Source organism: Cyrtonyx montezumae, unplaced genomic scaffold (assembly GCF_038088225.1).
Source record: "Cyrtonyx montezumae isolate F1298 unplaced genomic scaffold, pur_monq_1.0 scaffold_1, whole genome shotgun sequence".
Lineage (NCBI taxonomy): Eukaryota > Metazoa > Chordata > Aves > Galliformes > Odontophoridae > Cyrtonyx > Cyrtonyx montezumae.
Genome location: NW_027071825.1, coordinates 13,694,613 through 13,838,791, shown reverse-complemented (window position 1 = coordinate 13,838,791; position 144,179 = coordinate 13,694,613). Strand labels below are relative to the sequence as shown.

Genomic DNA, 144,179 nt, shown 5'->3' with positions numbered 1-144,179 from the left:
ATTGCTATTATCATCATGATTATGTTAATAGAAAAAAGTAAAAGATAGGCAAGCAGTTCTTTGCCAGGACTGGTAAATTTTCATGACAATTCTTGCAAAGCTGTCATACTGGGTTAGATGAAACTAGAAGGCTTTATGTGCGTAGCATTTAACTTTAAACATTCTTCATGGAAACTTACCCGGCACATAATTTACATATTCAATACCAGTGACAATTTACTTCTCCCATCTGAGCAGGGCTTTCAACTATGCCACTTGAACTAAATTAATAAACAGTAATTAGAGAATGTTGTGCGAGCGAGCTGTTGATGTTGAGAAGATTCTAATCAACACCTTCTTTTAAGGGCCAATTAAAGCTGAATGTATGCAATATAAACATCTTCTTGTATTTAGACATGAACTGGAGAACAAGGTAAAAAATAAAAATCAGAACAATTACAGCAGGTTAGAGATGATCTAATGGAATGATGAATCTTCATTAATCGTGACAGCAGCATAATTTCTAAAACCACTGGCCACCTTCCATAGTGCAGCTAACAACTTGTGCAAGTTGGCTCTGTCTAGGATAAACCTTCATGCTTTCTTTAACAGGTTTTTCTCTGAGAGCAGCCCTGCATCTGCCTCCAATTCCCACTGCAGTGCTCACCTGTCTGTAGACAACACTGCATCTAAAGGGAGGCCAGAGGAAAACAGCAATGAAGGCAGATTTACCCATGCCATGAGCACTGCCTCCCTGCAGAGCCAGAGGAGACCCAGAGCTGGATTTGCACCAAGCAGACGCCACCAACACCGTGATGGGAACAGACACGAGGATAAGTCTAACGGAGGGGTAAGGCTGCCCCAAACTGTAGCTCATCTCTTACTTGGAAGGAGTGGCATGGGGTAGTTATGTCAGTGCAGCTGATGGATTTGTTCCTGTTGTACATGTGTACTCCTCCATCCCTCCATAATCACAGGGTGGTTTATTCCTGAAGGTGAGTTTAAGACAGCCCTTGTTTCTGAATGCCCTGCAGGACAGAGGAGAAGCCCTCTGATTTAAACCCAGGTAATCCTTAGTGTACCAAAGGGAGCCTGCAGAGGCAACACAGACTTGCGCATCGCCATTATGAGCTGTCAGTAAGTTAAAAATAAGTATAACTTCATCCAAACCACAGCTCAGTGCTTCCTAAAGCACATCTAAAAATCATCTAAGCTGGTGCAATGAAGCACATGCAGAATTTGTCCTCCAAGTTAGAAGATACAACAGGCTAATAAAGGTAAGGGAAACATCTGTTCCAATACTGCACCAGTATCATTTAGAGAAAATGACTGCATCACTTACAGCCGTTTGGTATCCAGAAATACTACCACAGTAATAGGATGTTGTCACCTCAGGCTTTGCTGAAATCTACAGGAATTTTACTTGCTTAAGAATTATAGGATTAGGCACATGATCAGTGTTTCTTCCCTTTGAAAATAAACATTCCCACTTAACATTTTTGTAGCAGTGTGAGATCATTATCTTGTAACAGTATTTGGTTCCACTGGCGTTATCTCCTAATTAGCTATTTAAAAATATATGTAAGTGGGTGGAGGTGGCGAGTGGACTTGTAGACCTGACAGGTCTGTTATGTTCTTACAAGCTTTGCTAATCCCACCCATTGAAAATGTATTAGTAAGGCCAAGCTAGCACTTTAAAGAACAACACACCAGAAGCCTCACAACATGAACTCTGGGAGTTCAGCACGTGGCAGACAGGCTCTGGCAGCCTGTACAGAGCCCTCAGGCCACTGGGCAGGGAACTAGCCCTGGGACAAGGGGACAGAAATTACACAAGTGAAGTGTCAAGTGTGGTTGGCCCTACACCATGTGTAATTATCATCTGTGTCATGTTTGTGAACCTAATGAGATTCAACAAGGCTAAGTGCGAAGTGTTACACCTGGGTCATGGCAATCCCAGATATGTGTATGGTCTAGGAAGAAGAACACGTTTGAGAGCAGCCCTGTGGGGAAGGACTTGGGGGTTCTGATGGGCAAAAAGCTGGACATGAGCTAGCAGTGTGCTCCCGTGGCCCAAAAGGACAACAGCATCCTGATCTGCAACAACAGAGGGGTGGTCAGCAGGGAGAGGGAAGTGGCCATCCTCCTCTACTCTGCCCTTGTAAAGCCTCAAGTGACATACTGCACTCAAGGCCTCAGGCCCCCTTCACAGGAGGGATACAGAACTATTGGAGTGGGTCCAGAAGAAGGACACTAAGATGATCAGAGGGCTGGAGAGCCCCCCCTATAAAGACAGCTTGAGGGAGCTGGACTTTCTCAGCCTGGGAAGAGAAGGCTCCAGGGAGACTTAATTGCAGTCTTCCAGTACTGAAAAGGAGCTTATCAACAGGAGGGAGACCAACGTTTTACGCTGTCTATAGTGATAGGACAAGAGGGAATGGATTTAAACTAAAGGAGAGGACATTTACATTAGATGTTACTCATAGGGTGGTGAGGCACAGCTGCCCAGAGAAGCTGTGGGTGCCCCATCCCTGGAGGTGCTCAAGGCCAGGCTGGATGGGGCCCTGCACAGCCTGATCTAGTGGGTGGCAACCCCGACTGAGGCAGGGGGTTGGAACGGGGTAAGTTCCCTTCCAAGCCAAGCCATTCTATGATTCTGTGATTCTGTGATTCTATAATTCTCTGTCTGGGATAGGAGTTAGGGGACTTAAGGAAAACCAAGCCCCAAGATGTTTACCAGAGCCAAGAAGATATCAGTAACACAAAGGAAAAGATCTAATAGGTGGAGTTTGGTTTCCTCTGCACTCTCATTATGCAGAGGTGTTATTGTGCTTATAGGCACAACAAAATAAAAGCTTTCTTCAAGGAGGAGAAAGTTCTATAATATACAGTCAGGTCTGGGATTTCAGTCTGCAGCATGGTAAGAATTAGGAAGACAGGTATTCTGGTATGCTGAACTCATTTTTTAATCCCAAGAGTTAGGCTTAATTCCTAACAAACTGCCTGTGTGAAAAAACTAGAATGCATTTATACATGATGGGTCATTTCAGAGGCCTCAAATGCATGCAGTAAGCACCCTCTAGGTAATAGAATTCTTCCAACCTTCAGTAGTGCTAAGAACTGTGATTCATTTCTGTTTCTGAGCTGCTTTTAAACCTCAATTCAGTAAATACGTTGGTGATTTCAGGGTGTTCTGAACAGTGGAAGGCAGCAAAGTAAGTGTCTGAAGAATGCTGATACCATGAGACAGGCTCTAAACTCCCATTTGCTCCAATATCTGCAGTTTGAATCAATATGCAGCATATAACATGATTTTTGTTCTGACCAGACAGAATTTTGAGGCTTGAATCCACTTGCAGTAACACAGTCTATCAGTAACCTCTCAGCAAACAATGAGGTGCAGAGTAACAAAACCAATGTAAGCAAGAAGGGAATGAGTCTACATTAAAGTCCTCAATAGATTTTTTGTTTTCCATTGAAAATTTTCTCTTGCCTGAAGTCACCTCTACCCTTTTTTTCATACCTCTTAAAGTCCACTTGGTGAATGAATCAAATTAAATTTATCACTTGCCCTTAATGCTTTTCAAATGCAAGCCAAGCCTGTTGGCTGCTCTTACCTGGACACCTACTATTTTTAAAAATGCTGTTGGGTAACTTCTCTTGCTTTCATAGGTTGCTTTGGCCCATATGCACCCCACACGCTCCCTAAGGCTCATGCATAACTGCAATGGAAGATTAGTCTAATTAAGTCTCCAGCAATTTCAATGGCTTATGCAAGAGTAGATGGGGCACAATATGTAATTTCAGCTTTTTTGGTGAAGGTTTTCAGTCCTTCCATGAATTAAATCATTTTATCAGTTTCTTTCTCTCTCTCTCTCTCTTTTTCTCTTTTTTTTTTTTTTAATTTGTCCCATTAAACTACAGAACTGGAACATATTCATGAACAGTTTCTTTCTGCTTTAACTCAAGGAGTTCCTGACATAACAAAAACTGGTAATTAACTGGCTCGAAGACTTTTACAATAGCCACTTTAAATAAGCCCTAGTATGCGGCACTTGCAGCCGTGACTCCACACTGCTGATACCACTGCAATGCACCCTCTATTAAGCAGAGTTTGCTGCTCTGCATCAGCTTCAAGTCTCAGCTGTTTTCTCCACTGGTCCAATTGGAAATACCAAAGCCCTCCCAGATTTCTGTTGTATGGCAAAAGCTCAGCAGCAAAAGCTCCCTGCTCTTCATCCAAGTAGCTTTGTGCTGCTTCCTTCAACACTTCGGTATCAGGGACTTCTTGCCACCAGTGTAAGAACAGCAGTGGGTCGCGCGCAGCTGGACATGGCTTATCTTCTCCTATGGGCTCCTCTGTGCTTTCTGTGCAGTGCATTTCAGCAGCCCCTGGCAGACAACACTGCCTGCCTCCTGCCCCACACCCAGGCACAACAGCAAGAGTCTCTTGGTAGAAAAATCAGACTTTGGCTTTTCAGATTTCACTCAGCAGTGTGTGATTTGTAGCTGCTGCTGCATATTGGCTCTACGCACAGTCGGTTTTGCCTACTCATGCTTCTCTCCCCTGGTTACAATAGATTCTGTTTCTGATGAAAATATGACTCTGATGAGTTTTTCTCTGGCTTACTTTTATGCTTCCTGCTAACTAACACAAGCCTTATTGTTGCTGCTCCTAATACTTTGCATCATTTGTAGTTCTAGCAATTTTGTTTGTAAACAGCATGAAAAAAAGAAAAGTATTAATATGTATCTTCCCTCAGTGCTCCAGACAGATTGGTTCACTGTGGAACAATTACATACATATGTGCTAGCCTATATTTCTTGTAAAATCAAATCATGTAAGGATGCCTCAGCCAGAACGAGCCATAAAGCTAGACAAGGCATGGAAAAAACATCCCCAAATATGTACTGCTTAAATTACAGACTAAAAAAATAAAGCAGAATTGAAAAGGCAAAGGAGACACAATGTAAACACAGACATTTATATGCTCTGCAAAATATAGAGTTAATGTCATTTTGACATGCTGGGATCCTGAGCAGCCAGTGTAGTTTAGAAAAGAAAGGGATACATCCCGAATTACAGCAAAGATGCTTTCTCCCACCCAAGCCTGTTCCAAGATCCATGTCTGCATCTGCCAGGTCGAACTGACCACTGGGAAACTAAACCAGGAGAAGTAATTTCCTATGTAATCGTATTTGAAGTGTCTAGAAAGATCATGCATCTTCAGAACCACCCTTGGAACAGCAGTACTTTTAGGAGGGGCTCACAACACCCCACGGTGCAGTGCGTGCCTCTGGCAGCTCCCACACCTCTGCGCTGGGTCACCTGCAGGACGACAGTGCGCAGCCCTAACACATAGCTAAGTTGATTTTGTGCCTTTGAAAAATCTCCTCCTTAACCCAAACACTCCATCACTGTCAGCTGAACAAATTTAACTTCTGAATTAATGTTATTTTCAAGAGGTCAGACATGCGACAGTAACAACAGACTTTTGCCAATCCATCTCATTCAGGTCTGAATCTGAACTTCTCCAGTGCTCAGTATTACTTAAACACAGGTAACCTACCCTAGCTCATTGCTAAGGCAAAACTACTCTCAGGGCTCCCTTTCATAGCTTCCAATCCCAGGAGGCACAGGCCAGCAGAGCCCTATTCACACACCACCCCAGTGTTCAGAGGGGTCTAGCAGCCAGCAGCTGAGGACAGCCCCAGGCATTTGTCTTCCCATTTTGTCCCCATCCCAGAGGCTGCCAAATATTTCCTTTGACGTTCAGTCAGGAAGTAGGTGAAAACTCACACCAGTGAGGATAGCATCTCAGTGCTGTCAGGTACAGCTGCCATGCTCCGGAGCTTGGAGGGCAGTGGGGCTTGTGCAGGAAGTGGCTGTCACCCAGCATGGAGATCCCCACCCTGAGGATGGTCTGTTTGGTATGTTGCATCACATGTTATGCAAACACCAGCTCAGGGCTCTGAACACTGTCAGCTAGTGGTTATACAGATACAGAACAGCCACAAGTAATTCAGAAAGGGCTATCTGTGGAAGCAGATACAGCTGGAGATGCCTGGTCCCTGCTGGTGATGGAAGCGCATAACACATCTGGTCCTGGCACACTGATCCCCATGATGCTGGCAGCAATCAGTTACTTGTGGTGGGCTTTGGGACAAGTCTACTGTGTGCACAGTGTCACAGCCCAGTCCCTGTGACAAGCAAAGTCCCAGATTTCTGCAGCGCAGTATCACAGCCAGCCTACAGTCACCCAACTCACTATTAGTATCAAGGAACATCGCATAAGCATTGCCTCCCTCTGCAGACCTACCTGCAGGGAGCTGTGCGTGCTCAGCTGCCAGAACTCCTTTTCTCTCTGTCCCTCCTGGGAGAGCACAGGTGGGGCCCAGATCTTCTGTGATTTTGTTTTCCAGTATGCTTTATAACTCAGATAGTGTTTTGGTTGACTTGACTGGCATGAAGTATTTCCACCACACCCTTCTTTCTTCAGACAAACAACTTCTCTATCTGCTAGCAGAGCTAAGGCCAGTGAGTAAGAAGAAACAGCTGTTAAGGCACAACAAATAAAGCTACCCTGAAGAAACTCTTGCAACAAAGCAAGATGAAGGGCCATCATCTACCTGGACAGTGTTGCTGCTAAAAGTGGGAGGAATAATTCAGATGTGTAAAGTGCAATAGGATGCCTGACAAACAGCAAATAAGGTTTCTTGAAACTGTGGATTTATCTCTGCTTGTTTGGATCAAACACTTGTAACAGTTGTGGGTTAATTTCCTTCCCATAGTCGAAACAATAAAAGCCAGGCGCCATTTTATTAATTTCCAAAACAGTGTCAGATAAGCAGAACCAAATTTAAAGAAGTAAACACCCTGCCATAGAATTGGAGGATATGTAAGAGTTTAGGGCTCTTTTTTCTGTGTCTCTGAAAGGGGAGGTTTTTAGTATTGTGAATAGATTCCGTTTTGTCAGTTGTGCTACAAAGCACTGATAAGGCAACAGGAAAGCAGCGGAGATTGAGGCAGAGCAGGAAGAAATACCACCCATATTAGGAGACAGCCACTTACTTAGTGGCTCACATTTGAATAAAGATGCCATTGTTCAGCCAAAAGAATGCACATATTCACAAGCCCAGCACAGAATAGCTCAGTGTATCTAGAACTCCAGAAGTGTCCAAATTACAGCCCCAGGGCCCAAACTGCCCTCCAGTCTTTCTGAAGAATGACCCTCTGCTTAATTAATCAGTGCTTTAACTGTGAGTGATCCCAGGACACACTTTTCTCAGGCCTTTTTCTTAGCCCAGCTAGTACAGAACAAACCTTTAAATGTTCTCTGGCTGATTTTTGACCATTTTTTTTCCCCTTTCAAGATTATTATTTCCTGTTTTACTGGGAAAGCTCATTAGAAATGAAGACCAGCATCTAGATGATCACAGTTCACTTTACTTAGACAGGGAATGGTTGACTCAGGATTGAGAGACACTGGCTCCCTTTCAAGACTTACCAAAAAAGACGAAGTCTGTAGACTACTCCTAGAATATTGCTACTGCAATTTCCTTTCCATATATCAAGGCAGAATTATAGCAGAGCTGATTACTGTGTACACGCTATTCTGTTAGTCATATGAGATCCCATAGCCATAACTCCAGCTGCTGTGCATGGGATCCTTACCAAGATCTCATTCCCTTTTACTCTGCACAAGATAATTTTGTGTTTATGACAATGAGATGTCATATTCCAGATTGTCTGGATTCTCATAAAGCTTTTTCTCTCTGGAACAGAATTGAGATTTGATGGCAACTAGAAATGCATGAAGACAATGAAAAATATTGTGCAAAATTCCACTCCAAATTGGACTCCACATTTGATGATTAAATTCATTCTATTCTAATTGACATTAAATTGCAACATGGAAAGTCAAAGGTTTTGTTTAAAACAAAATCAGCACCTTTTTGTGTGCGTGCGTGCGTGCGTGTGTGAACTTTTCAATGAAGACCAAATGAATTTTGATGAACTTTACAAATATATAATATACAAATTAAAAAAGTCAAGGTTTTAAAAATGCCAGCATGAATGTTTTGAAATGCTGTAACAATAACATTATCTGCAGCTAGGGAAGCTGGAGACATACTTTTTGATAGGCCCTATCTTAAGAGGTCCAATATTAAGCTAAGTAAAATGATCTGACTGGACAGCCTTAACTAAATTTAGTAGTCTGGTGGATTGCCACTCTACTAAATTTAGTCAGCCCATAATGGGCATTAGATATCTACAATCCAAATGATAAAATCTGTGTTGCTTTTTTAGGCTCCCAGCAAATGTATGATATACTACATTGGAGTATTAAGCAATAAGTAAGTCATGCAGGAAAATCAGGGGAAAGGTAGGAATCATGGTCCTAAGGAACACAGAAGGAGCTGGTGTGCACAAAGCCCGATCCTTGTGCTCAGAACTGGCCAGAAGCATGTAGAGGTGCATGAGATCCAAAGGGAGAGGAGATGGAGGGCTCAGTGGATGTGCTGATCCTCAAAGCTGCCACTCCAAAGGCAGTGCTGGAGTGATGGGAAGAGCTGTAGTTGTGAACTGGGGTCTCTGAGCTTCACCACTCTTACAGAACATAAGCTAACTGTGTTTTCACACCATTCCTTCCACATTTTCCATTCTAGGCTCTGTAATCCTGATGGTAAACAGGGCAACATACTTCTGCATAGATTTCCATGAAGCTGTGAGCCAGCTTTATAGCTAGGAAAACTGCTAAGTCACCTTTCTCAAAACCATGATTGAGGTGTTACTTACATAGTCTCTGCTGTTTAAGGGGATTTCTGCTTCTCAGCCCATGTGTGCTGTCACCTCCCGGCTGCCGTGAAACCATGTATGACACCTTTTTTTTTTCCTGTGAAATTAGATAGTGTTAGAAGCTTTTTAAAAAAAACGGTATTAATGAGCAAAGAAGAGTAGTAAATAGACACAGAAAGGTAACACTGTGATATTATCCCAATGCTTTTAAATTGAGTTGCACTCTTCTATCCTCATTATTAGAGGCTACTGGACACTCCATATAACTCAGTTATATAACTTTCAGCTTACAGACAAGAAATAGCTCTGTTCAGTTCAGTTCCCACTACAGCAATGGAGACATTGCCCTGTTAATGTGCAGAACCTGCAGGGCTGCCGTTATTCTTGAAGTTGAATATAATAAGTTATGAGTTAGTTTTGGTCCCCTCCCTACAATAGGCATATTTAACCCATCTGAAATGTTATATGCCTCATTCTCTTCAAGAAGCAATGTTTACTGACAAGAGATGGGTGTGCATGTTCAACAGTCAGAGATGAACAGTGGTTTTAAAAAATAACTAAAATAATCAGTTTAGAAATCCCCTGTTTGTTTAATCCTTTACACTGAAATTGAGGTATATGAAAAATAAAGCTGTTACCTGTATGCAGTCCACCTGTTTAGACACAGTGTTTTGGACATGAAATTAAGGAGAGGAAAGAGTCTCAAAATACAGAGCATTTTGCTCACTTGCAACGTTCAAGTTTTCTATGTTTCTAGAATTTATCCTTTCTCAAGATATTTGAGTTCCCAGTAAATGGGTATGGGAAATGTGATTATTCTCTGAGTTTGGGAAAGTTGGCCATTTTGACCTTGACTGCATCAGAAAGCCATGTAGCTCTCAACCAGCACTGGCCATTGGAGGCGATGCAGAACTGACCCTGGTGGGCAGAGGTGGGTTGTGTCCACCACAGGCTACAGCCCAGCAAGGCACCAGCACATCTGTACTGTGGAGGGGCTGTCATGGAGAAAACTTGTACAACACAGTGAATCCAAGCGCAGCATCTGAACACACCGGGCGGGAGCCAGGGTGCCCTAGTTCTGCTGCTCATGCAGTAACTTGGTATTCTTTTTATAATTATGTCTTAATCATTCTTTGTGCTGAAATAATCATAACATATTTACAAACCAGACTCTCTCCAAATTTTTTTTAATCTTCAGATCACTTTCTGTTTGGCCTCATACTGCCATTCCCAGCCCAAATGACACCTTTTCTATCAAAGCCAATTTGGATTTCTTTTCTCAGATATGTGTTTTCAAGGTACTTTTGTATATTTTACTCAAGTTCAGATGTTACCTGCAGGTGTAATGAGGCAGAGCAGCAGCTCGGGATCTGACCCAGCATATGAACTGGGCACATTGTTGCTGTACTTTGAAACTCAGTCATGAAACCTCAGTTGCATAGCATGGCTTTATAATCCAACAGACATGGTGTTCCCTTGCTCACTGCAGTTGTATTTCTCAATTTTAGGGAAGAGGAATGCTTACTAGTCAGTAACTATTGGTACCATTTTTCCAAACATTGTTAGCTTTTTTTTAGTGGTTGTTGCTTTTTCTTTTTTGATATGACTCTTCCCCATCTGCCACATTTTTTCCACACTACTTGTAAATACTTAAAAAATGCATTAGTTTCACGTTGCGCTTAAGACCTTAAGATGAGTTTCATCTAGACTTTCTCATTTACATATATTCCTGTTTTACAGGTTCCCCCCACACTTTTTAATCAAACACCTGTTTTCACAAGGTCTTTGCTTCAGCCTAATTGTCAGTCCTTTTTTTTTTTGTTGTTAGACTGATTTTTTCTTAAAAAAAAAAAAGGTTCTATTGCTCATCCATTTTAAAATCATAATTAACTTCATCTCCTTCCTCATTTGCTAATGGGTCTATTTTCTCTCCAGTATTTCCTTTTCCCCTGGTACACTTATGAAGTCTCTCTTGTTTCTCTTACCCCCCTTGGCTAACTCTAACTCATTCTGCCTTCAGCTGGAGAAAGGGAGACCCTCACAGCATCACGCTTACAACTTTTATTCTTTCAAAGTCTTTTGCAGACATTAACTAATTAACTTTCATAATATGTCAGAGAGGTATAGAAGTATTACTAACAGCTTTTTTTTTTATGTGGAAACGGAAGGGGAGGTCCTGAATAATCACCACTGATTGCAGGGTGGCTATTTCAACAGCTCAAGTGCTCAGGCAAGCAGAGAACTACCCCTGCTTGTGGGCATGAGGCACTGGCTCCATCAGGACAATGGCAGCAGCAAATTCAGAACAGTAAGCTCAGGAAGAGAGCGCAAAATCTCTTTCATCTCCCTTTATTTTGGGTCATGTTATTTCCATTTATTTTTTCAGATGAGGAGTCTAGTGAGGCTTCTGACCTAGGTTTCTGCTCAGTTCTGCTAGTCAGGTGTTCCTAAATGATACATTAATACATCTGGTTAAAAATGCCATGGGAGAAAGCTATTCAATTGTTTTCCCAGAGGATCTTTTTAAAAACCTGTTGTTGCTTACAAAAGTGCCTGACAAACATCTTTACTCTTTGATAGCCATTACTCTTAAGGGAAACAATTTCAAAACCATATGCTCAGGGTGCTTGAACTAAGATTCAACTAGACCTGTTTACACAGGGGCATACCAAGGATGGATATTCTCATGCAAATGTGCCAGGCTATGTTTCCTGCAATTTTCTTTAGCTTCATTACATGCACATAGCACTACCCAGCATTCTGCCAGCATCTCTCAGCTTGCAGTCCATGGACCACCGGTAGGCCAAAAGACATCAGAAAGTGGTGGATGAAACAACTGTGATTTTTTTTCAAGCACGACTGAAAGTTCCAGCGAGCAAAGAAAGAGAAGGGGGTGAAATCAAATTAACAAATGAACAATCAAAGCCTATCCTAATTTTTAGTTGGTTTGCAGAAGAAAAGCACTGTGGTTAGGTGCTCAACACTGCCTGGGGATATTTTTTTCATGATCCTAAACAGTGGTTAAACACCGCTTTGTGAGTCTGAAAATCTTACAAATTAAGTGATTTTCACAAGATTCTTTTCTTCTAAGCTGGTGCCAGCAACATCTTCATCATCTCTGCTTAAGCTGTGGTTGATGACGATATTGTGCTCCACCTAAGGCCTACTGTGACCCTGCCCAGGCACCAACTGATGCCTCCATCTTTGTTGAGCCCCTCTATCCTGTCCCGTTCTGACCAGAGATTACATGCTCCCCTGTAGCCAGGAGCTTCCAGAGTGCAAGCCAACACAAGTGCCAAGCTGTGAGTTATGGGGCCAGGGTGGCTGGATGAGGAACAGAGCTGCAATTTTCCTCTTTCCTGAGGGACTTCCCAGGGGTGGAATGGGAGATATGATGTTCTAGTTCCTCCAGCTCCAGCCATTCCAGAAAAACGCTCAAGTTAGTTTTTGGATCTCCACTGGGTGTATGTACAGCAGAGAAAGCAGGGGGAGCATCCAGGCCCTAACAACTGCTTGGTTACATCCTGCTGAGCAGCAGGGACTCAGCACACAGCCTGCTGAGTGCTCCCAAACTGTGCTGGCCACGTACCCAGTTCGGATGTTTATGGAGGCTTCTCTCTGAGGGCTGAAAGCTTGCATCTGTGCATTCAGTTCAAGTTCTCTCACAAATTTGAACAAAAAGCTTGTAAAGTTCAGCATCTTCCAAATTGCCCCATATAAGTCACTACTGAAACCATATCCAAATGGTTCTCCCCCCTCACCATACCTTCCACAGAAATGACCTAAACTTTGTCAGGTTCACATGTCCCTAGAGATGATCTCATTTCACTGCTTCAAAAGAGCTTTGGTCTGCACAGCCTGTAGCAGCAAATTTACACTTCAAAAAGCAGACAGCTTTTTCCACATCTTATTCACTTAATGGGTGAGAATGTAAAATTAGTTCCGTTGCTGATGAGGACCTTGAGCCAAATGAAAAGTGTTCATTTGTCAGCACAGACTTACAGCCTGAAACATGGTTATATAGCTAATCCAATAATGGGTTTTGATGCCGAGCATTTATTTATATACAGTATGTCTTGTTATCTGTTGATAATCAGACTCTACAATTTACTCTCTTTTGTATCATTAGACATAGCAACATCTTCTAGACACAGTACATTTGCGTGTCAACATACAAACGCACACAAAACCTTTGTGACCAAAATACCATCTGCCTAGATTTTAATGCAATAGCACTTGAGTTGGAGCTTTTTGTAATTTAAAATATTAGTAGCAAATTAATCATTTTAGTCTGAGAGCGTCTCTGCATCTTACAAGTCTTAACAGATTAAAATTTGAAACATAAATTTTGTTCCCTTATCTATAGCATCATACAGACTAATATATTCATTTTTGCCTGATGTGAATCCCAATAGCTGATTATTTTAAATATCAGTTTATATATATGTGTGTAATGGACCCCATTCTAAAACACTCTGTGCACTGTTAGGTCGTTCAAAAAAAATCATCTTTTATAAAATAAAAAGTAAGCATAACTTGTTAATGTTAATATTAGGCATCGTTCCTACACCAGGTACACTGAATAACAGAAAAGTTGTTTGCTGCTCTAAAAAAAAATAATTTAAAAAGTAATGTTAGGGCTAATTTCTGCTGCTACCTTATACTTCCACAATTGTGTGAATGACTGCAAATATCTAGCACTGAATTATTGGGACATTTTACTCCTCAATTAAATATACAAGGCATCATATTTGAATATTTAAAACAGGGAGACGTTGACAGTTATGCTATAGAATGATACATCAAAACACCCACCAGATATGTAAAAAAATAGTGCATGAGAAAGTAAAATCAATCCAGTATGAAACTGGGAGTTAATTGTAAATGTGGGGCACACCTGCAAACTCTGTGAACATGCCTGCAACACTACATGGAGCAATCTCTGTGCTAAAGGATAGCTGTGCATGCAGAAACACCCAGGAACATCTCTGCGAGCTGGGTGAAGGCTCGTCTAAATTTGGCAGTCAGAAGCAATGCTATTAAGTAAAATTCACCTTAAAGGACACTGCAAATCAAGGGCGCAGGTGAGGCACAAATGATGCATGAGCCAAGCTCCAGCTTTGCCACTGCCTTTGGAACGAGCAGGATCAGGCCTCCCTGTGTGCTTTTGTTCAGCTGAAATTTACTCTTCAATAAATACTTATATATTGCTGCAACATGATGTTTTATTGGGCTGCACCAGTTTACTAAAAACAGCAGGCTGGTAATAGCAGCGCTTGTGGTTTTGCCTGTAAATCATTTCTGCACGGTAATGCACAGGGAGAGATATGATACAAGATAATAAGGCAAATTAAAAAAATGACTAAACTCAGTACTTGCAGTATACGGTACATTAGGACCATGTTCAGACAGGCTGATTCTTTGGACACTTTTATTTTTTTGTTTTACCTTGGCGAGGTAATTCATTAGGTATTCGCTCGGGTAAAGAATAAATGAATATAGCATACATTACATCCTCACTTCAGTTGCAGAAACAAATCTTTCCTGTACCCGCCAGTGCAATCTTTGGAGTTTTCGTTATATAAAACACCTCAAGAAAAATGCACCTCGGTAAGATTTACACTTTATTACTCTAATGATTCTACAAACACTGCCACAATGTGATGAAAGGCAAAGCAGTCCTGATCTGATTGAGAGCTAATAAAAATCAGTACTGAAAACTGAAAATAGCACCCTTATCATCTTTCTTTCATTTAGACCTGATTACTAGGGGATTATAATGCAATCACAGCTATGTGTGAGAGGTAGCTATGGGAACCAGTTTTAACTGTTTATCTAGCCAAAGATCTTAATTTAAGTTTGAACACTCTGATTCATTTATATGTAAGACACCAAGGAGACAAAATGCAGAAGAAACAGATGCTCACTTGTTCTTTCCATTTAACTTCATAAGCTACCAGCCAATTTGTCTTTCAGGGACAAAATTAATTTCTGATGACAATGTGAGCGAGTAATAAACTCGGAGTTCCTGTCCTGGGAAACTTGTTAAGGCCATGTAATGTTCTGGAGTTATTTAGAAAAAAACAATTTGCTCATAGACTTGCAGGGACATCTGTAACAGAGTTTTCTTTGTCCCTGTGCTGTTACTCATTTCTGGGGGCTTTATGACACCTTTTCCAGAGGTTGTTTTGAAAAAGTTCAAAAGGAAACATATTGCCCATTATTTCTTTCCTGTGGGGTATTTTCTTTTTTTTTTTTTTCCTTCATATTCACAAATCATGCAAACCCCAACCCATTCGCTTTGCTACTTCTCCACTGCCAGGGAAAGGAAACAGCAGCCAGGATCCTAACAGCATTAGTCAAAAATCACAAGGAAAACAGTTTGTCAGAAATTTAGAGGCAAGTATGCACCTGAAAACGTCTGACAGAGCACTACAAAAGAGTCTGTTCCGCGTTTGGATGGAGGGAGATTTGCCCATTATTGCTGTTAACTCCGTTAAACTACAGTCATTAGCAGGAGAAAAAATGCCAAAATGAGGGGGAGGGAGAGAGAGACAGACACCCACAGATCCCTCGTTTCCCGTAGGGAGCAGCAGAGGCTGTGTGCGCACGCGGCTCTATCAGTTACTGAACCAAAATGTTCTCTACCTTTCATTATCTTTGTTGGCGCTACTTCCTCATTTCGGTATTTATTTTACACATGCAGCTCTTTACTCTGGTAATACTCGTCCATCATTTGGTGCATTCATTGGGGCTTTATCCCCGCCTGACAGTCCCTTCACACCTGAGGTTTTCTCTTAGGTAAATTCCTGCAGTCTAATGCCTGTCCATTAGCGCATTTAGAATCGCTCCGTCTGCTGTGCTTAACATTCGTTTACAGCTTGTGTGCCGCACATGAATGTTCCTATTCCAGCAGGCCTTTTGAAGAAAGTTTAAAGTAAGTTGCAAAATGTTTCTTTTTCATCTAAACAGGGAAATGAATTTAAGAAAGGAAGAGAAGAGCCTGAAGGTTTAGCTCTTTCAAATTTTAAACAGAATTCAAAACACTGTTGGAACAAATCTGCCAGGAAAAGCGCTAGAGCACCTGCATTTTAAGAGTGAATCTCTTCCCTAACTCCTTCCTTGATAATAGCCTGCACGAACAGCACCTTTAAACCATATCAATCCCAGATGCTTTCCATCCATCCGGTTATTATTTCCCTTGGCACTGAAGTGCTCTTGCCTCCAGACTGAAGCTTCTCAGCAACGTGCAGCCCAACATCTCCCAACAAGAAGTGACTAACATTTAATTCAGCTGAAATTATAAAACAAGGGGAACTTTAATCTTGGGTGTTCAAAGAGCTCAACGTGGACACCGCATGGATCAGTGCTAACTCTGGAACTGAAGGCCGTATGGTTTTAAATAAGAATGGGGAGGATGAAGTTTGGAGAGGAACAACTAAGAGTTCAACAATAACTCCAAATTTAAACCACAGTTCTGTTTATATTTACATTGCAGCACATCACCAGCACATAGCCCAAGCACACAGGATGTGGTCTGAATCCCTGCCTGCAGGGAAGGGCGTACCATGGTTAAGCTGTTTCCTACTGCTCAACTTTACCTTCAGTTAGTTTTCAGTAGCTGAGTTGGCACTTTGACATGTGTCCACCTAGGTGTGGTGGCTTGGCTGGCACAGCCGAACACCAGTGCAGGTGCCAGCAGCAAGAACTACTGGATACTTAGCAGTAGGACTCGCAGAAAATAAAAGTTCATTGCTCTAACAGTGATTTTTTTTTTTTACCTGCCATCCTTGCCACACAGCTTTTAAGGCTTGTGTACAAAGGCAGGATACATACTGAGGCCATACAGATGAAAACAAAGCATTAATTCACATTTCAAGAAGGCAAAGTAAGGAAAGTTCACACACTTCAGAAAAACCACAGCATTTTGCAAATGAAAGCAATGCTTTCATATCAGCCAGCACTCCAGCATCTTCCTGCACTGACGAGCAGGAGCTGAAGCAGGGAGATGATGGCAGTGCTTCTTTAACAGAGAGTCTCATGAAATTTCCCACCTGAGACACTCCACAGGTGCTGGGACGTGTTGGTTACAGAGGCTAATTTAACCACGTAGCTTGTAACAGCACAAAAGAAAGACTCCATGACGGTTTGGGCGGAGACTTGTTCTTCATGGAGCTCTAAGACAAGTTTGTGAAAACACGATGGCTACTGGGAAGCACAGCAGTAGTCTTTGGGCAAAAGAGAATGGTTTTCTGGGTTACAGGTAGAGGAGGGGTAGCTATGGTAGGGTTACAGATTGTGCAATATTAATCCTCTGCAAAGCAAAATGATAATTAGTATGCAATTAAAGTGGAAAGTATCCTCACTTAGATTTAAAAAAATCCTGAATCAATAATTCAGCTTAGTAAGTACAAATATTAGGAAAATTGAACTTTCAAAGGCAACAGTCTATGGTAGCAGTAGCTCAGAGTCTGTAGAAAATGTCTCTTTGAAAGGAAGTGAAGGAGGTAAGAGCATAAAGGAAAGGTGCATGAGAAGAAGGACCTGGACAATTCTGAAAAACCTGTTCCACAGGACCACAGCTCCCATGTGGTTCTTGCGCACGTCTAAGACCTGAATCAACGCTGCAGAGCAAAATCTCTTATAATATATTTTAAAATTGCAAGTCTAATGCTTTGCTTCTAAAATCTTGCATATCAGGAAGACATTATCAGAACAATGAAAAACTTGGCTTCCAAATAACACTCTCAAGTATTTCCAAAACCAAGCAAACATTTCCCACTCTTCCAAAATACTCAGAAGAGTTTAACGTGCTACATATTTTAATGAAGAGTGTCTTACACAATATGCCTCCATTTCAATGAAGCTATAAATCTAGGGGTTGGATATCTGAAAGCTAATTTTGATTAAGAAGTGGGAATACTACAGCAGGGCTGGACTGAGTTGAGTTTAAGAAAAGGGTAAGAGTCCACAGGTATCAGTAAAATGCCCTAAACACAGGATGAATCTATGACAACTCCTTCAAAGTATTGAACCCTCACTCGCACAGGACCATAGAATTGTTCAGGATGGGAAATACTGAAGAAGGAAGGCCATACCCTGGCCTAGTTTAGTATTGCACAGATTGTAGTCAACATATTCCTGCTAAAACAGAAGCAACATGAGCTCCCTCAGCAGTATATTACACTGCAAAGTGACAACAATCAGGGAAAAGTTTCTTCTAGCTCTAAAAATCAGTGCAAAAAAGCAGCATTTGATGCCAAATCCAACACAAGCAATATGAGATCAGCGTCAATAATACTCACTTCAGTGAGATAATCCTGGTCAGGGTCACCTGCAGTCTTGGAGAGCATCAGTCTTCGGTAGACCAACAAGTCAGCAGATGGTAATCCTTTCTGCAAAGCCTCAGTAGAAACCAAATCTTTGTTTTGTGGCACATAAAGGCTACAAAATCCATGAAACTCAAATCTCAAGGTCTACAAAATAAATCCACTCCTGTGCAGTGCTAATACAGGAAATTCCAGTGTAAGGGAATGCAGTCTCCTATCCAACATACCGCAACAAGCAGAAAAATGTAGTTTTGGAGGAAAGCTTTTAACTGGTTCCTAGTGGGTTAGTCCATGAGTCGGCTTCACACTGAGAAAACCAGCTTGTCAGTTGTGCTTCTGCTGGCTTCCCTGTGGCAGATGGCCCACTGGATAGGTCTCCCCTCATCTCCACACATCAAGCACCCCAAGGGTGATTTTGTTTCCCTGGTGAGCTCATGCAGAGGCTTGCTGGTCTATGAAAGTCACTCCTTTCCAGAGAAATTAGTAAAAATTATTCTGAGGGCTCTCACTCTCCTCATGAAGTCAGTAAAAACAGTCAACACCAAAAATATCAACTTAACTAAGTGGCAAATATAAACTGAAGCTTAATGTCTATCATGAAAAATGCTCCTGCTGCTAGCAAGGCTACCAGTTAGAACAGAACATATTGCCCACTTTTTGACAAATACTTGTCTGAATATCTGACTTCAAAGAACTGAGACTCAAACCATTTGGACTGTACATGGCCTTCAGAGATAACTACTCTGGGTCTGTGTAAAAAAAGATGGGGAAAAGGGCAAATGGGCCCTGATCCTGCTGTAGCCCCAACAGTAGCACCTTATGTCCACTCTCCTCTCCTTCCTCCAAAAAACAGGTGGCCTCAGAGAGCAAAAGACACAAAGGTTGGGCCCAGTGCTATGCCTGCAGTGCCACAGGACCTTACAAAGTTGGTGGCAGAGCACACACTGGGGTTCTGATCACAGTGTCCACCCCAAGGTTTAACCACATTGCAAATATTAGCCAGCAATTCCAACAGCAAAACCCGTCTTTTTCACAAGGGCTCCTCCACTACCCCAGCAGAAGCCAGCAGCCTCTAAGTGACCGCCACTGCCACACGAAGCCCTGCCTGTTCCAGCTAGATGAAAGGCACCCAAACCTGAGACAACTATTTTGTCAAACCTCATCAAGAATCTTGTAAAGCCATCTTCCATCCTGTAACCGTTCTGTGGTTAAATAGTGGCTTCGGTTCTCTGATGTTGCAATCCAGTATCTTTCACAGCCATTACATTCCCTCTAAATTAATTCTAAGAAAAAATGCATTCTGCTCAGAGTTATTTCTATTGCCCAGTTGTTTTGTATGAATCTGATAACTAGTTTCCTGCTACAGAGATTACATCTTGAATACTTAATGCCAATTTGGAAATTTTTTAGACAAAACAAAAATAGATCTAAAATATAACACACAGTTTAGCTAAGTGTAGAACATTAATGCAAGGCATGACTGGAAAAACAGCCAGTAAATTGAAGGAGGAGAGCAGACTCAATGGATATCTCTCAGGGTTAGTACATGCTGTAACTGGTCATTCAGGCATTTCTGGTTCTGAAAGTACATTTTTTTAAAGCATCAAAATCTCAGAGTTCAACAATTAAAAAAAAAAGTTAGAGTGAAGGATAGAGTGCAGCCAAAGGATAGCCTTTAACAACCATTTCAAAATGAAATCTAAATATGCTTACATATTAGATAAACGTTGGCTTCCAGGGAAGCTTTACAACAGTTTAATTCCATCCTGGACTAGGATATATGGAAATGTTTTGAATTTCCGTAAGTGTCCAGAGCCTGCTGCTAAGCTAACAAGCTGATATTGCTATTCATATAATAGATCTTTTTTTTCCCCCCTAAAGTAACTCACTGACCTTTATTTGTGACTTTTCTTTCTTTTTTCTTTTGTGCTGAAGTGCAATTTCATTAATAGAACTATACAGTGATTACTCTTTTCGTATTCTCATCATATACTGATAACTGCCCTACTTTTTGCCACACAAATTCCAGGATCTACATTTTTTTAAATGTCAGAGGCTGTTTCCCCTCACTACTTAAAACTCAGCAGTGCTAGTGGGTTGTGTACAGGTGAAATATTTCCACTGGCTTCTCTCTCTCACTCTCTCTGCCACTTCTTCCCCTCAATAGCAGATTTGGAAGTTTTTCTTATCCTTAATAGCCAAATCAGGCATGACCAGTCCATGGGACGTAGCAGACACACAACACACGCACGCATACCTACAGTGCCTGCAGAACAGACCTACTAAGGTCAGCCTGAGTAGGCCAAAATATTATATGGGGAGGGACCCAGAGAGCTTCTGAATGCTCCAGTGACCCACAGCAAGTGTGGGCCAGCAATAGATGAGGAAAATGCAGCCCTGAAATAAAAAAGATCAGCCCAGCTGAGATGAGCAGCAAAAGCATAGGAGGAGGCCTTTCAGCCAGCTGGTGCTCTTTGTAGAGCCAGTGCTGTGTGTCAGATGCTGAAGGTCTTACTTTAGCAAAACACACTGGCTTGATGCTCAGCCCAAGGGTGTCCCAATGTGGCCAGTTACACCTCTGATGGTCTTAAAGACAGCTACCTGAATAATTGTGTAAATGGGGTTGTGATTGTTTTCCTTTATTTCAACCTTCTTTTTCAGACTCTGTCTTCAAAGTTGAAGGAAATAACATGAAAAAGACGACTTCATAGCAAAGAAAGCAGCACTCTGATTTTAATTGTAGTTAGGATCAGAGAGGAATCTGAAGGCCAACGAAAACGGCCTGTGCTTCTGATGAAATTCTGTAAGCTGTCTTTGTGCACAATGCCTTTGAGCAAGTCCACCACTAACAGCTGTACTTTGACACTGAACCTGAAACCCTATACAGTGTTTTTGTCTGGCCTAACTTCCCATGGCGAGTTTATCTCAAAATGCAAGAGAGACAGGGGAGATTAGGACCAGCAAGCAAACCTGCTTAGCAAACAGATACAAGTCTGTGACACCCTCTCCTCACAAAAGCAGAGCCTGAAAATACAGGTTAAAATGGCTGAGCTGACTTTTTCAGAAAGATTAAAGCCATTCGGCTTCTGCAGACTGAAAGGTGATCCCAAATTGTGAGTGCTCATCGTCAGGGCCAAGCACAGGCCTTCATTATGGCTGCTCAAGTGGTAGCCCAGGAAGAGCCACTTGCACAGTTTGGCAGCTGGATATGGAGATAATCTTGTGGATATGGGCACTGACCTCTCTGCTGAACAGATAATAAGACAAAAAAAAAAAAAAAAAAGAGGAAGAGGAACAGGAAGATGACACGGAGATACTTGATTTCTTTATGTAATTGTGACTTGTAATTTGTTATCACTCTCAAGTGGAGCATCAAGGAGTTTCTGTTTTTGTGAATTTTTAGGGAGAACTGATAACATCAGCATTCAGCTATCTGCTATTGCCACTGTTTTTGTTCCTAACACAACTTGATCATAAGCAGTCCATCACATCTGAATTACTATGTTGGCTCATAGTCTGGGCAAACAGAAAAGGATTGCAAAAGAGTGTGACTGAGAGGAGGCTGACCTAGGCCAGGTCACTAACCTTTTACACAGCTGAGATCCCTCACTGCAGGCAGTCTTGCCCTTTGTATTCCTTCTGCTGCCAAGGACCAGTGACTACCCTGTCCAGGTGGCCTGTTCTCTGGCTGTAGAAGCTTGCTCACATCAGCCCTCGCCTTCTCTCCAGCATCAGGGAGAGGTTCTTCTGCCTTTGAAAGATTGAAGTGGATACCTCATTAGGCCTTGATTATCCTCAAGCAATTGCTTAGATTTCTGCCCTATTACCGATCAGCCTTTTTTAGCAGAGGTCGTGGAATGGGCAGTGGCTGTCTTGTCTTCGTTATAATGCATCATTTGAAACTTTTCAATTAAGCTTCAGATCAGGCCACAGTACTGAGACCGCTTTAACGAGGGTGAGTAATGACCTTGTGCTGCACGTGATTTCTGGCACACCATCAGTTTTAATTCTTCTTGATCTTACTGTAACCCTTTGATACTTTGGATCAAGGGTTCTCTTGAAATGCTTTAAGCACACTGTAGGACTTTCAGGGACTGTTCTGACATGGTTTCTATCCTACTTGTCTCAATGTAGCCAGGCTGTCACCTGTAAGTTCTCCGTATAGATTCAAATTGCCAAAGATTAAAAGGCAGCTGAAAATCTGGTCTGTGCACAGAACCGGGGAAATTTGGTATAGGTCCCCAGAGTGACTGAACCTAAGGAGAATTCTGCTACAAGAGCAAGGTAGCCCCTTTGATGTGCCATGCCCAAGTAAAGCAATGCTATGATTAGAACAGAAAGCTACATTATGCTGGAGAAGTGAATTTAATAAGAACTACTAGAGAGAGACTTCCAGAAATTCAGACTTTCCAGTTAATATCTATCTATACATTACATATAGATCAAACTATATCTCTGTGGTTTAAAACAGTGTTGGAACCCTCAACCAGTAATGTCAATGGTAGAAATGTCATTGACATCAACAGGACAAATACCCCTTAAATAAAGGAATGTTTGGACACAGCTCCAATTCCAAACCTAGTAGCTGGGACTAATTTCCAAGCAGGCTATGTCTGCATGAAGCAGATAAGCCTTAGTATTTTCAAGGTGTTCCTCAGGTCTCGGAGTCTGATGGACATGGATTCCCCTAGATAACCACAACATTCTGCCCTACTCATGGACAGAACCAGCAACTCATCCATCAGGGAGACAGGCAGTAAGAACGAGATTGCAGCCTACACCTCACAGGTAGGTGTGCTGAAGAAATCAGCAATTGGCCTGCAGCCCTGCTCTGACCCATCAAGGCACCCAGCACAGGGGCCGTGCTTGCTGAGTTTTTGCAAAAAATGTTTGGTCATCCCCAGATCTCTGCTCCTGGCCAAGAGGGCATGTGCTGGGCTGTTAGCCAGAGCAGCTGATTTACATTGGGCTGCTGACAAGGCCTCAGAGGCTTGCCTACCAAGAGCAAAGAAACAACACATTTAACAATTCCTCTCCTGCTACACTTTAGTCAACCCTAAAAGCAATAGACTGAGCTACTTAAAAGTAATAACAAAATGTACCTTTTTGTTGGGATTTTTAATTCTTTCACTATTCTTGAAGCTCTTCTTACATGAAGCATGAGGGGGTTATCTAGAAGGGTATCAGATAAATCCCTGCATTTTATTGCACTTGGATAGCACTAGTAGAGAACTGAAAAAGCTTTAAAACTTGCTATCAATCATTTGATGTATGTAGGAGGTGATCTTTATTGATATGCCTCTAGTAGCCAACTGGAATGGTTTGTCTTTCATTATATCCTCTATAGGAGGCCTCTTTCACTGCATTTGAATGGTGGTACAATGAACAAACCTTATTTCCTAAACCAAGCTTATTGGATAAAATATACATTTTTTATAAGTTGTAGCCAGCAGACGACATTCATCTGATGCTGTCTTGGCTACAAGTACTGTAAGAGTTCTGCAATAGCAAGCACAGGAAAGAGATGAGGGAACTCAATAGATTTTACTCTACACAAAATTACTGTCACTACATCAAGATTGAACTCTTTGTTAACCTAACACTGTCGCACCTATTAGCATGAAAGAAAGCAGAGGTCATTTAGCACTACACTACTTACTACATACTAGAAACAAACCTTCCAGCTCCTGCGAATGTTGAACCTGGAAAAAGCAAATTGCAGTTGCATGCTGTATTCCCATCTCAGGTTCTCTAGGCAGCAATTATAAAAAACAGTTGTGTTATCACTACATTTCAAAGTCAGAGTACTGCCACGCTGATGTGTGGCTCTAAACCCAGCAGAGCTTGATCCATTAAGCACATAAAGGGGTCTGTGTGCCAGAGGAGTCTGGCCTGAGCAGAGGACAGAAACCACAAACTCCCAAATTTAAAACCTGGGTTTCTTCAGCTGTTTGACCAACACTTCCGAACACATCCATACATTTTAAATTTCTCACTCTAATAGGAATACAGAGCAATGCTCCTTTCAGAGGTGTGGCACTGATTAATAAGCTTGTCACTGAGGATGGAAACTGCCACCTAAGTGTTAAGCACTGTTAAATATTCTATGAATTCTGGTGGAATCCAGAGAACTTTTCTAAAATGTATTGGTCTCATTTCCATATATACTCTATCTGACAACAGTGATCAAGCTGGTAAAAGTTATTTCAAATGCTTGTTATGCTCCATGACGGCAGAAAAAAATCAAGGCAAAAATTCTGATTCACAAGGAAGAATTGTGCCTGCTGAAAAATCCTTAATTTCTCACATATAGAGAGAGTACAAACTAATACTTCTTTCATCAAATTTGCACATGCCTCAGTGATATTTAGCTTAATAACTGTGAGGAGAAGGAAGAGTCCTGATGAAGTTAAAGCACAGAAAAGCATTCTGCAGGAAAATGCCTAATGCTTTCCATTTCAGCCACATATCCTTGCTCATGTTTCTTGGCAAACTAGAGAACATCTGGTTTAGGCACTTCTAGGTCAGTTTTTCTGTGATTCACCTCCAATACCACATCACCAATGTGAATCACTATGGACCACCTGAGACTTTCCTGCCATAGGGCTATAAGCATTCATTCTGGATTCTCAGAGGACACATTATGGTTTTCCTCAAATAAAACTATTCAATGAATTTCCATATTTCTGGATCATATCATTCCTCTGTGAAGAGCTCCTGTAGCAGAGTTCAGGATTAGAAGCTAGGTCTTTCAACTTCCATTTGTATTCCTCCGTTATAAAATCCCATTTTCTCTTGATCAGCTTTGTACAAAAAATAAAAAGCAGTTAGGCAGGCCTGGAAGCCTCCAGGACTTCCAGTGCAGGGGCCACCGAGTCTGCAGACTAGCAAATGTCTCAGGAATGCAGGATACTTCCCTAGCGCTGGCTTACTCTGTGACAAAGTAAATAATTCTACTTCCCAGATTTTTCCCTTTCAGAGCCAAGGCTGCCTTTTAATTTCTGTTAGTGCTGCATACCTAGCACAATCGGGTCCAGGTGACCCCAGATGCTGTTGGAATATAAGCAATGATGGCTTTCTGTCTTCCTTTTTTCTTCTAAAAAACCATTTGGGGATGGAGAGATTTATATCTCTTCCCATTACACTGCTATGGAAAGTAAAAAGCAAACAAAAAATAGTGAAAAAAAAAAGCAAGAGGCATCATTTCCAAACATATCTGTGTGATATTCATTTCACCAAGGGATGTACTATGCATCTACTACCATGAGCTGCTGAAAATGTGAGGTAGCTGTGAAACACGATGTTCTTGTGTTTACCAAGAACCACCGGCCCTTTGCCATTAACAGAAGATCTGTAGCCTAAATAGGCAGCTTTAAGAGCTCTCCTGACTCAGTTGCAATCAAGATACCATCTACTTAAATAAGCATTTGTACTCCCAGTGATTTTAGGAGATGAATTACTGATCTTATTACCATGGTAAATACCCTTGAGGCAATGCACAGGCCAACAGAATATTGCTTTCTGCTGGTACAGTACCCATTTCCAGGAGAACTCTGGGAGTATTCCTAGCCATATGGTAATAATAAAAGATTTGCTTAGTGTGTATTTGCCAGAAAGTCCCATTTGCAGAAGTGGCTTTTAAATCTTCAACACTTTCATGGGAAGCAGCTTGTCAGCTATGAAAATATTCCTACCAGCTCCTGTGTATCAGCCCTACCAGTGGGTGCAAGGATCTGCAGGTGGCACAGCTCAGGACCAAGTGGAGACCTTCCAGCCAACACAGTGACTGGCAGCGACATCACCTGGATGAGCAGAAGCAGTTCTTGCCCACTGGCAGTGCATCTCATGGCCCTCTTTGAGGACAGTCCATTGCTCTCCCATTGCTCTGCATCATGGCAGGCAGTGGGGGACAGTGAGGGCTGGGAAGCTGCGGTGGGTGGGAGGACATTTATTTATCACTGAGCCTTCATCTGGCCAGCAGAAGAAGTTGATAAAAACTGCTGCCTCTAGGGTAGCGTTCTCTTTGGGAATAAGGAAAAGGTGAAACTGGCTAAGGTCAGTGCACAGGAGGCCTGCTGAAGGTGGGAGCACGTTGGCCATGAATTACCGAGCATCATCTGGTGTCACAGATAAGCAGAATGGGTAAGAGACTAGGCAGGCTCTACAATAAGGGATGGATTTAATTAACAATTGCTCAGAGGGAGCAGACCGTAGCATTTTGGCACAAGGACATCATACATCTGACAGTTACTTAAAGAGACAGGGAGCACCCTATTATAAAAAAATATATTTCTCCTCAACGCATTTTAAAAATAATGGGAGAAACAGTAACAGATTGTATTACCCCCTCTCTGCAGGGCTGCTGGGCACAGCAGCACTGAGCTCTCGGCAGGTATTCTGCACCAGGGCCTATTTAAAAACACTGGTCCAAACTCAGTTCCAACAGTACAAGTCTGCTGAAGTTAGGCACTTATGCAGATGTAACCAAATGCAGATGTTGATCCATATTAACTGAACTATTAAATACATCAATCTTACCCAACCATCTGACGCCTTGTCCCATTTTCCTGTATTTTGTTTTCCAAAAGTTTATATGAATTCAGCCAGCTGATGATTTGCAAGCTTCTGGGTAAGGCTCTTTTTGTCACGTGTTTCTTGGATTTCAGGGTATTTTTTTTCCCCTATCTCACTTTTTGAATGATAAAACATTAAGTGAATCCTGTAAATATTCTGAAAGCTAAAGGTGAACAGCATTGCACAGTTCTGGCTGTTCTTTCAAACTGACAGAAAAAGGAAAAAAAAAAAAAGGAAGCAAAAAAAAAAAGAATAAACGACAAAAGCAATAAATCATCAGAGTTCTCTTATGTCTTTTCATATCCCTGTAAACAAAACAATGCACACATCCTCTCATAACAGCCTCTGTTCTTCATTCACCTGAATGCAGCACTGCCCAGTCATTGCAAACAGTCAGTGAGAGGGAATATTATTTACTGACCAATCTACAGGAAAGGGGTTTGTGCAGTTCAGAGTTTCCCTGCCAGCAATGCATCTCATGATCCATTTTACTCAAGCAGCTTTGAGCCCTCACAGCACTGCACACTTTGGGCCTTTTCACTGACAACGAGACCCACCACACTACCTTTGCTCTTTCCCAAGCCCATCCATTAAAGCCCATCCTGCAGGAGTAGATTGCTTTTTCTGAATCATAGTTAAAAATCAGTGCTGTAAATTGTACTCTTAAAAAAAAAAAAAAGGAGGCCGCAGCAAAAGTGTGACCTGAATGCATAAGAATTTTTTGAATGAATGGAGCCCTTAATATTTTGTTTTGCCTAATGAAGTAAGGCACAAATGTAAAAGGATTACTATTCCTGTAACATTAAATTCACACACACAAAGTGTAATTCATGGAACCTGGCTTTAATTTTTTTCATATAAATAATTAATGCTGCATTTAAAGCATGTTAAAATGTTTTATTTCTTAATCAGATAATTTGACTGAGAAACAAAGATGCCTTTATGTCTGTTTTCCTTGACTAGAGTTACTGTAATAAAAGTTCCCCTCTAGCTTTGGCCTTCACTCTCCGGTTTGCTGCTGCCAATTAGTTTTCTAAAGTCAGTATTTTACAAAACGCTTCTCACTTTTTAAAAAATGTAATTGAATGTCTGCACATCACAGAGTTTCTTGTGTTCAGACACGGGGTGTTAAACATTCCTTCGGTTGACTTGGGTCAGCTTTACAAAATCTCAGACGCTGAAACTTGAGAAGCGGTCGTGTGCTACAGTGTTTTCTCCACATCCTGTTAAGTATTAAGCGGTTATTTAAAATAGAGTTGTTATACTCAGCAGCTGACTTAAAGTGCTCGATATAGTTTACAAGACGATTAATTAAATGAGAGCGTTGCATGTGATGCACATGTATTTCCATAATCATTCACATTGGCCTATAGTTGCCCTTTAATTTTCATACTAATTAAAGTAACACATTGAACTGCAAATTGTAAATGGCTGCATTTCTCTGTAGATGTTAACACTGATGTAAGCTGAATGCTGCATAAAAAACCCCAAGAATTAAGCAGTGTTTTTTTGACTCTGATCCATTCAAGTTTCTCTACTCATTCCATCACTGGAACACATCCATATTTTAACAAGACTGTGTGGTTTTTTTCTGAGTTTTCAGACTCATATTTTTCTGAGGTACAACGTGTTTATTTTTTTTATTGTGGTGTCTAGCTAGTTGGGTTCCATCTGATACAACAGAGCAGCTAGGCAGGGGCTGCAGTTACATATTCAGTTTTTAAAGTGGTAGAGGGACTGAGGTTTGTAATCTGACGGGCAGAAATAAAGGAAACCAAACTATGCAGCTATTTCACCAGTAGTTTTACCTCTTAATTACATCTGACCCATTATCCTCCTTGATTCTTGTTCAAACCTTGACACGGCTGACTCGGGATCTGCGATGCAAAGCGGAGGGCTGTATTTTTGTCGTGTCAAGGCAAAGGGAAGTTACTCCCTAAAACACTTACCAGGACTTGGAAGAGAGAAGCAGTGGATACGATTATTCCGCGGCTCACACAGCTGCTGGCATTTTGATTTGGCACACATCTGACGGGGACCACTGCATCCGCCTCAAGTAGTCCCTAGCATGAAATGGACACAAGGTAATTGTTATTGAATGAGAAGTAACCACATACTGCAGGCATATGAAAGACACCTAAAAAAAATTGTCAAAAATCCCTCTGTCAGGGCCAGCAGCTCAAAAATTAACAACTAATCACTCCTTCCAGTGTGTCCTCCATCTAATTGCTTCCATGATGAGGTGGCTTTTCTTTGTTTCCTTTCAGAAATGAGCATTATAAAAGATTTCTTTTTAATTTAAAATGAAAAATTCCTCCACTCCCAGGTGACCCATCCAAGAGAAATAATAATAAGCACTCGATTGCTCAGAGAGCATCAGCTCTCACACATATTACAAGGCTGAGTGTTCATGCTCTCTTACAGTCCCAGCCCCGCTCCCTTTCCGCAGTGTGTCCTATCTCCAGATCCTAACTTGGCTTGGCCCAAGATGTTATTTGTTAAAATTAACTTTCAGATCAGGCTGGAGTCAGCATTCTTGGCAAGGAGGAAAGGAATGAAAACTGAAAGGGAGGGAGCAGCTTCGGGTGGTGGAGAGGGGAAGCTGCAGCCCAGAGTGGGGTTTTTGGGGCAGGGATCAGAGCACAGCATTGCTACAGCAGGGCACAGGCAGCACAACCACGTTCACACCCAGCTGTGCTGTGTGCTTGGGCCATTCTCGCCCGCCTGTCCCTGGATCTGAGCATCCCACCCCAAATGGATATCCCAAAGGGGCTGCTCTGAGACAACCCGTGCCCCCTCCACAGCATCCCACGTGTAATTGGCACCCACTTTAAGATGCAGGAGCAGTTGTGGCTTTCTGCTTTATCACAGCAAAAGTCTTCAGAAATTTGGCTGTGTTGATGTTGAACCCCCCCCCCACAGTCACACTGAGAGAAGACCAATAGGCTATGGTAATAACACAAGGCTCTTTTTTCCCCTCATAAACTAAATCTCCTATACATTTCTGGAAGATTAATTTAGATTTGGGGGAATTTTGAGTGAAGCACTGGAAAAAAGACTAAATGCATGGCTGACCTTAGCTACTACATCAGCCACCACTGCTCCAGCACACTGATATATGGAAATGTGCATGTGCTTCAGCTTAATTACCTAAGGACTCTACAAAAGAAAGATCTAAAATGTCTTCATTGTAGATGTAGTTTTTCTGAGAGCCAGGCAATGGTGCTATAACCCACTGACAAATTAACCATGTATTTATCAACAAATCAGGTATCTCCAAGCTACATGGACAGTCTTGATTGCTTTATGTGACACAAGTAAACATACAGAGCTAAGCAGCAGTTAGGGTTTGTTGGGTATTTTTCCTTTGATTGCTGTATTTTTTAAGTTTAACTTCCAAATCTGTTACGAGAAAGAAGGGATTACCAAGAAAACATATCCTAAAAGCAAGTGGTCTTGAAAAGTTTCTGACTCAGGTGACACAAATGGATGTGGCACTGGCTGTGTTTCAAGAAGGATGTCGGGCTGAACCTCCAGAGCTCCTATCCTTCTTGTGCGCTCTGCCCTGCTTCCCTTTTCACTCTCCAACTAAATACAGAGAGAACCTTCTCTCCCTCCACCACTGCCCACAGAGGTTGCTACAGACAGGCAGCAGCGGGGTGCTTTCCCTGCAGGCAGGGCCGAGCCAAGCATAGCACATCCTAAGCAAGGCCAGGGCTGAAGGGCACAGCCTGGACCCGGCTGGATGCTGGGTGAGGTGCTGACACCAAAGCTGGGGGCCTGGGAAGTCTTTCATCTCTCCACAATCAGCTTTTTACACAGCCTCGTGACAGCTGGTTATGATGAGCAAATTAAAACTAATTTCGAAGTTACTCTTGGGCACAATTGTCAGGCTTTCATTCAGGAAACTCTCTAAACAAGTGCTTAACTTTAAGCAGATGCCTAAATCCCAGTGAACACAGGAGGATTTATACACCTGCTTTAGCACTTTACAGGGCAGGGATGGCCCCCAGCAAGCGGTGTGTCACATCCCTGTGGTCCCAACATCCAGGCGGCCTGTTCTCTTCCAGGCTGAAGTACCAGTACCCAGACAGTTCTGGGACCACAGCCCCACAAACCAGGTTTTTATTTCAGTGCAAATCCTGCTTTTCTGCAAACCTGTGCAGCCCTGCAGGCAGCTTTCCTGCTAATGAGCTGCAGTGTAGGAACTCGAGCACAAGAGCTGTCTAGGAGGGCTTACAATCACAGACTGCCACTCCCAGTAGCCATGCTGTTCTTTCAAGCCACAAAGAGCACGTCAAAGCCATTTCTTGAAGTTGCAGCTTGGGCTTTTCTCCCTTTTTTATTCTTTAGAAGACTGTCAGCGCAGCCTCAGTGTGCCCAGAAAGCACAGGGAGCTCTGGTGCTGGAGACTTCTACTGCAGGAGTGAAGTGGGGGCACTTGGTGGTAATCTCCCTTTCACTGGATGAGCCTGCTCAGAAGCAAAATTAGCATGCTGAGAAAAGCTCTTCTCAACCTAGAGTAGTGACTGCAGAGCTGGTGGGAGGAGAAAGGAAAGGGAAAAGGGAGGCTGGCACTATGACAAGTAGCACGAAGCATTTTCTTGAGCATTAACACTGATCTAAGACAAAGTTTAAAGGAATAGGGTCAGCTGAAAACCAGCAAGCACTTTTAGTGAAAAAAAAACTCTGTGTTTCATAAACTTCCATTCATTCCTGTTTCTTAATTGGAAAGCAAAATCAGTTTTCATTTCTCTTCCTCTTTTTCTGCTGGCAAGAGGAAGATGGGAAAGGAAACAGAAAAAGAAAGGGTCACCACTAAGCTTTCCGAGGTCTTTCCTTTTGATACTGTGACTTGCTTTTGATAATTTTTTATTATTTATTTTAACTAAAATAAAAAGTCTCCAAAAAAGCATTTATTTTGGTTAAAACCAGAACTAAATCTGCTCTACCATTGAGGAAAAAAAGCCAACTGGCTGTAAAGAAGACATGCTCTGTGGTAGTGTGCTTACGTATTAAAGAGGGCACATACAAGTCAAAAATGCATCGACAGACCAGCATAGGTCAGACCCATGAAAAAAAGAGAAAAGATTTTTAACAATCTTTCAGCCCTCTCTTTATTAGGCCTTAATTAAATCAATGGGTCAAAGCAGCAGAGGGAAAAAATGGTTCAGCTGGGGGACACTAACCAACCCCTTTTGGTGGGCTGAAAGATCTGTTAAGCGAGAACTCAGCTTTAAGTCATCATCTGCCTCATAATATGAAAAGCATAGGCATTACGTTGTAAGAAAAAATATTTATAGGGCCATCTTTTCTTGAAAATATAAAACTACTTCTAAAAGGAAACACTGCTAATAACCATATGGTTAGACAGTGAGCACGCTTGAATGAGGAAAACCAGGCAGATCTCTAGGTTTTGGTCTCAAACACCATCTTTGCACACGTTGTGAATCTTAGGGAACCCTGAGCTGAACTCACTTGTGAAGACATGCAAACACAAAAATTCCATCCCTGTGATTCTCAGCATATGTACAGCACGCTTGCCCGGCAGGAGCCAAGCAGTGAGGCCTTACCAGCACTGTGCAGGCAAGTTCATCTATCCCAGCACAAGCCCATGGGAAGGAAACGTGACTCAGCACCAGTTTTCTCCCATCACTTCTGGCTGTGCAGGAAGTTAGCTGTGCCACGGCGGCTGTGGGTGCGCCTCCATCCCCTATGCCTGGGTTGTGGCTGGAGACAGCCAGTGCTTCCTGATTCTTCTCCTGGGCTTTGTGCACAATAGAGGCATCCTCAACTCCTCTCATTCTCACCCTATACAGAGAGCCAAGATCCAGCAAGCTCTTGTTACGGTCCTGTAAAAGAAAAGGCAGATTTTTTGCCTTCTTTGTCTATGCCATGCTAGGAAGCAATCTTGCATCCTAAAGACATCATAGATTTTGACTAAAACGCACATCCACAAAGTATAACTCTTCATGTGTACAACCACCACCAATGAACAGAATTCAGTACTCAATATCTTATCTATTAAATGGCCGCGTATAATATCCCAAGCTGTGTTAACAATTGCAGACCTTCAGATACTTTTGGCAGTGGTACTGTAGCACTGCAGAGGGAGTTTCTCTCTCTGGCACCTAAGGAGCACAGGGAGCAGCAGTGCTGCACCATTTAGCCAAGGATCGCAGCAATGTCTCCAGTTCCACACGCAGCTCCGTGCAGCTTTCACAGCAGAACATGTCAAGGAAATAAATATCACACATTAGCATACAATGCCTTGCCTTATTATAATATTAATTATTTGTCTCTGCTGCTTAAAATACTGTTGCAGAAGGAAGTTAACTCTGGCCAGGCACTGGGTGGGATTCCTTTCCTGGAAAACATGCTCTCAACAGGAAACCCAAACACAGTGCTAGAGAGTTATCTTAAGTAGATTTAAATAATTAAATCCAAAATTCTCCAACCACTTGCTGTTTCAAATTTATTTCTTTAATAACAAGCCTGTTTCAGAAACACACTGGATTAGGCTTTCATTTATTCAAAATTTAAGGTCTGTCCCACTTTGAGTGTTATTTTAAGTATTTAGGGGAATTTTTGTGCTTGAGAAAATGAGGAGATTGTTGCATTATAAATTAATTTCCTCTGCTATCGCACAGGCCATGCACGGTGCAGCTGTGAAAGCGCTGCAAGAGCCCCAGTAGTGTCCTCAAGCCCAGCCTATGAGGAGCAGCCCGATTTCTCACACAAAGAGATGCTGGCCCTGGCTTACAGCTTCAGCTAGGAGTACTTCCCAAACAGAGACCTCAGCTGTGCCAAACAAAGGGGAGCACCCACCATGGATGTGGCCACTAACAGCCGGTGCTGTGCACAGGGGCTGAGCCCCGTGGTGCTGCGTTATGTGGCACGAGCAGCTCAGCTACAGGTGCCACCTGGTATGGATGGGTTCTGTGCTGCCTGCCCTTCACACAAGCAGTTTTACAAACAAGCAAGTTTCTTATACATTCTTCCTCACCTCCAGGCATTCATATTCTTTTTAAGTACAGGAACATTAATTAGATTTTGACCGCAGACCCTGGATTTGACTTACCCTGACAGGGTTTCCATTAGTGTAATCTGTAGGGGAATTCACTGTTTTAACATCTGTGCGCCTAAGGCCTATCTCGCATTTACTGCTGTAGTCTGAAAAGCCTCCCTTGTATGGCTGTGTGTTTCTTCATGCTCCCAATTTCACAGAAGTCATTTCAGCACCAAACGGTAATTAGCAAAGGGATGGGCCTCGGCTGACATGAATGCAATTTATTGTTTTCCACAAGGCCCTGAACCGAGCAAACAAAGAAGGCAGTCTTGCTGTCTGGCATTTTATTAACTTGTATTGTGCGACGTACCTTACTGAAGGGAGATCTCCGAGTAAATTCAGCAGCCGGTATGCTGTAACACGCGTGCTTTTGAAGAATATTAATTTCAGTTCAATTAGACAAGTTTTGTGGGACCTCAGCCTCTAAAATAGGACAGCCACTTTTATAATTATCTTCTGCATTAACTTTATCACCACCCGACTTTTTACATAAATGCAACCTTTCATCTTTAAAATGCCAACACTTCTTCAATTTTGGCAACCGTACAGCGTTGCTAATTATTTGCTCATTATGTGTGGTTAACTGATGAATCATTAATAAATGAATGAATGGCTAATATATTTTTATGGTAATTGGAGATATAACTGATTGCAGACTTCCTTTGCTTCTCAAAACTGCCCTGAATGAGCAGTAGCTGCTTAATTGTTTACAGATGATATTTATTTCAGTGACGAGCTCTTCCATCCCTGTGGCTCAGGAGAGATGAGCCCTCCCTGCACTGATGCTCCCCTTCCCCACAGCCTCGCAGTGGACGGGTGCACGCACATCTCTTTGGGGAGGGTTTCCCACCAGCTCCCCGCGACGGCCGCAGGCAGCATAACCAACACAGTCGTACTCACTGTCAGCATTTCCAAGCAATATCCTATCACAAAATGGAAATCACACCCTTCTGGAAGCGTACCCCAGCAGGCTGGGTGTCTGCAGTGAGAACTGCAGATGGGGAAGAGAAATCAGGCCCCGGTGACATTTTGTTTTAACTCCATACTGCGCATTACAGTAAATGGCTTATATAACCTCTCACTGCCAGTGCGCAGTTAATGAATTCAGAGATAATTGCTGGGTTGATTTCTTTCTTTCTTTTTCATTTTAATAACCTATATTTCCATAAATCATTCCTAGGGTATATAGTTTCAAAAACACAGCATTTAAACCTGCTTGACAATTCAGATTGAAAAGAAAAGATAGTATGATGGCCAAACAAGGCTCCTTTTAGTTATGCACACACATCCTGAAGATGGAGTTAAAAATGCAAAGGAGATTACCAATTCTTAATTATAATTATTTAACCAGGTGGGTAGTTTCTCTAATGAACATTTCTATGAAAACAGAATAACTAATGATGGTCTTAAAGAAGTCTTTGTCTTCCCGTGTACTAATGATCACATTTCTAAATATGCAGGAAGGCCCCCATGTACTTTGCTAATGATAAGTAATTAAGCACCAGGCGTCAAAAGCTATAGAAAAGGGTCACGGTAATGCAAGAGAAAATTAAAAATACAATAAAATAAGTTGCATAAAAAGATTAAATTTCTGGCTTCTGCAGGCCTGGCTATAAAGAAATCTTTTCCTCCTTCGGTATAAATGAGGGCTGCTGTGGAGTATCAAAACAAAATCTTCTAGGCACTTTCATTAGGTTTTACTTGCCTCTGTGCTTGAACTCATATTAAAAAGTGAACCACCCGCCATTTAAAACAGACGCTATATTCAGTAAAGCTGCAGTTTCTCTCAATGCTTATGAGAAAGCATGATGGTTGAGATTACAACTACCAACAACCTCCTCTGAAGCATTTCAAAACTTCTGATGAAAGAAAACAGGGACGTGTTAAAAATGAAGCCTAATTTTGCTGTTGTATTTTTAAATCCATAGTGCCATGCACAAAGGGCCATGGTTGACCCAAGGAGGGCTCAAACCTTGGGCTCCCAAAGAGCTGACTTGGGAGCCTTTATCTTTGGTACCGCAGCTGAACCAAAACCACGTTCCTTCACCAAGCATTAAAGGCAGTCTTCAAATCAAAAAGAAATGTGTTTCCTTTAGTAGTAAAGAATGAGTGCCTTGTGCCAGCATCCTTCAGGCCCTCCCACCATTTCTCATCCCCCTGCACCCAGGCCTAATTTTCTGCTGTGGTTCAGGGTTCAAGAAAATGACAATACTGGTTGAAGGGAAATAATTCACTATTACTACTTCTCAATAAAAGCAGAATTCAACTTATTTTTAAAAACACAGTGAGAAACCAGCAGAGCTCGCATGGCAGGGGATGCAGCACAGCAGCAGCCTGCCCGGCACCAACCCCACATGCCCACCTCTCATCATGGCCATCTCCACCCACCTGCTGAGGCGTTGCCACAGCCCTCCCAGCTCCCTCATCACGTTCCACCATGCTTCTCCAAACAGGATTTATTGGCTTGGTATCAGATTTAACCAATGGGTTAGGTTAAAACACATGCAGTCCCCTATTTAGAGCCAATAGATACTTCAGCCATAACTGCAGACAGTGCCACAATATCACTTTCACTTGAAATCAATGAGTATCTGGCATTTTTAGCCTTCCAATACTTCCTTTTGAAAACAGCTTTGATGTCCATTTTCCAAACTGCCTCTTCACACCAGTACGTCCATCCTGCCTGCTGCCCAGCCACAGCTGGGTCACTCCCACAAAGCACTGCCATCCATCACAAACCATCCAGGGCAGGGCAGCACACACCAACCATGCAGCTCAGTCTCCAAATTTATGGGTAGCGGAGCCCAGCCTGTCTGTTCAAGCTGTTTCATTTTGTCTGCAGCCGAAAATCAAATAACCTGAAATACAGCCTTGATGGTGAGCCACCGTGGTCCAGGCTCTGCCAAGCTCCACCCTGCACTGAGAAGACAGCCACTTTCTGGAGTGAAATGCCCCACATGAGGCATCCAGACAGGTCATCCCTAGGAGATAACGCTTCTGCTGGTCTCACCATCACCCCACAGGCCCAGGTCTGCCAGTGAGGACAAGACCCTGCTGCCACAGGGAACAGGCTGGCTGCTGCAGAGGTCTGGAGGAAAAGGGACGAGCATCTGCACTGCTGCTGGCAGCTGCTGGAACACAGGATGGATCGGAAAAGCGAGCATTGAATTACAGTTATCTTCAATTAAAAAAATGTTTATCTTTGAAAGCGCATATCTGTTACTGACAAGCTCTGAAAGCCACCACTCCAAGCCTGTCAGTAAAACCAAATGTTAAATGGAAAATATTTGCCAGGATTTAAAATTAGACCTACACATTACTTACAGATGTTTCAATGAAAAACACTTGAAACTCAACCACAGAGTAATAAACCCCACAATGGTGTATTTTTTTTATACTTCAAGTTAATTTTTATTATATAAGTAGCCATACGAAGAAGCCATTGCATACTGCTTAAATTAAATGTGGAGGAATGAAATCAGCAGTATCCCTTTACAGCATATGGTCCAGCAAATCAAATTACAAAGCTTTCCACATCTCATTAACTGCAATGAGTACAGTGAGATTTCTAATAAGTCACTTCTTTTTCATGTGAGAGGTGAGCAGTGACTTATTGTGAGTATTCTCACAGGATGACCCTTGCGCTGAAATTAAGAACTAATCTAAAATGGGAAAGGTCATTTGGTCAAGTCTGATCATAACATTTCCTCGTTATTGTTTTAGTTGGCACTGAAGCACATGCTTTCCCGGTGCACCAGCTGAAAAATGCCTTTGATAATTTCACTGACAGTGAGTAACCCACACACTGCCATTTAATGAGCTTGGGCAGGATTAGCTGACAATAAAGAATACAGTATAAATGTTTTTATAGAACCATTTTTTTTCAGCAGGAAAATTTCATACAGATGCATTTAACTAATTTATTTGCATTTACTACCAAGGCGTCAGCCTGAGCACCGCCCCAGTGAGCACTCGCGGTCCCTGTGTGGACAGCAGCCGCCTCAGTCACAGCCTCGTGCCCTGGGACCTGCCCCAGCTCACGGCCCACCTGTAATGGCGGCTCCGGTTGCAGCCGGCGCGCCAAAGCAAGAGCCGTGTTCAAACACTCGCTTCCTCCTCTGCACAGAAAATCAAATCATCCTGCAGTCGCTCGTCATGTGGCTTTGCTTTATGTGGATTCCTGATTTAGTGGCAGATCTGGTCCAGGAATTGAGGCGTTCCTGGCTTCCCATCCCGGGCTCAAATCTCCAATCTGAATCCAATCTCCCTTCCGCCATCAGCCTGAAATTGTTTGCTATAGGATATGTTGACCATAAAAATACAGCATAATGCACAACGAGAGAAACATCTCAAGACAGTGGAAAAGAGAAAGCTCAGCCAGGCCAGCTGAAGCACTTGGGAGGAAAATCAACAGGCTGTTTTTAGCAATTACAAAGTTGTTGGCTGATCTGATGTATCTGGGCAGGAAATTCCATAGTTTTTGGAAACCATTGACAAAAAGGTTCTGGCACTTCCAGTCTTCATTTTGTGCTTCAACAAGACTTAATATGCTGTGCCCAAGAAGCTCGGGATGCAAGGAAAATGGGGGAAAGATTTTCACATAGGTTTGGAGATGCATCATCTTCCGTTGTAGAAGAAAAATGGTGCGCCAGAGTCAAAACCTCCTGACACATCACACTGATGGTGGGGCAGTAGCAGGAACACGATCATTCTGCCAGGACGTTTCAGGCAGTTATTAACACCGTGGAAAATTTTGGAAGACTATAAACCAATCCTCAAAGGATGGATTTCTTATTTGGTCTAAAAACATTGCCTTACTTTTGTGCAGCCACTACTGAGAAGCCTGAAACCAAGCTACTGTTTAGATTAATTTAATTCCCCCTTAATGTTCATTAAATACTAAGTTGTTATTTTAGAGCATCTCAAAAAGAGCTACAGGCATGAATTTTTGGAAAACGCGGTGTTGGAGTGCAAAGCTTGCAGCACAGGGTACGTCACATCGTTTCCTTTGGGCTATTTTAAGCGCCTGATATTGAAAACGTTTGGAAATCATGAGGTCCTCAGCGGGGATGGACAAGGACCTGCACCCAACCCAGGAAAAAGGGGAGGTGGGTTGGAGCACCTCCATCAGTTGGCAGGCAGCCACCGACTCACTGATCCAAGGGGCCCGTGGCAGTGAGAAGAGCAAGAGAAGGATGACAGGCACGGGGAGGCTGTACCAGTCCACCACCCCACGCAGTCAGTTTGTGCTTCCCACCTCTGACTGCAACAGCCAAGCACTGTCCTCACCATTCCTTCCAAAACATTTGCTGTTTTGGCTGGTTTTTTTATTTATTCATTTTTTATCTTTTTTTTAAATCGCATCTGAAACTTAGGGAGAGGTGGGAAAACTTTAAAAACCATGAGTTGGAATGGCGAGACTCAGACTGCAGAATGCCTGAAACAACAATCTTTTGGCAAACATAGACAACTCTCACATTTCTCACTAGAATTAACTTTTGACCTCCATACCTCAGAGAGTCAAGAGTTTCAAAACAGAAAAGCAGTTTTGTACAGTGTGCAATAAATTACTGCAGTTCTCACGTGCGTGCAGTTGGTCAATGATATATACATATTAAGGTCAGAATAGACAACATGCTTTAGAACAACTTGATTTGCTTTGCCACAATGAATTAAGGAGAACACAACAAAGAATTTACTAAATAAAAGCTGCACATCTCTCTTTGCACAATGATTGCATCACCCACAGTTAAAGCCTTTCTGCATCCCCAGTTACATGCCATGCCTTGTATAAGGCAGTGAGTGATGGCATAAATACAGGGTCCTCAGTGAAAAAGGATCTCTTTTTAGAAGTCATTTGCCCCCTCTCCATTGAATTTATCTGATGCTCTTGACTGGACCTAGATACTACATTTATCCAACAGTGACATTCTGGACACATGGGGAAAAAAAGGGAAAAGCCAAAGAGATGATATACTTGAGCACAGGAAGAAATCCTCTCTGAAACACAGGGAGCACCACGTGAACCTGCAGCTCTCACTATGGGCTCTGTGGAAGCCCAGGGTGTGTGGTGTGGACGCGAGGTCACCCTCTTGGGCTCATCAAACCCACAGCTGAGCAAAGCTATCATTTTCCAAACCCCAAACGTAGGCAATTGCTATTAGCATTTCTGTGCATGTTTTACTTTAAATAGTTGCTAGCTGCTCATCCTTCCCGTAGCTGAAAATTACCCACCCACCTAAACACATACACTTGTTATATGCCTGCATATATTTATTTTAAAATAGCTTACGCATATATAACACAGACAGACAAAAGATCTCCAACGCTTCTTCTTGGAGGGGCAGTAAGGCAGAAATATTTAAGATGATTCAACACTGGACAGCTCGGCAGATGCATCCAGCATGGTGCAAGACATTAACGTCTGCTGACTCATCATCAGAGCTAATTCCTGCCTGGCTCGTGTTCCCGTCATCTCAGCAGCAATTTAGTACTTTGTAAATTTTCTCTCATCAGGAGTAAATGTTATCACAGACTTGTGATTATGTGCTATTTGAAACTGGTGAAGCTAAAGCCATGTGTGATAATAAAAGGTAATTGTTTACCTTTGAAGCTGATACGTGTGGCCTTTGCCATGCTCTGTGGGCAACTGGGCCAGTGCGTGGCCGCTGGGGCTGCGCTGACACCCCTCGCCAGGGCGTTAAAACAAGGAGGGCCATGCCACACGCAGAAGTTGAAACAAGCTGGCGGCACCTTTATAGGCTTGTTTTCCCCTACTGAGAGGATCTAAGCATGATAAAAAGCTCAGTAAGGAAAAAGCTCCCCTACTATTTCACGTGATTTTTGGCTAGCAATTGTACACGGTCTTGGGGGTACAACAAGGCCACGGCGTGGCCACCGTCACCTCCACGTCTGGGATGGGTCACCCCAGCAGCCCTGGGGCCAGTGATGGACACACCACAGAAGGCAGCACTCTGGGTGCCACTTCTCCTCCAGCAGAGAGAAGCTGGGATGTAGTTTCACACAGACTGCAGGAAGAGGAGCCACTGGGGCCACTATCTTGCCTGCACGCAGCAGCAGGCACTCCAATCAACAGGAGTTACTCATCTAAGAAATAGGGAAAGGTGTAAATACGAAATACCAACTAAAGGGATTTTGTGTTTGTAACACATGTTATTAACACACCGTTAGCTTTCACAACTCATTTTCAGGGGATTATAACCATTCTTCACAGAAATGGCCAGGGAGATGAGAGCTATCGACATTTCTGCCTGCTTTTCCTTATTCCTCCTTTTTCTCCCAAACAATCCACACTGGAATTCATAAATAAAGACATATGCACATTTGGAGCATGTTCAGATCAATTATCCCACATCTTTTTTTTTTTTTTGGAGCTGAGAAGAAGGTATATTGCCTAAACACTAATGCCTATGGATCTTTAATATTAATGTGATGCTCAAGAGATAATTACTTCTCATGAACCAGAATGAGTCTGGCCAAAAAGGCTGAACACATCCAAAATTCAGCTGATTTCAGTGCAGCTAGCTCTGGTTGAGGCTTTTTCTCTGCCATTGGACACACTGCCAGATGTAATAGAAATAAGCCCCACTGGAACTGGTTGAGGATATGTATCATATTCTGATTGGTACCAGATTTGCAGATTATTGGAGGGTAATTTACTAAAAAACAAAAGTCCCTTAAAATACCATTATGGTTCAGATACAACCCCCATGAAGTAATAGTCCTGAGGCAGACCCTCAGATGGAAGTAAACCTCTTGCCCGGGCATAAGGTCCCAGAGGGAAGCTAGAGGAAACCACTTACTTCAATATCTACCCATGGCTGAATGCAAGAAAATGCTGGCGCCAATGGGGCTTCTGGAGAAAGAAGAAAAGATTAGGTTTGAATTGAACTAAAACCTAGGAGCAGCAGATCTGTGGCTGTACTTTTTGAGGGTAACCTGCAGGGAACAGCAGAGCTCAAAGTCCGAATGAATTATGATTTTCTACATCTTCTAATCACTTTACAGTTGGAGAAGTGTTTTGGTCTCTCATCTCAGGGCACTGGAAGCCCTGGCACACCTGCTCTGCTAGGTGACACCATGCTCAGATGATGGGCACCTGTGTTCAATCCTGCAGCCCAGCACATGGCTCCTTGCCATGGGAAAGCTTTGCAGAAAGCTTCCTAAAATGGGGCTGGGAAGCAGGAAGAGGAGCTCCCCAGCAGCCCAGCTCTGCCCTTGCTCCTCCATCCTGCTGTGGATGAGTCATGTACGGAGCCGGAAAGGAAATAAATGCAAACACATGGCAGTCAAAATGGCTTTCACAGAAAAGAAAACACTGGGCTGCAGCTGATGCTGGTGTGCAGCACAGAGCTGCTCCCTCGTGGGATGGGCACTGCTCAGCACACAGCTCTGTGCAGCCGTCTGCAGCAGTACGGTGACTCAGAAATGTTTCCTGTCCTGCCAGAGCCGTGTGCCAAGCTGGGCTGAATACCTCATCTCTCCATAGATGGGTTTCAAATGTTTGAGTTATGCGGTCCTACTTAACCCAAGACAGTCTGCGACAGGGAAAAAGGGGCAGACCCACAGGTAAAAAGCAACACTGGAGACCAGAAGGATCCAGCTTACTGCTCATATTAAACACAGATATATACATCAATGTATAGGCTGCAAATTAAAATCTGGAAACCTATGCTTATCCTGTGCTGCTTCTATTTGGCCTTCTCTTACAATATTGTCTAATGGCCTTTAATGGAACGACCATGCTCTCACCTTCCCACAGCAGTTCTCTGTAAAATGAGGTGGCAGCTCACACCAGCTGTGATGGAGCAGCAGCTGAGACCCTGCTGCACGAGCTCTGCCTGGAGCTTTGGACGGAGGCTCTGGGCCCAGTTGGTCTTGCTCCTTTCAGGCAGTATTCCTGCAGCTGCTGCTGCTCTGAGTGCAGCACAGAACACCCACACAACATCTCCACACCTTGTCTCTTGTTAGCCTGACAGCATCTCCACAGTACATAAAAAGAAAACTACTTCCAATAAAAGCTCACAATGTTTCATGGGACTGTGGACGAAAAATTCTCTCTCAGCAACCTCTCTACATCCTTCCCAAACTGATGGCACTTTTTACAAACCATGCAGATACTGCAGTTTCCTAAAACGTCTTGGCAGTCAGTGTACAAATGATACTGGCCAACACAACAATTTTTACCAGACTCCTTTACAAGATGCAGACTGGATTATGCCACATCTCGTTCCTTTCACCACACAGAAAAACCTTCCCATAAGCAATGGTTGGCTGTTTCAGTAAAACAACATGACACCAGAGTTAAGTAAAATACTTATAAATTAAAGATACTCAGAGAATGATACTCAGTGATACTCAACTCTCAAAAGGCCTGAGAGGTAACAAATTTCAACCCACTAATACCTGCTCTTCAAAACTGACAGAAATTCAGGACTTATCCCCACGAACACTTTCCATTTGCACAGCACATTCGGGGATCTCAGATTCTCGTTTTACAGCAAATTGCAGGTGTGAAGGTGTAAGAGAGCAGCCAGTCCCGGTGTGCTTTGTTAGCATGAGGCAAGGAGCTCTGCTCAGCTTTTGCGTAATGACTGAGCCACGATTTTAAGTATTCAATTCTACTTGTGTGACTTTTTAAAATTCTCTGCAATATAATTATACTGATGGGAATGCAGAAAGATAATTGCTTTTAGAGAAAAGTTTCTCTTTTGTTTCACATTCATCTGGCTCCCATAAATAGAACAAGAGACCTTGAACAGCAGCAATATGCATCCATGAGTCTCTAGCTATTTATTTACAAAGCTAGACTTTGACAAATGTAATTTGTTCAATAAAATTAAAAAGGATGCACGATAATTCATTTAGACAAAAAGGCTCGAAAAGGAGCATCAGCAGGAACGTGCCTCATCATGGTGAGGATCTGCTGATTCCCAAAGAACTGGCAGGTGCTCTCCTTTTGGAGAGCAGCATCGAGGCAGTGCTTCAGAGAGCGAAGGAGCGAGCTAGGAATTGGAGCAATCTTTTATTCAGGCAATAATTATACAAATTAGATCTATGAAAGCCTGAGAATGACTGTGCCTTGAACCCTGTCTGTGTGCATAGAACAATGGAGAAATTAATAATTAAATCTATTACATATGCTCATAACTCAGCACAAAAGATACTTCACCAGCTCAAACAATTCTGCATTTTCATTTGAATAAAGCTTTCACACATTTTTTCTCATTATGTATGTATTATATTTTAAATTTAACAGCTTATTTTGTTGCCTTTATGTCTTGCATTAATAAGGCCACTCTTTAATGCACTAATGTTGAATAGCATTAGCATGCTTTACAGTCATTACTTCGGGGGGAGGGAATCCCTGGTTTCCCAGTGCTGAAATCAATTTGCCCATAACTTCCTGTCTCTCATAACCTCTGTAAGCATAACTCAAAACTTGGTGCTGCTTTCCTACAACAGGACTTGTTCATACATCCTGGCTGCGGGCAGGGCAGGATCTGAAAATCAGTCTATGCTGTACGCTTGCACAAACAGCTCAAGAACAGACTGAAACCTTTGCAGCCAGTTAAAGCAATTAGCAGGCCAGATACGACAGCTGAACAGTGTTTCCCTTACAAGGAATGATTTAGCCCCAGAAACACAGATGTGGGTTCTGACCCAGGCCTGTTTTCCTACTGGTGGGCAGCACCGAGTGGAGGCAGCCAGGGACTGGGGCTGGGCTGCAGCCACCCAGCACTAAGGGAGGAGGGAAGAAGAGATGGGAGAAAATGCACCGAGGGACCGCGGATGTGAATTACCCTGAGTTCCCCCCCAACCCTGCTGCCTAGAGCGAGGCCGGCTCCAGGTCTGCGCAGCCTGCAGCCCACACAGGCCCTCCGAAGGCTGCCAAGTCAAATAACTCTAATTGCTTTACAGATTGCAAGCAGAATTCAACGTCCTTTTCAACTAAACTGAAGTCTTTCCATTTCCATTTTGTTGGGGGATTTTAAGCAGCACTCACATTCCCACCACCATGCGGGATATCAGGTTGGGAAAGGGATGGCTGGTAACAGTTCAGAGGCCAAAAACGTATCTGTAAACTTGAGAAACCAGAGTGGGGAGGGTTACAGACTCACAGCTGTGGAAACAGCTGCCCTGGCAGAGCTGGTGCCCACCAAGAGCACAGCCCCAGGGCAGCAGGAGCCCGGTGTGGGCTGAGGATGCTCGTGGGGCCTGCCACAGCAGGGCATCACATCTCCTGCTCCCAGCATAGGTGGCACCGCCTGGTCCTATTGGGATGGCTCTGTCCCCCGCAGCTCCAAGGAGAAGGGAACTCCTGGAAAGAGCAGAGATCCTGACATCCCACCATGGATGACCCCTGAAAAGCCCTTCAGGACCTCCAGCTGCCACACAACACACGCTTGCAGCACAGCATCCCTTCCCTCAGTGCATCTGCCCAACAAAGACATTCCACCCCACTCTTATTTACACAGAAGGGTTATCACTGCTCCTTCGTACAACACCGTACAGCTAAAGCAGCGGTGACGGACCAAGAACTACACCAAAAAGCTTTGGCTATACGAACAGAGGCAACGTGTTCCAGTAAGCGCCATTACGCCAAACTCACGGTGCAGCTGGCCGACGCAGCACTGGAAACACCCCGACTAATCAACAGGGCCGCTGGCCCGGCGGCCGCACTGTGTCGGGGGGCGGCGGCCCCTCAGCGCCGCTCCGTGCGCGCCACCTAGCGCCGTGCCGCGGGGCGCTCAGCGGGCACGGCGCCGCTGCTCGGTCCCCGGAGCCCCCGCTGCCTCCATTTTGCCTTTCATACGAAAACGAAGTACCTTTAGAACCGTAGAACCGCAAAGAGCCGCTGCCGCGCGCTGTCAGCGCGCCCACAGTGCCGCGCCCCTTTGGCTTTACGCAGCTCGCGTGACACGCAGCGAGCGCGAAACCGCGCGCGCCAGTTCTGAAGTTGGTGCTGCCTCGCGGAGGGCAGCGGCGCCCGATGCACGTGTGCGAATGGGCGGGGCAGCGCACAGCTGCGCGGGGCTCAGTCCCGCGTCCGGAGCGGTCCTGCAGCCGCGCGCAGCTGTTCGCAAGCGGGAGGAGGTAGGTGCCTTCCGAGCGCTGCGTGGCCTGGGCGTGGTTTCGATAAAACACAGGCCTGAATACATAGCAAAAAGTAAGGTTTTGTTTTGTTTTTGCGTGACCTCAGATCAGTATCCCTGTGTTTTCCTTTTGCTGAGGCGGGGAAGGTGCTTGCTTTCTTTTCCAAAGTCAAGCAGAGATCATCTTTACCCTGGTCGCCATTAGTAGAATTTGGATAGGAGATGGTGATCTGGAAATGCAGGTGGGCAGATTCTGCACAGTAGCGTTCTCTGTCTCCCCACTTCTTCCCACCTGCTGCCCATACACAAGGCTATCCCAAGCATTCGCTAGAGAGTATTCTGAACAAACTTGCGCCCTGTGGCTACAGGTGTCTATGATGATCAGGTCAACTTTTCTGATCTTTATCTCCTTGGTTATTAAAGCGGTTATTACAGCAGACAAATGAAGAATGTAATCATGCAATTCTTTCCTCCAATGACATGAAACCACAGAAGCAAGAATCAGACACAGGAGAAAAAATAGGTGCAGTGCTGCACCGCCCTCCCCAGCACTGCAGCACACACAACCGTTACTGTTCTGATCCTCTTCCAAATGAGTCAGAGGAGTTCCAGCTTCCAGGTAGTTGCTGCTGTTTCCCACTTCAGGAGTTAAGGCTTATTTGGAGTCTTGGGGAGCAACATCTTGTGCCTTGATATAGCTTCAGCCCACAGCAGTGGGTTTAAGGCTCTTTTAAGCTGTGGCCAAATGGAGAGCTGCAGGTGCAGAGCTCCCAGACACCCACACCTCTTCCTTGACCCTTCCCTGCTGCCTGGAACATGACAGGCAAGTACGAAAATTAAGTTCTGCGTGAAGACAAATTTTTATGTTATTACATTAAAATGCTAGAGGTTAGTACACATTAATTTGAAGCATTAGTCATGCCAAGGTAGAAAGTTATATGGGAGGAAGGGCAGTAAGGAGACACAGGAGAAGCCCTTCAGCAGGGATGTTTAATTCTTAGCTCCTCCACAGTGTTCTCGCATAACTGAAGGCAATTTACCTACATCAACACCCTGGCTTCATTTCCACGCATCACGCTCATAGGAGAGCAATGAAAAGCCTGTTCCCCTAACCTCACTGTTATTTCAGTGTGGCATTTCAGTATCAAACCATTCCAACAGTCATACTCACCAGGCCACAACCCAACTGCTCCTGTACCTGATGGCCAACAGAAGAGGGAATCCAGCCGGGCTGCTCCCACCCCTGCAAGGCACATCCCTGCTGGGGAATCAGTCGGTTTCTGCCCAGGGCCAGGGCTGAGCCTGCAAGTGGGCAGCAGGGAGGACGAGAAGACAGTCAGAACAGATAAATCTCACCTATGTTTCAATGCTTCAGCTCTAATATAGATAACTACCAGGTTTTCTAATAAAAAGACTGCAAAAAATTAAGTGGACTCTATTAAAAATGCCACCAGTACTAGTTGGGTGTTACGACAGCCATATACCAATACTGCTTACCAATACAGGTTTCCTTTTGATCTGTAGTACTATTGATTGATGTGCCCATAGAATTATTTATGTGCAATAATACTGACACTTCTTACACCAAGTCATCCACAAAGAACAAGAATTTGTGCCGCTGCTGATAGGAAAAGAAAGCTCTTACCTGATGGAGAGTCTTCTCTCTAGCAGGTGGATGATGATGACAACAAACACCCAGAGATGGCTAGAAGGATGAAAGGCACAAGATGCAGGAATGCACTGTATCTACATTAGTCTAGTTACTTCATGTGTGCTGGGTGAAATATCCATCTCTGATGAGTAACAACAGGGAAGTTGCTTAAACTTCTGTTATGCTGTGTGTCATCTGGTCGACTGGAAAATAACTGGAAGCAGACACCAGTATTCCACAAGTAACCTCCCCTGTGCTTTTCAGTAGGCAAGCCTTTGCCCAACAGCCAGTTTTGCACATAAGTTGCATATTGTTCACAGAAACTGGGGGAATGAGCAAACACTGCTAGTAAAACTTAGCATTTCTTACTGTAAACTGATGTATAGGTTGTTGAAGCTTAGGAGCCAAACTGCAGAACCCTAAAACACACTTGAACCGGATGGATTTCAGAGTGAAATCCTGTCGTTTTTGTTTTTTTTTCTGTTAGGAAGTGATGTGGTTTTTTTGCTCAGCTTTAAGCAGGTGGAGATTTTGGCTTTGTTTTTCATGTATATTGCTTTAACAATGCTTTGCAAAGTCTTTAAGATTTCATTACTGGCCTGCTTTTTTTTATGTCAGTGACATCATACGAAAACCAGCTATTTATTCCTTTAGGGTTCTCACTCTCCTCCGCCTGATTTGGGAGGAACAGCAGTACGGGATTTTTTGATTTATATGGAAAGAGGAAACCACCCTGGGCAAGAAGTCTACAGTCAGCAGAAGCAGCACTTAGTCTTCAAAGACTTAGATACAAGACTTCCAAATGATTAATGTTCCTAACGCACATTTTTCTTGCAGATGTGATTACAAAAGAGAATATGAAGAGGAAATTATTTAAAAAAAATCATTGGACACGTATTTTCATAACAAGAAGCAGGAGCAACAGAAAACAATTTTGTGGCTGGTTTTAAAAGACTAAAGCCAACAATTACAAATTCAGATGCCAAACTGTGGGTAGATGTTAATACTTAAGACAGTAAAACTAGATAGTTTACTTTCCTAGAAAGTTTCTGGGATTTCCTCAACCTGAAAACAACTCATCATGTTAGAAAACTGCATTAACATAACAACTATCTCAATCCAAGCTCTGTGTTTGAAAAATTGCCAAATTACCCCAACACTAACTGTGCATTGCTTCTACCCACGGAATATCACAGACTCCAAGAAATATCAGAATATGGCTATGATACCCAATTTCCATGTCCTGTCTTTTGCAGCATCTCTGGAGCTAGACAACAAGACCTCCAGTTATCAATTACTGTTTGAAGTTGAACAAACATAATGAAATTGGCATGGAACACAGTCTATCAACACTGAAAGAATCAACATAGCATACAAAGAAAAGCACTTTCAGATACCAAGACTTTTTCCACATGTAAGAGAAAACACAAGAAAATAAATGAATTTAAATCAACATGCACAAGCAAATCATAAAATGCTGCAGTGCATTTCAATAACTATCATGCTATCTATGATTAACCACAACACCAGAGGTTCTCCATGCTCTCAGTCACAAGGTATGCAATTGTCCTGGAAAACACTAAATGAGCAATAATCTTAACTATAAGGATATTTCACTGGAGAAAATTTTTTCAGATTTGTTTCCTAGGTACTAGAACCAAGTAAAACCCAAACTGCATTGCTCAACAGGTGCAGAGAAGGTGTTTCAGACACACGATGCTGGGTTTTGAAAGTGCAATGGAACATCTGTCTAGGCATGCTTTAGTTCTCCTGACTACCGACAGTGCTTTCAGAGTTGGCTTCCAAAGATGTCTTTGACTTTTCGTCTTTGTAAATTTGCTCTCCAGTACGATTAAGGAATAAGAACTACGAATATAAATGTATATGTAGAGATACGTATATATATATACATGTATCTATGAAGACATTCCTGCCTGGATGAATTGGAGGAGTTACAGAACCAAAATGTTTACAGCTATAAGAGCCAGCTGCCAAACTTTTGTTAATAAAACCTGCTTATAGCAGTCTGATTCTCAGCTTGGCATTTACATGTCCTGTACAAAGACTAAAATAAATAAATAAACAAACAGTGGCAGCTAAAAATCCTTTCTGAATTAAGTGACCATCATATGCAATGAGCAAACACATCCAGACGGCTGTGTGCTTGCTCAACAGTGCTCAGCAGAGTTCAGCACAACTAGCAAGCACTGCCTGACACACAGGACAGGGAGCTCTGCTGCCACCACTGCTTTCAAAGGTGATTCTGAGTAAACACCAAGTTTGATAAACCCCCTATTGGAGTTTGACCTCATGTCTTGCAACAATACCTGTGAGATAACACTTGTTCTTAGCAAGGCTTGAGAACAAATGAAACCTATTGCAGCACCTCCCAGAACCAGCTGAGAAAAGGAAGAGGTGGAATGCAGATGTCATACTCTCACACATTTTTCCATTCACAAGGGGAAAAAAGCATTGACAAAGAACGTTTGCTGAGGTGGGAAGGGGTACTGGCATTTTCCTGTTTTGCTCTGTTTTTAATGGAAAAATTCCCCTTTTGCCTTAGGAAAAATGAACAACCCACAGCATTCGTTGAGAAGTTCTTGTAGTAAAAGCATCGTGCATGGTAATTTTTGCTGAAAGTAAACCTCAGTTTTCCAGCCATCTCTCGGCAGTAGTGTTTCATATTAACAGATGTCTGCCTGGAATCAGCCTGAGACAGTGAACTTGTTCTGAATGGACACCAAGAAAAAGTGGGTAATTTTTTCTTCATGTAATGCTTTCTTCCAGACTTCTTGGATTTGGCTTCCACCACACCATTACTGTGCACTTTATCTTCAAGAAGCAAGGATCACGCTTGAAGAGCAGACAAGACTCCTGAGCAGCACAATCTGCTTTTCCAGAGACACAGCTTAACTGTGAGAAGTACTGGATAAAAGTATTAGAGCTGGGGTTATAAATAGGAGAGATTTCATTTGTCAGTGTGCAAGCCTTCCTTATAATAGCATTGGCCTTGATGGTTGCAACCTTGAATGCATTAATTGAGTCTAAGGAAGGAACTGAAGATCCAAAGCAGATAATTAGTCCAAAGATAGCCATCGTAGCTGTTAACGTTAGAATGGCTGCAATCTCATCGTTTTCTTTAGATATCTGCTTGCACTTTCCTCTCCACTCTTTACCGTTATCTTCACAGATGCCCTTTATTTCCATACTGACTGCTCTACAGAACTGTTGCCCATCTATTCAGTTATCATTATATAAGGCCCAGAGGCAGACTCGACAAAGCCAGCCTATAACTGAACGTGTCTCTAACAGTCAAGCATCCTTTTTCCCTGCCAATTCTCCAAGTCATGCAACATTTTAAGTTATTAAATTCTAAATAAAGGAGATTAAGAATGCCAAATTCTACTCTTTGCTAAAAATGGTAATCAATATTTGTCAAGACAATAATGTCTTTAGGGCCAGACAACCATTACTCTCCAGACTTTTTTTTCTTTTTAAAGAGACAGTTAATACTTTCCAGTAACTCTTGCATCAGGTCCAGAAGTTCTGGTTGAATTAGGGCATTTAAATTATCACACCAAAGTAGGCATGCTTCTCTCTCAAAATAGAAAAGCGTTTTGCCTTAGTAATGCTGAATTTGTTTGAAACACAATGCTTTTTTACTTGAAACAACAAAGGAGTTCATATTAGTTATGGGGTGAAGCAACATATGCATCTATCAGCAAGGCAGCAGTCCCTTTCTTAAAATATCAGTGGAATGTGATACATATATGCTTAAGCTATAACCCCAATTCCCATCAATCACTATTTTAATCTGTTTTGCTCTGAGGTTTTTATTTTTGTATATATATTTTTTGAAAAGGAAGATGGGTAATTGTTCTCCATGCAATTATTTTGAGATCCATGTTTATTACAAAAAAAAAGTAATTAATGTCTGGTCTGTGTGCAGCGAATCAGACTGGTATTCAGCCTTGTAAACACACAGAGAGTGGGCAGAGAATGTTTATCACAGTATTTTCCATTTTTATGAGGATGCAGTTGGTTATTATGACAAGGTGAAAGGTCTCAAAGCCTTCATTTTTAGGCCACAGGTGTTCTTTGTAGAGGGTTTTTTTTAATAAAGAGTATTATTAGTCCTTTAAATTAGCTCTTATTGAAAGTTACCACATCTGCGTTATGTGGTAATGAAGCCAGGAGGAGGTCATAGCAGGGGACTTGTGCTTGAAGAAAACATCTGGACATTGCTTTGACATTCACTAGCAACTTCTTGTATTTTATTAAGTAAGGAAATAATACTGAAATCAAATGCAAGACTTGAATGGTAAATAATTAAATGAAAATACAAGACCTTCAAAAAATCTAGCTGTGAAAAACAAACAAAATCTTCCCCTTCTTTCACTCACCTCTCATGAACTCTAACTGATGAGATTAATTACCTGTGCAAATGGCAGCATCAGTAAAAAAATAAAAAATAAAAATAAAAAAAAGAGGTTCAGTGAGTACTTAACTCCTATTTGTAACACCACCATCATTCCATCTTTCACAGGAGTGACTGCTGTCATCTTAAATAAAAGATAGTTTGTATTGTAAATTCTGTTGGCTGTCATTTTGTTTACTGCATCATTTCAGAAACGGGCATGGTGACCTTGGAACATCCTTTATATAGGCGGGGAGGTTTCTTCCTTCACGTCCCACTGGCTGATAGAAGCAGAGACTTTGTTTCCTACGCAGCAATTACACTTCCACTGAAGGGAGTAAGGAAAAGTCTACTTGCCACAAAACCAGGATTTTAAAGTCTGCAAAACCCTCCAGAGGAAGATGCTGAGTAACTGCACCGTGGTTTGTTATCGTCGCGGCTGACAACTAAATATTTAGGAACCATCGCGCTGGGAACGTGGCTGGGACAGACGGCTGCTCAGCTCCATAGCGCGCAGCAAGGAATGGTAATAGGGTAATGTTTACAGTACGCAGCAGAAATCCTAAGCAGTGTGGTACTCACGCTCCCTATTTTCTGGTTTGAAGCACTTGCCTACAAATGCAAACCACATTTCTATTCTGCTCAAGTGCCCACACCGCACTCATCACTGCAGTAACAGAGCATCTTCCAGTCCCACAGTCATCTGTCATGTCATTTGTTCTCGCAGGCGGAGAAGCAGGTATGCATCAATCCATTGTTTTAATGCCAATTTTGTTTGGTGTTAATATTAAACAACTCTTCATTGACACTTCCCACACAATGTATACCCTCTGGAAAGTTATTACATTTCTGGCCAGAAAGCCCAATGAAAATTCTGAAGGCTTATTTATAAATGTATTTGGTTACAGCTATATGAAATGATTACAGATGAACTATGCTGCAGCTCACTCCTTCCCTCCACAATCACAACAGCTGCAAATGAAGTTCACGATACTGCATGACAACATGTTCTAGAAAAAGCTCATTTTGCATGATCATGACATACAAATATTAAGACAGGACACCAGACCTTTTTTTTTCTTTCCCCTTCCCACTGGGCGTTTTATTTTAGAGCATTTGCATTAGGTAATCAACTGAAACACTTCAACAACAGAAAGCTGGCAGCATAATAAGGAAAAATGGAGATTATTTCTCAAACAGCTGTGACAAAATGGTTTCAAGTTGGAATAGTATTGCACAAACGAATCAATTTACGGAGAGTGAGAGGGAGCGAGCATCTTCAACATGGATTGTGAGGAAAAAAGGCACTATTTAGCTGTGTGTGTATCTAAAAAGAAAAGTCATGAAGAACAATCCATGTTTTTCAAAATTACATTCAGTACTACTTTAGAAATGCTCACAAACCTATCTTTTTTTTTTTAACAGAAGCTACAGAAAGCTGCTGATGTAGATACAAGACAGTACAAGGGTGTGAACATTTATAATTATGCTCCAGAAAAGTCTTCACGAAGAGGGCTCTTCCTATAAATACTGCTGCAAAGGCTACCCAGTTGCATAGGCTTATAGTAAAGGATGCATCCATGCAACTCAGTAGTGCTACAGTTTCTTTATCTCTAGTAGTCAAAAATAAGCTCTAATTTTGAAGAGCTAAATTGGCAGTGCATTTGAATCAGGTTTTTGCACTGACTGCAAAGGCAGCACAGTTCAGTCAGCATCGTCCATATAACATTTTTTCACATACTCATTTAGCAACACTGGGTAATCTTAATGGAAAATGTTAACAGAATTTTAACAGAAAACAACTGAATTTTCCCTGATATTAAAATAGGACTGCTTTGAGATCATGAACAAGGAAATGTGTATTCTTGGAACACAAAAATAGACACGTATCTTCAGATAAGTTTTAAGTACCCAGAAAAAAGGCATTTCAAACGACCTGGATGGACTGCTTCTTCCTTAGTCATATTGTATAGCAATTATATTTCATGCCTGTTTGAAAATGAAGCTATGATTGGCAAATCATTAAAGACTGAACAAAAATAAATCCAGAGTGAACTGGTACGTACACACATGGGACATTCTACGCCTGAGAACTCTTTCTACTTGTAGATGCACAAAAAAACAGGAATGAAATTCTTGTTGCATGGATGCAGAATTGTTATGGGAAGGAACTAAGAACACTGTTGCTCTCCTGCCAGCAATGCCCAGTACAGTGCTCCTGGCATGCTGGAGTTATGGCTATGTTGTTGTCAGCACAGCTGCACCAAGTGCCATACACTGACAATCACGAGTTTCAGCAGGGCTAGGATTTTGCACAAAATCTGAATTTTTTACATAGAACAGTGTAACAGGATCCACTCTCAACTACGATTTTGAGGATTTCAGCACCTTTCAAATGAACTTAGCCCAGCAAAAATCAAATGTGCAGTCTGCAGTGACTTCAGTTACTGTGTTCAGGAGGCTGCACAGTAATTCCACTGAACGTGCAACAACAGAAGTCTATATATTGCTGCTTTTCACGTTAACTCATTAAGGGGAAATGCACAAGATAAATTCTGTTCATATACTGCAAAATATTTTTAATACCAACAGACTGTTGTTTCAGTTTCTGAACAGAAGATGAATAGATTATTCATAATTCAAAAAGCCGTTTTCCTAAACTCTCTGCTTTTAGGAAACGAAAGTTTGACAGTTCTTATTTCAAAAGATTCCAAAAACGTTCACAGTTGACTAGATGGCAGCACTACATATAAAAGCAGACTATTTTCTTCCCTACGTGTGCCACGGACAGTAATGTTCTCAGAGTGCACCTAAAATGATGACCTCTGCATTTGTAGCTAGCATTCTTTAAAAAACACTTAAGCTCGTTTGCCTCCACCCTGTCAGTTCACAGCAGAGAACAGGAAGTAAATCAAAAGTCTTATATGAACTATGAAACATATATTGCTCCTAGAAGTGAAAAATAAAATGCATTTTTCTACTGCTACTGAAGACTCCCTTCAGAAACCTTAGATCCTGGAGGGGGCGGAGAAAAAGAAAACTTTAAAAATTGCTTATGAATTTGAAGGTTTCCATAGATGGAATAGGTTTTGCGTATTGTTTTCTTGTGAATACAGATGTATTTGTATAAATAACTTTTTCATTACTTAGGTGAATGTTGTATATTTTCACTTAGTAAATGCTTCTGTTCTCTTAAAAAGGTGCTCTTCTGAAAAGTTTTGAAGACAACTCAAGAAGGTAAACCAATCCAAATTATTATGAAGGAAAACAATTCAGTCAATACATCTAAAATAAAACTGTCACTTAGTAAATAATCTTCACTGGGATTATAAATGTTCCTTTTCTTTCAAAAAAAGTTACGTCTTATTATAAAAGTTTTTAGATCTCCATTTGCTACTTCTTACGTATAACTCTTCAGCTCCTTCCTTTAGCTAGGAAACATGTTTGCATGTGTGAGCACATCTTATTCCCAAGCATGTTAGCATTATTAATGACGTCAGTAGAAAAGAACTGGAACAGGAAATCTTATGTGTGGTTCACACTATATAAATGGTAAGCTACCAGAAGGAAATTCCCTGACTATATTGGGAAGAACAATGAGGTCTATTTTTGAAATTCAAAAAAGAAAATCCAAGAAAACAAAGAAAACACAAGATGTACTTGACAGTCTCTCATTATCCTGTCTGTAATTGGACTGTTGCTTTTGGCTGCAGACACCCAGTTCACAGACCATTTTCCATTTCCTTTGTTTTCATTACAAGAACAAGCTGGTTAAAGAAACTCCACTTGGTAATTTTAAACTAAGCCTTCAGCATCATCCCTTAGGAATTAAAACCTTTACAATCCCCCCCATTTTTTTTCCTCCTAACTGTCTCCTCGGTGCCCTCTCTCCTATCAAACTCAATAAAAGCACTTTAAGAAAATGCAGGTGTAAGATGTGTAAATACTCGTATTTAAAAAGAATTCAATAGGAAACAAATTCTTATAGTTCTCCACTGCCGTTTGCTATAACGCAGTGGCCCCAAACATCTGTTCTCAAATTTCAATTTACTTGATCTACCAGGTGTTTCACATTGTTAATAACGGCAACTCACAAATTTACAATAGTCACATAAGGCAGTTACATAAATACAATTATGTCAAGTTCACTGCATCTTTCTCAACCAGACTACACATCACATTTTTCTTCTTTTCCTCATAATATAACAAAAGGATGAAAGCTACGTTTCTGTAAAGAGAATCCCTGGACAACATTCTAGTTTTAAAGTCATAGAGGTCACTGAAGTGCATTCAGCAATATTGAACAGTTAACCAGGAAGTGTATGTGATGTTTTTTTTACTTCACGTGTAACAGAATTGGTGCAAAAAAACTCACTTGAAACTAGTTACTTTAAACCTTTTGGTCCAAATACATAAAATAAGCAGTATTTACAGCATTTTACTCCTTTTGTAAATGCAATGCTTTAAAACACATTATAAAGCACCTTAGTAAAAATATTCTACAGGTAAAAGTATTGAAGTAGTAGGAAAATCCTAACCATACCACAGCTCACTAATGGAGTCATAATATGGATTCACCAATACCTCAGCTTACAATAATTACAAAGAATCCATGGAGAAACATTATACTGATTTTGCTATTTTTGTACCACTGTGTGACTAGAACTGCAGACAAAACCAACTTTCTTTGCAGTTTTCCCAACCTCAGTCAAGTGGTGGTGGGCATAAAAAAACAACAAAAAACCCACTGCTCTGATTCTTTAACTTTTTACAATATTAAAGTGGAAATGATGTTTTAACACTAACAATTAGTTGTAATTTCTTTTTAATAAAACCACAAATATAAGTATGGGCAATTCCAGCGGCAGCAGCATTTCTCAGCAGAACAAGATTAACTATCCCAATCAATATCATGTGACGTGATTCACAAAAACAAAGCACAGATGTCAACCAGTTATTAACACTACCCATATAGTATACAACCAAGATTTCCATGTTGAAAGCTGGGAAAAATGACTTCCTCTTTGCAGAAGTATAAATGAAAATAAATTGCTCTGAAAATTAAAAAAGAGCATTAACAGAAGCATTTTTTTCCTTTATATTTTCAACTAGAATTGCTGTGTGTTAATTGCTCCAAATTAAAGTGTAGATTTCCTCAGGTAAAGGGTATTAACTCCCACTGAAAGTATTAGTTAGATAAAAGAAATGAAGCTTTTGCTTCTGGATTACCAACAGAGTTAGTCAGTATCCATCGCCCTGGAGATGGTCCACAGCCCACTTTTCTCAGACCTATAGAGAGACATCTTGGAGGTCTAACAAGCAATCTAGTTTCCATGGCTGAGGACTAAGATGATGATGTGACCAAAGATTTAGGTCCATAAATCTAGAAGTATTATGTTCTTAGTTTGATTTAGGATAAATCTTTTCATAGAAAAAGTTTTGAGCCAGGATATACAATTCTCCATCTTTTTCCCGAACTGCGTGTGCTCTGACAAACTGAAATTGCTCCAGTGCAAATTCATAGAACTCATTCTCCATTTTCCAGATTTCAGACTGTTGTAGCTTGGCAATAGTTTCTTTTGTGGGAAGTTTTTTCTCAGTTGTTTTCCTAAGATGAGACTTCTTTCCTAAATGCAAAACGAAAGCAATAACTTCACTTTAAAGTTCACGTGATGAAAAAATGTATACAGTCTTTTTATTTACAGAGTTTTACACTCTCAGTATGCCAATACACTGCACTAGAAGTGACACAACATAATCCAGAGTTTATTAACGCAATACGTGGGGCTGGAAAATTGCAGTCTCTCACTAAATGTGAATGAATTTTGAATCAGTCCTTACAACTCTTTCTTCTTGGCCTAATAAACCCAGGGAATGAACATTTCATTCAAGGAACAGGATTACTCCACATAATGTACTTGGAGCAAGATTAGTCCTACAGAATTAATTATTTAGATGTTAATCTGGTATCAAATGTTAAGAGTTTTACAAACTGCAGAGCCAGATTTTTTCTCTCATTAGAAAAAGATGACAAAAGTGATGACAATACTTTCCTTAAGAAGTGCTATCTGTTGCTTTATATTAAATTTAATTACATCAAATTTGTCAGTACTATGCAAGTTGCATGGCCAGCTCCTAGGAATTGAGCCGTTATATAGATAACATACATCTCATTATGATAGCAGAAGTACTAGGACCTTTGTATCCCAAGTAATCCAATGGTTTGGGGAAACAAACCAATCTTGCAGAGAGAATTCTTTTGTTTAGAAATAAATAAATTCAGAGAGAACCTAAATTGCGAATACTGTGCAAAGGACAGTGGTCTGTGTGCTGGCAAAAGGTGCAGAGAAAGGTAACGAAGCCAATCAAAGATGTAAAAGCAGTTTCAACAGAAGAAAGGACTCAGGTCAGAATTCTTCAGCACTTTCCCCCACTCCCAAGGTTCTTGTCAGAGTGTTGTGGCGAGATTCTGAGAACTTTTTAAAAGTCATCTGATGGAAGAAAAACTCCAAAGAACAAAAGTTGTCCTCTCACTGCTGGGAGCTGATGATAACCAACAGCAATGACTGTCACATGCTTGTCCTATGCTTACACAGTTCTGCTGACGTGAGCTAATGGCCACCTCTAGAGATCAGATACTGAGCTTTACGTATTTAATTAAGTACTCATGAGCTGTATGGATCTTCAGTCTGACAGAGAAATCCTATGACACACACAGTGTAACAGCATTCAGAGTTCTCCACAAAAACACCATCACACTCATTGTTTCTGAATATGATGTGTAGAATTTTTCACGTTAACTTTTCAGTTTATTTGATATCATGTTGCTCTCTCTGTCCTGGCCTTCTTTAACTAAATTACCCAGAGGCAGTGTTCAAAACTTCTTCTGTATTATCAATGACTGATTTTAAAAATACTTGAGCTAAAGAGAAATTACTTCAGTTTTTAAAATCACTGCAATAAAAGCAAACTTAAGGAAGCCACTTGAACAAAAACCATCTGCTTTCTTGTTTAAAATTATTTTTTCTTCCACTTCATTATTTAAACATCTGAAGTTTGATATTGAACGCAGGTGCTTTTTTTGTTGCTGCTATTTTTGAAATGAAAACGCATCTAAAACAAAACTCATTTTGCACAGCTAACTAGGGTGTACCAAGAACAGGATTTCAACAAGGCTTCCTAGGAAACTGAAATCTTTCACTACGACTTTTCACTTCACATAACCAAAACCCTAGCGAGACTTTTCAAAAGTGTTCTGACAAACATTTGCCCCATTTTCCTGAGTACATATTTTGGGTGTCTGTGATTTGCAAATGTGGCACACCTACACAATTGCTTTTACCTCAATCTTCGATGTTTACAAATTGTATAAGACAAGAGCTTTCTTTAAAGAGAGTTCCTCTCTTCTGTAGGAACATCAGACAGCTGAGAGGCAAACTTCATGGGCTTTTAAAACTATTCATGTAGATTTAAATAATTCACATTTTAAACAGTGATAAGAGGACGAAAGGGATATGGAAATCAACCATTTAAATACCTGTCCGGTACAGTTCTGTGGCACCCCTGAAGAACCGGGGCAAAGCTGCCTCCAACAACATGATGAAATCTTCCAGCTCTTCAGTAACTCCCACGAGGAAGTATTCATTAATCAGGTTGTACTTGGCTTGTTCCAAAGCCCATCTGCTTCCCACATTCCTAAAATGACAGAGGACAATTACAAGTCCTGATGTAAGCCAACAATCCTTGGTCCCTAGATGGAAATTACTTCATAGCAGGACATTTATATAAGAAAGGCAAGATGTAACAATTTCTACCTTACTTTCCCTTCCCCATTTCTCTTATCTGTGCTCATATCTAAAATTTCATGATGTACTATATATGGTTGCTGTCTCTATTAATGCAATTTTCAGAGGATTTGCATTTTCTTCACTTTCACATTAGACACCATGAACGATTCTGGTAAGAATACACTTTTCCTCTTGCACTGTGTACTAGAAAGTCACTGCAGTTAATGGGAGGACTTCCCTATTGAGCAACAAAGAGAAACTGAACTAGCAATTTCCTCCTTTTACAGCCCTAGACTGGGTGAAAAATACAGGTTCAGACTTGTTTCTTTCTTTCCCTTCTTGTTCACCTGTCTGACCAACAGGCACTGAAAAATAATTTTCCAAGTTATCACTTGCTTTGCTTATGATTTAAGTAATTCCATTTGGACAAACAGTACCTGTGATAAATAATTCTCCTTGATTTCACTCAGAATCCTTCAAATCACTTCTGTGTTGGTTTTGGTTTTTTTAATATATTACTATTTTCTCTGTTACATAGTACTAGAATGCATTTATTTTATGTGAGCAAGCAGTTTTCTCATTTTGGTTTGCTGAACAGTTCTTAAAAGTGCCGGCCATTGTTACAAAATATCTACATTGACAGATAGAGACTACTTGCTTTTTTTTCAGTTTCTGCTGTGTAACATTGACTACAGGATGTCTGGTAGAGGTTTAAGTAGACAAGTTTATCCAGAACTCAAATACTTCATCCTCCACAAAGACTCCAGGAGCTTGAATGTAGTATCCACTTTCAGAAAGACTGATTCTGCAGCCTCATGGAATAGAAAAATTTTAAGACTTGATCACATGTGCAAAAAGTGTTTTTTTCAAAAATGACATCATTTGTTTTTCTTTAGGGCACTGCTGAAACAGTGTTCTAACGAACTGCTTGTTCGAAGTACTGCAAGACTGCTTCAGTAAAATGCTTTTCAAAGCCCTTCCAGAAGAAAATACATTAATAAAGTACCTTCTGCTAAACTTCATCCAGTTCTTCACGCTTTCCCCAACTGTACTACACATTCAGATTTGTTAAAATCATATTTGAACGATGACAAACAACTAAGCTCAGGCACATTTATCTCCCTACCAGCACTCGGAGCTGTGGCCACAGAAGAATGGAATTTGAAGCCAAAGTTTCTCTGGAGCACAGTCTGAACCTCCAGCTGCCACACATTCATCAAAGGTCTGGAACAGAAACAACACAGAGCTGAGTACGTGTATCAAGCATCTCAACCTTGTTAGCTGGTAGATGTACTGAGGACTGAAAAACATGATGCAGAATTAAAAACAAACTTTTTTTTTTCAAGTCTTGCTCGTACAGTATTTTACTGTGAGGTCCTAATTGCCCAAATTAAAATAATATTTGGAAAGGCTTTTAAAAATTGAAGTAATCAACAATTGGATCTTACTGGTGCCCCTCACAGATTGGTATTGACATTTTTCCCTTACGAGAGAAATTACTGAATATACAGTGTCAAATGTCACCAGGACTTGTGTAATACTGGACCAGCTGGATCTTCAGAGGATAGAATGCTGTGCCATTTGTGCTTAAAGTATGTTCTATTACATTTTAAATATTATGACAAAGAACTAATCAGAAGTCAAAGAAAGTTGTTCACTGGGTAACCGAACATTCTAAACAACAGCTCTGTACATGGGCAGGCAGCTGTAGCAGCACAGAGTTCCACTTCCAGTAACACAGTTACAATAAAAACTCCATTAGCATTGTAATTTGTAAGTATTTTACACAGTCACCATAAAATAACATTGTGTGATATTTTTCATCAAGATATGAGCTGCTTACCTGGGATCGAGGGTGTTTTGTTTAATTTAATAATGAGTAAGTGATAGACAAGCTTTTAGAAATTCTTTTCCTGTGCAATTATAGTTTTTTATTCAAACCAGAAAAATATGCATTTGTTTAATTCTTCCATGTTAGAACAAGGAACTTTTATTTTGAGGTAAAGAACCTGAAGTAATGTGAAAAATGTAAGGACACCATACAAAACAGGGATTAACCTGTGGTGTCTTGCTCTGGACTGCACTCCAAGTATCAAATAGCTGATGCATGTCACACATCACAGATGAAGACACAATTTGACTAGGAAAACAGGACATTGATTGGTATGCTTTCACTAGTCCTCCAAAGAAATGCTTGTCTGATTCACCATTATAAAATTTCAGCATCAACATTACCTAAAAATTAAGTTGTTCAAATGCATTTCCTAACTTTCAAATGTATCTACTAAATATGAACTGGCCCATATCAAAAGAATAACTTCCCTGCTTATCCCTGGAGGTTATTTTATAGCTAGTATGTATAAGAGAAAGCAAATAATTTTTTAACTAAGATGACATAGAAGTCCCTTCCCCACTGTCTTCTCCACACATACCCTGACTGCTCCATCCAAAAACGTTAAGAAGTACTTTACAGCCTCTGTTCTCGGAGCCAAGCAAACTACAACTTTTCAAGTACAGAGGTACAGAAAGAAAATTAAGAACTCTCTCACATGTATGGTGTGGTATGGATGGGGAAGGTTAATGGTAAAATGAATATTGAGATTCCACTTAACAAAGGCACAACTGACTTCCAGTGTTGAAACTACATTTTTGACCTTTTTTACATTTTTGAAGAAGAGCTATCAGTGATTGTCTTAAATGAATCAGAACATACATCAGTCACTGTTGAACTTACTGATTTTTTTACCTAATGTGTGAAAATGACACCATCTGTATACATACAGTTCTATTGAAACACTACAGAAAACTGCATTACCCAATCCAAAGGCAACAAAAGAAGCCCTAAGATCAACTCACTTCTAACGAAGTAGAGATGCTTGCAGGACAAGCTATGTCTCTATGTTGGTGACAAAAAAAAAAAAACAACAACCAAAAACAAGTGAGCAAACCAACAGAAAATTATCAACGCAGTGCATTAGGACGTTAGAAGAAGAACAGCGTAATTTCAAGGGCGGCTGTGCCCGCCCCACGCCTGCGCCGGAGGCGGCCGCCGCCGCCCGGGAGGGGGCGCCAAAGGCCCGGAGACAGCGGAGCGGCGCGGCGGTCCCGGGCTGCGGACAGGGATGGGGCAGGACGCGGATCTGCAGTATTTCCTGCATTACTTGTCATCGTCTTGGGTCAGAACGCGGTGTAAAACAACGCGTACTTTACCTTCTTATCCCCCTGTTTTCTCCTTCGTAGCCCTGGTCTGTAATCGTCTCCAAAGCGCAGAAAGTAATAATAAGAAACTAGCCGTTCTATGGGATCCCTTATGACGTTTATGTAAATTGGTTTCTTTTTAACACCAAATCTGAAGTAAAAAGAGGTAAAAAAAAAAGTCTTTAAGAGGTGAATCAAAGCTTCTCATCTAATACTTAGGAATCAGTCTCTACAGCACAACAGAAATCTATCTTCAGAGCAGATGCTGGTGAGAGCAAGTTTAATGTTTGCTTCCTTCCAGTGCAGGACGTGGATGTGAAAGTCAGTTCAATTTCAGTTCTCAGTGATTATTTCTTTTGTTTATTTAATGAAACAAAATGGAAATATTCTCCTACAACAGATAGTAATAAGCATTTGCATAACTATCCTGACTCTAGAAATGCCTGTTAATCTAGCAGCTATATTTTTGTTAATAATAAGCAGACAGACATTACTGAATGTAATGAACTTATGCCTCCTGCTGCTGCCCTGCCAACCTGCACTCTGCAGTGAGGATGGGCCCTCCTGGCTGGGCTCCAGCTGGCAAAGATGTGAACTCTTGGCAGCAGGGAGACAACTCTGAGCCCACCCATTACCGGGGCTGATTCTGTATGGCTCTGCTTGTTAAATATGAGCTTAAGGCAGTGTTTGTAATCACACTGATTTCTCTATCAAGGATATTTCTTTTTCCTCAGAGATCTTCCTAAGCTAATTTTTATTTACTGTGGCACAAAGTGGAAACTTGATGAAATGAGTTGTTAAGCTCACGGGACACACGAGAAATACAAGCCAGCTGTGAAAATCCCGGCTAAATACTGCACGCCCTAGGAAATGTAGCACTTGTCAGATTTCCATCGCTAGAGGGCAGCACCATCCCAGATGGAGCCAAACGACTGCACTACTCGACAGATAAACTAGCGGTAACGTACTTTGCAAAGTCCAAATAAGATACGTGTCCGTGGTAAAACCCTGGTTTCATTTCCTTCCAGGAAGTCACGTTCTTCACAAATCGAACCTGTAAAAGCAGACAGCAGAATTTCTGTGCAGCTGGAACGCATCATGCCTAACACAGTTAGGTGTCTGTTATTCTAAGTAAAAGCTTACAAAGCATTAGAAGAAAAGTCTAAAGTAACTTTGAATATTACCAAATAATTTGTGGCGAATGAAGTTTGAATCTTCTTCAAGCATACATACGACTCATTTTAGACAATCCCAGCTTAATGATCTGAACTAAGCAAAAGCAGCATACAGCAAGCACAAGAGCAATTCAATAAATGGTATAACAACATCAACAATGCAAACTTTTTTTTTTTTTTTTGTCAGACTCTCTTATTTGTAATTTTAGAATAATGCAGAATTTTGTTGACTGTAAGCACAAATGCAGGTATACCTTGGATGGAATTGTCTGTATTCAGTTCCTCGAGTAGCAGCATCCCACATTTACAAACATTTTCTTAGACCTATTTTACTGGGACATGTGAAACAAATCTGATGGTCATTTGCTTCCTTTCCCAAACGCAACTCATGAGTAATCCAGAAATTTTGTAGATTTATGAAGAGGAAATTAGAACTACAGTTTATCACCTTGAATAGTTAGCCTCAAGTTTTGTTTCTCAATGTAACTTCCATGTTATATCATTAATTAGCCCTTAAACAAAGGCTGATAAAGCCAGTACCAGTAAATTTAATAAAAAGCAGGAACAGCTTTTATTTAAAACAGTCAAAATAAGGTACGCATCCCAAAGCATAAGGTTTGATTAAGTGGGACATACATCCTTGTATGCTTGCCTTTATTAGATGAGCAGAATATTTTAGCATTAAAGCATTTAGCTCAGAAAATTATTTTAAAAGTAGTGAATTGGACAATATAAAAGGTAAGGTTGTAATGCCCAATCTGTGTGACAGTACTACACCATTTCTGATGGTGAGAATTAGAAGACAGATTTTTGTTCCCCCATGTATCTATAGTGTCTTTTTTGTTACACAGTGCACAAATTAGAACCAAGATACTGAGGTGAAAAGAAAAAAAGAAGTCATAAAAGAGAAGTTTGAGAGCTCAAGACAACACATTAACATCCTCTCTAAGGTGTAAAACAAGGGCTACTCCAAGGGTAATGCCTCCTGTTTTATTATGTAGGCCCATAATGTCAGAGGTGGATTTTGGTGGGAGGGCAGTAGAGGCTGAACCTTCCCACAAATATCCCACTGCAGTTTGTTGCCCTGTCCCAGAAGGCAGCAGAGGGACAGTTTGACAGCACAGTCTGACACTGAAGCAAAGGTGTGTCACTGAATTCCTCCATGAGGGAAAAAAGGCACTCACTGACCTTCACTGCTGCTTGCTGAACACTGATGGAGCCCAAACAGTGGATGTGAGCACAATGAGGTGGCATGTAGTGCATTTAAGCAGTCTCCTCCACTGGTGCAGATTTTTAAAGCACAACATGCAGGGTCTTGTTCATTGCTGGTGAAAATGCATGGCTAATGGCGGTGACTATATTAATAATGTTTTATAGCTCATAATTTGCTCTATCAAATAGCGCTATTGGGCTCTTCACATCTGTTCATGCTTCCATGGAAACAAATAGGAGGCATTACTTTTGGAGAGACCTGCGTGGATTCAGTGTGTCCCAAAACATGAAACACAAAACAATGAAGATGTCAAAAGCCAAGACCGGTCCATTACTGGTTCCTCACAAGTGCAAAACTTGCTGTCAAGGACTTAACAAGGTTGATAATCATTTACTTATTTCCTCAAACACCAACTCTTGGACTCAGGCAAAACAAATGGTTATCAGTTTTTAATAACACAAAGCACTCTTTTTTCAGTGCATAAGCTTCATAGTCTGTGGCATTTCACAATTTAGATCACATATTACACATGAAAAACTGGAGTAAATCTATCTGAAAAGTACTGCACAACATACAATGGTGTTTCATAAACTACACTGGCTTCCTACCTTGTTTTGTCTGTAGCACGTATGATAATGCATCCATGCCAGTTTGAATTCAGCTGAACCACCTATGCTACTACTGAAACAAACCCCACTTTCACTGGTGACACCTTTCTAAGATTGAAGACAAGATACTTTTAATGGAAAGCCTCAAGAAATTCCTTAAATGGAAAGTACATATTATCCTCTCCCCCAGTCCCCAAAATACCATAGCTAGTTGCTACAACTCTGCAAGATAATCAGTTGTATTATGTATTCTGTATAATCTGGCATGCAAATACAAGCATACATGTGAATTATGTCTCCATGAGCAAGTTTTCTGATGTACCAGCTAAATTTTGGTTCATTCTAGGCACGGGAAAATGTTAACTGCAAATTCCCAAGGGTCACTTATGTCTCAGATCTCCGATTTACCATCTGGTATCTTACCTTATACGTGCCAGTAATCCTTCTTTAAAAAACAAAACACATTTGCCTTAGAATGTCTTTGCTAAGGAAATATTTTTTTATGATTACAGAGCAGGGCTATTGCAGAAGAAATTACAATTTCTGTTTTATAACAAGAGACCTGAGCGGATGTTCTAGCCTTTTATTAGCTTTAGCACTAATGCCAGCACAGCTAAGAGTAAGGCTAGGAAGGTTTTATGTGACATTTACATCTGCCTTAAGATACAGACGAGCAACACAAAGTGCCCCCGAGAATGCAAGTTTTCAACACCTATACCCAGCCTGCAGGCAAGAGATGCCTTTTCCCTTCTTTTCCATAGTTTGCAGCATTCCAGAAGTCAGAACTGTTCCAGGTCACAGCCTAACGAGTCTAGATTCACACATTCTTAGGGCAGAGACAAATACAACTTGCTGATTCTTACTGTTAAATATGATAAATTTTATTTTTCTTTTCAGGGCTCAGCAGATACTGCAGCTTTCAAGAGACCCAGCTGAATAAAATTGGAGGTTACTTGAAAGTTCAGATAGATGTGAATGGAGTTCCTGTGAAGCTGTTTCATGGGGCTTTTATATAATCAGCTACAAAGTTGCTTCACAGCCTTTAGTAAGTGAGAAATCGGCTGAGCTTCACTGAATTAAAAAGCCAGATCAAAAGTACTCTGGGGGCGTAAGATGTCCTGAAAGGTAAGTTAAATGCATTCAGTTTCTAGGACGATAAGAATTTAAAGCAAGTCCCAGTGAGAAAAAAGGAAAAAAAAAAAAGAAAAAGAAAAAAGAAAACCAGGATACTTGGTCGGAGCAAAAAGCCAAGTGCAATCTGTGCATGCAATCCAAAGTGGTGTTGTAAACCATCATGTCTCTCCACCAATTGCTTCCATCAGTTGCTCTTTACAGGCTGACACATACACCCATCCCTAACACCTTACCTATGCCCTGGTACCACATGGATCTTTGGATACCAATAATTCCCCAGCTTTTCACTCCATCTTGTTAATAACTTGTTGATCGCAAAATGACTGACTTCACATTACACATAGTTGGGATGACCATTATCACAAGACTGGAAAGAACATGTGAGAATGCCCCCCCAAACACACCCACCCCTTTGAGTAGAAAAGGGTTTCAAGAAAGCCTGCAAGCAGAATTACATTTCAAGACCAAGCACAATGGGATTCCTGAATTGGAATCCTTCTGGGAAGGCACTGGTAGCTCAGCTATCCAAGCTAACAACTTGCAGTTACCTCTGAAGTAGAGGGTCAAGAACACTGGAAAGAGGCTAGCAGCACAGCTTTGGCTGAATGCCATGGAAAACGACAAGATCAAGGCAAGGGCAGCTGAGAAGCAATTCTATGAGATGCTGGAAAGACAGGAGTTGACCGATCCAGTCTGGACACATAGGATACACGTGTCTGGTACAAACAGCTCTTCCTAAGAACGAAAAATACAACTGGCCTGTGTGCAGCAGTGGTCAGTAGTGTGCACTAGCCCATTCTTAAATGCACAGCACAATATTTCCACTTCTGACAGTCTGCCTTTCTGTTCCACTTCTCACAGTCACTGAAACCTCCACCAGTAAAGAAAATACATATTACTAAAGCCAGTAGAAGTGTGCTATCTTCTGAGAGGCCACCATTTCAGAATACATCAGGAAGTACAATTATATGCTTCCATCTTGCCCTACTGAGAAAAATGGGGAGAAACTGCAGGAGATAAAATATTGAAGAACTACAGGCAGCAGGTTAAAGTAATGAAATGCAGGCTAATTCTAACATGTTTTTTGTATGTTCAAAACAATACAAAGAAAAATGTGTTCCCATATTCCCTTTTCTGAGTTTATTAAGAATACATGCTGCAAGATAGAACAGTAATTTATTTTTAAATATATTAGATGACAATTTCATCATGTAACAAAGAAGTGGAACTTGGTGTGGCTGGTATGACATCCAGTCAGCCATAACAAAGGCATACTTGTATGGGCAAAAGATATCAGTACTGAAACGTGCAAGCAACAAATTCCAATTACTTCATTTTTTTGAACAGAGGTCAAAAATGCAACATGGTGCTGAGCTTGCTGCAAAGGAAAAATCCAACCTGTGGAAAGAGGAGCAGATCCCAGGATCCTACTTACAGACAAGCTGCAAGAAAGGAGCACTGCTGGGAAAAATTTCATCTGAAATTAAAATTGATGTATTAGGGACTTTTGTGAGATCACCACAAAGCAGATATACTTTATATCTGGACTGGATTTTAAGTAGTTGTTTTTCCCAGATTGCATTCAAGAAGTAAAGGTTCCACATATGGACAGGGAACTTAAAATCTGTAACAGAACTATAAGAGTTTGGAAAAAGCACAACAGAAATAGCATATACCAGAAGGTTTACTATTTTATCAATTTATTTATGTCAGCCTAAAATAGTCTTCACCTTGGTCTGGGAGATACTTGTTTTAACAAACAATAAAACCAATTCTGCCTCTATGCTGTGCCTATATAATTCACTACTGGTATACGCACCTAAGGACTCAACGCAGTGGTAGTGATGAAGGTGGTATGTAAACTCTGCACCTGGGGCACAGGACTTAAGCACTTGCTCTACACAGTGGGAATGATGACTGCCAGATTTAATCACAGTATTACCTGCATACTTCAGGAAAAAAATTCACAACAGCAAGAACCCAACAGTGACACAATCCCACCACCACAAAACAGGTGCCCATTCCCACTCCAAGTACAGTCTGTGCCCCTGTGCTCATATCCCAACTTCACTCCTTCTCCCCCATGCAGAACAGAGAGTGGAGGGCCCATTGCCATCTGTTTCCCCCTCCTCCAGAATACAGCAGCTGTTCCAAGTATTGCTGCCTGTAGACACGCACTTAAAGGAGCTGGAAGCCTCAGTGCTGACATGCTGCAATGCAGAACAGCTCCTGCTGCTGCTGCATATCAACTTAAGGCAATTGGCACACAAGGGGCAGCACATACTGAGGGTTTGTCAACATTTGCTTATGGACAGGGACAAGGACAGTGATGTTTCAGACCTTTGACTTAGTTTCCCTGCATGTGCAGTCATGATGAGCAAGGAAATATTTTAAAACATAAAAACAAAAAACCTATCTCCCCACCCCACATACAAGAAAAACATAGCATTCATTCCCTTTGTCTTCTTTTTTAAATACTCATCATCTGATGCAGCAGTAGCCATGATCAGTTCTAATCTGAGACTGCCACAAGCTTAGTTTAGAGCTCAAAGCAAATATGAACTGACCCATTTACAGTGGCTCTTCACAGCCACATCTTCCTACCTGCATTTTGTCCCCTGAGACCTGACCAGACCTGATCAAAGAAGCAGTGCAGCCCTGACAGCACAGCACAACACCTGCACTACGCAGAGGAGAGCACTTAAGACTGTGTGCATTGCAGATAGAGATGACAGGAAAATATTATTAAAGAGCCAAAAGGCAGACAACGCAGTAATGCACTACACACAGCTATAAAAACAAAGATCAAGACTTCCATAGCTGTGTCTCCTTTTAGCTTTTTAGCTTACTTTTTCTCCTATAAACAGGTACTTACCACCTGCAGCAGCAGAGCAAATACCTAAACATATTATTTAATTCTTCTCTATGAAAAATAAACATGCTAAACTCCATTTATATTGGAAAGTGTGATATCCAAGTTGATTCCATCAGATCACGTATGTTTACAATAGCTAAGAAAAGTTTTCCTGCTTAATAAAACCATCCCAAATGCAGCTGCTTACCTGATCTTGAAGAGACATAACAGGATTATTTTTGGTTGTATTGATATGTAGAACATGGTATCTGTTCTTTGCACAAAGATCATAGGCAATATTTGTGAAGGATGTGCTGGCAGTCTTAGGTACTCTATTGTAAATAATCACCACATCATCATCTTCATCCAGTGTCACATCTTGTCGGGGGCCATCTGCTGTGTGACGCTGTTCTATCTCTCTGACTTCATGTCTTGCAATAGCCCTTTCTGTTAAGGATGACAAATACAAAATTTCAGTATAAAGACTGACAGTTTAGAAGTTCAGACCTTAGAAGGCAAATAACACAGTGAAAAGCAAAACTGCCCCAGCAATAAAGGAAATACTTGCTGTCATATGTATTTCTGACACATCTGACGCGAGAAATAGATTTGGAATAGAATACAGAATAGAAAATATACAAAAGATATAAGGTGAGTTAGTCTGACAGACTGGAAAACAATACGTTTAGAGAATGTATCCCATATTCTATGACTCATGTAAAAGGTACTAAAAGCCAACACCTTTAAGGAAAAATGTTTGCTATGTGCTATCAAAATCCCTGAAGTATCTCAAATGATTTCTATAATATACCTACTATTTAAAAACTGTTTAAAAAGGAATAACTCAAGCAACCTGGAGGAATTTTCCCAAACCAGTAGAATACTAGCACTACAGATTCAGTCAGTTAACAGTGAAAAGGTGCTGGAATTCAGATGAAACCAATGCTTTTTTATAGTCTAATTAACACAAGCCCCAGGTGCAAAGGACTACAGTAAACTGTTCTGCAAAAACTCCACTGGCTTTACTGATGTCAGGTTCACAGATGAAACAGCTAACATCAAGGAGAAAAGTGATCTCAGTACTGCTGAAATGCACCAGATACCGGACAAGAAAAAAGCAACCTATGGCAAGGTGAGTGTGTTACAAATAAACCTTTAATACAAAAGGTGATACTGAGTAACTGAACTCTGCTTCAAGTGCTAAAAATCTTGTTGTAAAAAATAAAAATAAAGGCTATTAGAGGTTGTTGTTTTTTTCTGCTGCTGAATATTAAATACTTTGTGCTGATTCAGACACAGCTTGTTCTGTCCTAGACAAGCATATACTGTAATATGATTTGTTGTACAGATATCAAAGCAACTGTTCTGATTCACTTATTGTGATATTACTTTTAATAATGCATTCAAGAAAATCTGTGTTGGCCAGCAGTGCAGGTTAAGGTCCATACCACTAGAGTAGCATGTAATTCTCTGTATTATGCTCTTATCCATGGTGCAGCTCTTCTGGACGACACGCTTTGTGGCAGCAGCTACCCGCCTTTAATTTCCTTTCTTTCCATAACTCAGCTCCTTGTGTTTTCTTTCACCATGTCTCTTTAATTACAACATGAAATCACTTTAAAACAGTATCTTTAAGCTGTGAACACCACTACCCTATAATTCCATATAAGTTGTCTTCAACCACAAACTTCCATCTGCCTGAAACGCTTCAAAGCTTAAACCTCTTCATATGCTTGTCTCTCACACCCCATAACTAAGTCACATCAGTATGAAAATATTTGTAGAAAATGCTCATTGAGCATCTCTCAATTTTCTATACGACATCTGTTGCTCCCCATTACAACAGTCACAGTTTCTATCCTTCCTTTCTCATTTGCTACCTCTCCCATCACTGCTGGCAAACCTCCAGTTTTGGAAAGATGAGGCAGCAGACCAGGGTTTATCTCACTGGAGACAGCTACCACAAGAAGTAAATGGCAGATCCCCTCTGTACCAGCAACTGTTAGAGGTTTGGCAGGGAGACATACTGAGCTGCACGGCTGCCCAAGGGCTGCGTGGATACTATCTGCCACCTAGAGAGGCTGAAATGAAAGATTTCATTTCTGTTTCCGACTCCAGACAATCTCAGCTAGACAATTGAACAGAACTCCAGTGCTGATAAGGCTCAGGGTGCTGAGGGGAACTTCCAGTTTTATATGCAATACATTTTATAGATAGAAAGTCAAAAGGTGCAAGAAATTTATGTGATAAATATTCCTCTATTGAAATATTTGAAATAACAACTCAAGATTTAGAGTAATAAGTGCACTGTAAAGGCTACGCATAAAAATACAGAGGTCGTGATTATACACAATTGGCAGAAAGGCTATTGCATGCAATTACCTTAAGCTTTGTCTTGTGAGAGGAGAAAGCAAGAACCTATGGAAGAACTTCCACAAATATTAAGTACACAGTTTTATTATTTAAAAAATAAAATAATTAAAAAAGCAGGTTTTAAAATTACAACTAGCAAGAAAACTAATTTTGATGGTGAAGAACAGAAATTGCCATTTTGATAAAATCAAGGGCAGAGATGAAACACAGGATATAAACTGCCAAAGGGGCAAGGGAGGCTAGAGGTAGTGAGAAGCAGATGAGACACCAGAAAGCATCTGTCTGACTGTCCATCCCAATGGTCCATCTCAATGTAGTCTATTATTAATGGAAGGAAGAATGCCGAACATTTTGTAAAAGCAGATGGCTTTTTTGTTCCCAGTCATGAAAACTGCTCCTGTCAGTTTTTACTATGAAATCAAGAAGCTTTTTTATTAGTTTCTGAAAACTTGCTTTACCTGCTAAAATGAAATGAATTTTACCTATAACAGTAAATGGGGGTGTGGGAAGAGATCTACTAACAGTAACATGCAATTCACAATAGTCTTTGGGATAATTATATCAGTCAGGAATTAGGGAAATTAAAGCAGCTAACCAAATGTCCATCAACTCCTTATTTGCTCTTCTATCACCCTGTCATGGTTGAAAAATGAACACTGCATAAGTGTTTTCAGAAGTTGGGTAGAAAACATGATGCATGTTTTAACAACTTGTTACATGTGAAAGATAGGGAAGATGAAGATGCTAGGTATTTATTAAATATATTTTATTTACCAGAAGTCTCTTCATATTACAACCATGCAAATTTAACTTTGATTTTGAGAACTTGTCTACGTAGGGTCAGACTGCTTTCACCAAAATCAATTAAAAAAAATCAGATTAGGTCATTTATTTTCTATCAGAAAAAACAGTGGACAAGATGATGTACTCTAGCCTCATTGCTTTCATTGCATTCTATTTAAAACTGACTTCATAATAAAAACAGCTAGGCGAAGTCATGACAAGTCAAATGCCTAAACTGAGGCAAGCCTGTCATCCCTAAGTTTTACACTAGTTTTCTACATTTATTAGAAAAGATAAATAGCATTTAAGCAAGTGATACTTTGAATGCAAGACACAGATTTTCATAGTAATGTAATGCATGATAATTTCAAGGCATAAAATTTTCTGTTCCATCTTGATGAGTTATTTTATCACTGCCTCTTTAGGGTCACTGAAATAATATCATTTCTGTAGTGTGTGGAAAAGCACTGTTCCATCATCTGCAGTTGTCCTACATGCAAGCTTTCATCCATTTTATACACAGTTTGCACACAGGCAGCAGCACACAGGCAGCAGCACACAGGCAGCAGCACACATGATCAGCGTAATAAAGGCTGCTACACAGGTTGTTCACCAGAAAGTGAATTATTTGCAGAAAGTCTTCAGTTGATGACAATAGCTACCATGTAGACAACAGAACAAGCTTGTCTTCTCATCCATCAGCTTACAACACCTTCAGAATCCTCCCTTATCCCATTTCTGTAACTGACAGCGTCTTCTCATGACTTGTGTTTCTTGAGACGTTGTCTCGTAGCAGAAAGCACAAAATACCATGGCAAGCAGTAAGCTGGTTTGCCAGTCAGATGCTACCAGAAAATAACCCACAGTTCTAAGTTACATCTTCTTCATAAGAAGCACTGATAGCAGTGTTCAATCTGTACACAACCACCAATTATGGAAAAATCTAAAGTGATTTATCTTCAAGATTTCTGCCCTTTCCAGTCAATACAGTTTATCAACAGGTTTCAAAGTTATTAGTACAAAAATAATACAGAGAGGAATGGATAGACAAAATTTGATTGCTTAGCCTTGCTTCCTCAAGATCTCAGCTAAGAAAATCACGTGTGAAAATGCAATAGGTCTATATATTCTAATAAAATTATCTGAAAATCAAACAAAACAATTTTAAATAACTACAGAAACAAATCACTGTATCAGAAGCAGTTATTTTCCTACATTCCTTGCATGCTCAAACAGACAAATATCTTAAAACCAGCCTATTAGCATTTACTGCAAATCCAAGTGTTAACTGCACACAATATAAGACCTTCACAAATAAAATAGAGCAGCACAGTTCCTTACAAATTAAAGGTAAACAAAATTGAACATTTTAAACTAGTCATTTCTCACTAATGCTCCAGAAACTCCTGGGACTTCTCAACAGGAAAATCTGCATAAACCAGAAACTCTTTCCTCTCCTTATGTCTTAGCACTTACCTCTTGTGATAAAGAACACATTTTGAGCCTTGGTAACTGTCAAAGTGAAGTGAAACTAAGTATCTGGAAGAATAATTCAGAGCATACACCCTACTTCCACAGAGGATGTTCTTTGTCCTCTATGTCTGCTTTCCTTTTACATGTGTCCATGGACATAATTTAAGCTCTCTCTTCAGTATCTCTCACATGCCTGCCACACATCCTAGTGGAAAGCCCCCACTTGGATGAGGAACAGCTTGGTCTTGAAATAAATTTTAGCTCAGCAATTTTCATAGAATCATAGAATCCTTAGAATTGGAAGGGACCTCTGAAGGCCATCTAGTCCAACTTGCCTGCAATGTACAGGGACACCACAGCTAGATCAGGTTGCCCGGGGCCTTAACCAGCCTTGCCTTGAAAGTCTCCAGAGACACAGCATCAGTGCTTCCAGTGCTGCAAATGGAATAAAAAGTTGTAAATTAAACGTTTCCACATGTCTGTGCCAGTGACACTGGCACCACCCCAGAGCAAACACTCCTGGTGCATCTCTGACACTGGATGTCACTTTAAACAAGTAAGCAACTTCCTTTGGGCTGGGAGCAACCCTGAAGGCATCTGACCTAGTGTCTCAGCTCTGTTCTTGCTCTGTTCTCAGGCCAATTAGCAAAGCAGCTGGCAGCCCAAGGCACCAACTGCTCTCAAGCTGTTTCTCTGCCCAGTAGCTGCATTAAGCACTTCATTGGCCTAAATACCAAACCAGAGCAGAACCGAAAACCTACTCAATATTGACTCCATTCTCTTCTGATGAAGAATGAAAACTGAACAGCAGTTCAAAAATTATCCATAATTATGTAGCAAAGTTAATGTTCTGATTCACTTTTCGAATTATATACACATAGCATGTAGCCTTCCTCTTCCACTGAAATGTGGCTCCTCTGGGAGCTGTTGAGCAGCACACTGCTTTCATAAACTGGAGCAGTGCTGCTGTATGTGGATACCAATACTTTGGGGATGGAGAAGGAAGGAAGAAAGAATCAATGGTGCTACGACAATTTATGGCCATGGAGGATTTCTGTCACTATAACCAATTAAAACTACACAAGAAATATAGGTTAATACAAAAACCCTGAAGTTAAATTTGTTCAAGGTATCACTAATAACAAAGCAACAGTTCCAAAGACATTTAAGAATAGTAGCTCTATTCTGCTCTAGTTTTAAGTGTTACCAACAGCAGAACACTACTTCGGTTCTTCAGAAACTTCATGTCTCAAATACCAATGTGAAACTAAGGCATGACCAAAATACTTTTATTTTCTTTTTCTCTGTAAAACACACCATGAGGCCTGCTGTCTCTTCATTACACACTAAAGAAAGTTCATTGCTTTCAAAGACAACAGTGGGTGAAGCACTGGGGCACACATGTTGTGCTCCAGGAGCAGTGGTGCCTGGCACCAAGCTGGAACTTTCAGGTTCTTTCACGTCCAAGTGATTCCTCACAACTACATCTCAGTGATTATCCTTAAAACTGTTACTAACTACCCTGATCCTCATTAATATGTGTAAAAATGGATTTTAGAACCAGCATTAAGAAGCAAAGGTAGCCAACACTGTTGCTATCTGACAGAAATACAAACTGTTAAGACTTATAAAGTGTCCCTGCTTATCATTCTGAGCTGATTGACTTTCCAGTGGTAAAGCCAATACAACAAGAATAAAGCACACACTCCAGTTCCAGGACAGGTTCAATGTGCTTGTGCTCTGAGACCAGTTCTGAGCTACAGAAAATGAAGATCACACGTATAGCATGCAAAAGGAGAGAAGCAGAGCATAAAACTTCCAGTAACTTTTCTGGTACTATTGTAAGTATTTTCAGCCAGAACAAAATCCCAACTTTTCCCTCCCTTTCTGACATTTCAAGTATTAGTACTGAGAGATTCTAAATTCATTTTGCAAGCTGTAAAATTAACAAATAAATAATAAACAAACAAAAGTCTCAATAGCCATTAATGCACATTCACGCCAGAAGGGAAAAGAACAGTCCAGACAGAAAATGATTGTTTTCAGACCCCAAAAAATGTACGTGGTGCTTCATGAAGACGGGTAAAGACAATAATTAAATAAATAATAAGAAAAATTCAGATAAATAAAAAATAAACAAACAAACAAAACAAATAAACTCAAACCAACCAACCAGCCAAAATGGAGCAGCAAGGAGGTAACTCCAGTTAGGAACAGAGATCATTAAACAACATCTAATGCAGCAGCTGTGTGAAAATTGGAAGCAGTGATGCTGAAAGACCTGCTATGGCTTCATTAGCATTTAATACTCATCATTTAATTGCAAGACAGTGTTTTTGCCAGCTTTATTTTGAACACATCAGTAGAAGAATATTGATTAGTGTGATATTAAGTGTTTGACATGAAACAAAAAAAAAATTTACCCAATAGTAAAATCACTATACAATATATACATCCTAGTCTGTATTTCTCATTTCTTTTCTTCAATTTTTTTTATATCCTTGCACATGCAGTTAAAAATCTGAATACTTCTAAATTACATTCTGACCATGCACTTCCTTGATAGACAGGACTGGGTCCTGCTCTCACCTAGCATCTTATTGTAACACAAGCCTTTGGTGTTTCAAGAAAAGTTAATGGAGCCTCTTTATATATGGATATGGTTCTCATAAGCATTTCACTGCATAAATGTGAACTTCACCTCTTTAAGCAAAACACAATTCAAACAAAGAAAACCAGATCAATACAGTTCATCTGATTCCATTTGGCAAGAAAGGCTAGAGACTGCTTATTTTATAAAATCTTTCCCCAGACATAAAATTATTTACCTTTTTTGATAGGGTCCTGTCTACATTGCAGTATCTGTTGAAGTCATCTAGGTACCTGCATGTGTGGAAAGCGCTGCACTCAGTAAGTCACCATCATACCCAAAACTAATTGGAAAGATACAGTTATTTCCAGTGTATTACACTTATATCCCCATTTATCTTTGCACTTCTTGGCTAAACTAACCTGATCTGGAAAACAAAATATTGTCAGTTGGATTAATAGCCAAAAAAGAAACAGCAAACAGCGTTGCTTTCTAATCAGAAATGTTGACAAAGATTTTATTAAGGAATATTAGTAAATTAGAGGACCAAAAATAAACTTAGTAAATTTCTATTTAGAATCTATAATATGTTTGCTTGACTAATAATGAACATGATTGCTGACCTTAGTGTATGTATCATATTTTGAGCAAGTCCTTTAAAAAACAGAAATGAATCTGCATGCTGAAAGTGGCTCATTGTTATTAAGTCATAACAGAATTAATTTTAATTACATTTTATAAATACTGACCAGATAAGATCATGATTATACCATTTTCTTTGCGAAAACTATTTATCTTGCTTTTTTTTTTCCTCAGTTCATTTTAAGAATTTTAATTCTGTAGTCTCACTGCATTATACACAAATCAAAAGTATGTCTTATTTTACCCCAGATCTGCAAACTGTTAATTAGGAGATTTTCCTAGCCTATATTGCTTAAATACCAGTATCTATATATTAAAAAAAAAAGGCTAACAGAAACAGTCTTAACGTTACTCTAATCTTAGGCTCTCAGTTTAAAGACTTCATGGTGATGAAAAAGATAAGCATGAATAAAGGCAAGCTCTGACAATACCAACTCCTCAAAAAATTACATTGCAGGAACATCAGTCATAGTCATTTTAAATAAGTGAAAGTAGAAAAGTGCTCTTTGAATTAAATGCTGAAGCTACAGTGAACACTGAATTAAATAGTTCTCAAGCTACCTCTGGAAAACTCCTCTTGCTACCTCATACAACTCTGTGAAAAGACCCAGGGGTCCAAGCCAAAATTGGGCAGAACTAGGAAAACAAATCCAGGCAGCAGCAACCTGGTTTCTTTCTGAATAAAATCATCACCTGTCTTAAAAATAGTCCTTCCCCACTTCCAGAGGAATAAAAGGAGCGCTGGTTCAATGGGCTGAAGGAGCCAGCAGAGGGATTTCTACAAAGGAAATCTTGCAAGTCCTCACAATATGTCCCTCCTCAAACCTTCCTGGGAAGTTCAGCTGTCCTCTCATGATGGAAGCCTACAGGAAACCCCAGGACTACCTTCCAATCATGCACAAGAGAACACTTGTGACAGCGAGACAGCTAATGCAAACATTCTATGTTCATTCTGGCCATGCTAAGGAATGGTGGCAGTCATATTCAGTTCAGACACACATGCACAGCAACACCACCACCATAACAACTTTATGGGGAGACTTTTGTTAGCAAAATCCAAATTACACAAACAAGCTTTAACAGGTGCCATTCTGCTACAGTACAGAGCTCCCTGTACTTGGTAGAAATAGAGGCAGTCCAGCACTTGCGAGATATGCCATGAAGAGGTTTTGTACAGAAAACCACCCGCTAGTAAAAGAGCCAGCTGCTCACTGAAAGCCTCTGGGTGATAATCCCGATCAACACTGGATTAAGTTTTTCAATTAAGAAATAATTATTTTCCTACATGCATGAGAAATATTTTGTTTTCCCCCCAGATCAGGTCTTCTTTGGACGGCAATGACTATTTGATGAAAATGTCAGTAGAATAAGAGGGCTACAATTCATTCACTACCTTTTGCAAAAAGCTAAAAACACCTCAGACCTTCGGTCCCACATCAGTGAGTGGTACAGGAGATTTACATTTGTCAATCTCTAAACCCCCCCCATCTGGATTGTAGTACACAATAATTACTTGTTATCCAAAAAGTACATCATCACAAAGTTCACTGCAAATCAGAACGGCAGGAAGTTACACTAGGTAATGCAATGCCACTGGAACAGAAGTTAAAGATTTCAAACATATGCCCAGTAAGAACAGGACAAAAAAAAAATAGAAAGAAAAAAAATAAAAAAATCAAGATTCTACTTTTAGTACTACTTTCATTTTTATCAAGCTAACTTAGCTTTACATACCATTTGTTGGCATTTTGCGCAGCATTAACATACCAAATTGCACACAGTATATAGACAGCTGAGTGATCTTGGCAAAATAGCAAACCTTAACGACCGGAAACACTCATGTATCTGGTCAGATTATCTTTTGCAGATATTAAGACTTTATATTGTCAGATTTTATTTTATAAAAGCAAAGTAATCCTCTTCCAACAATAGTCAATAGTCTAAAAATCTAGCATTAACCCATTTCCAATATGGCTAAAACTTGTGGGGCTCTGTAAGGGAATAATCCTTTTGCAGTTGCTTATGGCAAAAATGCATTGAACTGTCAATTCTGAGCCACTTAAAATATTTTAAGATTATTTTAAATAATATATTAAATGGCTATCTCAGACAGCAGTAGCAGTGCTAAAACTACATTCTGAAATCAAGATTTCATGTTACTCAAACAGTTCCAGACTGTGTTCCTAAGAAGCCAGGCCAGTGCCCTGCAGAACCAGACCCCTCCAGAACCAGACCCCTCCAGAGGTGTGGCATAAAGCAGCCATCAAAAACGAGCTCTTGGTCTTTATTCTCCACACATCAACCCCAGCTTCCCTGAGCTTCTTCTGTTTTAAGGCTCTAGTCATCACAGATGATTTCCATACACGTAATTTAAATTTGCCTTGCTGCTACATTAAGTCACTGTCCTCAAATTCCATTAGTCTCAAATACCTATTTTTGTGTACATGAATAGTAAGGTTGAAAAGTTCATTTTTATGTTAACAGGCTGTAACCATGTAAGGATCATTATAATTTTAAATGTTTTTTGGTAATTTAAATAAAGTATGCCTGAAAACACATGCAAGCTTTTCATTTTGTTATATGAAATGGAAGTTATTTCTTTGGAGTGTTAAGTCAGAAAGATAATAATCCAAGCCATCACTTTGTGGGAGGTTGGGACTATAATAAGTGACTTTGGAAAGATGTACCAACTGATACTGTACTTTGTAAGATGTCTCAGTTATTTGGGATACTTAAAAGCAAAAAAAATACACCTGTGAATTCTGTTCCCAAGGAGACGTTACCTTCCAGAAACACGTCACAGACATGGTGAGCAGAGGAAAGCGTGAAAAGGATTTCTTGGCTATGACACAGACACTCTGACAACACTGTTGCATAACAAATAAAACAAACCAACTCACATTTCTCAGCGAGTCGCAGTAGCTAAGGAGGTAACTACACACATATTGAGAATGTCAAGTTCAGATCTTTCCTTGCTCTGCAGAACTGGCTATCAATACCATCTATTTAGTTGCCTCTTCTGCAAGTGCAGTAACATCTTAGAGAAGCAGGGGCAAACTTCTCCTACTACTGCAGGGAGTTTGATAACTATCTTGGAACAGAGCTCTAAAGACATCTTATCCTAATGATCCAGGCACAAGGCTGAGCAGAGAAGAGGGGGGAAAAACTTAAGAGATGTCATTTGGTTGTAACATCTTTGATTAAAGAAAACTACAGGATAAGTGATGAGAACATGGGCCCCTGCTCTTCATCTCCCCAAAGTCACTGTTCTAGGTACACCTAAAATACAACTCATATCAAGTTTTTAAGGTTATCCTCATGTGGTCCTGGGCTCCTCTTACAGGAAGCAATAAACTCATTCTTTCTAGAAAGGCAATACAAGGGATCCAAGAAACAGTGTAAGGGACAAGTTTCATAAATTGGTAAACAATCAACTGACAAATTCATACTGTTTGGTGATAAATAACTGAGCATTACTCTATGGCTAATACAGAACAACATCTCCATACTGTTCTCCTTCAATGGCTGAAGTTCATATCTTCTTAAACCTTTTAGTTTTGCCTTGCCTTCTTCCTACCATCCTCCCACACAGCTGGAGCTCCTCCTCATGCACTCACGGCCTCTTGCTAATAGCTATACATCTCCAGTTCTCATGAGTTAGTTTCGCTTACAGTGACCCACTAAGATATAGAAAGGTTCACACTTCTGCTGCCTTCTTGGTAGGCTAGTGTTAATGCACCTCCCCAAAACTCTGACATCTGCAAATGCCCTTTAAAAACATATACAAAATCCACTTGGAAAATGTGCAGCAGCAATAGAAGTGTACAGTCACTTGGCCTTTTGACTCAAGCATATTTTTGCAATACACAGTTTTAACCTTCAAGAGAAAGAAGTACTTGGGCTGCATATAAGTTGTGAAAACTTATTTCCCCATGTTCCTAATAAAATAATTTTTTTATCATAAAAGTCTGATATAAGTAACTTCTCTGAGTTTCTAAGCAGCCTCCTCAAAATGCTTTCGCACCTCCTTTGACACCTAGTTCATACCGTGCTATCTTCTCAGGAAGGAAAAGATGTCATGGGCTGACAGCAACTTGCAGGATTAAAATTGTCTTGGGGAAAAACTGTCACTCTTTCAGGCATCACCATATCAATGTGAAAATGGGTCACTTTTCATTAAAATAAAATCCTACACCTAAGTTGTTATAGATCAGGACTTCACATTTCTGTACACTTCTAGCTTATGGCCAGTTGGGATGAAAAGGAAATTGTCAAGTGAGAAGACAAGCTGTACTTCAATTCACATGGATATGTATTTTTTCAGCAAATCTATGTTAAATTTATGAGAGTATATTCTGTCCTCGTGGCCTGGCCCTCTGTGCCCCCAAACATAGACAAAGGTCTCAATGAAAACAACAACAGCCACCCATGTCCATGGAGGACACTCTACCATCTTGTCTTCCATATAGTCACTATCTACATGAAATACTACAAGACTCAGCTGTATCAAAAATACTTTTAGTAAATCTTATCACAGACCTGATGAGTCTTCCAGAAAACATGAAACTTCCATTAACTACTTGTCTTTAAGTACTTGGTTTCTTACATTAGGTCTTAGTATGTACTTTGCATTCTTCCCACATTAAGTGATGAGTACCAGCGACTTCTGCTTTTAATTAAATTAATGGAAACAAACAAAACAAAAAACAACAAAATATTTTGACTGCGGGGAAAAAACCTCCTGTAAGTATTTCTGATCATAGTATGCCTTAGAAATCTAGACACCAAATAAACATAAGTCTTGGGAAATAATACTTTAATTGCATTAGAGATTCTCAGAGCAGTTACAAGTTTGCGAAGTAAGAAAAACTGCAGGCAGGACTCAACAATTAGGAGATGGAAAAACACAAAAACAAACAATATGTCTGAGGTCACAAGAATACGTAGCAGTGCCAGAAAGGAAAAAAAAATCCCTTATTCACTAGTATGTATTTGTCGTTACTTTTTCTCCTTTTGTTCCAGAGATTATTGAAAAGGATCCCTCTTGCAGTCAGCATTACAAGTCTGCAGATTCAACAGGTAGCAGAAATGCCACTTGATATTGTATGCACCACTTAAAAATGACAACAAACATTTCTACATATTGGATATGTATGTTGATGATATGTATGATATGATATACGATGAAGTTTATTTCAAAATGTACCATATTTCCAAACTGCAGGTTCTTCTTGAACAAAAAGCAGGGTTGCAACAGCTCTGTTATGTTTTCGTTTCTTCCAACAGCCTAGCAGTAGAAAAGTTGTTCGAAGTACTGTGGAGCTTTTGTCATTAGCCTTTTGGGGTTGCTTTTTGTTGTTTATGCCCCCCCAATCAACTTTGACGCAAGAGTTTCACACTGCTTCTCTCCACAGAGGAAAACAGGACTGTGCATCAGAACACAACAGACTATCTCCTGACATCAGAGGAGTGATGTCGCACAAAGCTGTGCTGTGACTGGCAATGGTGGAGCTGACAGCAGCTTAATGGGGCTGTCTAGCCCGAGCAGAGCTGTGGGAGTCAGACTAGCTGTCTCTGCACATCTGTTGCGGATATCAGCATTTGAGAACAATCACTGCTTTCAGCTCATATACTAACTCAATTCAACATAATCATAAAAAAAAACAACAGTTGAGACCAATGGCTTTAATTTACAAAATGATAGACCAGTGCTCCCTCATGACCACATACATGAATAGTTTCCACTTTGGAACTTAAGATGGATTAGTACCTTATTTGCTGCATAAGTTCGCTCTGTGCAAAACATGCAGCCACAGGAAACAAAGTAGAGGAAATTATCTGTTTTTCAGCTGAACTGTTAAAAATTGAGCTGTAACTCAAAAAAAAACCAACTCACATTCATGACATTAAAATGTCTGCAACAAACTGTCTTGGTGAAAGGAAGTCCAACATGGACATATAATAAGTTTTTGGGGCTTTTTCTTATGAAGTGAAAGCTCTAGAAAATATTTATTTAGGATGTTATAAAGCTAATCCCCACTAGAGGGAGCAAAGTTATCCCCTCAGTCCAGAAGTAATCCTGGCTCATGTAACATTCAAGATAGCTGTTGTAAATTAGTAAGATACACATTAAAATTTTAATGTTAATTATTCAGATTATCACTGAAATAGGAAAGATGTAAACTCCCAGGCAGAAAAGATACTTAGAAAGAGCTCTATTCCATTTTTCAAAGCACAGCCCATCCCAACTCTTCTAAGATTTATGGTCAATTATACAAAAATTAAGACTAGCGTAATGAAAAGTATAGGTATGTTCTTAGGGCATTCTTTTTTTTTCCTCCTCATTTTCACATCATAAGAATATACCTGGATCCTATTACCTTCTTAGTTGTGAAGGATGAAAAATTTCATTAAAAATATGCTGACATATGTCTTTCAAGAGCTAACACTTTAATATTTTCATCAATTACTCTTAATACTTGAAGAAATCACCTGAGTTGTGAAAATTAAAATGATAATGGATACCCTAAAAGCTCTTAGTCCTCACTAGCTGGGGTTACACTGCAGGGATCAGTTGGCTACAAAGACATTTTAGCAACAATTTTCTATTCCTACTGCAATCAGAATCTAAAGTTGCATCTTACTCCAGTATGATAATACAACTATTTAAATCATTATTTAATTAAAATTAAAAAGATCTCAACATACTGGAACTAGATACATGAGGCACTATTTTAGTTAATTAGTGGAAACTTATGCATCAAGGAAGTTGTACTTAAAATGAGATAGTTAACTTAAAATTTAAATGAATTGCATGTTAAAAAATAATTTGTATATACAACAATCACTTGAAGGTCTATCTCATGCTATAGGAGATTTCTATTGGGCAGCAATCTGAACTGCATTATAAAACACTATTACATATGAACAGATGGAAGTCATAAAATGATATTTAGCTACAGATTTCCTATCAGAAACGTATAAAAAGAAGGGGGGGAAGAGCTACACTCAACATTTTCCATTAGCCAACATCAAATTGCTTAAAAATTTCAGAAGAATCCATGTAATGCCTATGACACAGCAACCTTCCTTTAATTTTTATCATTCTTTTCCAGACATTTCTGTGTAAGACAGGCATAAAAAGACTTTTTCACCTTAAGAACACAGTGTATGATCATAACTAATGAACTACTACCAAATGTGCTAAAGCACAACAGAGAGATCACTACAGGAAACCTACAGAAAAAAATTCAGTTATCAAAGTAAAAACTGATAAACATGCCAACCAAAAGTAATGTGGGGTAACGGAGGAAAGAGGAAAATTATTAAGTATTTCAAGGGGTGCCTCACCCTTCATAAACCTTACCAAATTGTGTTCAATTTCTTGTAAAATACAACTCTGATGGCTGATTTACATCAAACAACTGATAAACAGATACAGAAAGCTACCTGAAAACCAGCAAATCTACAAAATATTATTGCACCAATACTTCAGAATATGTTAAGTACTACAGTAATGATTCCTTTAGCATATAATTCAATAGTAGCATGAATATTTTGTTCTGTACTTAGACTAAATTTGCTGTTTTCTTCTAAGATTCAAGAACAAAAGCCCTTCCTGTTATTTTTCCATATATTCACCTCTTTCACCTCACTTCTCTGTCTGCACAGATGCAATACATCTCTGGAGAAAGAAGAAACGTACAGATTTCTTTCTGTTCCAGTGATTTCAGTAGATACAAACCAACCTTCAAGATCACTCCAAAAGGAGGTAAGAAGCACAGTGCCTTACTATTAATCACTCAAAGCTAACAGCATGCTTCAAGCCCATTTATTTCCCCAATCAATGTGGAGAATACAGGAAGCCAAGCACATTAAACATGGGTATGAAAGAAAAGAATTGGAGAGAAAAATTGTGAACAGGTTGGCTAAGAATTAGAATATGCTGTATTATTCCACACTCCTCTAAATGGACAATATCTTGCCTTTTTTTTTTTTAATTTGTGCATATAGACACATACCGTAGCATCAAAGTATAAGAAGTCTAAGTTATTCTGATGAAAGCTGGAAACAGAATCTATACAGGAAGTAAACTGGCATCTCACAGATATCTCAAGTTTACCCTTGGAAAGGGCATCAGAGTTCTCCAGCGTATGTCATGACCAGTTAATAAGGCTGGTCATTTACAAATAACAACACTCTCCTCTTATTTTACATAATACATCTGAATGTGCCCCAAACCAGTGAGAACAATTCATAGACTTTATTGAAAACCACTATTAAGAACATAATCTCAGTTCCAACAGCTGAAGATAAGGAGGAAAAGTAAAAAAAAACAAAACAGCCAGCAAACCTCTGATAAAAGGTGAAAATCATCTCGGAGAAGAGAAATATGTACATCAGCAACCCGCAGTGATACTAATACAATGAAAGTGATCAGATGCCTGCAGGTCTTAACCAGGTGCACCGGAGTTAACAAAATAGAACTAGCTCCATTAAAAAAGCAGCAGTTTCAGAAGCTTTTAGATAGCTTTTAATAGACTTGAATGAATATACAGTACACAGTCAGAGGCCCAAAAATACCATCTTTAAACCATCGGTCTTATGCAATCAACCACCTCTGCTTTTTAACTGTGGCTGTTTCAAAGAACAAGCACAAATGCTTGTTTATTAAGCCTCAGGAATTTGAGGGGGAATGGGCATTTGGCTCTCGCTGTACAGAAGAATGATAGTCTTCATCCATCTTTCTATATGAAAGGCAGGCAAGATAACACTAGGTCTTGTCTTAATGGATTTTGTTTTCATATCTTCCAACTCAAAGGTAATACAACATGACACACAAAAGCTCGTGAGCAGGCTGAAAACACTGGGGACATCACTTTAGCTCCCCTTAAAATCTCTCCTCCATCACAAACGTCTGCTCTGCAGAATACATCTATTTCTACACAAATAAAGACCTTGGCTCACCTATTAATTTGGGACTTTAAAAAGTGGCAAGCATAAAGAATCACTGTTCTGCTCAGAGGCAGCAAAAGCATTTGCAATTCATCCAAGCAAGGAACCTGAGGCTCTCTCAGTACACATGGTATTCAATGCTGGCGACCATGTTTTTTGACCCCCCAAACTAAAGGGGAAGAGTATGCCATCCAACTCCTTTCCCCTCAAAACTCCACCAGTGGGAAGATAGAGCATTTCCTACCATACAGAAATCTGGAAGCCTGCAAGCCACAGAAATTGCTCAACCACAATGTTATACTATTAGAACTAACAGAGCAAACACCAGTTACAAACTGATGCATATGAAGGATGAATTTACTTAGAAAGAAGCTGCAAGCAACTTTATTGCAACTTAGCTCCGGATCTCCATTTTACCATTTGATTTCAGGGGAGGAGGACAAGGAAGATCTAGTAGCCAATTATAGTTCCTCCAAAAACATCAAAATAAAATCCACTCAAAATATTTCTGACACCAATATCAAAAGCTGCGTAGCAGTAGGTATACCATTAGGTCAAATACTTCATCACACAGTCCACATTCACATTTTTTTCAGCTACAACAGCACTGTTTTCATTCTTTTCACAGCTACTGATGTTTTTTCCAGGGCACCTTGCCACCCTTCACCAGCTCTCCCCGGTAAGCAACCCCCCACTCTTCAGCTTCCAGCAGCAAATCTCCAGGTACTCCCCTAACTGCTGCTTCTCCTTCAGCACTGCTTCAGCTGAAGTTCCTGCTTTGCGTTAAATACTCCCAAATGCCAAGGAGCCTGCATTCAAGTTGTTGTTGCCTAGTTTCCATTTACACTTGAAAACAAAACAAGAATAAAGAGGTTACCACTTATGGATGGAAACATTCTTATCTAAAATAATTCTTTATCCATCTTTGCTGAAGCTTGCCGCAGCTCAAGATAATGGCAGTTGCAAGATATTTCCCCTAGGACAAAAACACCTACAGAAAATAAACAAAAAACACACAGTTTTGCAGCTAAGAGAACAGTTTCCTTCTATTTCAGCATTTGGCAGATTCTATCCTGTTGCCAACACTTGGTACCTCAACTTTAATTTTTAAATGCTTTGTTAGGGTGTTTGTTTGGCTTTGTCTTTTTGATAGTATATGAATGCTTCCAGGAAGGATTTCACCTTCACTTTAAAGAAGCTGTGAGCAGCAGACAAACAAAAATCAATCAGAAATGCTTATTCTTAAGCTGTCCTATGTATGTCAAGATCTGGATAATCACTACACTGACAAAGGGAATGTTTTCTGTTGGCTTTGTTCTGTTTGTTTAAGTTGTATTTGTTTCCTGCTTCATACATTTTTATCCCTATGCTTGGCTTAAAAATTAAACAGAATGTAAAATTCTTGCATTATCACAACACAAAACGTAAGACTGATGTAGGAAGCATGCTGATAGCTAACATACAGACTAGATGTTTGAAATCAGTACTTCAATCATAGTTTCTCTATTCAACTATCCCATAAAATGAAACAGACCCCTTGACAAATAAAAAAATACAAAAATGTCAAATTAAAGTAATTTTTCAAGTTCCAGGCGTGTAATATCCAGCTGCTCCAACTGGTAGTAAGTAATTCTGCAGCACAGATATAGCACACTTATGCAAATGAAACTTATGCTAAGTGATCAATTCCTTCATACTTCAAGTGCAGGGACCCAGCAAAATATCTGATGACACCAAAATCAGAACTTCCTCTGCGTGGGAACAGATTTGCCAGTAAAATAACTGCATGGATATCTGAAAGAAAGAGTTAGAAGACACTACATTCTAATTTCAAAGTGACTACTCAGTTGCTCTGCTGCCATCCTTCACAAGATGCCCCTTCTCAGTATCTGTTTGGAAAAGGCCACTGTACATTTGCTTGTGATGCTCTTCCCAGCAGTGAATGAACCTAAAGATTACTCAGAGCCTTGGAAGGTTCACAAGAGGAAATTGCTGATTTGTTCCGGAAGGAATCTGAAATATCAAGGCAGTTCCTCCTCAAAACAAGATCTGTGTTATACACTGTCATATTCTCATTACACAACTTCAGTTGCTATATACACATCATAAAGCAGACATGCTCTGTAAAATCAGACCCAGTATCTGTCTTTACAAGGCAGGTCATTAAACTTGTGGTTTACTACTGCAGTATCTGCTCCTAGTAAAGGAGGAGGCAGAAGTTACGAGCTTTCGTTTGCTTTTCCTAAAATGCCATCTGTCAAGCACAGTATTTGCCAGCTCCTTGGGATTTGCATGGAACTGCTTGGATGTGGTGGAGACTAAGTCCCACTCCACACCAGGGAAGAGAACAGTGCCTGCTCCACATCTCAGAAGGCACATGCAGCAGAGACACAGCAGAGCACCAAGGGATACTAAGCAAAGATGCACTTTTCCAACAGTCAGATCAAAATACAGCAAAACCCATCTACCAGGACTGAAGAATTATTCTTCCTTTGACAATCTTATGATTTCTGCTTTATCTCAGTAGCAACACTAGAATGAAGTTCTGAAATGTATTTCCCATAGAGCCAGGCACCTTTGACAAAGAGCAGACTTAATAAGTTTGGAATGACAAAAGCCAGAATGTTATTTGTTTTGCATAAGGACAATCAAGGCAAAATTTGAAATTTTCCTCAGTAAATCCACAAGCTCTAATAAAACAAACAAACAAACATACAAAAACAAACAAAAAAACCCACAAAGCTAAAATCACCACATACGGATAAATGTCTACAGGAAAAAGTAAACTGTCTTTGCTTTGCTACTATCCACTATTAGTCCTTCTTTTGTCCTGCAGTTAGACTACACCTGTACTCACAGAAATGCTGTTTTTCCAAATGACAATAACTTGTGTGAGCTTACCACTGAATGAAAGGTACAGCCTGAGGCTCCATGTTCCAGCACTGATAGCAGGTTTATTTCAGTGAGAAGCTGATGCAAAGCAAGGGGTTCTACCTGTGAGAACGAACAGGGACAGTTTCTTCAAAATGTCTGCTTATGATTTTTATGTCATTAAAAAATGAGGAAAAACTGTATTCCTGAATGAAATGATACCGGATTTCAGTCACCTTGGAACTGCACTGAAACTTCAGAGCAGGTCCAGAACCACTGTAGGCACAATTACTAACAAAACTGCTTCTGTTGGGCTCTAAGAAAAAGTCCAAAGATGAAGTGTCACCAAACTAGTAAAAAAGCACTCCACGAACAGCCAAAAATAGAAAGTGATCATCTAAATTAAAAAGGTTGAGAAAGATTAGGGAAAGTTCATGTGAGATTTATGTTTGGAGAGGAAGCAATAGGAATGAGTTATAAAACACCAATCTATAAAGCACTCTAAAAGGACATTTAACATAGAGTTTTTAGAAGGGATAGTTAATATCAGTTTTTGCGATGACAGCAACTTCTAGTTTAAACTAGATGTTAAATTTGTGTTAGATACATGCACGTACTAAAATTAAATTTAAGTCCTGCCCTTTTCCAAATGCTAAGAACAAGTGCTTGATTAACATTATGGAAATGCACTTGTGTTTTGATTATGACCAAGCAGAAAATATTCATTAAGATGCAAACACAATATGCTGAGAATGCGTCAGTCCACTTCATTCGCAAGTTATTCATTAGGAGTCAGGGACTACATTAACACAATTAAATTTCTGCAGCAATAAATGCACGTACATCAAGAGCTTAATGCCAGGTGAAACAAGGAGAACTCACACATTTGAAGGCCAGCTTAAGCGTACCACTACATGAAGTCTCACATCCCTTATGGTGCGATTTACATTTTGTCAAACAGTCTGTTAGAAAGAATTTTTTGTCTCTTCCCCAGGAGTTCTATTAATTTAGTCAGGTTTGTGGAACACATGAAAAACTTCTGCATATTTACAAATTTTAGACAATAAACACGGAAATTACTGCTGCTACAGTTGGCTTGTTTTAGTCTGATATCTATACAGCACTGGAAAACAGAAATCAAAACCAGTGAATAAACTTAGACAACATAAACAACGCACTTTTTGACTTTAAAATGTTCATTAGAAGAAGAAATGTCAGTCACAGAACAGATATTCCAGGGTAACAGAAACATGAGTACTTGTCCCATCATCTTCACAGACACAGCCATTAACCATGTCCCATAAATTTACACATAGGATTTAAAAGCAGTTTCGCAAAGATGCCATTGGGTTTTCATGTTTCTCAGGGCCTCAAGGCTTAGAACCAGCTTCTCCCAATACCGTGGCCAAGAGAGGAGCTGGACTCCTTGCAAACTGAATTCTCATCTCAGTTCCTGATAGCTCATGGTAAGTACCTGATTGCTCAGCTCTGTTCCTAAAGACTTCTCTCCAGACATACAGTGGTTTTTTTGTTTGTTTCTTTCTTTTTTCCACTCTCTGGAGCACCACAAAGGGCTTGGAATGCTGAAACAGAGCTGCTTTCTCCTCCCTAGAATCTGCTCTCTCCCCAGAATCTTCTTTTCCTTCACTGCTGATGAGAAGGAAACAACACAGCATAGAAAAATTACCAAAATTAGAAATGAGTGAGCTACATGAAATCAGTATTGGCCAGAAAGCTTCAATTTCTGGCAAAGAGAGTGTTTTTAAATGTTGAACAGGGACTATTTCACAGAAGTAGCGACAAAAAATAACAGCTGATGACAGGAAAATTTCATTGTGTTTATCTGTAGCTATTCACTTCCAAACTGGTGAACTCCTATAATAAAAGATTTTTATTAAAACAGAGAGGAGAAAAAGGAAATAACCCTAAGAAACTCCAGACCAGTAGGCAATGGTCTTTAATTCTACTACATCCTGAGCATCCTAGTGTAGGCTGCTGCTTTCTTGTACTGTGGGAATTTCACGGAGGAAACCAGCCACATCTGCCATGAAATCTGCATGCCTCCAGAGTTTGTGGATTTAACATCCAAGATGTTTTTCAGAAAGACATTTCTTCCCATTTTCTAAATAAGGAAACAATGCATGGAGAAAGAAGCCATTTGCATCCACAGCCAACAGAATTTGAAGCTAACGTGCATAAATCCCTCAGTTCAGACTTCAACCATGGTATCAATTTGACTTGTAGTTCTCCCTAGGCCCCACTGATCCAAAAGAGCAGCTGGTGTTTCAACTTGAAGGGTCTCCTGGAATCCCTCAAATAAGTTTTTCAGGAGAAAAACCTCAGCTGCATTAAAGAATGCACATTTTATCTTCCACTGCTTACCAGAAGCATTTTCTCAGATAGGAATGATTTTGCTGCACTGTCACCTTATGCCCTATGATGTTACTAACACAGTTCTCCAACATACATAAGATTACCTGTCTGGGTACTTGCCACTGACACAGCCAGTTTAAAAGGACACATTGTGTTAGGTCTTAATCTTGCATACTGTAGACAACTGAGACAGCAAAGAAGCTGAGAATCAACGCAGATAATTAAATTATGTTACTGCATGAAGAGCAATATCTTATCAGTTAAGTCACTGATGTCCACTGAGAATGACAGTAGACATCACAACTACTTGGAGAACAAAAAAAAAAAAACAAAAAAAAAACCAGAAGTTTACCTTTCCCTACTCATTTCTCTGATACACTCCATATTCAACCAAATGATCTGCTCGTAGGGAAAACAAACAAACAAAAAAACAAAACAGGTGGGCAATTGTTCAGTCCCTGAAGGGTCACATTTGACAAGAAGCAGCCCTGTCAAAACCAATTACAGTTTTATAGTTAATCTAACTATACTAATTAGCTCCCTTGAGAAAAAAATGATAGCTGGCATTCAAAGAGATTATTAACACAGGAACAAGTTGCTAGCATCTGCAGAAAGAGATAAAAAGATTGTCACATGAGTGTTAGTGAAGGGTTAGCAGCCAATCAAATTCAGCACCTCTGTCAAGCACAAGGCTTACAGCATTCAGCTAGATTTTACATTTTAGTTGCTAGACTTATCTTATCTGGACATCTTGTACTTTTCCATAAGAATAAGACCCAATATATCAGAAATATGGTACTGCACTGCAACTAGATGTTCATGTATCAACTGTTTGGAAATTAAGTATTTTCATTTCACCAACTCAGATTCCATCTGGACAAACAGAATACCTGACTAAACAAAACAAAACTGTGACTGTACATACACAACATTTGTGTACTTTGATGTACTTTTCCCAGTGACCTTTGAGACTCGCAAGCTTTATACGCGTTGCTCTAACAAGATCTGGTATCATCTGATGCTGTTGCTCCCTATCAGTAATGATTTAGTAGAGTTGCCAAGCTGTCTGAAAGCCCAAGTGAAGGAAGTTCTGGCAGATTGATTCAAAGCACGTTTCATTCCCTCCGCTCCCCCCCCACTTCCCCCCCAAAAAAAGTTTTAATGATTTTTTTTAAGACATTTATTCAGGAATATACGAGTAACAAGTTTGTATACATGTAAAAAAGAGCTTGTTTCTCACTGATAATAAATGTGGACACTGTATTTAGCTTGTTAATGCTTTATATTCCTAAAATTAAGTTTCTGTTAAGAGAAAGTCAGGCCAGTACTGCAGAGGAGAATGTCAGCAGTGTTAACCTCAAAAACAAATACAGTGGTCCATAAGAATCTGGCTATACTCCTCAGTTTTCCCTGTTGATGAGGTAGCCTTATGACAGTATGATTGCTGACCTTTAGATTCACCTCATTACTACTGTTTTTCCATTTTGATAATGTTAAAATTAAAAAAATTAAAAAAAATAAAATCTTAAAATACTTGAAGTCACCTTTTTGTGCTTCTGGAGGTGAAAACAATTCTTTGCACAATATCAGTCCATGACTGATATTATCTGTTTCTTCACATATACACTGTGATTTTTTTTCTTGAAGGCATTAAACAGACACGCTCTACACACTAAGCATTAACCTAATTTAAAAATCCTTCATAAAATTAAGAAGTGAACTAAGCACTTCAATGAAAATTTTAAAACATATCTAATGCTGACCACAGTTTATCATGAATTAGTAGGTTCAATTTGCTGGCTAGAATAAGAAACCATTAATTCATAACCTAGTCTACCCAGTGAGTTATATAATTATGTCATTAACTAATCAGTTTTAGAAAACGAAATCATAGAAGTCAAAGGTTCTGGAAACAGATACTGCATTTCAAACCACCTATTTCATCATTTCAAGTACTCCAAAGTCTGGTGACAGAGCTCAGGAAGAAGCTCACTCCATGTGTTCACACATCCCACGATGGCTGCAAAGCCCAAAGACCTGAAGAGCTCTTACTGCTCTAAGTAAAACCATTACTGCTCTAACTTGATAACCTAAATCACTGTTCAAAACCACATGCCCTAAAGTGATTTTCTTCCTAATATTTTGCTATTTAGAGGAATGCAAAAGCATATGACAGTCTCCCACATTTCCAGGTTTTCCTACAAACCTGTTAAGAAGCATTTACAAATAGCAATCAATAGTCCCAGAGCAGATGCAATCAATACAATCAAGAACTATAATCTAATTGAGAATTACATTACCTATAACTGGCAGTCTGCACATTATTACCCATTTATTAAAACAAATGCAACCCTGCTGTAATGGCTGTCAAACAGCACATTGCCTCCGCCCGTGTAAATAAACCTCAGTCAACTTCTAAATATTATACAGACATTATTTACATGAATATTCCTGTATTAAGGATTTGGTGGCATTTATAATGCACAATACCAACAAAGCAACACAAATAATAGTTGGAAACACTGCCGTAAACGGTACTGAATTTTCCTGTCAACAAGAAGCAGCAGAGCTGGTAATGTCAATGTAAAAACCAGGCCTTAGTTCACCACTATTCTCATGAGAAAATACTGTTACGAGCAGCACGCTGTGCATTTGAAAGTAATGGAAGGTACCCTAAAGAAAACAGCCAGCAGCTTAGTGCAGCCCTATTGATGCACTACAGAGCCTGTCAATGTGTTCTGAAATTTCATTACAATTTATAGTAAAGCAACAGGTCTCCCTCCTCATCTCATTTGGTGCCAGAAGGATAGCCACCTAATTTAACTTTAAATACTTAATAGAGTTTTGTATCATAAAGATTACAGTGTACTAAAATTACAGTGTTCTTATTTACCTCTTCTTCCTTGACATGAATGGAAACATGGAAACAAGGGTAAACATTTCTTTTTATACTCTAATACAATTATAAACCACTTTCTTAAATAAAGTTTTAATTGACAAATCAATAGAAAATTTGTCAGCAAAAAAAGCTGATGTTCCAACTCTAAAATCAAAATGAATTCTTTATTATCAAGTCAGAGGAAGAAACAACAAAGTTGCAGGAAGCAGGGGTAACAAACTGCTGGTGTGTTTGCAGCAGTTAGTCAGAATGTCTGTTTCATAAACGTGTTCTGACCCAAGCCTCTGAGAGGCAGTTCCCTATCAGAGATCTCCTATTTACTACTTCAATAAAACACTATCAATAACTATAAATTATAGTTGTTTCTCTCTTATTTTCCATTATGTCGCTGCTTTTTTTTTTTCCCAGAGATCATTTCAATGATTTTTCAGTAGCTTTTGTTGTTGTCATTTTAACAATTCCCTTATGTCATATTGGTTTGTTTCTTTGTTCTTTTAAATCAGCAGAAAAATCTCTAGTAATGTGTTCCTGCATTTCAAGCCAGGCTAGGGAGAGTTCAGAACATTTTCCTTGGAGCTCAAGCCTTAGAAGTAGAGCACAAAACTATTCCTATCTACACTGAGCTCATACAGCTGCAAATAGATGAGTGTAGTCCAGCTAGACTGGAACTAGGATGCCCAGCGCTGTGGTAGATCCTAGTACAGCAGCCCAAAGGGCTGCACATTTATCAATGCTAGGTAACATTTTGTAGGTACAGTCTTCCTCATCTAAAAGGAGAATATGCTCAGAAGATGCTGAGATGGCACATTACTTAGGTTTTGGGTTGTTTTTTGTTTTGTTATTTACGTTTCTAAAAACAAAATATTTCCCAGAGGTACTGAACAACACAGGCATATCTTGAAGGAACAACCTGTTAAATTTGTCTAAGGACTATTTTAATCATCTAGTTTCATGAACTATTTACTGAGCATATGAAAAACACTCTCTTCTAAAAAGGAAAATTGTAACAAGTCTTGAGTCTATCCTAAACACTTTTACTACCAAAATGAGATCCTGCAGAGTGAACCAAATCCATAGGCTGTTCTGTTAGTTTCTAAAACATCTCATTAAGGTAAAACATAAAGGAATTCTTGATAAATGATTTGCTATTTGCAATGAAAATTGTGAATTTATAGTAAAATATACTTAAAAATATACTAAAAAGCAACTTCCCATTTTAATCAAGAGAAGAAAGAAAGATGGAAGAATGACATCAGATCAGAGGTAAGTAACAAGTACGATGCAGTAATGCTTTAGGAATGCCAACAGGTAAACCAGGGTTTCAAGAGGTCAAGGAATTATGCCAAGACAATATCCTCAGCAGTCTGCTAGAAGAATGGTCTATGACAAAGATTTTACTTTCACATTGTGTCCAGATCAAGAACAGTCCATATATCTATTAAATCATGAATCAGTTTTATTTAATAATAAATAAATGCAGACTACGTCATGCTATTTCCAGAACTTCCTTATTTTTATTCTTATAACTGAATGTTGAGTGACATTCTTTGCTATTGTTAAACAAAAGCAAATAAAACAAACTGAATAGCATTTGATTCTAAGTTCTGAGGAAAACTCTTTCAGTAAGGCATGCATTAGAACATCTTCAGCATCACTAGCACCACAAATGAATAACAAAGTACATTTACTATCCAGATGAGCATACAGCAGCACTCAGCAGCACACTTTTACAGGTCAATAGGTTTTCTACGTAGCTAGTGCTACGAACTATTTCTAAAGTACCCTCTCAAATACGCTTGTCCAAATCTATATGTCCAGTGGCACAAGTAAGCTGTTAGGCCATAAATAAAGTAGACTATTTAAAGCTACTTCTTTATTACTTCAGACATCATTTAAACTGTTGCAATCCCTTATGCGCATAACCTGAAATATCTTTATAAATATAGCACTTTAAAAGCAAGCACTATGCAAAGTGTCAACAGGTAAATGGGGTGCTTTCTTGCTTTTAATGGATATCACAGTATTCATAAACATTATGAAGCTTTAAGCCCTGCAAGAAAACTGATTTTTGGTTGAGGGTCTTCTTTGGTGAGGCTGGGTATTAAGTGTGCATGAAGAAACCAGAAATATAATTTTCAACAGATTTAATTCAGCATTCCAGAAAGAATCCCTATAGTCCACTACTTTTACTGCTGCCATAACTGAAAGGGAGTACAGATTCTCAGATATTTTCAGAGGCTTAAAATAGTAGAACTCTTCTAATAATTGCAAGAGACAATAAAACAAACAAAAAAAACCCAACAAAACAACAAGAACTAAAGAAAATATGTTCATGGTTGAAGAAGGTGAGATAGGATGGACCTCAGCAAGCAAAGATAAAGACATTACTAACCTACACAGCTCAGTCAACATATCACATCTTGGTAACAGCAAGACTCTCATACCCTCAAGAAAAACAGAGTAGTCTTAACTGAGCAGGATGTTACTTGATCCCACAAATTCTATATAATTATTAAATCTGTTCAGATTGTCATGATGAGATGTGATGAGAATATATAAAGGCAGTCTTCGGGTATATGAAGTGCCAGATACTCAAGTTCTAAGCAATTGCAAGAGTAAACTTAAATAATGCAAAATATACAGCATTAGGCTAGCAAGCCCAATTACAAGCAGTTCCACTTGGAAATGCTGATTAGAGTAAAATGTCAGGCATAAAGCACATGAAGAAAAGGCATGCTATAGTAATCAAGTCTAAAGATGACAAAGATGGATGCCTGCAGTTCTGTTCAAATCCTCAAAGAAAAGCCGCAAGCCGCAATCACTTGGCCAGCTGGAGACAAATATATTTTCCTGGTTACCCAGGCTATCCAAAGAACAAGCAGTAAATCTCTTGCAACTCAGACTGCAGTTCACCTTCACAACTTATGCCTTTCAAATCAAACTGCATTTGCCAATCCAGCCAATTTCTTAAACTGCTGTACCTTCTGCCAAGAAGCGTCATTGTCTTTAGTGAAGCTGAAGCACATGCCAGCTAGCCTTCTGGCTCTGTCTCTTTTAGATACAGGAAAGACAAAGAACATTTGATAAATAGATGGAGCACTAATACAGCACCTCTACTGACCTCCCAAGCAACAGTTACCATGACAGATGCAGATGTCCATGATAACACAGAGAAATATACTTGTTCATCATCTTCCTGCTACCCCACTATGACATCAGCTTCTTCACAATTTCCTGTTCTGATTTCTGGTAGCATCAGCAGAAGTTAGCTTCCCTTTATGACTGCCTACTGAGAAATAAAGGGGGAAAAAAAAAAGCCCACAAAATTTTCCACTGCCCCCTTCTGTCCTCATATCTCCCAATACCAGTTTTGCTACCTGGTAAAAGAAGTCCTTGATTCAGTTTACCTCTATATCATATAAAGAGATTACACAGAAGTTGGAATAAGCAGTAACAAGGAGGAGTTGGATATGCTTCAGTCAGCATGGCTGCCAAAAACAATGTGTGTCAAACTACATCACTAAGACTTCTAGAACATTGAGGAATGAATAAATAATGTCAGGATTCTAGACTGCCTATCAGAAAAGCAACATTCCTCTCACAGCTTGTTTGCTGTCAGTGTAATATGAAAGCCAACTTACAAGACACCTGAAAACAGAACATATCAGTTAAGATGCTTAAAACAGTTAATAAAAGAAACAAGATCTATGTTTCAGGTTCCCTCTTAACTTGACTAAGCTTTCAGAGCCAAGCCTTAAATAAAAACTAACAACTATTTCATAAATGCCTAGTGTTTTAATGGACACATAAGCAAATTTAAGCCTCATATTCCAAGATGCTTTTAACAGTACTTCCTAAAATTAGAAACTCTAGAAAAGTAACACATAGCAAAAGCAATTTTGCCAGCTACATTTATTAATTCTGAACAGAAACAAGTTCTGCTCAGTGTTTTCAGAGAGGGAGGAAAACCAGTTAGACAGCTCACTGACCAAAAATGTGCTCCAGGAGTTTAATTCTTTCTTGAGCTTGGATCTCTGTGCGCAAGTGAGATAAACATCTCATCCTGTCCTGTCTGATGATACTGCTAATAACTCAGTTGCCTGTTGAACAAGATAATTCAGTACAAGTATTTCTACTCAATCTGCAGGACTAGTCACATTTAAAATGATTTATTACCGTGGATCTTTGGTTCCTCGAACATTACTTTTCTCTTGTTTTGAAGGTGCAATTTTCTTTCTTAATTCTCTTGTGACTTGCATCTTGTCCATTAAAGAAGCATCCTTAACAACTCAAATGTGTTCTAAATCATCTATACGAACATACCACGTAACAGGTGTAGAATAATGCTGACTGTAAAAACCAGTACCACTTTGCCAATCACTATCAACGCAGAGACTGATGTTTGGTGTGCTTGTAAAAAATAAGCAACATCATCCATTTGATAGCATAAATATTGCTTATGTAAACTAGAAGCCATAATTCACAAGCATAAAACTAGTGCCATGCACTTACCTATTCTTATAGCTATAGAGCAACACCTATTGTCTCACTGAAGTTGAAAGTATTCTGGACTTAAATCATGGAATAAATTCTGTCTAATTAAGGAAATAACTGAGTTACATTTTTACACAACCCTAATATGCAAGCAAGCGCTTATTTCTGTAAGCTCCTAGGGCTGTTTCTCTCAAGTCATAGACAGATACTCACCCTACAAAAACCTACCCCTTACACTTCTTGACTTGATCACTACTAGAATTCACTCACTTCCTTTCCTCCAAAAAAATTAATGTTTGAGGATTACAGAAGCTCACCCAAAACAACTTTGGGCAAGATAGTTGAGCTTGCTCATAACAAAGCAGTTTAAGAAGCATGCACACAATCTTTTTTTTTTTCCTCCTTCACTAAAATGGTGAAGAGTGACAACCTCCAGCTGGGCAGCAGCAAATCTCCTACAAGCACAACCAGATCCTGAGGAGCTATGTCCCAAATGCCAGCCCCCACCCCTGGCATTAGCTCCCAAGACTGTCTCATTTCAGAGTAAAAATCCTGACTGGAAGCCTCAGTACTGAAGATAAAGAGCATGAAAGTTTGTAAAGATGTACGAGGGCACTGCAGGTAATTTGAGTCCTTGCTTAAAGAAGAATGCATCTTTTAAGTACTTGTCCATTCCTTCAGATCTCTGCTGACTGTATGTATTTAGCCTCTACCTTTCTCAGGGCTTTTCCTGATTCAAAGCTACACAGCTGCCTTCTGATTTACTCCATTTTCCTGAAGTTTTTGTATTCTACTTGTCAGTGAGAAGCTCTACAATGAAACCTGCTGTTGTATACCAAGGCTATGTGTGGAAATGCTGAAAATTTAAAATAGCAACACAGTTAAAAAGTAAATAACATCCAATTAATTTACATCCATAAAGGACTTCTGAGTACCACATACCTACATTATACCTCCTATGGCTTCCTCTCCCTGCCCATCCTTATCATTACACCACATTGAAGTAGGAAAACCACCTTTGTGACAAGGTTTTGGCACCTGACTACTTGCCAATATCCAGCTACAGTATACACTGTCCTATGCACACAGAACACAATGTCTCAAACACAATACAGTGTGTATGAATGAATGTTACAGCCAGTGATACTCCACACGTCACCATTGATTCATAACAAGGACAATTAAGAAACAAGATGTTTCTTATTATTTCTAAAATTAAAAACATCACCCAAAACTTACCAAACAAATCACAGAAAGCAAAAGACTGTTTCATACTCACACAAGCTCCTGTTTACTAAATTGCATCGAGGGAGAAAATATAATCACACTGAATTGATTATGCAATTATGATGATTATGTTGCGTTTTCCCTCTTGGTACAATTTGGTAAGAGTATGTTTATGCAAACGTTGAGCAATATTCCACAGGTAATGTAACTTGATTCATACATCTTTAGTGGCAGTATCACCAAAAAACATGAGTCTTAAGCGTACACTTAATACTTTACTATAACATATTATTTCAAACATATATGAATGGGAAGAAGGGATAAACCCTCCAGATTATTACTATATTACATGTTGGCAACTTTATACTTAAGTGTATATACATTTCAGTATTCTACCCCAGCTGAAAGAGGCCCAAGCTAATCTTGCCATGGGCAAATTGTTATTTAAAGCCAGTGTTAAATAAAAACAGGGTATTTCAAATGTGCCTGTCTCATACAGACTACTGAATTCAAAACTACCACTGGCAACCTTATATCAAATATAACACACACCAATGAAAAAGTTAACTTACTACTGTAGTAAGAATCCTGATTAGTGTAAAAAAAAATTACATACATTTATGTTTTGCCAACTTCTATCGACATGTAGCAATTGCTACAAAAAAAATTACTGAAGGCAGACTTAAAATGATTTACATAAACTTGACTTGCTTTGGAATCACAATGGTTTGGGTCGGAAGGGCCCTCAAAGACCATCTGGTTCCAACTCCTGTAAGTGGAAACATAGTTTGATTTTAATCATTTTATTGAGTCTTTATTAATACAAAAAATATGCGGGTTTTGTATTGCATGCCTATTACTAATGTGTTTAATAACACCCTAAATGTCTATGTGAAAGGTTTATCAGACATCCTCAGTTACATCCTTCCCCAGGCAAGAAATCATTCTGTAGTAGATGCCTTCAAGCTCCTGTAATTGAACACTGGAGTTGTTTACCAGTTGTATTTCTATAATTAAACAAACAAACAAAAAAGGATATGAAAGCCTTAGAGGTGCAAAGGGAAGTGAGATACAGGAAAAATTTGCCAGGAGAGAAAGTGTGATTATGCTAAAATAGCAGTTCATTTAGAAAGAACTTCAAAACATGCTACAAGTCCAATGCTTTCGGGACACAAGGCTCGACCCAATACAGTAATTCATCTGTGCTTTCAGTATTCAAATACAATGCTAACAGCGTTGTCAGTGATAATTACTAGTCACTCACCAACACTTCTCACCTGTGAACTAAGCTGGATGAGATAGCATTTGTCTCCCACTAATCAATATTTAACCCTTTTAACAAAAGACACTCAAACTTTGTTTAAAGATTACTTTCAAAGGAAGTTCATCAGTTCATCAATTATATATATATATATATATGTATGTATGTATACACACAGAGTTAGAACAAAAAAATCACAAGGTATTCTCAAAAGACATCATCTACAAAATGGAGCCTGGAAAACCAGTTGTGAAAAGCCCATTTTGAAATCAAGCAAAATATAATGATTTCCTTTTTTGTCCACTAAATAAAAACAACAGAAAAAAAATGATGCTCTTCTATTGAAGTATTTGCAGAACCACAACAGAGCTTGCACTAAAACTGTACACTGCTCAGAAAAGACAGTTTTTCTGTGATGTGATCTAATACTTGTAGAAATTGAGGAAGGTCACCTCAACTTGATATATTAAAAAAAAAAGAAAAAAAAATACTAAAAAAAAAAAGAAAAAAAAAACAACCCTGAAATGAAAGGCAATATTTTCCAGTGTACTGGGTTCTGAAAATAGCACTTAAGAACTTTGTTCCGGTGATGTCCATGTTCAGGCTGTGATACATCTGCAGCTCTGAAGGAATCAGAAGAAAAATGTTTCATTCGGGTGACACTTATTTAAGAATGCCACCTACAAATTCAATCCCAAAACCTGATGAACGAGTCAAGACTTCAAAGACAAATGTTATAGTATACTCAGTGATCTCATGTAATAACTAAAACTTTAACCATAAAACCATTTGTCAGGAAATACAGCTCCATTTCTAAATATGTCCCCCCAAATCAATGTCACTTAAAAAGCGAACTTAAAATTTCTGTTGCAGTCTTCATCTATAACATGCAGAAACAAGGAAGTGTTCCCACTGGTAACACAAAGCACTGACTGAAGGAAAACAGAGAAAAGTGGCATTTCCCACAAGATTTCAAATCATGGAAAGCAGGAAACAATCTGTTGCTACGCATTTGCTAATATTTTAATACTTTTCCAGTTATTTATCAATAGGGCTTTATTTACATTTTGCAAATTCAACTTATGAATTTCTGATCACAGAATCTACCCAGACACTTCACATGCCTGTGCTCTGTGAAGCCTCTCTGCCCTCATTCCCCAGTTCCTCAAGTAAGTAATTTGTGACAGAATTCTCTGAATGTATTGAACTTCTCACTGATCATTCAATCCAAAGCCCAAGTGCATGCAGAAGCTGTTCTTTCAGCCAAGAGGCTCTGGACCTGATCTTGTTCAGAGCTCACTGCCAAACTCTGAGGGCTATCAGTTAAAGGTATCCACAAGCCAAGCAGTTTCAAAAAAGATGCAAAGCTTCTTCTGCAGTCTCTACCAAGGAATGCTACCTTTGGCAGATGGGAAGGTCACACAAAGAATCACTCAAACCAAGATAGCAAAATCCATTTGGGACTAGGAGTCAGAGTACTTCATAAAGGAGAGGCACCAGATTTGTGAACAGAAGAGTTACCATCTACCATGCTACACTGATTGCCAATCACCACCAGCTCAGCTTCCATGAGGACTTATAACAGTTGGAAAGGCACACTCATATCAACAGGGAATTACATTTTTATGAATTAGTATTCCAGAAATATGATGATTAAACTCAATTGCTGCCACTGAGATATGTTAATGTAGAGGAACCAGAGCTTAAAAAGGGAAAATAATAACAATAAAAGGAATAAATCTGTTATTCTGTTATTGTACACGCTGTTCCAGAATAAAGGTTTGAACTCCCCATATCAGAACAATGCCAACCAATTAGACAAAGGGGGTTACTGAAAGTTAAATTACTATTTAAGAGTTTTCAGGAAGAGTTGTTTCTTAATTTGAGAAAAAGATAAACTTTTTAAAATTAATTTATTATTTATTCCATTTTTTTTCCACTAGTAATGTTTTTTTTTTGTTCACCAAAGGTGACGTGTTTAAATTATTCACTTTATAATTTTATTCTAAAGATGTTTAGATGAGTCTGGAGATTAGGCAAAAAAAGGACTTGAAATATCTGCATCACTTGAGTAAAATAAAGCTTCTCTGCTGGGCAGCCTGCATGAAGGAAAATGACTTGCAGATGGATTTGGTTAATCCTTCCTTGATATCTCTGTGTCTAAGTGCTCAAAAAAGCATAAACAGTAAATACTCTTATCAATTTTCTGCTCCTGTGTTAGCCTAAAATCTAAATTAAACCAGAGTTAAGTGTAATAAATACACTACTATAACCCTGGAGTTACACACAACCAGCCATACTTAACCCACTGGTTTATTCACTTCAACATTTTGAGTGACCACGGCCAAGATTCTCTCTTCCTATTCTGTGAAAAAAACTGAGCATGAGGTCAGAGGAAAGAAAATATACATTTCCATGACTTCAGTGGCACTGTAATAATTCAGATTAGCAAAATCTACAAAACAAAGCCTTCATCATCCCACATCTATAAGACTAAAGACAGAAATTCTCTTATTTTCCACTTAAATCTCCTGCTTGCCAAGGTGCTTTTACTTCATAGTTTGATAATGCCATCTGCAACATGACAGACATACCAATTAGATATCTTAAAAGCACTCTACTACCACCAGTATGTTCCCAGCTACTGCCTGCAAAACAAGTGACACTCCAAGCTACAAGTGGATGCAAACATAAATAGCACCTCCCTGGGGATCTATATGCAGACCCTAAAGCATCCTAGGAATCAAGCTCCCAGACTCTGAACTTTAGAAGCGTACCTCTCCTGTCTTTATGAAAAGAACTCTTTGCTCAGCTACAGTTGTCATGGAAACAGCAACTTTGATTTTTAGATCTTTGGTGTGTGTGATATTTCAGCCATATGTTGCAAGTGCTCAAGTTCTCTACATATTCATCCTTCCCTTACAGGGAAGTACGACATAGTGATTCCAACGTTCAGGTGAATGCATGCAATGTACTTCTCAACATGGAGAAACAAGTTTGCAATCCAGAATAATCACAAATTTCAGCTACTTTCAGCATTTCTGATTGTCAGGGTTTTTTGTTCTTTGTTTTATTTCTCTCCCTCAAACAGCTACACTTGTGTCTAAACTGCACTCAGATAATTAAGGCTACTTTTCTGATTAAGCTGATGAGATAGGATAATGTTTGCTTCTTGATAGATCAAATTGTTTGTTGTCCATTACTACTATGGCATTGATGTCAGAGTAGTTCCAGCAATGACATGGGTACAGCCAGGAAGCAGACAAGCTGCCAGTAAGCCTGTGCACAGCAATTTGGGAGGCACAGCACATCCATTCCTGGATAGGAGGCATCCTGATGCTATAGCAAAAATATACACATGCTCTTCTAAAAATACCCCCAACAACCAGCACCATATAAGAGTGAGCTGTGGCACTCATTGCAGAAAAGTAAAAAAGCTAATACAGCAAAATACTGCTTAGCTTTTAAGCAATGAAATAAAATAGTACAACTACTCACATACTTGGTAAAACAATCACAGCTGCTTATGCTTGCATTTTCAGTTTTAAGAAAATGATGGAACTATTGGAACTCTTCCTTCGTCACACAGAATCCGGGCAGGCAAAACCCGGAGTTCAACAACTCAGGGCACTCAGCACAGCACCAACCTCAGTGTGAGCAAAGAGCATTGCAACAGTATTTCTTCATGAAGGGGAGATCACTTTATAACAAGTTGGCAATCATTTCCTCTGCCACAATCAAGCTCTTCACTGTAACAATATAAATACCCAACCAATTTGAAGGGCTTCCATCCAGAGAAACAATAATCAATTTAGGAAACACTGTCAGTATGAGTAAGATCTTTTGCAACTGTTGGTATGAAAACGACGGCAGACAGCTCAGAGCTTCCTAGATTGAACAGAAATCCCACTACAACATGTATATATTCAAATCTTTAAGAGATGCCCTTGTTCTACTCAGTGCATTTTCATTAAAGTGGCTCTTTCAAATTAAAACCACATAAACAAACCAGACCTAGAGGACTTTGGTCTTTTGAACTTAAATGTTTTTAGGAAGCATTCAGCATATTCCTAGAGAAAGGCTTTCTCACTCCAGATTTCTTCCTCTCCACTCTGGGGGATAAGTAAGCAAATGGATCAATCAGTGCTGAAGAAAGAGACAAAACAGGAAGTCACTTTGCTATGGGAACAAATCTTAAAATTCAAAATAGATAACTTCATCCTATTTAAATATAAATGCAGTGTAAAGCAGCTGCTACAATGAATGACACGTTCCCAACACAGTACTACTACCACAAGGGTTTCCAACCTCTATCGTGTGACAGTATCAGCAACAGAACAGAAATATGAGCTTCCAACCCCTGTATTCCAGCTTAAGCAGAAACAGAAATCAGAACACAGGTGGGAAAGAAACTGTTACTCTCCTCTCAAAACAAGGTGATGAAATTTCAAAGCAGCCCGAGCATTACTTGTCAATTAGGAAATCCAAACAGCCTAACTACGTACTCAAGGAAAAACAAGGAAAACAATTTTCCTTCAGGAAATACGTGTAAAAAATACCTGAGAGAAAAGTTTAAGTGTGCTTCTTTCTCTTTCACTGTACTACTGCAAATATAAAGAAGATGTTCTCAATATCTGCTATTTCTTCCACCACTACACTCAGAAAGCACTACGTCCTTGATCCTCAAATCCATTATGTTTCATAGTTGTAAAACAAAAATACATGCAACATTTCAAGTACTTACTACACACGTTAAAGCACTCTCCAAGTATTAGTTGGACATTCAAAATTCAGATCTTGTTTTCTGATCTGTTTTATAAAGAAATTCTAGTGAGTTTCCACATATCAGGTGGACAACTGCAAAAGCAGTGCCATTGTGCTTGCATGGAGTCACATTTGTGCAACTATACTGGTTCTGGACTGGAACCAGAAACTTCACACTATGTTCAAAACATTTTCTACTAGATCAGTAAATATCATAACTACCAGCTGTTCAAAGCTTGGGGGGAGGGGAGATGAAGATCCAAACTGTAAAACTTTATTTCAACTTGCACATTAAGTGATTAATATCTAGCAAACAGATTGAAACTGTTCCATGGCACTTTTGTTTGGAGAAAACATGATGAATTCTTAGTTTCCAATTTCATACAATGCTGCTGTCATCTACCTGCTATCTACCTGCTACCTGACTTCAGTAAGAAATGAGGAGTGTAGGGGTCTGGCACCAGGCAGAACCACTGTATCTAATGGAACAAGTCATTCTTTTTTGGTTCATCATTTGCTTCAAATAATTTCCAGCATTATACAGAAGTTTCTGACCACTGCTGTGTACTGAGCTTATGTTTTCTCAGTACTACCTTCTGCAACTCCAATACCACCTTCCTCAGCCAGTACAAATAGTTCAAAAATGTAACATGTTAACTTGGGATTTTCTCCAACTACATTCAGATACGACAATAATCCTCGCAAAGACAGACAGACCCACAGCTGCCAACCATGCCCCCAAAGGCACACAGGGCAGAGCCAAGGAAGAAACAGCATGCAGGAAGAAGGAGTATACATCCTGCATCTGCAGTGCTGCTCAGCGCTTTTGCCCACATTTTGAAGTGGATGGTAAAAAATTTGAGAGGGTGCAGAAGTGCCATAAAAATGACTGAGAGATCAGAAAGCTACCTTACAACAAGAGGCTTAGGGAATTCAAGTGTCAGATTTTTCAGAGAGATTGAGAAGTGAGGTGATGATTACAGAATGTAAGTACTTCCCCTGGGCAAAACACCACAAGGTGGGGAGGAGAGGAGTACAAAGAATTGTTAGAGAAGAAAAGCAAGGCCCAATAGCTGCAATGCAAGACTAACCACAGACATACAAATACATATGAGGCCTTAACCTGAAATAGTGAAAAACTTCAAAGGTCATTCATAAAGGATCAAAAAGGATGCTCCATTTCTTGAGGATATGTTCAAAACAGAATTGGATTCCTCTCTGTAAGGAACTGACTAGAAAAACTTTGAAATTTAAATGACTGATGATGAACAGGTCAGTCCAACAAGTCTAGCTGTTTTCTGAAGAGAAAGCTATGCATCCATGCCATCAGACAAGTCTTCTGCATGAAAAGAGTGAATGAGATGCAAAGAGGACACGTGGTATTAAGGGAATGGCTCTGGCATACAGAGCACTTCATGGGCCTTGCTGGTTCAGCCTAAGGCCAGCCCAGTCTCCTGTTTCTCATGGATTTCTAGAATGGACATGAAAACAAATCAGTATATCTTCAAATCTTCCCTATGTATTGACCATCATCCACCCAATTTCAACTTGGAAGATTAATGAAGTTTCAGATAAAGAACTTTTCTGCCATGAGTTTTTCTATTTTAACAATCATTATATGCTGCTGCAATTGTGTAGCATGGTTTACCACTTTTGAAGCTATAAACCAATAGGTTGGAACTTGATGATCTTTGAGGTCCCTTCCAATCTAAGCCATTCTTTGATTCTATGATTTCTGGACATCTCTTACATTTGTACAGTAAGCATTCCTTGCTCACTGTTTCCACACTAGTCATGATTTTACAGGGCTTTTACGTTTCATTCTCTAACATGTTTTTCCAAATCTCATGTGCCAAGCTCTATTGAACCACCCCTTATTCAGGAGGTGCTGGGTTCCTTTCATTAACCTCATCACTCATGTATCTTTTCCTACTGCTATAGCTTCTACCAAGATGAAGGGAAGGAGAGAACAACACAGCAAAGCTGCTGTATCTAATGGATAAAAGTCATTCTTATCTGGTTCCTCACTTCTTATTTTGGTTCTTTGTTTCTGACCACTGCTGTGTATTGATCTTATGTTTTCTCAGAGCTAACTTCTGCAACTTCAATACCTTCTTCCTCAGCAAGCACAGACAGTTCATAGTCTAAGATACATTAACTTGAGATTTTCTCCAAATACATTTAGTTATGACCATAGTGAGCAGTAACAATCACCTGGTCACCTAGAACTGAGATATGCTTCCCCTGAATGCTTACTGTCAACAAATCATAATTTTGCAATGTGCAATAAGCTCTAAAACAAAGAAAAGTACAAACCACAAATTACTACTCCAAAAAAAAAAAAAGAAGTCAGTACTGGCTCTAATCACAGTCCTCAAAAGATTCTTTCCCCCACACCTAGTTAAGAGAACAGAAACACTTACTACAAACATCGCAGACCTCACACTTCGCTACCATTCAGCCCTTTCTCAGAAGCAAAGGAGCAGGCATCAGATGCAAAGGAGGAGGCACCCGCAGAGATCACACCATGTGGTCCTTTCTCAAAAGCCTACACAGGCCTTAACACTCAGTGACTTCAACTCCTTTCCTCCAAAATACATTAAAGGAGTTTCTAAGTAACAGGTTTTTGTGTTTTGTTTCATTCCTGAAAAGTCTTCAGAATTCAAGTTTAAAAACACACAGGCATACATGCTTATGTAAAATGCACTCCTCAGTGTACTGCTTTATCCGGTGTGACTGTATCAGAAACTTAGGAATGTACAATTTCAGTTAGGTCACAGGTAACACTGACCTCCCTACGTGAAGATGGTACAAAAACATACAGCAACTGTTTCTCCTGCAGTGAATAGAAGAACAGTACAGAGGCAACGGAGAAGGGGAGGGGGAGGAATAGCAAATTCACTGTCTAGCTCCTACCTCACTTCAGTAAATCTGTGCCAAACGTATCTTTACATTCTGTGCAACAATACATCTGCTTTATGTTTTATGTTCCCTCAGTAACACCACTTTCTGCAAGAGTTTATATTACGCCAGACCACATCATCCTGAATTAATTCAGTTTCCAACCATTTGTGACATTATTAACCAACTGGTTTCCTGTGCATTGGGTAAGATGACACATTTTGGACACCTGAAGTTTTCAAAGCCTCAAACCATCTGTTCTATAACTTTTAAAACTTAAGCCATTTTCCTAGTTTAAATTTCACCAGAGTAGAATTTATGAAACATGGTTTATGCAGACATTTCTACAGTAGAAGTATTTGTTAATTTAATATTAAATTTATACTGTGTCCTTTCCAAAATAGAAAAATCTGTTCAGAGGCTGTAAATGTAACAGGCTGCTCAAATTACTTAGACCTGAGTTCCTATTCCTCTTTATAGCCAAGCTTTGCTTAAACTTGCCATATACTCAAAGTAACAGCAAAGCCTTGTAACAACAGCTAACATTGCTACCGTGACTAATAATCAATACGCAGAAGCTTTCAAGTTCATCATCTGGCAAAGGGAGTAGGAGAGCAGGAAAAATTGTCTTGTTCCTTTTTGTGAGGGAGATAAGTTTTCTTGTATCTATCACTAATGAAGAGAATGAAAAGTCGCACTAACAAGAAGCGAGTTGGTTGTTGGCCTGCAATAAATGGAACAGCATAAGAAAAAGGATACTGAAATCTGCATTCATACAGGGGTTACTCAGCATCTCCTCTCTCCATTCCTTCAACCTGGAGCAAGCTGGCACTACACTCCCAAGGAGCATGACTAAGGTCTGCCAGCCATCCCCATGGGAGTCAGGGGAGCTTTACATTTCCAGTACCTCATAAGGGAATTTTAGAGAAGTCCCTCATTGACTGCTGCATGAATTCCAGTAACAGAAATACTGCGGCAAGTTTTCCACTTAAACAGTGGGGCCAGATACTGTGATTAGAGAAGGAACTCTGCTGAAATATGACCAATTTCAGCTCTGTGGTTTCAGATCAATATAGCAAGTCTTCAAGGAAGGAATAAGACTCCTTGAAAGACTACATTTCATCTATGCAGAGGGGGGGCGAGAAGAAAAAAAATCAATACAAGAGGTTGCTTTTCCAGAATGTTATGAAATGTTATCATCCTACAAGCAATTTTACGTGTCTTTTCTGTTACCAGCATCACTTACAGTACGCTGCTCTCCTTAGCTGACTGTATTTAACTTACTGCTGAATATGTGGTATTTGAGCTGCTCACAGGAAGAAGTCATGGAAGTGTCAAAGCAGGTTAAATTCTTCAGACAGCCAGTGAGCTCCCCAGAGTGACAGACTGCTGATTATTTAAGGAACAGAGTAATAAGCATAACACTTTTTTCCCTATACATATTAAACACAGGAAAATCTTTAATAACACGACTTTATTATTAAGCACTGAGAAGAAATCATATATGGTCTCTGAAACAAAGCCACCTGTCTGGCAAATATACATTTTGTCCTCTGAAACATTAGCTTAGCAAGCTTAATTTCAATTAATCTAAGAAGTATATAACTAGATAAAGATTTTATTTCAATGCCTACTGAATATAGTTATATAAATAATTAATACATTAATACATCCACACATCCTCTCTAAAAATATTTTATTAAATCATTTAATCTCAACCATAATGAGTCTCCCAGCAGCAAGATGCATGTAACATTCCATTGGAAGAAAATGCTCTGTATTTTGTGTAATGTGGAAAGGACAGCACAGAAAGACCCATAAGCCCCACTCAAAGTCTGAAAGTTTTTCAGGACAGGAGGTGTTCTCTACATGCCACAGAAGCCTGTATACTATCACACGCAAACAGGCTGTGCAACTACTAAGATAATTCTCTAAATGGAAAAGCGACTCCATATTTAGAGAGAAAAAGTTCAGAAGAACAGAAGGATGAAAAAAACTCCAACCATCCTATTAACCCAATGTAATTCCACCAAAATCATATATGCAAAATACTGTCTCACTCTTTAAGTAGTAAAATGAAGACTAAATGTCCAGATGAAAGGAAAAGAATTAAACACATCAATTTTACTTTATATCACAGAATCCCAAAAAAGCCCTGTAAGGAAGGACAGTTACAGGTTTGTCTGGCAAGGTACATGGTACATCTTGAAGTGACAGCTTGACATTAGGTACGTCTACAGAAAAGAGAGCAACAGAAGACAAAACTTGTTTGCTTATGCAGCTCCGTCTGAAATTTCAGCTATTTCGCAGTAACTTCACACCACTGGCACCAACCATTTCCCATCCATCATCTCTCACATTGCTATGAATCACTGGACACTACAGCACTTGCTGCTAGTACAGATTCTTTAAAAACTGTTTGAGAACTACTTTCCCAGCAGACTGTTTTATTGGATTGTTACTCCACGTTACAGGGCTGCACTTTACAGTCTGTAAAAGTTGTTCTTTTCAGTCAGTGGTTCACAAATTAACCCGTAAAATGGCAAAAACCTCAATAAAAAGTGTTCCTAATTCTCACATCATAGCCAAGGCTCACAGAGCATAAAAAGGGGAAATAACCACCCAAAAGGCAAACAGGGACAGCCACTCATGGTTCACTGACCTGCAGGCTCTGCCACTGAAAGCAAGAAGAGTTGAAATTTGCCTTAGAAAATGCCACTCCGGCAGATGGTACTCATAAGTTTTCTTCTTAGTTCACTTTAAAACTAAAGAAAAGAACAAGCAAACCCAGTAGCCACTTCTTTGCCAAAACAAAGTACTTCTTTTGCAACCAAATGTGAAAGACAGTCATTTTGCAATTTTATCCCAACTATAAAATAAAAGTACTCGTCAAGGCTGCCATCCAAAGTACAAACCCGTGAGCCAACCATGAAGTTCTCAAGCACCAGTTACAGTCAAAGTTTTTGAGCAAAGCAATCACGTTCATAAAGAAAAAATAAATAAATAAAAAGATAAAAAGCACATTAAACTCACCTGAAATAAGTTTGCAGTTAAAAGTTCTATTTAGAATGCTTATCATCTAGCTAATTCTACAACTACTACCACACAAAAACCATGCTTACCCCAAAACAACTGGTTTAAGTCTGGAAACATATCCACTGCAGCGAGCAAGTGCTGTTTAAGGAGCTTAGTTCTTACTAATTGCTCTGTGGCTGTAAAGAGCAATTTAGGAAGATTTCTTTAGATCAGACTTTACCTTTTATTCAAAACAGAGAGAAAAGAATCGAAGCATAGCTAATTTTTGCATTCACAAAACCCGTTCCGCTGTCAAAGCAGCAGAGCACAATAAAACAATTGCACTGAAACATGTAATTATTGCAGCAAGCCCAGCCACAATTTGGCAAAGCGTCCATTGTTATTTGTTTTCTAAGGGAAGTGTTAGAGAAACTAATAGCCACAACTATCCAGTAATACTCTTGGCAGCAAAGTCATATGCTCTGACAAGCACATGCAGAGTTCCTGAATGGCACACCTCTAGAATTTTGTGTTTGGTAATTAAGCACCGCCATTTTTCAAGGATGTTGGAGTATGTTTAGCAGATTTTTACCTTGCATTTCAGTGAAACAGGAAGCTGCAGTAAGCTTAAGGAAATTAACCTCAAATCAATTTGTCTGCCTACAAATGGCCCAAAACAAGGATGCTTGGCTCCTGCACAAAAAAGAACAATCCAAACCTGAGCAAAGGTGTCCTATGGACAAGACCAAGACACAACCCCCACACACAGGCTATGCTCCCATATTCTATTCCATATTCAATGCCATGTAGCATGCAGTTGCTTAAGATCTTGTTACCACAAAATACTGCACATTAAATACAGCAGGAATATGAAACTTCAGTAGCTCCCTCTGTACAACAGCAAGCATAGCAAAGTTTGAAATGAATGCTTTTCCAGCCCTTAAACCTTACAGCTTTGAGACCCTCACATACCTGGTAGCAAAGGCTCTGAAGAACTGAAAACAAATAATTCATTTTTACAGCTTTATGTCTGTACTTGGTTAACCCATATCGACAGAACAAGCTCTAAACTACCCAGCAGTTCTGCCTGGTAGGTATCTGTGGCATTTAGGTGTTCTTCTATCATGAATTCAAACACTTTCACCTCTTCAGCAAGGGTTGAGGGATGAACAGCATTTGCAAGAGACCTGTACATCATGGGAATCCATAAAGGGCAGAGAACTTAGACAAATCAATTCCTGGATACTTGAGAGGATTTTTCTATAGGTTTTCTCCCCATACTAGTTATCTCCAGAGAGCAATCCCATGTTTACTCTCACATACATGTATTCAATAGCTATCAGGTGAAGTAAAACAGCTGAGGAACAAGGACCATGTTCCACTTTCCTGCTGCCATATAAATACTTGATAGATGATTCCTTAACAAGTCAGGCATCCAGCAGGCTTTTTCATACTTAAAAACACATGATGTGCTATTTTTATTCCCACAAGATGACATAACAATGAGAGGAAGCCAGTCTGAAGTTTATCCTGTTTTCCAATGTTCATTCTTGAGAAGTAAGATTCCAAACTCCTTTAACATTTAAAACCTTTTGCCATTATCTCCAGCAGGTCAAATACACTATATCTAAATTTTACAGTACCAGCTTAAGAGCTACAACTGTACTACATCTCATCACTTAACATAAACCAATATGTGTTTTTTAACTGCAACACTGACAAAGTTCAGATGTTTAAAACACAGCATCATCTCTAACATCTCCAGAAAATACAGAATTTGTTATTCCACTACTAAAGGCTTTCCCTCCTCACTTCCCCACCTCCATGGCTTAGAATAAGGAAAAAAATGAAAGCTCTCAACCTCTTCGTTCCTCCTTGACACTTTTCTCTTTACTCTCAATATGTGAATAAATTGTGAAGTATTTCTCTTTCCTAACTCTTATCTCAAGAATGCCTTGCACCTACACTCTACAATCACACACAAATTGGCACTAGAAGTCACTAAAAACAATGCTTTGGATTGCTCCAGTGACCACAGCTGTTTACAGAAGTGCTTGCACAGAGATGTCAGCAAGATCACGTTTGTCAGGTTATGGTTTGGAAGGCACACACAGGAAAAATAGAAGAGGATACCTATAAATGTTTTAGTATTTGATTTATTGCTTCTTTTTGTTAAATCATTACTCTGTTGTTTTGTTGTTGTTTTTGTTTGGTTTTTGTTTTGTTTTTTTTACTTCCCCCCCCCAACAGAAAGGCAGAGGAATCAGAAACAAGCATAACTCTTGGTTACTAAGCTAGATGAAAGCCAATCTTGACAACAAGCACATTCCCCAGAGCCACATGCCTTCTCACTGGGATCAGACAGGACACAGACAGCATGCATAAGTTGCACTAATCCTCACAGATGCACTCCTGGAACTCCTCAAGTTCTCATCTTTAATATTCACCTCTACGTGTAACAACATGCTTACAAGATACATTTACCATGCCTCGTGAATAGCTATGGAGCCTTTCAACCATCCTCTACCAATTTTCTCTGAGTCGGATGAAGGGTGGCCGTCCCTTCCTGGACACAAGCAAGCACATGCCATACCTTCAGCTGCAGCAACTCAAACTCAATGCAGGGCACTGTTAACCAGAGACAGGAGTGCTCCCTGCCCAGTCAGCACCAGTATTATCCTCCCAAGGGTGCTGTAAACAACATTTGAAGCTCCCAGGGCCAACAGCTTACGGCCAGACCCCCACACATCGTGTCTTCAGTCCCATGTATGCATCTCTGAAATTGTGGAGAGGTTCCTACAATGAAATTGCTTCAATCTCACCTCAGAATTCAAAACTTCGGAATAAAAACTGCTTCAACCAAATTCCATGCAACAGTTTCTATGAAACACTAACTAACCACTGAACAGTTTCAAAAATAGAATTCAAGTGCATACTAGAAATGACAAGTTATGAACACTGCAAGACCTAACTGTACACTTAGACAGGTTTTTCTGGTCTTTCAGCCTTCATTTTTGGCTCAGAGCACATGTGTGGGGCCACGGGTGGTTGTGAGCTGCCACTCCAGGCGCAGAACACACATTGTTGGCCTCTGAGGGAGGAGGAGCACAGTGCTGTGGCACTTCTCCCAGCAGAGAACACACAGACTTCTGCACACACAGTAAGCACACAAAGTCCTGACACAGAAGTATGAATCAAGCAGTGTGCCAGAACATTGAGGGTTTGGGGGCACATTTAAAACCTGATCAAGCTAAATGTGAAATACTTCTTTGCTGAAGATAAACCTCAAATGGGTCCTATTGAAAAAAGAAGAGATGCTGTAAGTTTTAGATTTGTTCAGGCCACAGCAGCTGCACAAGCAGCATGTTAGTATGAAAAACTTAAGAAGGATACAGGAGGGAAGCCCAAAAGTGCATAGAAAATAGGATTTAACAGAAGTTGGAAGATAGTCAAGCCATAAAACATTCTGGTCCTACCAAATGAGTGCATTCCAAAAATATATTCGATAGGCTAGACCACTCTCCAAAAAGCAAATACGCATTTACTCTTGAAATGCCACCTCTGTGTTAAAAAAAAAAATACCCCATCCAATTCTACTTCACACACTTTGAAGTAATCAAATTGGACAGCAAGATCTAATTGCTTCCTCATAAGACAGCAAGCCATTTATTAGGCATCAGATCTTCAAAAGATTGCATTGCTGGCAATGTCAAAGGTAACAAAAAATAGTTTACCTGAAAACCATTTTAAAACTGACTAAATTATTTTCAAGTAAAAGGGAAAGCATCTGTATCTTCATTTTACTTTTTTTCCCCTGAAGTTAAAAATAAAAGAAAGACAAACAACAATGCCAAGATGCTCAATGTTCCCAAGGACACTAACTTGATTATGGGAAACCACTGCAGCACAGTAGCATCTCATGCAACGCACCCGGTAATGCAATAATAGCTATTTCATCAGGAAAATACATTTTAAGAGCACACACTGCTGAGAATGTACTGACAAAAGACACTGAAACTTTCCTCTGCAAAGTTGTCAACGAAGCGCAGCTGAAATAGGATTCTATCTATGAAGTACTCCAACTACCACTGGGATACAAAATATCTGGCATCATGACTTTGTTTCTAAAAGCCAAATATTTTGTGTACCATAAAACAAAACAAACACTGTTCTAGTATCTGTGATCAAGAATGTGTCTGAGAATGTACCAACAGTGTTTAGGTCAACAGGTGAGCCGCAGTATTTCTGTCCTGGTGGTTCTGCATGCCCTCTGACACAGACAACAGAAGGACATGACTGGCTTCAGCTTCAGTAAAAAATAATCCTTGTTTTCTGAAGGAATCAAACCCCTGAAATAAGATCTTGCAAAATGTTATTTCCTGCTCCCCAGTTTATTTGCCATTCAAATACTAAAGGAGTCACAAGTCCTCTACTGCTTTTGCTTTGTTCTGGAGACGCAACCTGGACCGTGTAACATGTCACAGTAAGATTCTATCATTTTAAAATCAGATTTGTTCATTTCATTCCCTATGACTCTAAATTTGGAAGTCCTTCTCAGAGTTACATGAACCCTTTGTCTTTGACCATAATCTATCAATAACTAGTTAATATTTTGTACATTAAAAGACATTGCAAATGCCATGTGTTGCAAGAAGAGATTTCTACTACTGCAAAATCTCCTCCAACTTCCTCCCCCCCCACACCCCCCCAGATTCAATGCAAAGAAACACGAATATTCTAAGAGAAACCAGATATGCTATTTTTGCGATTGCTCTGAATATGTTCAGCAACAGCATATACAGAAAAGATAACAGGCATATTCAAAATGGAAAGACACCCAGGCAAAAAGTCCAGGAGTAAAGATAAAATTAAATCAGCTGGAAATTCCTTCCCACTTTTCAGAAGCTCAGAGGAACAAGCAACATCCCTGCTCAGTTGTTACCATACCTCTGAGTCTCTGCATGCTCTCAACAGCCTCTTAGCACCTTTGTCAAAGTGTAATGAAATAGTACTGCCTTTCAATCTGTTGTCTTCAAAAGATCAATCCTAGACTACAACACAGAAAGATTCACACACAGAGACTGAGAGCATCACACGTGTATTTTTGGTAATTATATATCTACTCCTTATTCTCCCTTGTGTATTTTATATGTGTATGCTTACATATAAGATAGAAAAATAAAACATGATCTTTTGGGAGTAAAAAAGAGCTTCAGAAATAAATGGGGAATATATGTATTTTAATTTAAGAAACCTAAGATCCCATCCCCGCACTCTTTACAGTTTTACAGCAATTATGCACAAAGTTTGCATAAACACTTCAAAATCATCAAAAGCTGTTTTATCAAAACAGCACTTAAGTTTTACATATGTTTCAACACAAATTAGTACTCTGAATTAAACAGCAAGTTGACAAAAAATTGGATGTCAGCTGTCAGTCATTTTACACTCTAACCAGATATAAAGAGGGGATGGACATAGAGAGAGACAGATAAAAGACAGGGCTTAAGCGATGGACAGATTCTTTGCAAATACTCATGCAATGATCTTTTTTTCTGACTGCCCTGGACTCCTAGCTACTCACCATATATTTTATCACTACTGGAAGGCTTGAATAATAATTATTATAGCAGTAATGTTACTGGAGCACAGTAACACCAGGATACTGCAGAGTAAGAACAGTAACATACTAAAATACCAGAGACAATAGAAAGACATACAGATGTAGTATGGTTTCCTGCAGACACATCTGCAAACAATACCTCTGCGATATAAAGAGCATGTTTCTATCCATAGGAAGCTAAAACATAGCAATTCATTATAGGGGAACATGAAGACACTGAATACGAAGCCAGCCTCTGACATGCTAGGGCAAAATCTGCAACAACACTGATGTTCTAGAAGCCAGTACGTCCCCGTCACATGCATGTACAAGGAGTGCTTTCCCTACCTTACAAAGCAGAAGGTTTCTCTCACCGTGGCCTTTCCCAAGATGCTACGCTGCAGCTCCACTGGGCCAAGAGTTTTCAGGGAGCAGATAAACGCAGCAGGCCTGACTGGCTCAAGCAGCATGCACAGCAGAAGGTTTGGATGAGATGCTGCTGCCAGAACAGGCTGCAGCCAGGGTCGGCGGGTGTTTAGAGAAAGCTGGACCAGCTGGCCAGCCTTCAGATGCCTCACTCAGCACTGACTCCCTTTTTCACTAGAACTTTTATCTGCAATAGTTTTTCTAACCAGAAATACAGCCGTTCAGCTATTTTTCTTCATGGTAATTTCACTGTGCTTGCTACGTTAGTATTTAAAATACATCAACAAGGAAACAGCACCACATTTTAAACAAAGCACCACTATTTTAATACTGTTTTGACAAGGTTTAAATACATTTCATATAAACAACTACAGGTTGCATACAATTTCATAAAGTAGCTGCATTTTCACTCAATTAAATGGCCATACGTAGACTATTCCACGGGCAAAAGCCATCTATTTCCTAAAAAGGAACAAGAACTTGGGGGAAGGCATTCATTAGCTGAACACTAGATCAGTCTGGACAGAATTACTAAAAGTGAGCAGTGACTCATGGTTGCCAGTCATTAGATAAGAAATTGACTTGCTCGTGAACTGCTCAAACATCCTTAACTCAACAGCCAGGGGCAATACAAAGCCAAGCGAAAGAAAAGAATCCATCTGCAAATGCATCACTTCGCTGAATTAAGAAAGAAAAAGAAATCCCAAGTCTTGTTTCACTTCAGACCTACAGGATAAACTGGAGAGGACCTGAACCTGTTATGGTAATTCCAAAGCTTTAGAAGTTTAACAGGAGCTGTTTGGGGTGCCAGGTTTTTTTTTTTTTTAATATACAAACAAGGATATGCAACACATTTACATTTATATAAAACACATGATCAGTAGGTTTAAATTTAGTGGAGAATATCAGGTTGTCTTTAGGTTTTGCTTTATTTTAAACCAGTTCCTTTGATGATGACCTCCTTCCACTCATGCAATTCTAGCTACTTCCTCCATACTCAGAGGCAGAAAAACAGAGGGAGCATTAACAGCACTATACCATAATATCATGGTTTCAGTTGCTTTATCACTGAGTAAATCAAATCATTTAAAATAACTTTCTGATTTCCAGTAGTTGCTACCACTTTTACAGTAGCAAGCACATCTCTGAAACTGGCTAGGTACTGCATTACTGAAAGAACCCAATCTCCCTTCTTCTGTAGAAAACAAACCCATGGAATCACAGGACAAAGTTCTTTACAGATTTGCTATTGAGTTTCAGAGCCTTGAACTAATTCCCTACTGCATAGCTACCATTACCAAATCTGTGATACTGGACTAACTCACAAAGAACGTGGTACTTGCATTCCATGGCAGTCCAAGAAGCCTTTTCTATCCTATGCAGCTGACTGTAGCCATCAATCTTTCTCAGGGTTTCTGCTGAAGATGGTATTTCAGCTCTTTTTGCGTTCCTACAACTTCATACATAAAAAAAGCAACATATGCAGATATGTAGTGATTCAAGTCTGGCCTCTTCCAAAGGAGAATCTAGAGAAGACACTGCCCTGTCTGGAGATTACCTCATCCCCCACAGTATGTGGCAGGAGAGACAAGAGCAACGCACTCTACCTGGTTTCTCAGGTCCATTTAACTTCTCAGAACTGCCCTCAAAATATCATTAACAAAAATATCCCCTTACAAAACAGCATATGCTGCTGCGAAGAGTATTAGGTGGAGCACTTGCCACATCAGTATATCTTTTTTCACTAGAAGTATAAGGCCTGCAAACTACAAGCAACAATACTGAAGTTTCTCACACACAGCTCTACAGAAGAGGAGAAAGGAAAGAAAAAAAACAAAAACAGAACAGCAGCACCTGCTTTAACTTCCCTGCTGAAAACAGAGACACTGGAGTGCCAGCAGAAAGGGCGAGATCAAGCCTCAGAGCCTGTTAGCAAGACTGAATGGTTTTGGGATGTGCACAAGAACACGCACCATTCTGTATCAGATGGAATTTAGACAGTATCGGTTTCTGAGAAAAAAAGGAACAGCAGCATCCACAATATCCATTACCAATAAAATAACCAGTATAAAATTACAAACAAAACAAAAGATTTAATAACTGTTCTACCACACACTTTTCAATGGGAAGTACAAGTATAGTATGGAAGTGGCTTCAGATTTGTTCCAGAGTGTCTGGGATGAGAGAAGGAATGGTGAAGGGGAACAGGAAGGGGAATAAATAAAAAAGCACAAGGGCACCAGCAAGGCAAAGTGTGAGAGTCTTTCACTGACTGCAGGTACAGTGAGAAAGCAACATTAAAACTCCTACTTCTGGAAACATACCATATGAGAAAGGAGCTTCTGAAAGAGTGCCTCAGGCTGCTATGAGAGCTATATATTAAAGAATTGCTGGTAAATTATTTGCACAGCTGTGCTTAGCTAGAGCTACCAACAATCAAAATGTTTATAAATGGGATCTGAGCATAAATAATACACTAAGGAATCATGTATGCTATAGTATGAGGGACAATTTAAGAAATTTTCCAGGTGATTTTTCATACACACAGAACTGGCAAACCTACTGACAGTTGGGCTTTTTTCCCAAATGGAAGAAAAATAAATAAATTAGTTTAACATCCCAAAAAAGTACATACATTTCTAAAGAGCTCCAGAAGTCAAAACATTCTACTGCAGAGGAGCAGAGGTTCACTGTGTATCTTCAAAGTGCTTAGAGCAGGATTATTCCATCAGAACCAACTGATGTAAGAAAAAAAATAATACTGCAGCCTCACAACTTGGCCATCAATTGATCATTAATTGTGTTTATTTACTTGGTTTAGGAAAATAACCTTGGCCTTTTACATACTGAAATAACACGCAGTGAGTCTGAAATGTGATTAGTGCTTTTCTGTAGAAGTGACCCATGCTTCAACAGCGTCTAAAGGAATCATCCAAAACAGTCACAAAGCTGTTCAGCCCCTGATCCTGCTGCAGTACATCTATCTCACTCAGGAGATGCCAATAGCTGAGTAACACTGACCACCCCGACGTGATTCCCACCCCTCCCAAGAGCAGCCCTGCCTTCCCGACCCCACAGGTCTTCCCTCAACAAGTCACTGCACTGCACCCCCAGCTTCACTGAAGGCACTTAAGCCTGCCCATGCTGCCGATTTAGATGCCTGTAATGTGCAAATTGGAAAATAATATGAATGTTTAATAGCTCTACGTACAAACTTCACTCAAAAGTACTTTGAAATAGGACTGTGACAGGCCCTGTTTGTAATCTCACCCCCACAGAGCACCTGTAAAGAGCTCAACAAGTCCAACAGCAAAGGGTTACAACAAATATTTCCTTTATTTCTGAATTACAGCTATCTTTCACATGATGAAGAAAACCAAGAGTTTATGCATACATTTTTAACCAGTATTAGCAACACTAATATATAAAAATAACATTTTATCAGATAGAAAGATGCAACATAAGCATCTATGATGGCCATGTACTTCTATTGCTAAACTTCACAAATTAAAATTTTCCAATGGTGACTGAATCTTACTCATGTAAGATTCCAGAATTATTCTATTTGCTATGAGCTCTGAATTCATTCCCTTTTCCTAGCCATAGGCTAATCCTCACCGTTTCCAGGATGAGGGTTTATCACCTGACATCTACACACAAACATGCTAAGTTCAAAACCCAGCACGCAAACCATATGACATGCCATGGCACTCCCACTACCAGGAGCCCACTGACGCACAACTAGATCCACTTGGTTACCACCACATCACAGCATCAATGCTTCTTCACATACAGAGCCACACTGAAGGGGGCAGGGACGATGGAAGTGCATTAGCCCAACACATTAGTTTGACTAGGAGAAAGCCATTTTCCATACTACAGCTCCATAATAATACCATCAACATTATCAAGTGATATCTGCAATGAAGCATTAACATTTACCAGTCATAAAATATACACCAAAGGCATAAGAAAGAGACATTCAAACAGCAAGAAGCTCTTTAACAAAGCATACACTCAAGTTAAACAAAACCTGAGCTCAAAGCTGTTGCAGAAAGCCCTTTTTCCCCTCCTTAGGCAGGTTTTAGAGAACCACTGGGAAGGAAATCTTCCCAACATACCTTCAATAGAGTTTACAGTAGTTCTCCCTTCTCCTTATGAAATAAAATCAGCAAAACACAATAATTAGATGGTTTTCCTACAACGGCATGAGACACGTATTTTAATCCTCTAAATGTTTAACTTATTCATATCTTTTGTGTATCTATTGCAGAAGGACAGGAAGTCTTTCCAGCAAAATTCTGTTCTCAATTTGCATTATGCCAACCCTCCTAGAGCCAGGAGCTGGGTTTCCCTGAAGTAACTGTGCCAGTAATGGAGCTACTGGCTCCAACCAGTCTAAAGCAGGCGGATACAAAACACCTCTGTACCCTAGGCACCAACACATGCTTAGAATTAACCTTCCATTTCTCTCATTCTCCTCAAAATTTTGTTTACGATTGTTGTGATTATACCTTGATGATAATTACGACGCATTTTCAAATGAAAAACATGCAGAGCATGATCGTCCCTTAACTCGAACGGCTGAGCGATGCTGCCTGCAGGGCTCCAGCCCCCGACAGCCAATTCCAGGTGGATGGGAGAGGAGTGCAGAGCCGCGAGGTCCCGGCACGCTCAGCCAGCCCAGCTCGGCCACGCCAGGAGCTCGGGGGGAAGCAGCTTGGGGCACTCACAGCCCGAGTGGAGTTCGAACTCAAGTTCGGCATCATGCGAGTGCTTCCATTTCTACAAAGTTGAAGCGCTTGTGTTGTAAGCACGCTATGAAGCCGAACAACACAGGACAGCACACTAGCAGAGCCCGTCAGCCATCCCCCCGCGGCCCGGGCCTCCCACCTTGCGCTGAGCTCCCCGGCACGCGTTTCGCAGCCTCGAGATCCTTCAGCACCGCGCGCCGCATACAAGTTCTGCGGCACCGGCAACCGCGCACGGCGTCACTCAGCAGGCAGCCGCCACACCACGGGGCTCTTCAACCGAATCGGAACAGCGAACCTCGCGCAGCACTTTCCAAGCCGCCGTTTCACCGCGGCTCCGGCGGCGCCCCGGGGCAGCTCCCCGCCGGCGGGACGGCGCTCCCCAGCACGCGGCCGCGTTCGGTCGGGCGCCGCACGGCGCGGCCCCGGCGCAGGGCACGGCGGCAGAGCGCCCTCCGCCCGCCGGGCCCTCCGCGGGAAGCGGCCGCCGTGCTCCCGCTCCGGCCCTCCCCTCCGCCCGGCGCAGGCCCGCCGCCGCTCGCTCACGCACCCAGCTTGCCGCGGGACTCCTCCAGCTTCTGGATCTGGTTCTCCAGGAAGAGCACGGCCACCCCGAACACCAGCACGGCCAGCAGCTGCAACTTGGGCGGCAGCATGATCCTGAGCAGCCCCATCGGCAGCCCCGGCGGCGCCGCCCTCCCGGGATCACGACATAACGCGGGGCCCGGCCGCGCGGGCAGGCGGGAGCCGCGGCGGCCGCCGCACCGACGGCGCGAGCGAGGGGAGGCGCGCGCGGGGCCCGCTCACATCGCCCCGGCCCGGCCCCGAGCACCGCGCGGCCGCCACCAGCGCGCCCCTCCCCCGCCTGCGCGCGCTGCTCAGCAACCGAACGCCCGGCCGCGCGCCCGCCCCCATCCGCTTTCGGGCGGGGCCGCGCTCTCCTCTTCCCGCCCGGGGGAGGTCCGCCCCGCAGCCCCGCCCACATCTGGCGTCCGCGCCGCGGCGCTCGGGAGGAGCGCGTCGTTATTGCTGGGCGGGGCTGTCAATCCCCGGCGCGGGGAGGCCTGCGTGCCGGTTGGCTGCGGCAATGCGGAGCTGAGAGGACCCCGCCCTGGGGCCGCGTGCTGAGCGCCTGATCGGGGCTGGGAGGAATTTCTTCTGCCGGCCCGGCTGTGAAGCGTGGTGCTGGGCGGGCTAAAGTAGTATCGCTGCAGGCTGCCCGCGGGTGTCTCGGGCTGAGCCGTTCCTGCCGAGCAGAGCCCGCCGCCCCGCACCAGGCGGCTCGGGGCACCCGCGACGGCCGAGGTCCCCGCTCGGCAGGCAGATCGTCACCAAGATGGCGGCGGCCGCTGAGTTGGCGGCGCCGGGGCGCTGCGGGCTGTGGCTGCTGCTGTGGCTGCCTGCGGTGAGCGGGGCTCGGGCCGGGCGGGAGGGAGACTCGTCCCGCGGCAACCCCTGCACAGCCGCGGGGAGGGAGGCCCGGGGGCCGCGGGCGGTGCCGCTGGGTGCGAGCCCTGGCGGCAGAGGCCGGGAGCGGGCAGGAAACCCGGTCTGAGGTTTTATCGCTGTTGTCTCCTTCCTGATGCGATTTGTAGCGGTGCTGCGATAGCTTTTATATGTTAGAACGTAGCGGTCGCGCGACGTGGGCGGCGCTGCGCGGGAGAACGCGGCGTCGCTGTGCCCCGAACGCGCACCGGGAACGTGCGTCCGTCCCGCGCCGCGCTTCTCTTAAGGCGTTCTGTGGTAGCGCGGTGACCGCGGCAGTAACGCTTGAGGAAACATACCGAGGATAGCTGGGATTATGCGAGTGAGAAACGTGGTTCTCCTGACACTGCTGGCCCGGAACTGTTGGGCTGCTGTGCTGCCACCCCCTCCGGAGTGCTGGTGCCCAGCTGGGCGTCTCTGAGCGCAGAGCTGCTGCAGGACCTTTTGTCGCAGTTCGTTCTCTTCCTTCTTGTGCTTTGTTGTTGTTGTTGTTGCTTGGTTGTTCTTTATTTTTTGGCCCAAGGTCTTTCAGCCCACCTGAGAAGCACCTGGGGAGAGGATTTCCTTTCATTATATCCACTCTCACTTTCCCAGCATGCAGCTGGAAGGAAAGGCTGCCAGCTTAGTAAGCCAGGGACCAATCAATCCTTCTGCAGGGGAATGGGAAGGCGAAAACAAAAAATAGCAGAGAATAAATGATACAGTTTCATTGCAGAGATGGTAACACTGCTCACTAAAAACATACAGAATAAGTGTTCTGCACGGGAGCCAAGTAACTGAGTTGCTGGTGTTTAGCAGCAGCAACGTTTTTATCTACTCTTGTACTAGCATGTGTTTTTTCCAAAGCAAAAAAATGAAATCAAAATTCTCCTTATATGTAGTGTTGAGCAGTTTGGTCCACTTCATCATACATACTCTGCTTGTGCTTTTCCCAAGCTCAGCTGTAACACTTTTTTTCTAAGCGTGCTTCTAGGAGTGAGTTATTTATTGGAATTGTTTCACGAGAGCATCTTTCAGAGAGCTGCAGCTGATTTGTTGAGGCTGGATTTTTGTTGTTCCTTCTTTGCAGCGGACACTAGAAAGTCACTGGAGTTGTAGAAGTATATATGAAAGTAGCAGGTCTGATACCTTAGAACGTACACGTTGTGAATCATGTCATGAATTTACTATTAGACTCAAGACTACATCTCAAGATAAGGTGGTGGTTTGCACTTACAAGCAGTTATAAGCGTTAAAAGAAAATGTTTGGAAAAGAATTAATTTTCCTAATTGTCAAGGCATCCAAATCTTTCTTTTTAAAACAATTGATATAATACGTGTAACATTGTATTGATTTACAGATAAACGTATATGGAGCACAGTTGTCATCAGAAGCTTGCAGGGAACTCGGCTTCTCCAGTAACTTGCTCTGCAGCTCTTGCAACCTTCTTGGACAGTTCAATCTGAATCAGTTGGATCCATTCTGTAGGCAGTGCTGCCAAGAAGAAGCTCAGCTGGAAACCAGGAAGGTGGGTTTTAAACTAGATGAGTGTGTTTTCTGAGAAAGAAATCTTTTTTTGTAATTTACTCACAGGTGTCACTTACTTCGAACTGTTAACATTTTTGCATTAATAAGTTTGGGACAAATAAAGAACAAAATTTAGATCAATAGATTGACTCAGGAAAATCAGAAATCTGACCTAGATTTCACCTTGTAGGTGAAGGTCTTTTGTGTAAGACCAAGCAGGTCTTGAGGGCTTTACATTAAAAACCATTCCATTGTAGTCTCAACTCAACATAGAAGAGAAAGCACAGAGCTGGAAGGAATCTCAAGGTTGTTTGACATGCATCTTTGCAGTGAGCCAGAATTTATCCTATGTGCATAGGAACCTGGAGATTGTTTAATAGAAGTTTTTTCTTATCTACTTGCAATTTCATTTTTCGTTAGGGTTTTATAGCAAACATGAGTAATTTGCTGCTGAATAGAAATATTGGATTGTTCTGCCATTATGATTATGTGCTTGAGTGCTAAATTATAGCATCATTCCTAATTTTTTGAATGCTGTTTCAGAGTGTGAAATTCTTGATATTACATTCACACGCAGCCGCTGTTTGGAAATGTATAGATCATATTTGCTGAATTTCTGAAATTTGTGCCAAGTAAATAGCCAGCAGAAAATGAGTGCTGGGAGCTTTTAGCATGAATGTTAATATCTTAACAGATTGAGTCCAGACATCACATTTAGAATTGACTTGTGGTCTAACATAATGGTACTTACAATAGATGTCTGTAACTGAACTCAAGATTTTACTCTTAAATCTTTGTTCTACTGAAAATGTGATGGTTGGGAGTGAACAGATGTTTTTAAAAATCTTGAAAGTCTTTTTCCCTATCTATTTGCTTGAAAGAATTTTAAATCTTACTCTAAAAACCTGCATCTACGTTTAGTTACCAACTTGCTGATTAGCAGCATCATCTGTTACCGAGTTCCAGAGTAGCAGTGCTCCAGGTTTTGTTAGTGCAATCACTTACATGACTGAAGAGGAATCTTTTCTTTTTGAAGCATGTCTGTAGAACACAGCCTGGCCTTTGTATCACGTGAGCAGGTACTGCTACCACAGGGCAGCATGCCAGTGCTCTGTGGTACAGACACACCATGTGTGCTATTAGAATTCCAGCACAGGCTTCAGGATTTGCAGTTAACACTCCTTAAAACTATGTAGGGAGGGTTGAAGATCTGGGAATTTTGTATCATCAGTACTTTTTGAAGACAATCTATGAAATATGCCCAGTCCTAAAAATAACTTGTGCTGAGTAGCATCAGTGCAAGCCCCCATGCGGCATGTTTGTGGAACTCAGCCTCTTCAATCCTTGGAAGATATTTATTAATTCTCATCTTGTTATCGATCCAGCGTTCTGTGAATTGATGTGGTGGAAAATAGCTGTGAGGTGCTCTGCTTACCCAATATGTGTCTCACTCTTAACTTCCGCTGCCATCTGTCCAATGAAATATTTTCATTACTTCATAATTTTACTGTAGATAAAATGGAAAAAAATTCTTTGTTATTTTCTCTACAAAAGGTTTTGTATGCAGTTGCAGACTCATTCAGAAGCTAGCTTAAACTGTATTGCTTTAGACAGCTGCAAGTTTTAAGCCTCAGTCTGTCGGATGCAGAGTACTGCTGGTGTGTAAAACATAGAAGGATGAAATGGAGGTGAAGCTAACTGTGCGTGAAATTGTAGTAGCAGGAGAGATTGTCCATATTTTGCAGTAGCCAAAAATAGCTGCACTCCATCTGCAGCTTTCACTTATGCCATGTGATCATTTCAAGCATAGCTATAAGCATATTCAATTAATTGTATATTATAATCTTAGGCTTATCTCAGCAATATATGTGTGTCAAAATTCCAATCAATGTTAGGAATTAACTGTGTGATGAAATCTGCCACCTGTTAATCATCATAGTTGCACCTTGCAGGGTTGCAACAGACCTCATAAATATTTCTAAATGGAGCTTTGAAATATATTTTGCACACTAAGTTCTAAGGCATTTGAAACGTCTACTGTCAAATATTTCTAGTGGTGTAATGCTATGCAGTTTGCTGAATTAGATAACATCAGCTGTAAGCAGAAGTTGACCATGAAATTTGAGGTATTAAAATGTGTGGCATACATGGCAAACTCTTACCAGTAACATCTTACATCTACTACATACATGCAATATTGTTTCTAGTGTTTAACTCTTCTCTAAAACAAGGTAAACATATTGATACAAAGAGTCCATGTGCATACTTGTAAAGTTCCTCAGGGATGGGTAGTTGCCCCACTGTACAGATTTCAGCAAAGGGGTGTGAAATACAGACTTTTATCTTTCTTGTCAAAATATAATAAGCTGTCAAAGCATGATTTAATAATCTGTCAGACTATCTGGCCTCTGCATTGCTAAGATAACAAGAAAATATTATTTTTTGCCTAACTTGTACTAGATACAACCATATACATCACTAAAATATCACTGAAATTTAAAATGGATTATTGTAACACAAAAAAACTTTTGTTTGGGTCAAATTCACAGAAGGTTCATCTTTTCAGGCAGACTAAGATAAAAGGCACTGATCTGTCTGTAGCATGACAAGCCTTACCTATGGGAGGCTTCTTTCTATTCTCAGTGAGAAAGGTAAGAAAAATGATGAATGTGAATTTGCTAAATGTGAGTTAAAGTTGTGTATGCGCGTCTGTGCTGGCAAATGGAATGTTTAATTCAATAAGTCTGACCTCCTTCATTTGGGTACACATCTGGATAAAACGATTGATTCCATGTTTGTTGGAACAACTTCAGAATGTGCAGTTTCCAAATTAATTAAATGCACGAAGTCAAGTAAATAGTTGAGTTCCATTCTCAGTGTTTTCTATCTCCAGAGATTCTTTCTGCTTTAATGAAAGCAGAGATTCTGGAGAAGAGATACTTAGAGATTATACTTCTAGAGGCAAATAGATGGTTAGACAGCACAGTTAATCAGACAGCATGTTTCAAAACCAGAGCTTGAAGCCTGCTAACTTACTGTCTAATTTTTAGCTTACATACAACTGCTCACTGGATTCGAGTATGAGCTTGTACGCTGGAGCTCCATTTCTGGCACGCTTATCCTCTATTCCACTTTGCTTTTCTGCCCTCACTGCAGACCACGGAGGTCCAAAGTTACCTAACTGCTGGGTGCTTGACTTCTACTTTTTCTCCTGCACACCCCCCTGTGTTGCATCTCCTGTTTGCTTGTCCTCGCACCAAACAATTGCAGAGAACTAAGCTAAAACCCTATCTGCTTGAAAGAGGAGATGGCTGAGGGTTTTGGGTCCTTGGTTTGAAAGCACAAGAATGATGACACAGTACTGCAGCAAGGAGCTGGTTTAATACCAGCACTGGCACAGCCTTAGGTAATACATTTCCTGTATTCTGCAGATTGGAATGATAACACACAGCTTATATGTGTGTACAGAAGAGCCCTTTCTGGTTAAATTCTGAAGATGTCCAAGGATAGAGCTGCAATCTTTCTCTCTGCAATCTTGCAGCAAGGTGCTGCAATCTTTCTCAGCAACTTCGATCAGTGCTTAAACACCCACGATCCTACAGTTGGTTTTGTTTGTTTTCCTTTGGAATTCTAGTTGGAATTGCTTTCCTTGCAAATAAATGAGCACCTAGATTCTGCTGAAATACACGGGCTCAAATAACTTTTTTTTTTTTTTTTTTGACAATTTGATTCTTTGTTTCCAAGCTCTTACAGTTGGGTATCTTCCTTCACACGATAATGAGCTCTGAATGAGAAGAGTTTCTTTGTAGCTAAATTTACCAGTGACTTCATTTCGGAATGATCTGTGTGCATAGCAATGGCTCCGCGGCTTTCTGCATTACAGAACATCAATTCATTTTGTTCCTGACAGTGAGGTTTTCTGACTGCTGCTCTGCTAACTCACAGATTCTTGTCCATCTTCTGTCTTTAGGAAAAGAGTAAAGTTCTCAGTTCTCTCTCTCATAGAAAATAAAGTATTTTATATGTTCTTGTGTATTACTTTATTTTAAAGAATCAAGTTTTCTACTAAAAAAAAAAGTGAATTGATAATCTTGGATAGTTCAGGAATGCTAGGTAGAGTATTCTTGCAGTATTTAGTTCTACCTATGAGTGCCTTTATATAAACAATCCATTACATTGCATGGCTTAAGACATGATGGTACTGTAATTTTTAGCTGATAGTAAACACATACAAACCCAAGTTGAGTGTCACTTTATAACATGTGCAGGGTCAGGCTTAGTAGAGGAACCAGTATGCAGAAAATGGGGGATAATTTAATGTATTTTACAAGTGATAAAAAATAAGAGGTTTTGATGCAGGACCATATGATGACAATGAATGAATGAAATTTAACCCAAATTGTGGTTTTGTAAAGGGCAAGGAAAAAGTGCAGCCTTTGTCACAAGGGCCTTAGAAAGCATACAGTTAGCAGGTTTTTTAAAAAGCAGTTATTTATATGGATGCAGACATGAGTCAGCTTGGAAATCATAACAGTATTTACTTGAGACGCTATATGGACACCAGTAATAGTTTAAGGAGTCTTTATTTCATTGCTAGCAGTGCTACGCTCACTTTCATGAATGCTAAAACAAGCAGAGCATTATTGTGAAGTGAATTGACTCCAAAGTTAAGCATTGTGTGATGAACTGACTCGTCGTGTTTGTATGCCTCCAGACTGGATGATACACATCATTCTTAGTCATACTTGAACACAGTCGATGCCTTCACAAGGAAGCAATCAAAAAAGTTGAGAGCAGTCTGCTCTGGACACGTTGGAATAGCAGGGGCAGAAGATGTTCACAAGTATTCTCTTGTGCCCTTTCGAAGAGATGCAAATCAACCTGTGTTTCTTGCAAAAGACACCTTTGTTCGATTTACAGAGGAAGTCAATTGATTTTTTTTTTTTTGTCTAGCCATCCAGAGAGCAGCTGCTTGTCCCAGCATGAATCTGAACCTTTTTTTTTTATGTAGTAGCACAGTTGGGCTTCAGTTACAGCAGAGATAGAAACTCAAAATATAAGCATCAACAATTGCACTGTTTTCTGTGCTAAAACTATATTTCTGTCAGTTACTGGCTAGCAGTTAGGAAGTGGGAGCATTCTTTAATCACGTGATGTCTTATGTTTTAGATTCTCACAATGATATTGCTTCCATAGGAATCCTTATTTAAAAGGAAAAATGAAGTGGAAGAATTATTTGCAGTAAAGAGAACTGAAAAATGTTGATGTTACCATTGCCCTAAGTTTGCTGTGCTTACTACTTTGTGCCCATAAAGAATACAGTCAGTGAACAGATGGAAAAAGGTTATTACCCCTCTATTTCTTTATACTAATTCTTTATAGAAAAATGCAAGTAATTGTCAGTGTGTAGAACCAGGAGAAATGCTCAGTGCATTAGCAAGCATGTGAAGTAATATCTGACTGTAGGATTGCTGATTGTTGTTAGAATGCTTTTAAAAGAATAATGAATGGAGGCACGGGTTAATTTCAGAATCTTGCTATTCAGTGCATGTAACTTCTCCATCTTAAAACTTCCATGGTTTCAATGCAGAGGAATTTAATTATGCAAAGTAGTATCTGAGATGATCTGTGCCTTTTAAATATTTTAATTAGAGATGAAAAAACTTAAAAATTGTATTTTTAATCTCTCAAGTATTGTTTGATAATCCTGGGTTTTAACAGTCAAATTGTATTTTTTGTCTTAAATCTAACGGTTACTTGAAAATCTTGCACACAGTTAAGCTAATTTCTGAGAGGCTGTTCCACAGATCCTGCAGTGTAGTATTTTTAGTTTCATTTCCTGTGGAAGTTATGATTACTGATTCGTTCAGGTCAGGCAAGAAGCTGTAATTTCCTTGCAGATGAGTAGAGTGTTTCATATATTCCCATCCATGGTATTTACACCACTACTGAATTGAACCGGAAATCAGAAGATTCATTTTCTGAACTGCAGATGCATTCCCTGGCTGCCCAAACTGCCAACATGGATGGGGGATGAAATCTTAATGAAATTGTCTCGCTTTGAGATTTCTGGCATGTCATGTCTGGTTTTCACTCCTTTTTCAGAAGGGTTAGCACTTATTAAATTTCAAAGTGAAAGCATATTTTTAATTACATGTCTCTGCGGGTTAAGTCAAACATTATAGCACCATTACTTTTTTCTGTCTGGACTTTCACATTTGTTATGAAAACACTGCTATCAGAAAGCGGGAGCAGAGGTGTTCATTGTTTATAGAATGTAATGGATTGAAGTAGGAGTATTTAACAAGCTTTTTTCTGACAGCTCCTCTTAAGCAGTAGGAGTTCCACAGCTAGAAGGATGTGAACAGTAATAGTAAACAGTAAACAGTATCGATTTAGTAAACAGTATCGATGGCTATTTCTGAGATAAACATGCCAAGCTTTACATTGGGAAGCTCTGTTTTAGTAGCAGGAAAAATCTGCTGCTAGCTTAATATAAGATTCACCATGCTGTGAAGCCCATTGCATGTTGAAAAAACCAAAATTTAAAATTGTGACCTTATACAAGATATAGATATATTTATTGAGATGCTACCTTTTACATAACCAAAGTGAACTTACACATTGTTTCAAGAGCAGTGAATCTGGGTTCCTGACCAAGGTGATTGATGTCTAAGTGCAAGCATCAAGGTTAGCCCAGCCTCACGTTCTTCTCAAAGACAAATAGATGAAATATTTCATTATCAGTTAATTAGATTTGATACTGATACATCGTAAGCAAACAAGTAGTTTACACTTAACAGCTTCTATATTTTATTGCAGCTTTATGCAGGAGCTGTCCTAGAAGTATGTGGATGAAAATTGGGAAGGTTCCCTCAAGTCCAGGGTAAGTAAACCCACTACTGTTCTTCAAAATACTGTTGGCAGCAAAATGGCAAAATGTACTTTTAAGTGCTACTACAAGTAGTCATAAATTGCATATATGATATCATGAAAGTTGTACTGACCTGAGACTCCAATAATTGATAGATGAAATTATGTAGTGTGCTTATGGAACTGCTTTCCTTTCACAGATGCTGCAGTATAATTGTTTTGTCACTGGATAATGACAGTCAGCTAAAGTGAGCAAAACATAATAGAGTAGAAGGAAAATGAGTATCATCAGTGTGTAGTAGGAGGAATTTTTTGGAAAAAACATCTGTGAGAAATTTCAACGTGGAATTTTTTAGGAATAGAGCTTATGGGGTTGTAGTACTCTTTTCCAGTAATGAAGTTCCTAATACTGTGCTTAATGTCAGTTGGATGTAGAGAAGAACTAATACAGCTTTAGAAATAAAAATGCACAAAAAGTGCATCTCCCATCTAGCATGGCCAGTATTAGTATCACCTTAATTGAAGGTGGTCTGAAGTACAAGAAATAAAAGGATTTAAAACCAGGTTGCAGTCAGCATAAGTTATGCTGCTTTGGACTCCCCTCCTCCCACTCCTACCCATGCACAGTTTCATTAATTGACCACAAGGCTGGAGGAAAAATCTTCTCTCTTTCCTGCTGTTTAAAACACAAAAACAAGAACTAATTTAATTGCTTGTTCTGGTGTGAGGAAACTTGTGTTAGTAGAGGTAACCGTGTTATCCCCACATCCATTCAAACTCAGTAAACTTAAAACTATTCCCAACTGCTCCATGTGCACTGTAAAACATCCTCAAAAAGCTCAAAGGAAAAACTTACAGATGCTAACAATTTGCCTTTCTATCCTTGTTTATCTAAACCAATTTTTCTCTTTATGACAGTAAAAAGAAAAGAAGGAGGAACAGGCCTTTTTCTCTTTGCTCTCCAGTTTCTGTCATTACCTAATCCAAGTCTCTTGCAACCAGATTTGCTGCTAGGGTTATTGCAACTGGTTGGAAGTTAAGATCAAATTTAAAAGCATAATTAGAAAACTTTTAGAAGAAGTAGAATGTACTATTTTAGCTAGAATTATTCTTTGCAATACCACTACAGCTTGCTGAATGCTTTTATGAGTATGGCCAAGGATATCTGTTATCTTTCTTAAGTAAAGCTTCTCATGATAAGTCAGGTAACAGCTTACATGCCTGTAAACCTCTAAAGTATGTTCAGTACTAAGGTATTGTTTCCTGCTCAGTCTCCCCAAAGAACAAACTGCTGCATTGTAAGTGTTGTACTGTAAAAAATAATTCCTTAAACACATATGTTTTGAAATTGCTCCTTATAATACAGCTTTTAAATATTTATTGTTCCATCAAAGTAGGACACTGAAAATCTAAGTGACAAGACTCTTAAATGAAGCAGAAGCAATATCTTCTTATACCAGCTATCACAGACAGTGTAACAGTTTTTGGCTGACACGCATAAAACTAGGGCTCTGAGGTAGAAAACAAAATTGGGTAGGTTGGTGACTAATGTGGTATGTTTGTTTGAAGTTGCCTTTTCAGTGGCAGCCCTGCTCTGTTCATGATGAGATACAAGATCACAATGTCTACACTCCACTTCTTTCCACTGTGTTTAGCAGAACTGAATTAGGCTGGCTTTTTTCACTGAGCGTTTCTTTCTCATCTTGGCATTCTTTTTGTTCATCAGGAGAATAATTCTGACCTTTCTCTGTGTGACTTGTAGTTACACAATGAATGCACTCCCAGCAGATGTTACAGAAAGTCCTTCATCCTTGAACTCACACAACACGCAACTACATTAGATCCTCTGGTTTCAGGGAGTCAGTAAGCACTCTGCTGTAATGCTCAAGTTCTGCAGCTGTGAGGGAATTCTTATAGGCACTAGAACATAGTTTGTTCAGGGCCTTCTAGGTGAGATCACTTATTTCCTGGGGTACCTTTATCTGCAGTTCTTACATACTGGTGACAGAAATCTGAAAGTTAGTATAATATTAAATCTTAGATTTTTGCGCAAAAGTAAAATTCTTGCTAAGCAATGTAGGATATTCTAGTGAGAAGCATCCATCATTCCATCATAATATTTTATAAATAGATTATATACAAACATAAAAACTAAATAAATACTTCAGATTGAAGGATGTCTTCATTTCTGACATTTCTGATTCCCATGTGTGACAGTAAGAGATCAGTTATTCCCTGTAGCATTTTGTATACACTTAGTGTTTCTTACTTCTGAATTTTAAAATCAGGTGTATATACAAGGTACCATGCAGAATCATGATTCAATAAAACATTAGTCTTTTAAGAAATAGTAATAGCTGATGTGTTTTCTATTGCTAGTATTTTACTATGTGACCCACTGCAGTGCATCACAGAGAATTGAAATATTTTTCTAGGAGTAAATCGTTCTTGATACTGATTTTGCAGCATTCCTCCTTACTGACAGAAGTATTCCTTTCTGATGTTGCTCTCGGAGCACTGACATTTTTTTTGCCCTGACCAATTAAAGACCTCTTCGGTGCAGCAATCATGGGTAGGAGGGATAGTCACTTTCATTAAAAAAGTATGTTGCTGCTCTTTAGTGATCAGCATTTTTAGTGTACTTTAACTGTGATGCAAAGTTGTTTATCTGTAAGCAGTGTTAAGAGTTTAGTAGCTGAAAGGTTCTGATGAATCAACTGAGAAGAGTATGTTGAGTTTCAAAAGTTGGATGAATAGCTACAAAAACATACATAGAGAGGTGCTAAGCAGTGGAATAAATTGAAACAATAGCAGAAGGATTGAAAGTTTGAACAAGTAGACTTCTGCATTACTGGAAGACACTAGTTCATATTAGATTCTTGCTGGAAGACATGCTGTAGCTTACCAGGAGGAAAAAACGTGCAACAAGAATTTATTGCTGACATGATGCTGAAGATGATAGCTAACTAGAACCTCTGTTGTGCTTTTCTGGAATGAAATCTGCAACTGATATAATAGGGCAGTATGTTTTTTAATCTCCTCCAGCCCTTTCTGATCTGAGGTTGTTATATTCCTTCTGATGCGTGTCGAGATGGACAAGGTTAAAAATGCTCATCTGTGTGCGTAGTTGTTTGAAGATAAGTGTGAGAGTCTACTGCTACATATATTGACTCTCATTCAAGTACTAATAGATTAGCTTCACTTTTTTTTTTTGCACTTACAGATCAAGTAGGAGATCTTTCCTTCTAAAGCACGAAACTAAATAATACAAGTATTTCTGAATGTAGATATCCTTAGTAATCTGGGTTGTGCCCTTAGTATGCTAAAAGTAGACAATTCTTTTCACAAAGGACTTAAGCCAAACATATCTGCAGTTTACTCTGAAGTCATGCCCATTTGGGGTCAGTAAGCTTTCCTCCAGTATGTTCTACTTCAGAGAGAACAGCACAGGTATCTGCCAGCAAATACATAGACTTGCAGTTTGAATGTGAGTGATTCTTCAGTTCTTTAGTAATCTCCATTGAGGATTCTAGGTCTTACTTCCAGTAGATTCACTTCCAAGCTTTATCAAAACAAAGGGACGATAGTGGTAGGTTTCTGTGTTGTATGTAGGCAGAGGCTGCTCCCAGGTCCTTAAAAGCACTGTGTGATGCTAGGTGTGACCTGTCTTTGCATAACAGCTTGGCACTCAACAGGCTTTGAAATGTCTGTACACATCTGATCCTTTTCTCCCTTCCGTGCATTAAGCAGATTGCCTTGGACAAGCCAGTATGCTGTCTTGTGCTCGGCAGTCTGACCTTTTGCTGTAGTTGATCAGAATGGCAGTCAGGTCTGCTGTGCAGCCTCACCTCAGGGTTGCCTTCCAACAGAAGGCATATGCTTTGGTATTGCATGTGTTTTGTAACAGCATAAGGTGAAGTGATTTTCTTAACGTTATGTGACAGGACAGTTGCAAGGCAGGCAGTAGAACAGCTCTGACTTCTACTCTGGTGTTTAATTCACCAAAAATAGTATCATGGCACCAAGCTCAGAGTTGGTCTTGCAGAAATCAAAGTGGAAAATGCCTTTCTCACTCACCCATGAACGAATTATATTAAATACTTTTTCTGTGCAGTGTGTAATTTCTGAAGCCACTATGGGCAGAGGAAAATTGGAAGATGTCCAGGATTTTAGTATTAAGCATCAACCTATTAAACAGTGGTGTACAGACATGCAAATAGCCTTAGCAAGAGTTGGGGCAGTGCAGACAGGAGACTGCGTGCACCATATTGCAGGATAAGCCCACAGCTGCACTTCACAAAAGTTGTGCATGATTCGCATCTCACTTCTGACTCCATCAATTCTATTCCAAAGCTGTGTATTCAGCTTAGAGCCTGATCGTGTGGAAAAATTGGTTTTGGTGGGATAACGTGTATTTTTAATGCATGTCAATATATTACTTTCTTAAATCAGCTTCCAAAACTGAGAATGTAGAAATTATAGTATATATATTTTTCTTAGTTACATCATAGAAATTCAAGTGACTAATATCAACAGTCACTATGATGAGCATTAGAAATAAATGTGCCACTAACAGAAGATTATTTTGTTCCAGTGTAAGGTAAATAATTCCCAAGGATGGTACTCAAAAAAAAAAAAAAAAAAAGGTATATTTAAGTAGGTCTATATACACAAATAGTAATGCAAAAGAAGATGGCTCACCTTTTGGATGATAAAGGCTCGCTGTAGACTCCATGTGGGAGGGATCTCCGAGAAGAGACCCTTCCCTGGCGGTGGTCAGCCCTTAAATGGGGTTTGGGAGAGGTGGAGTCAGGCTCCACCCCTTCCAATCACACAGGTATATCACCTTCACCTGTGGCCCCGTGGCTGACTCAGTTCTCACCTCAGGTGACCAATCAGTGGTTCAGGCCATGATTCAGCAGTTCCCATACATACATATATTTAAAGTTTCAGGAAAAATGCTCCATAGCGCATCAGCTTTCAGAAGATTTAGATATTTGATATTGATACAAACGTGTAATAGCTACTTTTACAGTGACAAAATGCAACAGCCCATAGAATATTTTCTTCTTTCACCTAATTCTGTCCACGTTTTATGAGCTTGTTGGCTCCAACACTGCAGCCAGCAAGCAGCCACTCACATCCAAGTGAGCTTTCATCTGTCACTCAGTTAACCAGTCCTCATACCTGCTGAAGGCTGAAAGCGATGCAGCCTGAGCTAACCCCTGAAGGCTGTTCTGAGGGAGTTGAGTTCCACAGTCCAGATCTATCTCCGAGGCTCCGTTTTACTGTGCCATCTTACTGTTTCTCTTTGAGTTTTGCAATTAAATTGACTCAGTTTCCTAAAACCTCCTTTTCACATGAAGTTCTACACAGTGATTTCAGCCTCAGATTTTTCAGTTTGTGAGGAAAAATCCCCATGCAACAGTTCAATTCACCGTGGACTTGAAAAACATGGCCACCTTTTTTGTACCTGGCTATCAGAGCCCTAACAGCTCGTAGGGACATAGGGAAACACTGTGTCTGAAAATGACCTCAGTGTGAATTTATATCAGAGCTGAACTCCAGTGTGTGAGCAAGTACTGGTGATTTAGTGCTGTTTGAAGTTGTTCTGTGAGTACAGCTTGCAATGTGACATTAAAGTTCTCCAGAAAGAAGAGAAGCAAGCTTTCTTCTTCAGGTACCAGTCTCTCTAGCAGCTTACTGTGCCATTTTGTTTTGAACTTGTTTATGCTGCACAGTGGCTGGTATAGCCAGCAGAGTATTTGATTTTATTCTGTACCAGGAGCACAGTAGATGACTGAAGAAAAAAAATGTTGCTCTATATATATGCACTGAGAAAATGTTAAGGTTACTGTCTTCAGTAATATAGAGAAAGGTATAAAGGTGTCAGAGGACATCTTTACAATTATTGAGGAAAGCACTACATTTTGTGAGGCAGTGTGAGGAGTTAGTCCTGAGGTTGCACTCATCTCCATGCAGCAGATGGACATGCTGCAATTCACAGGAGATGCGTTGTTGTCTAACCTTGAAAAGGCAGCTTTAACATGCAGCCAGCACCTCTGTGAGAGTCAATCCATGCTGACAGTGTTCTTCCTTAGGGAGACTGCTGGCATACCACAGGAGCAGCCTGAATCCACTTAATGTCACTATTGATACTAAATTAAGCCTGTAGTCTAACCTGAGTGTAATGAGAAATGAAGACTAAGCTATTTTCTAAATAAATTTAAGATACTTTTGCAACTCATACATTCATTAAGCTAAAGTATTTGCAAGTAGAGGATTACACTCACTTTGTCCGTAAATAAGCCACGCTGTCAGTATTCTTTTTAAAATTCACATTAACACAAGGATGGTGTGCTGTAGGCACACAGGGTCCGTGCAGCCGTTAGCACTCATTTGCTGACCAGTAGTTCAGGTGAAGAATCTGTCCATCAGCAGCCAGCCTCTCTGTGGAGCTACATGGCAGGTCACAGAGTCCATTGCAAAGCTGACTGCTTTCTTTTAGAGGTTTCAAGAAAAGAGGAGATACCAGTTTCTCTTCTTGTTTCCACACTGATTTTCAGCATGTAACCTTGGAGAGCTCTGTAAGACAAAATTGTTTGTCTCATGTGCAAGAATAACACCTCTTCCCACAGTTTCCTTGGTGCCCTTCCACCCATGCTGCTGCCTATGTGCAGCACACTGAGGGCATGAGTTTCACGTGTATCCTCCCTCACAGAGCTCATCTTCAGTCAGAATCTGACTGCTCTGATGACTTCCTTCACATCTGTGTCTGTGTACGTGGCTCTGCTGAGGACTTGAGCTGCCTGTGCAGGTGAACTGATTTACACAGTTGCAATACTGTCCAAGGAAAAGTCCAAGCTTGTTTGGAACACTGGTAAAAATAGATTCCTCCTTAGGCATGCTGTTAAGTACTATTGGTTTTGTGAAGATATTGAGAATTCTGCCATTAATTTCTAAAGCCCTTTTCCACGGGAAAATTTGATTCTCTTTATTTTTTTTCCCCACATTGTAGCTTTTGTCAGGAGTGATAAGCCTAAACTCTTCAGGGGACTGCAAATCAAGGTAAGTAATAACCAAAGAGTTCTTGTGGTTTTTGGGGGTTAAGAAGAATTAAATGTGGTAGAAACAGCCCTTTTATGGAGCGTCCTTATTTGCTGATGAAATAATCCTTCAGCAGAGGATGTACTTGTGTTACCAATATAGATCTTTCCAAATTTCTGCAGCGAATGCTAATTGGGTTATTGCTAAGCAGTGGTACTGATTCTTTGTTGGTGAGGGGTTGTTTGTTATTCTGTTTAAATCCAATAAAAGATATACTGGAACCCTTAAGTAAAAGCAGATGTTTAAAGAATGTTAGGAATGCTTGCATTCTGACCTGATTCTGTGGCTATCTTGTGTTTACTTGAGCTTATTCTGCCATGCTTTCAATTCCTATTCTCTCAATCTGTTCTTCCTTTATTTTCTAATCCAGCTGTCATTTCCATACATTCAGAGATTCTGGGATATTTCCCCTTCCTCTCAGATCTTCCTGTCTGTTTTGATCCTGTTTTACTTTAGCTTTCCAACCAACATCCAGCTTTAAAGGACTGCATACACTGAGTGGCGTTACCTATGACTTGCATATAGGAAAAGCTGCATAAGCCACACTGCCTTAAGCTCAAGCACTTTTTTCAGTTCAAATTCTCGTGTAAAACTTAAAATCCTATGTGAACTTGGAGTGTACTTCACAGATATACATCTTGATTCTCACATCTTTGTACTCTCATCTCTATTCACCAAATGGCACCATCTGGAGTCACTTCATAGCTATGCATGGCTGAAATAAGCAATTTGTCTTCTCAGCAGCAGATTCCATCTAAAGCAGATTTCCTCTGTCTGTCTCACGTATTCATATGTATCCTCCAGTTTCTTTCAAAAGCATTCTCTCCTGTATATCTGAATGTTTCATTTCTATTTTAAACTTGTTGCTGTTCGGAACATCAAAGCAGTCTATACTACAATTGGTATAAAACATTATTGGGGGAAAAAAATTGTACAAATTAATCTGGTATTTATTTTACGAGGTTTTGGGAAAACCACTTACAGATGCTGCTAGCTTCATTAACTGAAGCCAACTAGGTTAGTTCTGTAATAGGGTACAGTAAAACACCCCTAGTAAAATATTTCTGTAACTTTACATGGCTACATCTTTACAGTACTGCTAAAAGCTTTTATTTGCATTACATGTTTGAGGATTCAGTCAGTTTTCAGATTACCAGCACTACCCACAAAACTTAGGAGGCACAAATAGAGCACAATAGTAGGCAAGAAAGTAATTACATCAAAAACTGACAGTACACCTTTGCACTGTTTGAGTGACCAGAAGATTCTAAAGTTGTTAAATAAAAAAGTCCACTGACTCTATAAGAAGAATTATTTAGCTGCTTGACTGAAAAAATCAAACTGGAGCTGCTTCAGCTGAAGCAGAATACCTTATTTTCATGCAAGCCTTACAGTGCTGTCTCACTGCCCATGCACTAGATTACATAGCAGGCCAAGGAGAACAAGGTATCTCTGATACATACAAACCTTCTCTTAACTTTTTCCTCCACTGCCCTCTTTAACATTAATTGCAAGTTAGAAGTCTGAACTGACGCTGGTTTTTTTACCCATTTTGTTAAAGACAAGCAACTCTGCTCCAGGTCATTTGCCGCTCTTTAACCACTGTGTTTTAATTTCCTGCTGAATGAGGCTGTTGGCCCCTTACATACCTTCTCCTCTCATCCTCATCCCTGAGAACCGGGCAATAAAGTATCCCCTCCATAGCTGTAAACACTGCCCCCAGGCAGCCTGCAGCTTCTCTCCTCTACAGCTTTAACCTGGGCATTTCCCCTTCGTTGTTCTTCCTTCACACCTACTCCTTTAAGTTTGGTCAGAGGAGGCAACAGTAACAGGAGAGAACAAGCAAAAGGATCTCATAAGCATAAATTGATTTATGTGGATATTTTCATCAAGAAAAGTAGAATATATTGTTGGTAAGCATTCTATCAGCAACATTCATAAACACAGAACAAAATACATGGCACTGAAATAATTACAGCGTTAAGTAACCATTATCAGGAACAACAAAGCTTCAGTATGGGATGTTCTGATTTTTCCTAATCTGAGGTTGGTTTCATAGCATAAGTTATCTCGCCTACATTTTCTCGAATACTCCTGATTTCATTTAGCACTCTGGTTTTAAGTATTCATACTTCCTGGTGTTAACCTTTGAGCTTATTTCTCTTCTTGATTTAACATCTTTAACCGATGTAAATAAACATTAGGGATTTAAATGGAGAATGCATTTTCTGGCCCAAGGGAACTGACGTGTTTCTGTCTGCAGTATGTGCGTGGTTCTGACCCTGTACTGAAGCTGCTGGACGACAGTGGGAACATTGCAGAAGAACTGAGCATCCTCAAGTGGAATACAGACAGCGTGGAAGAGTTCTTAAGTGAAAAATTAGAGCGCCTTTAAATCACTGCTTTCGCATTCCCTTTGCAGGTCCTTTCAAGGTAATCATCTCAGATGAAATGTGCTACAACTGAAAAAACATTCCAGTTTCTACGTTAATTTTAAAACGCCTATTGTGCTGTACTAAACGGCTAGTAATTGGAAGGGGAAGCCTCAGCACACACCTGACAAGTGGACAAACAAGAGTTTGTCTTATATCTCAATTTTCAGTGCATTTATCACTAATGAAATGCTTTGTTTCCAACTTAGTTGTACAAATATCAGTTTGTTATAATTGGATCCTTTATTTATTTTTCCCCCACAAACACTCTTTAAATTTAGGAGCTTGAGATAATTGAAATGATTACCATGTTCTTGTGTGCTGCTCTTCATAAACATTTCAAAACCAAAAGCAATGTAATATCTCCAGAAGAACCTTGACTGCTAATACCCCCTTATTTTTTGTATTTGCAATGTCCTTTTTTTAAAAGCATTGATTACGAGTACATAGTTCACAGGTTTTGAAGCTGATGGAGGAACTCATGCTCTGGTGCTGCAAAACATTTGATAAGCACACTTTAGTGAAGACTACATAGAAAACCTCCAAGGTATATGCTAGTCAGATGTCAGGTGTGCTTTGCATCAAGTGTTTTGCTTCAGAGAACATGAGATAGAAGGAAACGTTTTTCAAGACCTGTAATTTTCACCAATTTGTAAATTTGATAGAATTCCAATAAACTGTTAAAATGTATATGTTTTCTTTCTCATTTGAAATTTACATACATAGGAAAATATGAACAGACAAATCTATTATGGCTTGTCAGATTTTTCCTCCAACTTGAAGAAAATAAACACAACAAAATACATCTTTAACTACCTCGTGCTCACCAGTTTTTGGATGGATGGGTGCTACACTGTAGCCTGAATTGGGACCCAATTTTATTCTTCATGTATAACTTCATATCTCAAGAGATTTATTTTCTTTACAGTTTACACCCCAACTTATGGAAGAAATTATCAACTTCATAGCAGAACCAGAATATTAATTTTGAGACCAAGCTCACATTAAACCAATAAAATTAGATGCTCTTAGGCTGATTCTGTAGACGTGACTTTCTGAGGTTTTGTTCTCCTATAAACTTTTAGATGGTGGGTACAGCTTGGTCATTATATTATCCTCTTTCATGATACACTTCTATCCATTGTAAGGATAGGAGTGAAATACATTGCTCATCTCCCAAATGACTCAGCATGGGACAGCTACAATAGTGGTTACTGCTGTCTCTGCAAAACCAAATGCAAACTCTACAAAAAAAAAAAAAAAATCACAAGTCTTTGCAGCTGCTGTTAACTTGTCCCAAGAATAAATCCATGTTGTGTCTGACATGTGATGCTCAAGTCAGCATATGAGCTGCAACCAGAACATATGGCACGACAACCGTAGCAAAAATATGCTGCCATCCACTGGTCTTTTAAAATATTGACTATATCCCACACTTCTTGTTCCTACATTTGCCAAAAATGGATTTTTG

The 144,179-nt window shown here is 40.1% G+C and overlaps 2 protein-coding genes across 2 annotated transcripts; one reads left to right on the top strand and one right to left on the bottom strand.

Annotated features, from left to right (window-relative positions):
- Nucleotides 1-56,743: 56,743 nt before the first annotated feature.
- On the bottom strand, nt 56,744-124,180 carry HS2ST1 (heparan sulfate 2-O-sulfotransferase 1). The gene is made up of 7 exons (XM_065741193.1): nt 123,855-124,180; nt 70,113-70,351; nt 63,889-63,974; nt 62,933-63,071; nt 60,849-60,946; nt 59,473-59,630; nt 56,744-57,562 (listed from the first exon to the last, which is right to left on the bottom strand). The coding sequence occupies exons 1-7, from the start codon at nt 123,976-123,978 to the stop codon at nt 57,336-57,338; spliced, it is 1,071 nt and encodes a 356-aa protein (XP_065597265.1). The 5' UTR covers nt 123,979-124,180; the 3' UTR covers nt 56,744-57,335.
- Nucleotides 124,181-124,599: 419 nt separating this feature from the next.
- Nucleotides 124,600-143,398, top strand: SELENOF (selenoprotein F). Its single transcript, XM_065741178.1, has 5 exons — nt 124,600-124,709; nt 126,130-126,297; nt 133,119-133,182; nt 140,188-140,237; nt 142,540-143,398. The coding sequence occupies exons 1-5, from the start codon at nt 124,641-124,643 to the stop codon at nt 142,669-142,671; spliced, it is 483 nt and encodes a 160-aa protein (XP_065597250.1). The 5' UTR covers nt 124,600-124,640; the 3' UTR covers nt 142,672-143,398.
- Nucleotides 143,399-144,179: the final 781 nt, after the last annotated feature.

Bases quoted from the DNA above. Each gene is read 5' to 3' on its own strand.
- HS2ST1 (XM_065741193.1), bottom strand. From the start codon at position 123,978: ATGGGGCTGCTCAGGATCATGCTGCCGCCCAAGTTGCAGCTGCTGGCC. The intron at 60,947-62,932 runs GTAAAGTACGCG...TTTCTGTTCCAG, and splicing joins GAAAACAGGGGGATAAGAAG to ACCTTTGATGAATGTGTGGC. The intron at 57,563-59,472 runs GTATTTAAATGG...TTTTGCATTTAG, and splicing joins CACAGAACTGTACCGGACAG to GAAAGAAGTCTCATCTTAGG.